This window comes from Amblyomma maculatum, chromosome 1, assembly GCF_055883805.1.
Source record: "Amblyomma maculatum isolate TAMU_Amacu chromosome 1, ASM5588380v1, whole genome shotgun sequence".
NCBI lineage: Eukaryota > Metazoa > Arthropoda > Arachnida > Ixodida > Ixodidae > Amblyomma > Amblyomma maculatum.
The window spans coordinates 336,539,418-336,661,432 of NC_139344.1; the positions used below are offsets into that span (position 1 = coordinate 336,539,418).

The 122,015-nt window shown below is 43.8% G+C and overlaps 8 protein-coding genes and 1 non-coding gene across 12 annotated transcripts; 4 read left to right on the plus strand and 5 right to left on the minus strand.

The window, feature by feature from the left end:
• Positions 1-5,752: 5,752 nt before the first annotated feature.
• On the plus strand, positions 5,753-14,462 carry LOC146207503 (all trans-polyprenyl-diphosphate synthase PDSS2-like). Its single transcript, XM_084588021.1, has 5 exons — positions 5,753-6,175; positions 7,278-7,614; positions 9,918-10,166; positions 12,034-12,198; positions 12,609-14,462. Exons 1-5 carry the CDS (start codon positions 5,907-5,909, stop codon positions 12,759-12,761), a joined length of 1,173 nt encoding a protein of 390 aa, XP_084444147.1. The 5' UTR covers positions 5,753-5,906; the 3' UTR covers positions 12,762-14,462.
• A 1,554-nt stretch (positions 14,463-16,016) lies between these two features.
• Positions 16,017-23,979, minus strand: Atg5 (autophagy protein 5). 3 transcript variants are annotated; one of them, XM_084588049.1, is made up of 7 exons: positions 23,734-23,979; positions 23,239-23,364; positions 22,997-23,127; positions 22,832-22,910; positions 22,469-22,723; positions 21,947-22,055; positions 16,017-16,746 (listed from the first exon to the last, which is right to left on the minus strand). In XM_084588049.1, the coding sequence occupies exons 2-7, from the start codon at positions 23,347-23,349 to the stop codon at positions 16,619-16,621; spliced, it is 813 nt and encodes a 270-aa protein (XP_084444175.1). In that variant the 5' UTR covers positions 23,350-23,364; positions 23,734-23,979; the 3' UTR covers positions 16,017-16,618. The 3 variants fall into 3 exon arrangements, with proteins under 3 accessions (XP_084444175.1, XP_084444166.1, XP_084444180.1); XM_084588040.1 differs by having other exon boundaries at positions 23,239-23,349; positions 23,734-23,976; XM_084588054.1 differs by lacking the exon at positions 23,734-23,979 and adding an exon at positions 23,662-23,704 and having other exon boundaries at positions 23,239-23,349.
• A 115-nt stretch (positions 23,980-24,094) lies between these two features.
• LOC146207505 (ubiquinone biosynthesis O-methyltransferase, mitochondrial-like) lies at positions 24,095-34,489 on the plus strand. Its single transcript, XM_084588030.1, has 5 exons — positions 24,095-24,341; positions 24,399-24,675; positions 25,160-25,399; positions 27,721-27,880; positions 34,294-34,489. The coding sequence occupies exons 1-5, from the start codon at positions 24,271-24,273 to the stop codon at positions 34,410-34,412; spliced, it is 867 nt and encodes a 288-aa protein (XP_084444156.1). The 5' UTR covers positions 24,095-24,270; the 3' UTR covers positions 34,413-34,489.
• Positions 34,490-41,937: 7,448 nt separating this feature from the next.
• Positions 41,938-49,915, plus strand: LOC146207506 (uncharacterized). The gene is made up of 3 exons (XM_084588065.1): positions 41,938-44,235; positions 47,255-47,319; positions 48,590-49,915. Exons 1-3 carry the CDS (start codon positions 41,938-41,940, stop codon positions 48,684-48,686), a joined length of 2,460 nt encoding a protein of 819 aa, XP_084444191.1. The 3' UTR covers positions 48,687-49,915.
• Positions 49,916-54,301: 4,386 nt separating this feature from the next.
• Positions 54,302-63,773, minus strand: LOC146207507 (ribosomal oxygenase 2-like). Its single transcript, XM_084588078.1, has 9 exons — positions 63,567-63,773; positions 60,010-60,373; positions 59,812-59,931; positions 59,383-59,514; positions 58,583-58,689; positions 57,523-57,643; positions 55,486-55,801; positions 55,335-55,423; positions 54,302-54,511 (listed from the first exon to the last, which is right to left on the minus strand). The coding sequence occupies exons 1-9, from the start codon at positions 63,632-63,634 to the stop codon at positions 54,335-54,337; spliced, it is 1,494 nt and encodes a 497-aa protein (XP_084444204.1). The 5' UTR covers positions 63,635-63,773; the 3' UTR covers positions 54,302-54,334.
• LOC146207508 (arrestin, lateral eye-like) lies at positions 61,554-63,557 on the minus strand. The gene has a single exon (XM_084588090.1). The coding sequence runs from the start codon at positions 63,266-63,268 to the stop codon at positions 62,069-62,071; it is 1,200 nt and encodes a 399-aa protein (XP_084444216.1). The 5' UTR covers positions 63,269-63,557; the 3' UTR covers positions 61,554-62,068.
• Positions 63,774-71,441: 7,668 nt separating the features above from the next.
• On the minus strand, positions 71,442-99,673 carry LOC146207509 (kinesin-like protein KIF11). Its single transcript, XM_084588101.1, has 24 exons — positions 99,463-99,673; positions 99,192-99,348; positions 99,014-99,087; positions 96,689-96,947; positions 96,024-96,239; positions 95,595-95,661; positions 92,888-92,966; positions 92,346-92,538; positions 90,373-90,461; positions 89,341-89,428; positions 86,015-86,128; positions 85,754-85,849; positions 84,988-85,195; positions 84,407-84,579; positions 83,095-83,220; positions 80,842-81,009; positions 79,866-79,952; positions 78,233-78,294; positions 77,078-77,177; positions 75,417-75,500; positions 74,625-74,943; positions 74,255-74,394; positions 73,068-73,142; positions 71,442-72,126 (listed from the first exon to the last, which is right to left on the minus strand). Exons 1-24 carry the CDS (start codon positions 99,522-99,524, stop codon positions 72,037-72,039), a joined length of 3,126 nt encoding a protein of 1,041 aa, XP_084444227.1. The 5' UTR covers positions 99,525-99,673; the 3' UTR covers positions 71,442-72,036.
• Positions 99,674-99,913: 240 nt separating this feature from the next.
• FIG4 (polyphosphoinositide phosphatase FIG4) lies at positions 99,914-121,004 on the plus strand. 2 transcript variants are annotated; one of them, XM_084588115.1, is made up of 21 exons: positions 99,914-100,536; positions 100,959-101,057; positions 101,139-101,262; positions 101,368-101,524; positions 101,638-101,688; positions 102,430-102,595; positions 103,963-104,071; positions 105,667-105,792; positions 105,906-106,006; positions 106,164-106,326; positions 107,782-108,013; positions 108,833-109,076; positions 110,203-110,261; positions 110,409-110,575; positions 110,660-110,801; positions 111,191-111,249; positions 117,689-117,836; positions 118,906-119,158; positions 119,755-119,834; positions 120,157-120,240; positions 120,678-121,004. In XM_084588115.1, exons 1-21 carry the CDS (start codon positions 100,438-100,440, stop codon positions 120,853-120,855), a joined length of 2,841 nt encoding a protein of 946 aa, XP_084444241.1. In that variant the 5' UTR covers positions 99,914-100,437; the 3' UTR covers positions 120,856-121,004. The 2 variants fall into 2 exon arrangements, with proteins under 2 accessions (XP_084444241.1, XP_084444246.1); XM_084588120.1 differs by having other exon boundaries at positions 118,906-119,011.
• A 129-nt stretch (positions 121,005-121,133) lies between these two features.
• TRNAY-GUA (transfer RNA tyrosine (anticodon GUA)) lies at positions 121,134-121,224 on the minus strand. Its single transcript is given in 2 exon segments — positions 121,134-121,169; positions 121,188-121,224. It is a non-coding gene; the product is annotated as a tRNA-Tyr (tRNA).
• Positions 121,225-122,015: the final 791 nt, after the last annotated feature.

The window sequence follows — 122,015 nt, forward strand, 5'->3', positions numbered from 1 at the left end:
GCAGCATGCTTTAAATCCTTTGCTACAGTCGTGAATAAATAAAAAAAAAAAAATCTGGCTGCATCAGGCGCTGGCAAGTTAGTTGCACAACCAAGCAAGACAAGTGGTTATTCCGACTCTGTGCTGTGTTCGTGCCATCCCGGCACGAACTCGACACAGCAGTCACAGTCGAGTCGCGGACCGCTTACTACTGCCATTTAGTGTGTTCGCGTCTTTTCAACCGCTCGATCCAATTCGGGGTAGAGAAGAAAAAAATATATTTGCTGCTGTTTGCCCTGGCTAAACCAAGTACAACGTGCGCAAACGCTAGCTTGACGTATATTATATATATGTAGATGACGCTTCAGCTGTCTTGTCGTCCGCTGTTGTTCATATGTCGTTTGGCGAGGCGTATCTCAGCATCCGACAACTGTCACGAAGGGCCAGGCTTGCTGATGCATTTGGAAGCAGGCTAAACTCACCCGGCTCCTAACAGAAGTTTGTGCAGTCAAACACAACACACACACACACACACACACACACACACACACACACACACACACACACACACACACACACACACACACACACACACACACACACACACACACACACACACACACACACACACACACACACACACACACACATTGGATCCCGGCCTCGGCGGCCGCTTTTCTGTGGGGGCGAAAAGCAAGGCGATCGTGTGCTGTTCGATGTCGTTAAAGAACCCCAGGTGGTCGAAATTTCCGGAGTCCTCCACTATGGCGTCTCTCATAGCCTGAGTCGCTTTGGGGCGTTAAATATCTTTTCTTTCCTTTTGCACATACAATAAATAACCACTACAACAAACCACACACATCGCTTGTGTGCGTGTGTGCGTGTGTGTGTGTGTGTGTGTGTGTGTGTGTGTGTGTGTGTGTGTGTGTGTGTGTGTGTGTGTGTGTGTGTGTGTGTGTGTGTGTGTGTGTGTGTGTGTGTGTGTGTGTGTGTGTGTGTGTGTGTGTGTGTGTGTGTGTGTGTGTGTGTGTGTGTGTGTGTGTGTGTGTGTGTGTGTGTGTGTGTGTGTGTGTGTGTGTGTGTGTGTGTGTGTGTGTGTGTGTGTGTGTGTGTGTGTGTGTGTGGTTTGGTTTGGTTTGGTTCGGTTTGTGAGATTTAACGTCCCAAAGCGACTCAGGCTATGAGAGACGCCGTAGTGGAGGACGCCGCACACGCATTTAATGTATGTAAACACAAAGCCGAGTTACTTTAAGAGCGGTGATGTCACAGAATTTGCTGACCAATCAGTGTCCGGCCATGTCGCCTGCCATTCACATGCAGACACGCCCTTGAGTAAGTATGTATTCCGCCCATGTTGCCAGAAGCGACATAGATACAAGTATTCGCTTAACCGAACCGTACGAACGTGTCTGTGTGACCAGTCGAACTCCGGATCCAAGAGTTTTGGAGTTAGTAGACTCGTGACGTCACAGAAGCCGCCGACCATAATACTCGCGGTGATGTCACGAGCCATGTGCAGTCTCCCAGAGCAATCCTCAAAGGTTAAGTCTTTAGCCATATATCTCCTGTTTTTCTGACTTATCCCACTTTCGCGCCAAATAAGCGCCCTGCTACAATACAATAAAACTGCGTTAAGACGAACATGCTTAACTTTAATATCCGCAGTCAACTCGAACTGACGCTTAGGTCCGATGAAAAATCACGTTAATCATGATAAAAATCACGGCAATTCCAGCGCATGAAGTACAGCCACTGCATACACGTCACACGCCGTCATCACCAGAAGCAATCGTAACAGCAGAAAAGCCGCTTACACTTTGACCATCTGCGATTCAACTGCGCCTGTAGTACGCTTACCCGCGTAACGATGCGCATAATAGCTTTGTTTTCAGTGAATCTGGTTTGGTTTGGAGTTCAAAAACCCAAAGCGACTCGGGATATGAGAGACGCCGTAGTGGAGGGCTCCGGAACTTTCGACCCCTTGGGTTCCTTTAACGTGCACTGACACTGTACAGCACGCGGGCGGCCGCCGTGACCGCTTTCGTGGAATTTTTTTTTTTCTTTTGTCGATGAAAAGAAGGCGGGGGGAGGGGGGGGGGGGGGGGGCTTAAGCATAGTTTACTCATGAAATCCATCTCGAGTCGTGGGGTAGAAAGGAGGAGGAGGGCTGCCTCGTCTCACCCTCTACATATACATACACTTTCCTTCCACAGGCTTAAATCCGCCCTTGCTAAAGTGCTCTAGAATACTGGCCCTTGCCCCATGTTCACATAATCGTGACTCGACTCGGACTGCCAGCACAGCTACGTGGAGTTCTCTAGACGTCTCGCGATCGCTGCGGCACCTAGTGATGAAAACGTCACCGAGAGTGCGAAGACTCCGAGATAGCAAGTCGCTTCGCCCTCCGTCAGACGCGGCAGTAAAGTGTGGCCCCTAGCACCGTTGTCCCTATCTCTTGTTTCTGCTCTTACTAGTCACCGGGCTGACACACCGCATTCACTTAACGTCGTTTACAGCCACTTCGCATATCGGGTTGGACCTAATACTAATTCGTTTTTCTTATCGTTGAAATTACGATATTTTCTGTAAACCAGTATCAGCAATAAATAAGCTGCTGAGGTGCCCGAAAAACAAATTTTACGCTACGTGCCCACAATCGCGAACACGCGCACAGGGGGGCAGCACCCCCCCCCCCCCCTTTTCTCATATCCTCTTAGGGGGGCGCCATGTCTGCCCCATACCTTTACTCTGCCGGACCATGCAGGGTTTTTTTTTTTTGTTTTTTGTTTTTTTGCTATACTGGCGGCTGAGAACCCGTTATATATTGCATTACAAGAATACAAGAACTGCTCACTTGCCACCTTTACCTGTGGAAAGCCGACTGAGGACTCAAGGAACCGTTGTGAGAGCGCGTCGTCGCGTACTTTTCAATTCTGTGTCCACGGCGATGCTTATTTTAATTTTAAGCGCGCACTATTATTTTTGTTCACGTCAAAATAAATGTATGATAACAAATTATCATATTTGCGCTGTGTTATGGCCGTAGGGACTTTGGTAGAAGGAAGGGGGGGGGGGGGGGGGGGGGGCTACGGTGAAACGCTACTCCCCCTAATGCAGAACCCTGCGCACGACTGTGTAGCACTTAATAAAAAAAAAAAAGAGCTGAGCATGGCCCCGCTTGTCTAAGGTAATACACATTAAGTATGGGTAATTAGTGGAATGCGATTGCGTTCGAAGCAATGTTGCTGCCAGAGGTTCTTTCACTGAAGCTCGAGCTGATCGTCGTCATTTTTGCTCTTTGCTTATTTTTTTCCATGAAGTTGTGGATCCAACCAACAACCACCGTTCTCTGCACCCACAAACTTAATTCGCCGTGTTACGTCTTCCCACGGCGTGACATATACTTCCGGCGTGTGGGGATGGCTGCTCCTGGCCCTACGGGGCTAAGACTAGATAGGTCACCGCCGCTTGCGGCGGGGGCTAGCCTGTCACCGGTTTTTTGTCTGTTATAGGCCGTCTTTGCACCCGCCACCGCTTCGGTGGTGGACGACGGCTTTGCCGACGCGCGTCTTTCTCTCTTTCTTCTTTTTCTTTCTTTTCTTATTTTCTCTTCTGTCCGCACGAGGCAGCGGAGGTGGCTAAGCTACAGAGCCAGTAGCAGGCCTGTGCATTTTCTTTTCCTTTTTCCTACAGTAGCAACAACAACAACAACCAATCATGCACCCTGCCATGTCATCTTCCTGTTTATTGGGCAGAGCACCTCCCAACGGCGAATTTCTTTTCTCCACTTTGCCGTACCCTCTAGTAAACAAAAAATGCATTGGTGCACATTTGGGATCCCAAATGGCTCAAACTGAACTCCAACAGGAATTATATCTAGTTCTAATCGGACACTCCAAATAGACTTCCCAATTAGTTCCAGTTACATTCCAAAATGATAGTTCAGTTGATTCCGCTTGGTAATTTCAGCAGGTTTCATGTTGGAACCGACATGTTGGAACCGACACGCAAAACCCATCAACCTAACATCTACCCGAAACCTCCCTCAAGGCCCCCTTTCTATCCCAGGTGTAAAGAAGAGTTTTTTTATTATTATTATTATTTTTTTATTCGGGGCGAAGGTCCTACGCGGGCTAAGTGACTGAAAACACGGTTGGAAAATCCAAATGGTTCCGAGTGGAAATTTCCTATTAGTTCACATATTTTGTTTTTCTTTTTTTTTTCTGCCAGCGGTGGCAGCATGTAGTTCATTTCTACCTAATTGCAACTCACTTCATGCTGGCAGGTGGTTCTATATAAAGCGAATCTGAGAGACGCCACTTTTCGTGTCTTCTACTACTGAGGCATTAATAAAAATGACTGGGCAAACGACCATGACTTTGAAAAATCACAGGAGAAGAGTGAAGCTTGAAATTTAATATACATACAGCGCGTGTTCAAGATCTCTACGTTGTGCCCTGTTATTCGCAATGCACTGTAGTTTATTTCAAGTCAACAAAATATATAAGCATTGATTTAATGTTAGAGAATTTTATTGAATCGCATATGTGAGTACTTGCCTTCACAATGGTCTATTCCATGAGCAGATGAAGCACACTGATGAGGAGAGATGGTTTACGCAGAGTTTGAACTGTCAATCTTTATATCATCCGCATGTAGTAGAGTTTGGCTAGCGATGTAATAAAAAAGAATTAAGGTGGTATGATAGACGATTTTAAAAAGTAACTCAGCCTATGAGAGACGCCGTAGTGAAAATGAGGGGGAAAACGACAAAATGGAGAATGAGTGATGAAAAATGAAAGACGAGGATAAAGGTACAGAAGATATGCAAAGATAATCCGTTCAGCTAACTGGCACATATGCTGACGCCGCAACTGCTGCTGAGGACAAACAAACGCATAAAATTTGCTCTCGAGAATAATAGTTGTTTTTGGCCTCTTGATTGCTATGTGTATTTCGTTCTCTTTATAATTACATAATACATAATAGACTCTTTAATTCTCAAAAATATTAAACAAATCGGAACTGGCATCTCATCTGGACAATACAGGAAAGGCCTTGAAAGCAAGGCTTCGAAATAGCTTCAAGCTAGCTTCAGCAGTCTTTGTAGTTGGCTCAAGATATATTCAGTGAAAAGGGAAGCGCTCAGTCATGAGCAAAGAAAGACGAGAACAGTGTAAGGGTTCGAAAACAGTCTGCGGGTCTACACACATTACGAGACCCCAGGTCCGATAACTAGCTGTAACTCGCAATAGGTGAGCGCTTAAATGCTTACAGCTCAAATGCTTTGTCAAAACAAAATTCGAGAACCTCCCTTCGAAAAATTATTGCAACGTTACCGTTATGTCGAAACCACGGCAGGTAAATGGAGGTCATGCCAAAACACTGCCACTAATACAAAAGGTTAAACGCAGATTTTGTATCAAATGTTACAAGAAATGACGTCACATTAACCATGGTATATATACAGCACCAGAAATTGCTAGAGGCTCTCAACGCACGCTAGCCGTCGTTATGATGACCGTCGTAACCATGGTAACGCTCATGTCAACTGCATCCGAGCGCAATCCTCCGAAACCGAAACTGCCCCTATAAAGCCGCTAGATGCCGCCACTAACAAACTTGCATTAAAGCTGCAACTTGGTAAATAAAGTATAATCCATTAACATAATCAAAAATAACATGTGTGTTATTATTAATATTCATTTATTTTTGATAACTAAAGATTAATGTTTGTGCTTAAGTATCGGATTTGTAACAAGCCACAGCCGGCCACACCGGTTTCTCTTCTGCTCCAAAGCAACGTTTTCGTTGGCCCAGACCAGAGAGATGGGTCGCTGCCGAAGTGCGAGGAAGTTTCTCTTGGGACGACAGCGTACGAAACTTCTCTGATCGGTCCCACGACGTCATCGCGCAGTTTCTGCGACATGAGCCGAGCGCTTCTGCGCGCACTGTGCGCGCCGAGGGATGCCGTCGCCAGACAGTGGCTCACGAGCAGAACTTTCGCATCAGCTGGTTTCTGGGCTTCGACGAAGACCACTGACTGGAACCGAGCGGTGTCCAACGCTGAGAAAATCGTAGGCTACCCGACGTCATACTTCAGCTTGCGGTGCCTTCTCAACGACGAGACATCAAACATTGCGTTTCATGTGCGAAAGTTGATAGGCACGAATCACCCTGTATTGAAGACAGCAAAGTAAGTAGCTAGCATGTGCCGTTGAAGTATGCTAGCTCACATACCTCGGGTAATTCATTGCTTTTGGGTTCAATTGTTGGAAATTTCCTTTTTGTTTTTGTGCTATTGTGTAACCCAATCAAGTTCTTCTAGCAGTCATAACCAACACTGATCTAACAGCATGGCTGCGAGCTGTATCATGCGCAGTAATTATTCGCTGGCTGCTGTTTGGATCTTTTCATGTGCACTGTCGCCCGTGCTGTGATTTTGCCAATTTGTGTAGCGAACATCGAACCGGTTCGACTTATGTCGTGCATGACCATTCCTCTCGCGATTTCTTCATGTGCACCCACTAGACAGCACAGGATACGGTACGTCGCAGTTTCAGGTGAGAAAATAAAACTGTGACAGACGCGCCTAGACGCGTTTTCTCGTGAGGTCGGGTACTTGCCCTGGAATCCGTGCGAACGAACTTCCTTGACCGGATGACCCAGTGGCTTTGAACGTGCATGTCAGTCGGGTTGGTCGAATTTGGAAAGGAGGAGCGAGCCGCGCTCTCCGTCGCGCCCCTCTCATTCGCAGCCTGTCTGGCGAGACGCAAGGCGGTCAAGGAAGCAGTGCGCGGCGTTACGCACGCTTGCGTCGCTCTCGGTTGCAGTGCACTTGTAGCTCGCTCCGATTTCATCACAGTGAGAAAAAATTGCAACTGGCATTAAGCAGTGCATAGGTTTCGCCATTGAATGCTGCCATATTTAATACAAAAATGAGTTCAAACCCTATTGAAAATTCAGTTCAAGCCTCTCTTGAACGTCGTGCAACCATTTCTTGGGGCTTCAAAGCCATGCTGTGGCACATGCTTGATGTGCCACAGGTGACAATCACTATATTGTTAAACTAGATTGTTTAAAAATTTAGTCTGCCATAGCAATAGTATCCACGGTCATGATTCTGTACCGTCCTCAAAGATCGAAGATGTCAGACATGAAGGCATTTCATTGCGGTGAACAGCTACCATTGGCGTTCTGAGAAAAAAGTATCTTTGGATCACCAGAGAGATTTGATCATGTTTAACCTGCTCTGTATACATACTTAAATGAACCCAACAACTCTCACTCTTGTGCAGGAGACTGATCTATAATGGGCGCACCAACATCCAGACCAGAGGTCTCATTGTGCTGCTATTGTCCAAGGCAGCAGGGCATCCAAGCTCAAGGCAAGACTGCCTTGAGGAGGAACGTGTGGCGGGCATCACCCAGCGACAGAGGTCGCTGGCCGAGATCACCGAGATGATTCACACTGCACACCTTATACACCGTGGTGTGCTGAACTTGTCAAATGACCTCTTCCCTGATGCCACCACACTCAAGGACCTGCAGTTTGGCAACAAGATATCCGTCTTAACGGGGGACTACCTTATTGCCAATGCAAGCAAGTCCCTGACAGACCTTAAAAACTGCAAGGTATGTGGCTTTGATGCTGTAGGTGGATGTACCTCATCTGAAGGGGTGACATCTCTTGACATGCCATTTAATCCTGTTGTATCAAGCTACATATGAATGATTCCTCAGGAATCTTCACTCTCAGTCAACCACACTCCTTTATGAGTGGCATGTTATTCTTTTATCCTATATATTTATTGCATACAGCAGATGCATGGGTCCAAGCAGAGACGCTTTAGAAACAGACAAAAAAAAGAAAAGAAAAGAGGAACAGCATTGGAGCAAGTCTAAATCTCTACAATAGTTGCAATAAAAACAATAACCTTCAGTCCTAACAAATTATACAGAAATGCTGCAGTTGGTGAGCAAAAAAAGCAAGGTCGCTTGACTATGATTATGACAAACTGTTTTCTATAATGTAACAATGAATAATATATTAACTGGTAATATGAACTAATGAAAGGTAGCCCTACCACGGTGGTTCACTGGTTAGGATGCTTGTTCACTGAGCTAAGGGACCCCAGTTAAGTCTCGGCTGCGACAGTTGCATTTCGATGGAAGCGAATGCAAGGCGCTCGTGTACTGTGTGACATCAGTGCACATTAAAGTACTCCAGGTGGTCAAAATTGTATGCAGCTTTCACTATGGTACCCTCATAGCCTGAGTAGCTTTGGGATGTTAAGCTCCAGAAACTAGTTAATATGATGTTAGCAGATTTAGTTACTGGGCAAGAATAAACCATGTGTTGTCATTCCGTTTACAAGACTGATTAATTGATTGATTTATAGGAAGGGAAAGGCACGGTAACTGTCACACTTGTTTGCTGTGGAAAGAGAGTGGAAAGAGAGAAAGAGGAGCCGTAGTGGAGGACTACGGAGTAATTTCGACCACCTGGGGATCTTTAAAGTGCACTGACATCGCAAAGCACACGGACACCACTTCGTTTCGCCTCCATCGAAATCCATTACAAAACAAAATAGGATACTTGACAGTCATAAAATTAATAGAGTTGAGGGAGAGCCTCAGTCTGCTAGCCAACGTTTTGACAAGAGGACTTCTCATTGTCGAGGCAAAGCATTCATCATTGGCAGGTGTTTATATAGGGCTTTTGCTCCGAGGGGGAAGCCCCAAATGGGGAAGGAGTGGTGTGAAATGGAAAGGGCAGAGGGATGGGAAATGTGAACTTGAAAAATTTGTTAGTCAGGGTGGCTACAGCAGGTGGCATGTTGCAGAGGATTAGACCTCTTGACCTGCATAACTGCAATACAGAAGTGGGCCAGCTCAACAGAACATTTTGGGGGTGGGAAAGAAGGAGGGATAACGAGCATGAACTTCAAAGGCTGTGTGTCGAGGCATGGAGACTGTGACAGGTTGCAAGGTATGTAGTACAGGTTGGGCTAACTTGGAAAAACTGTTATTCATTGGGGAGGGGGAGGAGAGGGGAGACTTATTTTGTTCCATCATCTTTTGTTGACTGGGATCCACATAGAGAGAAGGCAGCGAAATGGCAAACTTGACAAGCACAAAATAAAGTGCAAACTGGGGCTTCCTCTCAACCTTTATTCAAACTATTGTAGGTACAAATTGGGTGAACCTGCAGACATTGCAGTTTTCCTGTATCAACCCGACTTGTACCTACCTTGCCACTTAATGCAGAATCCATACCTGGACTTGCAGTCTTTCAGCTTCACGTTCGCCATCTCTTTCCTCCCCTTGAATGTTGTTCTGCTGAACTGATCTACTTATTATCCCAGTTTTTCAGGCTAACTGCAGCATTTCATCAGTCACAGCCATCCTAACTGACAACAGATCTTCAAATCCATAATTCCCCATTACACCACTTTTCCTACATTGCACCCTTTTCTCCCTCACCTGGACTTCCTTCTTGTAGCAAAGGCCCTGTATAAACTCCTGCTTTACCCAGACGTAGACAAATCCTTTTGTAGAAATTTTGGATAATGAAATGAGGCTGCCCCTTGACTCCTGTACATTTTGTTTTGTGAATGCGTGCGATTGCTGCATAAAAAAAAAAAAAATGTGTGTAGAAAGCACTCAGATTCTGCATCTTCCTGCCTGAAAGCCACATTTTTCAGTTAACATTGTATTAAGGAATAGAGTTAGATACTAGCAACACACAAGTGCTAGTATCTAATCAAAGTACATTACGTTTACGCTTTTGGTCAGCTAGAAAAGTATATTGCCATGTGCCTTCAGTTACTTTTTGTATGCAAAAATACTTCACCTAGTAATGAGACCCTTTTTTTGTTCCTTGTAAACATTTTTTTTTCTGCATAACACATTGCCCGATTTTGATTGATGCTCAGGTGGTAGACCTGGTGGCCACAGCCATTGGGGACTTTATGCAATCCGAGTTTCTGGGAGACCACGACCAGCAGGGCAGCCCAATCCCCAGCCCTGGCATGGGGATCGCTCAGTGGGAAGAGAAGAATTACCTTTCCACAGGATCTCTTATGTCCAACAGCTGCCAGGCCACACTAGAGCTGGCAAGCCACGACCAGGCTTTTCAAGAACTTGGCTTCGAGTTTGGCAAGAGCATTGGCCTGGCATGGCAGGTCAGAACCACTGTCATAGTGCCCTGCCCTTGTTATGATGCAGTAATTCTGGAACTGTTTCCATCCCAGTTGTGTATTTCCTGCCTTCTCTAATTGGCTGAATCAGTTTTGTATTTCCTTCCTTTGCTAACTGAATAAGGTTGGTTGGTTTGTGGGGTTTAACGTCCCAAAGCGACTCAGGCTGAGAGACGCCGTAGTGGAGGACTCCGGAAATTTCGACCACCTGGGGTTCTTTAACGTGCACTGACATCGCACAGCACACGGGCGCCTTGCTTTTCGCCTCCATCGAAAAGCTGCCGCCGAGGCCGGGATTCGATCCCGCGTCCTTGGGAACAGTAGTCGAGCGCCGTAACCACTGCGCCACCCCGGCGGGGAGCTAACTGAATAAGTGATGGCATATCCTGCAATTGTATTTCGATACTGGCTCAAGCACAGTGGTAGCGTTACTTTCGCTAATGATAGTGGACGGGAATAAATAAAGAAAGAATGGAATAATTAGCTTACACCAACCACGTTTTACTAAGAATACACCACAGGCCTATGAACTTTGATTTTGGAGCAACTCTACAGCATGTCCCATGGAAATCTGCCCCGTTTTACCAAAAAAAGAAAAGGACTTTAGGAAGACGTAAACGTGAGACAGGAGCTGTCAGCATGGTTTATCATCCCTTGAAGCATAGAGCACTATACAGGACATTTCAGACTGGAGAAGGAAGAAAAACGCGTCGTCAGTGAAGCCATCCTTCACACCAGCTGGCTCGGCACCAGGTTTTGATGTGCTTATGTTCTTTAAATTAAGAGCAGAGGTCAGTTGGCACTTTTCTGTATGTATGACACCTACATAGTGGGTGGAACAGCGCGAAAAGACGAAACACAAGAAAAGACGCACAACAGACGAGCGCTGGCATCAGTGCTCGTCTGTTGTGCGTCTCTTCTTGTGTTTCGTCTTTTCGCGCTGTTCCACCCACTATGCAATTGTACCAACTCGCCCAACTGTCCATCCTACTTCTTTGTATGACACCTGCAGTATCAGTACTCGCATAGTGTAAATGGCACATCTTGAATATTGGCCTGTCATAATGTAAAAATATTGCTTGCAAACCAGATTTGCAAATGAGAAAATAACAGTATCCGACATAAGTGTGCCCCTACAATTATCATTTAGTGGTTAACTTTTTTTATAGAGGTATCAGCAGCAAAATGATCTTTAGTGTATTATGCGTGCCATGTTCGTTTATCACACAAAATAACAAAAGCTGTGTATGCTTTCATAGCACATAGGGGCAGATTTCTGGACATCTTTTTTAAGAGGGCAGTATGAGGACGGGATCCTATGGGCACAATACATTTACGAGTCTCTCAGCACTGACAAAAAAAAGATGAGGTTTTTATAGAGGTATCAGCAGCAAAATGATCTTTAGAGTATTATGCGTGCCATGTTCGTTTATCACACAAAATAACAAAAGCTGTGTATGCTTTCATAGCACATAGGGGCAGATTTCTGGACATCTTTTTTAAGAGGGCAGTATGAGGACGGGATCCTATGGGCACAATACATTTACGAGTCTCTCAGCACTGACAAAAAAAAGATGAGGTTTTGCGTGGTTTTCTTTAGAAAAGCTTTGGCTTGGGAAGGAGATGCCACACCATCTCCCTCCTTTATAGGTGTCCCACTGACAGCACGTTTTCTTTTCTATGTTTTTGGCTGGTTAAAAATAAATGTTAATTACTATGCAGCAGGCCAGCAGTAGTGGCATCACCCATTCCCTATTTGTACTATGTAGGCAAGCTTCTAATTGACTAGGCTAGGCAGCATTTAGCTGCCTTTGGAAAGTTGCTAACTAGGATTCATGTTCTACTCATGCAGGTCCACTCTGATCTGCAGCCCTTTGTCGACACCTACAGGCATCCTCCAGGGATGCCATTCGTACTGACATCAGCACCGGTTGTCTTGCACTTGGAGTCAGATCCAAGCCTCCTTGAAGAGATTCGCAGCCATAGGGACAATGTTGAAAAGTTAGACTACCTGAAGGTGCGGTGCTTGCTCTATCATTGCCTTTTTCCTTTAAATGCCTGTGTCACGTCATAATGCTTCGCTTTCATAGACAAAATGTGGTGCATTTGCACTAAGCGGACACAATGGAAGGAGAACTTAATATTGTTGATATATATCTTAGCTACATAAAGTACTGCATTAATACTATGACTGCACTAAGGGACATCACCAGACTAGCAAAAGAGCCATCTGTGATACACAACTTGACTCATATCCAAACTATCATTCCTTTCCACATCGCCCTTTTCGATGACATCTGATTGACCGAAAGGGACATTCTCGAAACGAACATAAATTGGAATACGGGCTCTGCTCATTTTGTTTGTATAATGAAAGCACTTGCTTCACTATATTCATGTCGTTTTTTTCTTTTTGCCTTTGTTTAGGTTCATAACACCATCGTAAATGGAGATGGCATCGAGAAAACAAAGGCACTTCTGGAGTCCTACACATCAAGAGCCCTTGCTGTTCTCAATCAAATCCCTCCATCCGAAGCCACCACTGCCTTACGTAACATTGTGCAAGCCTTGAGGGAATGACAAAGAATTTTTGTATAGCTGCTGTTTTTTTTTTCTTTTTGCTAATAGAAAACACTTTGACCAGCAGTCTATAAAATAGACTTCACCACAACACCAATTACACACGAGAGTACCTGTACTGAGGAAGCTCGGTAATTTTAAATCCCTTAATTTGCATTGTTGGTTTATTCGAAGTAGCACTTCGTTTCATCCAGCATCTGTTCAAATAGAAAGGCTTTCATTAATCTCCACAAAATTTGAACCAATTTTTGGTTGTTCTTTTACTTCATGCCAAAATAACAACTGTGGTTGGAAGCATGGACCTCAAAGCAGCAATAAACTAGTTTATCAGCTATGGCAAATTTGCGATTATGGAGGCCTTTTGTACAAGACTCTCGCTTTCAACATGCAAAATTTTACGTAAGGTCCTCTTTCACAGCAGTCTTTCGAAGTGGTGAATCTAAATGCGCTACGGAGAATGCCAACCAGAACCTGCTGATAATGATAATGACATTTGCTGAGTACAATAAAGCTTGGCTCGGCAACTATCTCAAAGAATAGCGATAAAGTAACTCGAAATAAGAGTAAAAATAAGAGTAGGGTCATCATGGCCATCATATAAAAATTGTGGATGCACACTGAGCCTGGTGTGTTCAATCTGTTGCAATTATAGGGTGGTTTTTACACGTGTTTCAATGATCTGTATGTCTTCTCCGAGACGATCAGTGTTTTTACGATTTTTACGATCAGTGTGCACTCACGGTACCTTTACAGATAATGGTTGCAATAAAATTGGCAGTGTGTGGATGGTGTCACTACAGCCCTCCATTACAGTAAGAGATGAGCAATCTTCTAACAACACACTTCATTCACTCCCTTTAGGTCTTTTGAAGTACAGCTCCCCCAAGCAAAGTCCATATTCCTGTATAGCAGGTTGTGGGGGCAGAGGTCTGGAAAAGGCCAAAGCTTTCTGACCAACGCTTGCCTCCATTTCTGCAGGTGGTGGCTAGAGTAAATTTACAGGTGTTATTTTCTTCATAGAAACTCGGCAAGAGAACTTTGAATATTTTATTAATGGCAAACATTTATAGAGTCGGTATGCTGCAATTAGCGTCTGAAATAGGCGGACTGTTTTGGTGTTTGCACTAGCACACATACCTGCGCACGTGAGGTTGTTGTAGTAAATTAGTGGCTTGGAGTATGTACTAGCTTTGTTCAGTTTCATGAAGTTCCGATGATAACGATAAACTGCTTCAGATAGCCTTGCGGCAAGCAATGTCCAAGTGGCTGACGCACAGCAATCTAACCTGCTTTTCTACAGCGAAACTTTTGAAAGGGATGTTGTGATATCAGAGCAAACCTAATACTTGTGTTTATGTGCCCTTTCATTCATTTCATTTCTCCGTTTCTAGGCATCATAGAACTCTCTTGCCAGGGTAGTGCTTAGGTGTACAGTATACTCAGTATTTCAGCATATGTGTTGCTTAGAATTTTCAACACATGAAGCATGCACATCACTTTACTTTGTTTTTCATTCACATAATGCAGTCTAATTCCCTTTAGGGTAGTTGTGTGTTCTGATGCTTGCTTTTCTTTGATTTTCCAATGCCGAGACAAGCTACCATCTACAGACAGCTTCATTTTGTTCAGTATTGTTTTACCCCAGTTTTGGCTCCAGCTACTTGGAATAAAATATTTTGACATCATGTAGAGTGCTTGGAATCTGGACTTGGTTTCTGAAAGGTGGTAACCGAGAGTTAGCTTCATGCTTAAATTACCATTCACACTGTATACAAAAAATTCGTACCATAACGAAAAATGGAAATGACAAAAACTGGTGTCAGGGTGCGTGAGGCCTTTCTTTGGAGGGTGAAGTTTAATATGCAAAGTGAATGCTAGTAGGCAGTAGGAACCAGGCATTGAAGAGGTGTTTTCAAATGTGAATGCCAACGCCAGACGCTTTTGCAATAATAGGCATTATTACAAGTAAATTATTACAGCATTACAAGCCTTCACGTTTTGCGGGTGGTCCAAGTATGACGTCAATTCGGGTCTAGGCCAAACCGAAATTTCGGAGGTGGGCACCAAGATTTTGGGTTAAACTGCTAAATGACAGAGTAGAGCCTCCCATTTTTATTTTATTCTTTTTTTTTCCTGGGCAGGGGGAGCCTTTCAAATTTGGCAGTGGCTCCTGATTGGCCCTCGGGTCAATGATGTAACAGCCCTTGCTGACCAATCTGTTTCTGAACAGAGCTTTTCCTGAACTCCCGATGTCACACTTTTCTTTTCTTTTCTTCTTTTTTTTTCTTTTTTTTTTTTTTCGATTAGATGTACGATTTCACATTACGAAGTTTCTCAAGATGCGTCTGCTGATGACTGTATATTCTGCAATAAATATTCTTGAAAATAAGTCTTAGGATTAGGGCCCCTGGTTTGCAATGATTCCATGAATGGTAGCAGCCACATTTCTTTTAGTTTGGTTGCAGACATGATTTTTTTGAGGGAATAACAGACTGATAGGAACCTGATTAACATAACGATATGAGCTCTTCTTAAAGCTGGAACCTGGTAATGGACAAAAATCTGCTGATGTATTTCCATAGAAAATTAGAGGCCACAGTTACTTCTGCAATTTTTCATACATCAATAGATATGCTGAACCCACTTGCTTAGGTATACAGTTCCCCTCTGTTCTTCCAAATGCACACATATTTCATATTTTTTAATTTATTTATTTGCAGGATCACAGACTAAATATGACAGTTATGCAGCAGAGTTCTTAAAAAACAAGCTTTTCTTTCTCTTTAAATATAACACGACACTAAATAAATAAAGCACAACACATAAACTATACATATGCACTCAGATTGCATAAATTTAGTTGATGCCGTTCTGGATGAGACTGCAGACACAAACAAAATCTATGGAAACACCATTTTAAAAACACTGTGATCCACAACAACAGCGCAACAGACGGGACATCGAAGAATGGACGCGCTGTTGTTATGGATCACCGTGCACACCAAATCGCCCAACAACTAGTATTGTTAAAAACACTGCTCTCTCAAGTGTGCTATAAATACGTAAGCGCAATCCAACCACCTAAATAATCGCACATTTTCTTAAAAGTACCTAAAATTGGGTGTGACAGAAATGATTCTTGCAGACACCTATCTAAGAATACTACTATTTGGTTTGTAATTCAAGACTGCAAAGAATTTTTCGATAAATATGACTGAGGCAAGCTTCAAAGTAATATATCAAGTTCTGTGTATATGTGTACATGTTGGCTGTAGGCCGTTTGCAAGCAACGTCTATGAAATTGTTTCAGCACATAGAAAATGAAGAAAAAAAAAAATCTGAAGGCTCGCAGCATATAAGTGGAACTGAGTTTCTCTACTAAATTTATCAAAGGGAAATTTACTTACACTCCAGGTCATGAACAATAAGGGCAGAGCATATCATCTATCCATGGCTGCTTGCAACCAATTGTAAAACCAAACAATTCTTGTAATATCTACCAACTGGCAGTCAGGCTGGGTACTTTTTGCTTGTAGCTCCCAATTTGCCATACAATTACATTACATGCAGCCACCATAGGTGAAGGTAGAGCCAAATAATGGCATAACTAGCCAATACACAATGTGCACAAGGGAAATGGTTCAGTGCAAAAAGGTACTTGTAAAAGAAATTTGACACCATGTAACAATGTGCACTGAAAGCCCTAAAAGTGGCTGCCAGGTGTACTAGAGCTTTATACCCAGGTACACATCTTGCACATTTAAACCCACTTGTCATGAGCCTAGTTTGCCCACACATCCGGGAAACACTGCACCCATGAAATTTGTCAAATGCCTTTGATGAGCAGTTTATGCATGCTATGAGCATGGCAGGATGCACAGGTGTAGGAAGTTGTCAGGGTAGCTGAGGTGCTCACTCATCCACTGGAGCGGTGTGTCTAGTGGCACTTGAATACCATGTGTCATAATCATGTGCTTGGCTCCATCTGACAAGAAATAATAATAATAATAATAATAATAAAAACTGTCACCTTTAAGGAACCTGGGAAATGCCTTCAGCCATTGAATGGGTGGGAAGGGGCAGGTTCAGCAGTAGCGCAACTATCACTGAGTAACTACTCTATCAGCACTCTATCGGCAGTCATACATCTAATGCAAGTCACCATGAACAGTGTCAATTATGCTGTACCACAGACTTCTATTCATATAATCTACTGTTTCATTGATGGCTTTGTGAGATTAGTACATAGGAAAGTACGCAATACTATAATTTACACTGCCACCTCAGTAATATGCAACACTGTGTATTAATCTGCATGTTTCCTTTTATGCTTTCACTGCCTATAGATGCGTAATATACACTACGTGTCTATCATGACTGGCTTATAATAGCAATACCCTGTGCTATCATAAGGCTCCTCTTATGAGGCAATGCAACAGATGAAAACCAAATGTGCTCCTGGGTATGACAAAACACAAAAGGACACCAAAGTACTTAAACAAACTAGTTTCATCATACTTCCACTAGATCTGCACAAAAACAACTGGACAAGGAAGAAACAGAGAGAAGCACCAGTGTCATGTTAAATGTTTCTTCCCTTTTTCCAGCAGTCGTTCCTTTCATTCTAATGGCGGCTGAAAAAAAGGTACTGTTATCTCTAACCTTCCTCTCGGTCTACTTCCATCAGAGGATCAACAAATAAAACTCCTGTACGTGCACCTGTTTGTGACTCACATTACGCTTTATGAGTTAACAGTAAAAAAAATAAGTGGAAGTAACTTCGTGCCTGCAAACACCATCTGTCCAAAAAACGTGTAAAACAGTTACAGAAGACCAGCACAGAATCAGTAAAGTTTGATTAATAGGGTTTACTGTCCCAAAGCAACACTCCGGCTTGAGGGGCACCAGAGTAAAGGACTCCAGATAATTTTGACCACATAGAGTTCTTTAACGTGGCTTGACCTTGCACGGTACATAGGTGCCTCTAGTTTTGCCTCCATCAAGACGTGGCTGCCGCGGCTGGGAGTGAACATGGGTCCAAAATCTCGGTAGTAAAACGCCCTAACCACTGAGCTGCCGTCGCGAGTAACAAGATGAGTAAGTTGATAAATATTGTCATGGACAACAGGGCTAGATGTGACTAAGACGATGGGACGAAGCTCAACCAGCAGGCAAAGTTCCGCGCACAGCACGCGAGACAACTTCGGCGTCCTTTTCTTCCAGGTGCCACCTAAAAACATCTGGGACACCAGGTGGCATTACTCCCCCTCCTAAAAAAACAAAAGCACAGACTGGGCGCGAGCGATGGGCGATGCAAGTCAGTGCAGAAAACGAATATAAAACAGAGGCGGTGCTCTACACAACTAAACGAGTGCATAGTACACCGCACATTACTGCGTGAAATAAGGTTTCACGCGGACAACGTGCACCACCTCAGAGCGTGGTTGCCGACGCGAGGTCTGCACAGTACCCGCTGGAAGGACTTCGTATGTCACTTCTGTGACACGGCGCAGAACCTTGTAAGGTCCAAAGTATCGCGACATCAGTTTTTCAGACAAGCCGGGCCGGCGCACCGGTGTCCACACCCAAACTTGCTCTCCTGATTGGTATGTGACGTGTCGATGACGGAGGTTGTAGCGACGCGTATCCTTTCCCTACTGTTGCTGAATGTGGATGCGGGCAAGTTGACGTGCTTCCTCGGCGCGCTGAGCAAACTGCTCAGCGTCTGGGATGAGAGGATTATCCGTGCAGCACGGAGGCATGGCATCTAACATCGTCTGAACGTCGCGTCCATAGAGCAGGCGAAATGGCGTAAAACGCGTAGTCTCTTGGATGGCAGTGTTGTAGGCATATGTGACGTACAGGAGAATCTCGTCCCAGGTCTTGTGCTGGGAGTCTATGTACATTGCAATCATGTCGGCGATCGTTTTATTGAGTCTCTCCGTGAGGCCATTCGTCTGTGGGTGATAAGCAGTGGTTTTGCGATGGCTCGTGTGACTCAGCTCAAATACGTTGTGCATAAGTTGTGCTGTAAACGCCGTGCCTCGATCGGTGATTACTTGGGACGGTGCGCCATGGCGCAACACGATCTGCTGCATAAAAAACTGGGCGATCTCAGATGACGTGCCACGCCTCACCGCCTTGGTTTCCGCATACCGTGTGAGATAGTCGGTCGCGACTATAATCCATTTGTTACCGACCGATGTCAGCGGAAGTGGGCCCAGAAGGTCGATGCCGATTTGGTCAAACGGTGTTCGGGGAGGCGCAATAGGTTGGAGCAAACCCGCTGGCTTGAGAGGTGGCGCCTTTCGACGTTGGCACTCACGACAGCCTCTGACGTAGCGATGAACAGCGTCAGCGAGTTTAGGCCAATAATAGGCTTGACGAACTCGGGCGAGTGTGCGTGTAAAGCCCAAGTGGCCGGAGGTGGGCTCATCATGGCAGGCAAAAAGGATATCGGCACGGAGGTCGGCTGGCACTACGAGGAGGAACGCTCGGTCAACAGTGCTTTTAGGTGGCCAGATGTTTTTAGGTGGCAATATGGCCTCCACTAACAGCTTTTAGAGTAACTAAGTTAGTCAAGTGCCTGTTTTATTGCCATTGCTGTTCTTGTCCATGTCATCATCCACCTGACAAAATTCACTAGTCTTTCTAATCATTGCCTTAAGTCTTCTTAAGTCTGATGAATGTTCTAATGAACATCCTGAAAACCTTATATTGCCACCTAGCGTTGCCAGGTGGTGCATGACTGAGGTGTGAAAGGAGGACGAAGTTGAAGAGGACGACAAAGTGTCGCTTGCACGTTTGCGTCTGTGCTGTTGTGTTGTTGTGTCTGGGCTACCCCCTGCTATCATTGGTATTCTTAGTCACCGTGTACGTGACATTCTGGTGGAGGTGCTGGGTATCTGAGGATAGCTGGTCATCATCTGGGCACGGGAGCATGGAATCGAGCATGCTCTGAACTTCGCGTCCGTAAACAAGTCGAAATGGTGTGAAGCGCGTTGTCTCTTGTAAGGCTGTATTATACGCAAATGTGACGTACGGCAGCACCTTGTCCCAGGTCTTGTGCTGCACATCGACGTACATTGCCAACATGTCCGCAATTGTCTTATTCAATCTTTCTGTAAGGCCATTGCTTTGTGGATGGTACGCTGTGGTCTTGCGATGGGTTGTGCAACTCAGCTCAAATATGCGGTCGATCAGCTGTGAAGTGAAAGCTGTCCCTCTGTCGGTAATGACGTAGGAAGGGGCGCCATGCCGCAAGACTATGTTGTGCATGAAAAACTCTGCTACTTCGGAAGCTGTGGCATGAGGGATTGCCTTTGTCTCAGCGTATCGAGTCAGGTAGTCAGTAGCGACTACTATCCATTGGTTTCCGGCCTGCGACAAAGGGAAAGGGCCAAGGAGATCCATTCCAATTTGATCGAACGGAATGCGGGGTACTTTAACGGGCTTGAGAAATCCGGCAGGCTTCTGGGGCGGTGTTTTACGGCGCTGGCATTCGCAACAGCTTCGTACATAACGTTTCACAGCTGCGGAGAGTCCTGGCCAGTAATACATGTTGCGCACTCGAGCAAGAGTCCGTGAGCAACCCAAATGACCAGACGTTGGTTCATCATGGCAAGCAAGGAGAATATCCTCACGGAGCTCGCATGGCACTACCAGAAGGTAAGTTCTGTCTTGGCTCTGGGAGTTTCTTTTATACAAGACGCCTTGCCGTATGCAGAAGGAACCAAGGTGCCGAGATAAGTGTCGAGGCAGGGTCGTATCACGCCCTTCCAGATAATCGATGAGTGGAAGGATGTCTGGATCAGCTCTTTGTCGATCCCTGAGCTCAGATGCGCTGAGGGCTCCTAGAAAACCGCTATCGTCATCGGCTGTAATATTGCCAGTGTCAACGGGTGCTCGTAACAGCGTGTCGGCGTCTTCGTGTTTGCGGCCGGACTTGTACACAATGGTTATGTCAAACTCCTGAAGTCGTAAACTCCAGCGTGCAAGTCGTCCAGATGGGTCTCGCAGATTTGCCAGCCAGCACAAACAATGATGGTCGGTGACGACTTTAAATGGCCGGCCGTAAAGGTAGGGGCGAAACTTCATAGTAGCCCATACGACCGCCAGGCATTCCTTTTCTGAGGTGGAATAGTTCATATCGGCACGAGAGAGAGTGCGGCTAGCATAGGCTATTACTCGCTCAAACCCGTCTTGATGCTGAACAAGGACCGCGCCAAGACCGATACTACTGGCTTCAGTGTGTACCTCAGTGTCAGCCGCTTCATCGAAGTGCGCCAGAACAGGGGATGTTTGAAGGCGCTCACGAAGCAAAGAGAAGGCCATCTGCTGCTCAGAGTTCCACACAAAGGAGGTGTCCTTCCTTGTAAGGCGCGTCAGAGGTTCTGCGATCTGAGAAAAGTCCGCAATGAAACGCCGATAATATGCGCACAGGCCGAGGAAGCGCTGAACAGCCTTCTTATTAGCTGGAACGGGAAATCATGCAACGGCAGCAGTCTTATCGGGATCCGGGCGCGCCCCATCAGCGCTTACAACATGGCCGAGGAACTTGAGTTCTGTATACCCGAAGAGCATTTCTGGGGCTTCAGCGTGAGATCAGCAGAACGGAGGGCTTCCAGGACAGCTCGAATACGTTAGAGTAGTTTATCAAATTTTTCGGAAAAAACAACCGTGTACGTGACAATATTATATAGATTGTGCTACTTACACACACTTTGTTAAGCATGCCCTCTCATGGAAAGAGGCAAATATAAACTCATCTGATATCAAGATACAGTGGATACTATGTGATGGCAAGTCGCTTAGAACACACATCCAGAAGACGTTAGCCAATTTGACTACTTAATCCCAGTGCTGCCACAAGCAGAGTGCAAAGCAGTCACAACGACGCTATGTATCCATCAGTAACAAAAGAAAAAAGATGCTCGTTTTATCTTGTTACAAATAACACTGCAGAGACAACAAAACAAAAAGTGACTTCCACTGTACACATGCAACACAAATAATCTAATAATCTAAGCACTCTAACAATGGCAGCCACACCACTGTTTATTGCAAATCACATGCAAACAGAAAAATCTTATCAAGGTATATACTAGCTGTGAAGGTCCCATTACTGTTAATGCAGGCATACAGGCATACTAAGTGAAAAACAGGCGCGTCATAAAGATACTCACCACCAATAAGGACCTCGGGTACCACTTGCTGCAAGAGTGTATCTAGTGTTGCCTTTTCCCCAGTAGGAGTCAGTGGCGAGACTAGCCTTTGTACAAGGGTGCTGTCAGACTAAAGTATTGTGAACAAAACAGTACATAACACAAAGATCAGATAGATGATAGTATGCACTGTGCATTCTGTGCAAGAACTTATATAGTCAATGAGTGGAGAGAATACTGATTTCAGTCGATATATTGTTTGCTCATAGCCATAGCAGGTGAGACACAGAACACTAGCAGAGCCCCATAAACAAATGGCAGCTGCAACTGGCATTGCATACAAATTAAGACATTGATGGCTACTCTACATGAGAACCTGCATTAGGTTCTCATGTATGGTTAATGAATGGAGACTTTATTCATAAAATGGAGGCAGAGCAAAAACAAACATGATGACATAACACCTTCAAAGGGCCACTCTTTGAATACAGCACACAAAAAGTTGACAGTAGCTTCAATAAAGAGAAGTTTATGCGCACTTACTGTGTACAGCCGAAAAGGAATGTGCTTGAAGCATTCTCCAGCGATACGTTCCATCAATTTCTTGTTGACTGCCCAGAACTGATCAAACTTTGAGTTCACTAAACCTAACCAAAGCTGGTTGTGATCTTTCTTCTGCATCGTACTGATTACTTGGCTGCGATGTTTCAGCATGTCTGCTTCTTTGATGGCGGACATGAAGTGGGACTCAACAACAGCTCGACTTCCACAATGCAAGAGTTGCTTTTCTGGGAATTCCTAAAGATGCCACAGATGCAAAACACATACAAGCATGGTAAATAACAAACTATAATTTCCAGGTAACTTCAGCTCAGAAAGAAATAAACATCACACGCAGTCTGTTACCTGGAAGTGAACTGTAATATTCCAAGGTAATGTAGAATCACTGGCATAGCAGTCGAATAGTGCTCCAATTGGCATATGCCTGAAGAAAAAAAAAATCTGAAACTACATGCACAACGCATGCTATTTATTAAAACCTACTGTAAGTATCCTAAATGAAATTCTTACCATTTTAAAGGCTGGCCGTTGTATTCGAGCCACATTTCATTCCCATGATACCGCTCGTCAACGTGTCTTGAGAAGTGTTTATGAACTTTGTCGACCACTAAAGGGAAGTAACTTATCCTCGAAATCATCAGCTGCACAAGAAACACATACATCAACGTTAGGTTAGCTACACAGTGTGTTTGAATAATTTTCCATCTACTGCGTGCAAACCATCGGAGATGTCGCAAGCGGTGTTTACGTACGTAGTAGGCGTCAGGCTGCTGCATTGTGTAGACTTCTTCATCAGCAAGCCTGAAGCACACAGGCAGCCTTCCCTCCCAAACTTGGCGTAGAACTTCTCGATCTTCCGCCATCTGATGGAAATGAAACTGATAACCAGAACGAACCGAGCACGATGCGTTTCAATGAAACGAGGCGAGGGAACGATACGTGCTGTCAACCTCATCTAGCAGACCGCTATGTAGCAGACAGGAAGACAGTCACGTGTAGGCTAGCTAGCACAACCAGCACAACTATAACAAAATGACATAGTGCAAAGACAAGAGACGGCGAAGTCATACGACGACAGCAAACGTTATCTGAAGCCAAAAGTACAGATCGCGCAAATAGCAAATCAGTCGACAGTTTACGAACTCACGAAGCATGTCAAGGAGTAATATACGTACGCGCGGCCTTTCCCCTTATTTCGTAAATCACCAAAGCACATGATCAGCTCAAAGCCACAAAGTTTCGCTTACATTTGGAAGCAGTCGATCAATTTATACCAATCTTTGCACTGAACGCAGCGGACTCGAGGGAGTCTAGGCAGAGGACGCACTGGCGCGTCTGTTTCGTTGCTAGAATGGCTAGAGTGCAACCATGCAACCATGCAACTCGTGCAACGGTGCAACCATTGTGCAACCATGAACGACGCTTGGACGCCATCACTTGGAAGCAAGAAACAGTTAGTCTCTGTATTAACTCTATTAGTTCTCGGTTCTATTACTTGGAAGTTGGAAGCATCCTTGGCATGGAGGAAGAGAGAGAAACTCGGCACGCGGAAGCGAGCGGCTACGATCGGCGGCGAATAGACACCCGACTAGCAACACTGCAAACCACGTGCTCTTGTTGTAAAGCAAAACTTTCAGTTTCTGTTTGTCGTTGGTCTGGTGTCTGGTGACTCTGGTGTTTACATGACCATTGCAGTAAACGAGTTTGTGCGCGTGTGCTGAAGGCGCCTGTATTTAATTCTAAAATTGTACCGTTAATCGTAAAGTTATCTTATTGCGGCCATCATGTGGGCACGATCAAGAGCAGCGCTGATATACTTGAGAGTGAACGTAGGAGGAAACTTTGCTCAAATGAGGTAAACTAGGTGCATTAAATGAAAATGTGTATGTTCGAGCCCATTTGTTTATTTCAGGCACAGGTATGCAGAAGCAAGTTCTGCAGGGCAATCCCAATCCACAGTTTTTGAAGAGAACCGTAGTAAATTCGACGCACTTGTGCATCAATGGTGGGACCCTGAAGGTGAATTCTCTGCCCTGGCAAGAATGAACGCGCTGCGTATCCCTTTGATTCGAGACGGACTTCTCCAAACCCGAAGGTCGGCCGAGCCGCCATCCCCTACGTCTCGGACAAAACCGTTGCTGGGATTGAAAATCCTTGATGTTGGCTGCGGTGGCGGTTTACTTTCCGAGGTATGTGGAAAGATGCCGCTTATCAGCCAGCAGCGAGTGCTTTCTTTTTCTTTCCTTTCTTCTGGAATAACGAACATTTTGCTTATTACACCTGAAGTGTCTTTTCGAAAGTGTTAGTACAACAAAAAGTGCGAATATATCCGCCTGTTTTCTTTACCTCAAGCTTAGCGAATATGACTGCAGTCATACATGTTGAAGTGCTGGCTTCATTGTAGTTTTTTATATGCTACAGTGTTCTATTTTCCCTCTACGAAAGGAAGTGCACCTGTTACGATAGCTGCCATAGAAGCACACCTATAGATGCGTGTACGTTGCGCAGTGTTTTCAGCTTTAATTCATAACAGCAATCAAAACAGTCTTACATGCTGAATTAGAGTGTAATGTGTGTGCGTTTCATTTGTGACCAGTGAAGCCTTTGCAGTGCTGTTTGTAGGCTTTCTTACATGCAGTTTCTTACATACTTGTCCATTCTTATTTTTTGCAGCCACTTGCGCGGCTCGGTGCAACAGTGACCGGAATAGACCCCACACCTGGAAGCATAGAAGTTGCAAGGGCACACGCAGACCGAGATCCTGAAATTAAGGATAACATTAAATATGAAGCTGCTGAAATAGGGGCCCTGTTGGAGCGTGGTGCCAAGTATGATGCAGTTGTGGCCAGTGAAGTTGTTGAGCACGTCCAGAATTACTCAAACTTTGTCAAGTCCTGTGTTGAGTTGACAGAGGTGAGCCATTATAAGCTATTGACGGATATCAAGGTTCCCATTGCTGGAAGGGGTGACGAAACATGGTGGGCACACGAAGCTTCCCTCTACTTTTATTCATACTTGTCCATTCACACTTGCGAGTTGCAAAAGGCATGCAACCAGGTGTCTGTTGCTACCAGAGAACTGCCCCAATGTTTACACTTGCAAGGCCAAACCCGAATTGGTCCAATTCAGAATGAGAGTTTTCAACCTAGACTGTTACTGCCTGCAAGAAGCTGGATGTGGAACAAGCTTTTATTCGCTTATGTGGCACTGCAGATTGGTTAGCAGTTTGCGACTCGCGGTCACAAACCTAAAACATTTAGGGGCAACCAATTGCATTGCTGTGAAATAAATGTGACAGCACTCTTTTTTTTCTTTAACCTATCATTCTGCAGCCTAGACCACTTACTATATGCTACGATCTCTACTATTGTAACTTCACGAAGCCACTATCATGACTATAATCCATTGATTATCACCTCTCATTGAAGTTTCACTGCCTAGCTGCTATAGCAGGTGTTTCGCTATAGCCAGCGTGCCATTCATGCCCTGAGGCTGCACACAGACGACAATGCCTCCAATGCCAGAGAGCTATCGCCTTAATTAAAAATGTAGTAGCGTACAACTGGCTGCTACTGCCACTTTATGTATAAACCAACTGCACGTCTGCAGCTTGTAAGTGTGAATAGGCCTTTAGGCTTATCGCCACAAAACAGAGCTGAGTACTTCAGGCAGGTTCGCATGCACTTCCCAGGAGCCCAACTACTACTTACCAGCTCTGTGCGCATCACATTACTACAGATGAAATGGGAAAAAAAAAAGAAAGCTGCATGGAAGAGGCTTGATTATGGCATTACATCTGAGCTTATTTAAACAGTTGCAGTTTTAATGAGCACTCACTCATTACGGACAAGGGTAGTGCCACCATCAAAGTATGCATTAGGGCAATGGCACTACATCTCAGATACAACGAATGACTGCGACTGCACCCCTCATAGCTAACGAGGAGCCTGTCAGAAACTTGCTGTGCCATTGAAAACTCTGTATTTCTCACCAAAATCGTTGCCCGGTCGTGGTGGTGCTGTGGTAAGACGCCAGACTACTGTGCCGAAGTACCCGGGTTCGCACATTTCGTCTTCTTGCACACCTGCCAAACTCCCTACAGAAAGGTGCAGCTGTATGCGCTCGCCCGGCTCTGCCACTATAATACTATGTGAATAGGAGAGCGTATAATGAGGGTTGCTTCGCCGGCAGTTTATATTTCAGTTTCACCTTGTACAAGGCACGCAATGAACCAAGCGTGTCAATTAATCAGCATTGTCAGGCCGCACTTGATCATCCTGCAGAGCCTCTCGCCCTGTATATCTTAGTTTAAGAGAGTTAAACCTAACCAGTGTCTTTTTTTTATTATATATAGAAAATCTAAGAAAACACCGAGGTTAAATTATTAAAAAAAAAACTGGAATATAATATTCTGATTTGAGTGAGGTTTGCTCTTGAACAAGCTAATAGTCTTGCGCAAATGAATTTTTTAAATGTCTGGCACCAAATGCAGAGATGGTTTACACTTAAGGTAGCTTGATCATAATGCCATATATATCCTATCACCCATTACTACTTATTTCCTGTCATAATTTTACTGCACGTTTTGAGCAGTAGATACAATCACAAGCATCCGAGAGCTTCCAAATTTTATTTTCTGTATTCCAGTTATTATGGCAATATGGCAATGCAGATTGCCAATTCTGCTAGACGGAGCTACATCATACCTATATCGCTTTCCTGTAGAATCAATTTAGATGATCCAAGCTGCGGCAGCCGCTTTTCATAGAAGCGAAAAGCTAGGTGCCCGCTTGTGCGATGACAGTGCACATTAAAGAGCCCCAGGTGGTCAAAATTTTTGGAGCCTTCCACTGTGGAGTCAATCGCTTTGGGACATTAAACCTCATAAACCAAACCAATTTAAATGTTGCCTTCTTACTATTGCTGAGACTGCTAAGGTACGCAGAGTGCACTCAACTGCTCTACTAATGCATTTGAAAGTTTGGCGTGTAGGTTGAGAATAGTCAATCTATACTTCAGCCGACTGTTCGCAGAGTTGGTACCAACCCATGGCATCTGCATCTCACTGGAGGTAAAGAGCAAAAACTGACATTTTGATGCAAATGAGAAGTGTACTTCATAGTTTGTTGCACGGATTTCGGGTGGAGAAACTCGTCAGTAATAACTAGTTATTTTGCCCGAGATTGTTACAGCAGAAGGTGCAACGAGTTCGTTTTATTTCTTTGTGGTGCCAGGATGGAGGCTCCCTTTTCTTCACAACAATCAACCGTACAGTTCCGTCCTTCCTAATAGCCAAGATGGCTGCAGAGTATGTATTTCGCATTGTACCAGCTGGCCTCCATGACTGGAACATGTTTGTGCCTCCGGAGCAAATGGAGGAGACTTTAGAATCATGTAAGTTTTATTCCACAAGAATTTCTTTTGATTTCCTTGCACAATAGTTGGGTACCCCAGTAAAGAATATTAAAGGCAGATGGCATGGCCTGGCATAATTTGGAAGTACATTGGCCCAATCGTGACATGTGGCTGTCATTCTGCTTAGTTATAGGATTTATTAATGCTTCCTAAGCTAAGTAGTGCACTTGCTGTACCAGGTTAATAAGAAAGGTGAGGGGATATGTTGTGTGAAATGCTTGCACTGTCCTCAGTTTTTATAGTTTCTGACATTTCTCGCTCCAGCTGTACTTAGGAAAGGTGCCTATTCAGCAGACTCATATGTGATCACCGAGGTTTGCTATACACAGTGAGCATATCTTAAATTTTAGCATAGTAAAGCTTGCCTGTACAAATGTGAAGCAGGGTTGTTTTATTACTTTTGTGTGATAGTTATTTCATAACTTTAGTTGATGTGTACTTGTCATTATTTAAGAAAATTGACGTGACAAAATGTGTAACTAATAATGAAAAGGAATTTTGCTCAAGAAAAAGATACTGAGTGCATTTTTTCTGATTCTACCTGCTTCATTTAAATGAGATGAATAATAATCACTGCTGCAAAAAAGAAAACAGAACCAATTATTATTAAAAAAGTGAAAGCAGCTGTCCTGTCCAAATTTGCATCAGAACCATCTTATAGAAACAAGCTTATTCCTGGATCTTGGATGTGACAAAAATGTAAGCACGCAAACTGTGGTTCTGGGCAGTGCAATAAATAAATGTTAATTTTAACAGTTCACTTTGCATGTTTGTCAGTGTGATACACACATTGGCTTCACTTCGCAAAAATTTATGACCAAAGCAGAGACACCACACACACATGCACAAAAAAAAATAATAATTACGCTGCCTTGGCACGTGAGAGAGTTTCCATGGAGCAGCCCATCCTTTCTTTTTAGGTGTTTGTGTAACAGCAGCATAACAGTGAAATCTGCATGTTTCAGACCCCTGGATACATACATGGACTATCAGCAAAGTTTAATGTTTATCTCGTTCCTTTCACAAAGTGATGTCATCTAAGCCCTTGTAGCTGATACCATTGGTAGGTTCAGGCCAAGTCAGGTCTGCAGTTGGGCAAAAGGGGCCTGAAGCAAACCTTAAATGTGGCGAGCAGCCACAATCCATGGGAGCAATACTTTGCTGTGAATATTTTAGCAAATAGAGGTAATGAAATATGTACTGCTCACGACCAAAGTGCAAAGTAGGCTCTCTTTCATTTCTCACTACAGCTTTTTGTGCACATTATAGCAACTGCTGCATTGTAACATCATTACTCGCTGTTCTCTCTACCGTTCTGGGCACTGATCCTGTTGCCATAGGCAACTGCAAATGGCTCCAGTCTACCTGAGAGAAAGGACACTGCGGTCAGAGGCTTAAGTCGAGCAAAAAGAGGGAAGAATTGCCTTTGAGGGAAGCTGCAAAAGCTAAATACAGTGTTCAACTGTATTAGGTTCACTGGCTGGGCTCACTAGCCATAACGAAGTTGAAAGGGTTTAAGGGGCAATGCGGGGTTAAATTAAAATTTTGACCAAAACAAAAACGTAATCTAAAATTTTTATTTTGGGGATTTTGCATGTAGTAAAGAAATTTCTCTGCAAGTTTGGTGGTTATCTGCGCAGTAGAAAATCAAAATTAATTTTTTTAGAGACGTGGTGCGCTCTCCATTGAAAGTGCCTATGAACACTGATTTCAAGATGCAGCAGCCTATCGGGCAAGAAACTGAACGTGGAGTGTGTCCCCAATTTCGAATGTTTTGTTTTTCGTGCTTTAGTAGCCAAAAAGGACTTGCTATCGAGAGAACATCAGATAGCTAAAAAGAAAAAAAAAAAAACAGAACAAAAAAGCAAATTTGGGGCCATAGCAGCAGCGGATTGGCTGGTAAACCGAAATAGAAGGTTGGATCAACTAAAATACAGCAGGTAACCTTCAAACGCTATTTTCACACCACTGAGAGCCTGGCTAACCAAAGTGCTCGACAAGCTGGAGATAGATATGGAGCCTAGTCAAAGAGGCACTCTTAACAGGCAGCCAAGGAAAGCATTTTACGAGCTCAGACGAAAGCTCTGGACAGCTGTTAAGCTGAAAAAAATAAAATAAGATGTAATTCGAAGCTATAGCCACACAGCAATGTTGTATTGAAAAGGGTGGGCCAGCGTATGCACTAGGCCACTTTGATTTATTAATTTAGGCTCTAAACTTGAATAGCGTGTTCTGAAATCTTTGAGCTCATTTTTCTCATTTTGCAATTTTTGCAAGAGCACCATTAGGAAAACTACCTTTTCTAAACTCTTTTGCCAAAGACTGCTTTCAGTGCGGTTTCCAGGCTAAACTTTTGTTGGGAACAAGATAAGATACTTTGTGGATTCCTAATTATTCTCTGATAAAATTAAGTATCAAACATGGGACGTATAATGACAACAGAAAAACTGAAGTTCTCTTTAAAGTGCTCAGATTTTTACAGAAATGTTATGAAGAACCCACTATTGGCTTTTCCTGCTCAATGAACAACCTAGAAGGTATCTAAGTGCAAACGGTTAGTACACCTTCATGATTTTTGAAATGATAGTTTTCCTATGCTGAATCATATAATCACTCATTGTGACAGCCAAACCTTTTTTTCTATTTTTAATTAGAGGAAGATAAGCAATCCCTGAAAATTTTGTCAAAATTGGTGCAGCAGTTCGAAAGTTGACCATTTAAGGGCCTTGCGACTTCCTCATTATAGTGGTGCACAACCTTGGTTGCAACTGCCACGTGCCTGCGAGCTTACCTGCTGCTTTGTGTGACACTGAAGGCTTTAAAGCCGATGTTTTATGTGCCATCGATATACGTTGCGAGAGCGTTCAAAACATGCCAAGTGAATTCAATATGTCAACCTTGCCAAAGCGGTCACCAGTCTTTTGCAATGCATGTGGTGTTCGGAACCTAGAAAACAGGTATTGGATGAATAATGTCACTGAGGAGATGGAGGGGTGTTGTCTATGTGTTGGAGCCGATGCAGGCCATTGTAAAGGAGCGCACAATGGCAACTTCATCACAGGTATTTGGGGACAGAAGTCTCCAGGATATGTGAGCTGCAAACTAAGACTACAGCTGCATTATTAAAGTCACCTGATTGGGACTACACTTACAGATCTGAAAGTCAAACTCATGCCCTTTAATCTCGGGTAGTGAAACTATGTAATCATTGTAATCATTGGCAAACATGGTGCCTATGAGCCTGAATCGCTTTCCAATCTTCCTAGAAACTTCAGTTGTCCCAGATAGTACCCGTTTTGGTCGGTGTTCCACAGAGCCGAAGGACGCATGGGCCAGAACACATCCTCCGTATAACAAGAATCTCTTGTGGGGACAGCATCTGCCGAACGAAGCTTTCATGATAAATTTGCCCGCCGATGTCAAGGGAAATTGTTTTGCACTTTCGTTTTCCACCTGTATGGTGAAACCAGCGGGACCTCGACAGGGTTAGCTAGGCACACCAGGGAAGCTCCAAAACTGTTTTAATGCGATAATGTTAAAGGTCTCATTCACCGAAAATCCGGCATTGGCGTTGACTTTGTGTGCGAAAAATCATGAGCATGACGCTAGCACGCGGTGGCTGACAGCTGACATATGGCCGAGCACTAACTAGACATAGGGTTGCCTGAAATTACATTTGGCGAGAGTTTCAGGGAAGTTCTGGGGCCCTACAACACCCTCCACCAGTATTTAAGAGGGGGTCTAAGGCCCCTGCACTCGAATGTGTATGGACTGCATGAAAACGAATCAGGCTGCCATTTTTTTTTTATTTTTATCACTGGTTTGAAGATCATTTATTCTCTATTGTTTCTGCAATTTCGCAGCGAGTTTTAATAAGAACCATTAACAGATTTTCTAAAACCTAAGACAGAGAACAGTAATTTCTCCTCTTTGTAAAAAATGATATGCGAAGCAGGCCACCAGTCGCTTTCGTTCTCTCTCTTTATCTATTTTTCTTTCCACCTGTACTGGAATCACTAGAGAGCCCCTTTCGATAGAGCCAGACTTTAAACACTGTTCATATGGGAGGGTGATATCAAAATCAGCCTGCCAGGACCCTTGCTTCACGTTACTCCTAGGCCACGCTGGCACGTTCATATGGCTTGGTTAAAGTGGGGCTTTATATGTCGGGTGGTAGCCTACGCTATCACGTTATATACCATTAAGGCGGAGCTTAAAGTGTACCCCATGATTTTAACTGCGATCTTCCTGCGAAAATGGAAACCAAACCGCACGTGTAGCCAGCGAAATGTGCAGCTAGGATGTTGGAGGATGGAGGCGCTGCAGCAATCTGGGCAGCTGTCGAAGCACAGCATGGCACAGTTGCATTGTTCAGCGCAGTGCATGCCCAATTTTCGGCGATGACGGGAGCACAAGCGGCGTCAGACCACGCACCGGAGCTGACAGATTGTCCAGGAAAGTGGTCTATGCTTTTTCGCTTGAGGCACAATTAGTTTTCAGAAAGATGTGTGGGATGCTCGACAGAGCGGGGTATGCGCAGTGATTTCGGTTTACCCCTTCAAATCGGTGCCGAAATAAAAAAAAATGGCCGTTAGAGTTGGCGGGAGGTTCTTTGAGGTTTGTTGTAGGAAATACCATATTTCGTAAAAACGACGTATCGGATAACGGGCTTTTGTCGGTGCTCCCGCGATAATCGGCTATTCGGTCGTGATATCCATTATTTCGTTTTAAACCGTTTCATTATAGTGAAATTTAATAACCTGTTTTCATTGTTGATGAACGACGTATAAATCAGGTTTGGTACGCTTATGGTGTATTTTATGCTGATTTCGGAACATTCTGTTTAAAGCTAAGTTTAACTACAATAGCTTACTTATCTACTAGCTAAGTAAATTAGTGACAGGTGGAATCAAAATTGGGTCTCCTGTATTGTACAGTCAGCGCAGTGCTTCTACATCATGAAGACACATGCATTCAGTAGCGATGAAGGGATAGAATCTACTTGGAAAAGTACTGGATGTTACGAGAATGATAAATGTATAGAGGACTGTCCGTGGAAACCTAGATGCGGTGGAATGATTTCACGCAAAAGTTTCAAGCAGAGAGTGGCTATTAGAGCGAAGCTGGGCAAGTATAGGTGCAATTGCATTTCGGAACTTGGTGTACTGCGCTAACAGGCATATGGCGAACAGAAGGGGGAAAAGAGAGGAAGCAGAGAGGTCCTTGCACGCTATCATTTTCATCACGTCTCTTTGGGGTTTACCAGTGAGTTCTCAGTTTTTATTTATGTCAACATGTTTAGGAAGGTTTGTTGCGTACAGTAAAGCTGTTAGACTTCTAAAACGCCAGTAACTTTAAAAACAAAAATTAACATTTACCATAGATATCTACATAACTGCTTTCGCAGAAATTACTTTCGCAATCTGTTACAGGCATATATAGAGAAATTGAGAGCTTTATTGCACTTTGCACACTTAGGAGTCATGCTGCGTGAGAAGTGAAAGCTGAGAAAATCAACCCTGAACCTCGTTTCCGCGTATGCCTCGTTTTTCTCTCCCGTAATGCGTGCGTGCGTGTATATTTTTATTGCTCGAAGAAATGCAACAGAAGCTCTACAACGGCAGTGCTCCGTTTTTAGAAATTCGCGGAATTTATAACGCGCCGGGATGGCCATAAACGAGATTTGTTGAAAATTTTGCACGACCACATAATAATAACAATAATAATTGGTCCACGCTCCGCCGGGATAGCGCAGTGGTTAGGGCGCTCGACTACTGTGCCCGAGAATGCGGAATCGAACCCGGCCTCGGCGGCTGCTTTTCCATGGAGGCGAAAAGCAAGGCCCCGTGTGCTGTGCGATGTCAGTGCATGTTAAAGATCCCCAGGTGGTCGAAATTTTCGGAGTCCTCCTCTACGGCGTCTCTCAGCCCGAGTCGCTTTGGGACGTTAAAACTAAACCAAACCAAAAATAATTGGTTCACAGGAAAGGAAAAGCGCAGTATCTGTCACATTTGTTCTGTGGACACCTGAACCGCGCCGTAAAGGAGGGAGGGAAGTGGGAGTGAAAGCGGAAATAGAGAAAAAGCTACCATATTGAAGGGCTACGGAGTAATTTCGACCACCTGGGGATCTTCAACGTGCACTGACATCACACAGCACATGGACGCCTCTCCGTTTCGCCTCAACCGAAACGCAGCCGCCGGCGGTCGGGATCGAATCCGGGAACTCCAGCACAGTAGTCCGACATCTTAGCCACTGCACCACCGCAGCGGGGTTAAAAAAACGACGCCGTTTTCTAAATTTTGCAACACATGTTTCGCCTTTACGTTTTGTTGGTTTTTCATTCTCTCCTGCAAGTATGCGGTGATGTTGACCACACGTTCTCTTTTCAGGTGGCTGCTACGTCCGACTTATCCACGGAACTATGTACAACCCGCTGACTCGATCCTGGAGCTGGGTTGATTGCACGTACATAACGTACGCACTGCACGCCGTTAAGGAGCGGCTGTAAATCGTGATTATCTCTCGGCATAAGAACTTCGACCCCGTCTTTTTTTTTTTTTTTGTAGAAAATAAAAGTGCATTTTCTAGGCTGGTTGCTACTGCTTGGACTGAAACGCGCTAATACATCCACAGCGCGCATTAATGAAAAAGGCGGCTGTGCACAGACATACTGTGAGCCTTCTATGGATCTTCCTCTTTCACAATTGTACATATCATCGTCATCATCCCGAGGCGCCGCCGGTGGCACGCGCCTCGGAACAAGCCCACAGTCCTCACCAGTAGTGTTAAAAAGAAAAAAAAAAAAAAAAAAAAAGGACGTCTCGGTGCGTTTTTGTGTTGATTGCCGCGCACTCAGCAAAATTACTCGCTAAGATGTCCACTCGATGCCGCGAATTGATGTCCTTGACTCTCTGAGAGGCGCTGAATATTTCTCGACCTTGGATCTCCGCTCTGGTTATTGGCAAATACCTATGCACGAGGCCGACAAAGAAAAAACAGCTTTCGAAATTCCCGATGGACTTTACGAATTTAATCTAATGCCCTTCTGCCCTTTTAACGCACCAGCGACATTTGAAAGAATGATCGTTACTGTAATTCGTGGCCTAAAATGGAGAACCTGTTTATGCTACTTCTATGACATTGTTATCTTTTCGTCAAAATTTAACGACACTCTTACGCGCCTGAATGAAGTTCTCACATGTCTCGCTTCAGCGGGCCTGCAGCTCAACACCAATAAGTGCCAGTATTTGCACAGAAGGAAATCAAAATATTGGGACATCTATAGCCATGACGACATTCGTCCAGACCCTGAAAAATTCATTGCGGTCCTGAACTTTGCTCGTGCTCAACGGACTGCAGATTTGCGGAGTTTCCTCGGCCTGGCATCCTGTTTCCGGTGTTTTATTAGACATTTTGCAACTATTGCTGCTCTAGTTTATAAACTACTTAAAGCGCGCAGCCCTTTCGTGCGGACTGCACAGTGCGACACTGCTTTTAACCTCAAGAACGCCCTCACATCGGATCCTATTCTTGGGCACCTAAGCGACAGCGCTCCAACCATCCTGCACACTGATGCCAGTGGTCGTCGTCACGGCGCTGTACTTCTGCATCGCGACGCAACTTCCCGTGAGAAAGTGATTGCCTTCACCAACAGGACCATGTCTCCAGCTGAGAAAAATTATACCTTACCGAGCAGGAATGGCGGTTGTAGACAGCACCACATAAAGCCCATACGTATACGATGCAATACAAGGTGCGGTTTTGTTCATTTATGCGAAAGCATATTACGCGTCGCATTAGCACATACGTTGGCGGCATCCATGGCATGAAAATCGCGGCCATGCATGCCTCTGGCAAGTGGCAGGTGACGTGGGTCGGGCGTAGCATGATTCAATACTTTACAAAGTGACGTAATGGAAGGTGTAGAGTCTGTACAAACATTGCGCACATTCATGACTCGTAGTCATTACGCAACGTAGCAGGACACAGCACTTTACGAAGTAAGAATTATAGTGACCTTCCTTTCGATTTTCTTGTTCAACATTTCAATGCCTTGATCTGGGCGTCGCCGCTCATTCGACCACTTAATGAAGCAGTGATGACACATGAACAATACTTTTTTTTTTCTTTTTGTCGTTGAGAGGACACTTTTCCTCATTTCAAACCAAGCAATATCACCCTCCATACAGATTGCCTGCAGCAGTTACGTTTTGGCGGAAAGACTTGAGCGCTCATCAACGCTCTGGTGTGTGCAATTATTTGTCATGCTCGATGTCCGCTCATGAACAGCGGCCATAGCCTAACGTGTTACGGATTAATTGGCCGGCAATGCCGCTTGATGATATTTTCACTTATGGCTTGTTAAGGCAAAGTCTTTTTAAGCTCAGCAAATCGTTATCTACACTCAACAGAATAAAAGCACATTGGCAACATAAAGCAACATAATAGTAATGACAAGACACCAATGTGCGCAAAAAAAATAATAGACAGTCTCTTCCCTAAACACTAATGACTGCGCATCCGAAAATAGCTAGAACGTAGCAAACATAGCTCACGATCAGAACTATATTGCAGCACCTTCACTGAGCAGATTCAACACCACTGTAATGATAACTGTGCAAGACGCCAGAATGAGCACATATCGAAGTATGCATTGGTGGAACTGAAAGCATGCTTCTTGTCGGTTTTGCAGCAGACGAAAATGAAATCGTAGCAGAAATTTTAGATTTTATGGCACAAAAATATTGTGTTTTTGTAGCAGGCGTTCCTGCTTTTACAGACGAAAAAACTTTCAAAGCAAAACGAGAGTTGTAAACATTTCGGTTATTTGGCGTATCAAGTTCAGATTTTCACTGCGGTTTCAGTAAAGAAATAATAAAACCTACAAGATCCATCTTTGCAGCGCACTTGAAACCTCCTCGGTAAAAATAAACAAATTTAAAAAGTCTGCACAAATGCATAAACCATATTCTTGATACTAGAGCCCCAGGTATTATTTCTTGGCTTCTCTTAATTATTGTGAAGAGTTCCGAAATGGCGCATCGTTTGCGAAGCGCAACAAGAGAGCTCGCGAACGAGCAGCAGCAAATCGGGCATAAATGTTAGCGGCACCTTTCCTTACACATTTCTCCGCAACACTAAAAGAGTAGCGCTGGTAGAGAAATGCCGCCCAAAATCTGCTTACTCGCCGAGAAGTTCTGCCCAGCGATGGATTCATAAATGTCGCATTTCAACGACAGCGGAGCGATTTCGGCAACTAAACTTTCTTCTCATCACGTCAACACCTTACCGATCTGCTCCTTTGGCGTTGGCGGCTCATTAAAGTTGCACACAAAAATGTTTGCAATGCTTTAATTTGTTGATAACAGTGACAGCCATATTCAAAGGTGTTTGAACTGTGCACGCTGCTTTCAAAGGGACGCGGGACAGTCTTAGATTTCACAAACCGTCCGGATATTTCCAAACGACGCTCGATGTGCTTACGCGCGGAGTGAATTTTATTGCTAGTGCTGATAAAATCACATCTGTACAATGACGCGAACACACACAACCGGACGTGCGAAATCGAAACTATAGCGCGCTCAACGAGATACACCCGCGCGATCTGGATTCGGGGCTGTTTCAGGCCCACTTTTCTTATCTGAAACGGCCTAAAGGAACATTGTAAGAGACGAGAAAACTGAGCAGGACGAAAGCTGCCGCCGCAGATACTTCTCTGGGGTGTTCGCGTGCCACAGCTACGGCCTCTCAGCTGCAAGTGGTTACCACGTGCGCCACACATCATGGGAACTGAACAGGAAAGGCGCATTGGAGCCTGCAGTGATTCTCCGTTACCGTGTTCACTGCGTTCATCGCCAAAGATCGGCTGCATCGTGGCACGACGTAATGACGCGCCGCGAGGATCAGCACTTCCGTGTTCCGGTCTATGAGCGCGGAGCGGTCACGACGACTCTCGAAACAGCCGACAGAGTTTTTTCATGCAAAGCCTACGACTACCACGTGCACACTTTTGACGCGTGCTGACAATGGAGCATGTTAATAATCTAGTGAGCGCTTATTAGAAACAATTTTTGACCAATTTCTGGGGAGTAGGAACGTCAGTGGTTTCCGGATATTCTTTCGGTACTTGGACGAAAACCTGTGTTACAAATCAAATCAAACAACAGGTGCTGTTCACAAACTATTCGAAATTTGGAATATTTCTACAGCACTACTTTTTATGACAGTCGCGTGGAACGAGCGCGCAGCCAACACTTAAAAGCTGCTTCAGTTTCGCTTCGCCAAAGTTCTTTACCTATTCTTTTCTGCAGGTGTGAGGCAGAAGTGTGCAATAAGTAGATTTTGTAGAAGCCTGTAGCAGGATTTTCCATTCGGAGCAGTTTGGCACAAATGGCGCAGCTGTTCCCCCAGTGAACTGCATGTTCCGTCCGCAGAGAAACACAAATTTTGCAGTCTGCCTGTAAAGCGTGCTTCACCTTGCACGAAGTGTCCATGAGGGAAAGCTATTCTAGCGTCACCACTAGCGCTCCCTTAGATGAAGATATGGCCAGCATGCGCCATAGAGAATGTCAGAGGCTACTGGACTGAGCGGATATGGCCTCCACAATGGCCACCATTTGCAACCGCAATGTATGCGGTCGTCTGTCGCCACAGTACCCGAAGAAAACAAAACCACGGAAGTCTTCTCGTAAATCGTGATTCACCACATAATGTGTGTATTTGAGAGGAAGCCACCTTAACCTTAAATAATTTCAGGGACACTGGTCTTCTTAAGAATTTATGCGACAGTAATTCCGGACGGTCATTACTCATTGTTGCTAAGCTTATTGCTTGCTAACTAGTAGTTATCGTTAGTAGTGCTAACTAATAGTATTTAGTAGCGCTATTCAGGAGGGCTGCGTAGTAGTGTCAAAAGTGGTCTGTTTTTACTGAGTGATGCAGTAATGTGTGCCCGCCGTACACGGTGTGAGTCAGTCGCATAAGGGCTCTGAATTATCGCACTGACACGAACGCCTCGTCGTATTGCACAGGTAGCGCGTCCAGGTCGAGACACAAGGGCCAGAAGTTCGATTTGGCTTGACTATCTTTTATTTTTTTCAGCGAAGTGCTTTTCTGAAGTCTTCAAGGCACTTTTTAGTAGTGTTTGGTTCAGGTTGCGACCCCTGAATGACGTCACAACTCTGCAAAGATCCCTGCCAGAGCACCATGCGACTCGACCATGTGACATGTTTTTGTGACGACACAATGTTTTTAGGACGACACACCTCGTCACCCAATTAGCTGCTAACTCGCCTAAGAAATTCCTTGATTGGTCGACGGGTTGATGACGCTGCAAGGTCACGTGACTTGGCCGAGCGCTGATATGTCGGTAGTACGTCACGTCACTAAATCGCGTGGCTTCTTTCGGCCATTCAGGGATTTTCGGCAACCCGACAACACCTTTCCATCAAAATGTGGGCATTAATGCTCCTGCCTTAAAACAAGATAAAATTGCCTAACCGGACGTCCCGCTATATAACGATAAAAAATAACGCGATAACATGCTTCACAGGCCTTAATTTTCTCTCTTGCAGGCGCCTGCTTCATGGGCATTTCACCCACAGCAGTGGACGAAGAATGAAACACAAATGTCTTTAGTCCTGTCTTGGTGCACTGAGAGTGAAATGAATATGCAACAACTCGCCTAAATTTACGCTTTACTCCATGGGCACAATATATACAAATTACATATTGTCAAGCCAGGCACGTGCTGTGCTTGTTTCGCTTATAGTGCCGCCAGCGAAACAAAAATAAAGCGCTGCAGTATGTTAGCTCAATGTATCAAGGGTTTGCCACAGCTATAAACTACACTCCAAGCCGCAAAACGTGCCCAGCGCATTGTACGTCCACCAGTCTCAGCGTCAATAGCCAGGCATTCTAAGAAGCTGCCTACGTCAATGGACGAGGCCGTAATCCCTTTTGCAAGCGAGGCAAACAACAGAGTATTTCTGGCACAGTCAAGTTATTAATGCAGAAGCCACCATATACTGGGTCGGTGGAGCATTTTCCTAGCTTTCGGGATGGGGCGTTTACTTAAGGCGCGCGTGCAGACCGAGATAACTGTGAAGCTAAAATCCAGTGACGTCCGCCCGAGGCACGCGGCGCCTATATAAAAGAAGCTGTCCCTGCAGCCAACGTTGTATTCGGCGCTCACCGTTCCGGCGGCATCCTCTTCTTTGAGAAAGGTAAGTGCCGTTTTTTGGTACTTCACCATGCATGCTGCAAGCTAATTGCTTGTTTTGCAAGCGTGCAGCGGCATGGACATGCTGAAACACGAAATGATTGCGTGGTTGTCGGTCTGTCCCTGGTTTATAATTTTGGCAATGAGCCATTGGAGAAATATGCGCCGAACGATATCTCGGGCTCGACATAGTTTCATACACACAACTCTGCATGCCTGGTAATATTCGGCTCGTGCACAATGCGATCGAAATGCGCTCCGAACTGGGTGTTTCACTGCAATATTATATGACTGTCCTACAGACTGAAAACATTGCGTATCTCTCGGAGCTGCTCTTGGCAATCCTGCGAAAATTCGCTAGGGCAGCGACTTTGTTGCGTTAGGCAAGGCATCGCAGGAGTCTATCGGTAACGCTACTGGTGGAATTGTACTGCAACTGGATGCAAGCATTTATGCCTCCAAATCGTTATGAACACGTCAAAATCAGTAAACCCTCCCGGGTAATGCAGCTGCCTAATTACGCCCGGCTTATACTCATCATGAGGTCGGAGTTCCAGTCCTTGCAGCAATTCGATAGAGACGGAACGCTAGAACGCCTGTTTGCTGACACTTCGGTACAAGTATATGATCGCCAGATGGTCAAAAGTAATCCAGAGCTGATCAGCACGGCTTAGCCCAAAGCAAAAGAGCAACTTTGGCGCGTCCGCCAGTCATGAAACAGCTTTATGCAGGCACAACAAGTGAGAAGGAAGCAGCTAAGTAGTTCTTGTCGCGATTTCGTTTACTAGGCTGTGCAATGCAGTGGTCGTTTCCACATGACCATTGCAAAAAACGGCCTCGGCTTTCAATACATACCCTTATCCATGCAACGTACAGAAAAAATCAAATAAAACTGCCAATATGGCACAGCTTTAAAGCCAATGGAAAGGAACGTTGACTGATTACTTTTAAAATATCGCATTAAACGTTCAAGGGTGAATACGAAAGTTTTCAAACGCCAGGTAAATGGCCTGACGTAGGTATTTTCGACGAGGTAGCCTTAGAGCAGCGGATTTTGCCCTGCTAAAATTAAAGCCCGCAAAGTTTTAAAAAAAAATATTCCTGCCTTCCTTCCTTTCGCGCAAAACCTGATCGCGCATTCGTTACGTCATTGCGTAGCCATTCTCTAACAACAAATATCAGCTCGACCAATTAACAGTCTGTTGTTCTGACGTGAAGCGTTAGATCGAATAAACAGAGGGTTCGAATTAAGCGATTTTAATCAAAGAGAGACCCACAGTATGAACTGAGTCTTCAATTGCGGCGTAGCAGCATAGAAAGCCAGAGATAAGGAAGACTACCTGAGAGCACCGCCACTCCTGAGGTACCGCGGCGAAAGCGGCTCCAGCGATAGGACAGTTCTCATAACTGCAGCCACTCTGACGAAATTTGTGCAGTGGCGAGAGTGAAGTTTTTGGTTTTACGGCGTTACAATGTCCTAAAGCGAGGCAGGCTATGAGGCATGCCTTAGTGGAGGCCTCCGGAGTAATTTCGACCACTTGGGGTTTCTTTAAAATGCGCTGATATCGCACAGCACACGAGCGCCTATCGCATTTCACCTTCATCGTAACGCAACGTCAGTGCTAAGCAGCCGTCGCCTTCGCGATATTCGGGACCAGTAACGGCTTTCGCAGAACCTTTTTAACTAAGCTATATTTAGCCGATATTTGTTTGTATGTTTAAATAAAACTTTGAAGCACTCTTTTGCCACCCAATCTTCACCGATTTTTTTTTTTCTTTCACCGTGGTCGTTGCAGACGAAGCCTAGTCCTGAATGCTGACGCCGGTGTGGTTCATTCTCGTGGCGATCGCCATTCCCTGCCAAGCGTACCTGGACGACCGGGTGCTCCTCGATCAGCACTGGACGGGCTTCAGTCCCACAGCCGGAGACGTGAGGCGGCGGGAGGACTTCAAGGCACTCCAACGAGGCCGCCACCACGTACCACAACTCAGTGACAACGAACCAGACAAACGGTCGGTCGGCTTTTCCGTGCTCAACATAGGGACCGATCGAACCGGTAGGTTTCCCACAGAACGCTCCGAAGATTCGTACCTTCGGATGCGCACGGGCAACACCAGAAGCTTTGAAAAAACTGAGCGAAGCGTCCGCCGCGTTGTGTCCAGCCCTGATCGACTTAGCAGACAAGAAAGTCTCGGCAGCGGTAGGGCGGATGTTAGACACACTCAAAACGACATTCGCTTTGAGTTCCGCGCGCTAGATTTGCGAAAACAACTGCGCGAGTCCAGGGACAGGAGGCTGGAAGAAACCCACGAAGGGGTTGGTAACGAACGGCTGAGCACAGCTGATGCACCAGCGTGGGTGAAGGAAGATTCGAGACGAACAGTAAGGTCAGATAGCCGCGATAGGATGGCTCCCAGTCGGAAGAGGCGCTACAATGATGAAAGATCTGACATTCTCGAGCGGCAGACAGACCACACTGCCAGCTATCGAAGTGAGAACGACCGATGGAGTTCGAGGTCTGTGCGGCTCTCAAGATTCGACGAAAGTAGCCGGGGGATAGACGCGAGGGACAATGCACGACGCCTCGAACGTCGTATCGAAAATAATCGCTTGTCAAGGCCGGATGCAATGCGTTCTAGCTTTGCAGGACGTCGGGTGGTCGGAAAAGGCAGCTGCTTTCGAGACGCCATGCATCAAAGCCACCTGGCCATTAACCACTTGAAAAATATGACTGGTTTAGCGAAGAAATTGTCTATCAGGTCGAATGTAGCGACCGTAAGGAGCGCGAAAGACACCGTGCGTCTGCAAACGCGTGAACAGCGAAGCAACGGAATGCTCCAATTAGAAAGCGTTGAAAGGAGAGAGAGGCTGACGAGGATGGCCTTCAACAAAGGAGATGAAGCAAGAGCATCTTCTGGGCCTTCCGGTGACGGCAGCAAGCAAGTCATGAAGGTTTCGACCGTAAGAAACGAGAATGACAAAGAGGTGAGGAGCGACTTAAGGTACAGCAGGCGCGTAGAGGCAAGGAGGGGATATATTCGTACTTCACCCCAAAGCAGCAGGAATCGCGAAAGCAGACGTGAAGGCGAGCGATACGCCACGGGTTCTATCGACAGAAGGCGCACTACGAATGATCTTTCTTTGATCGGACGGACATTGGAGAACGTGTTAGACAAGCGGCACGCAGAAAGAGAGGATGGGTACCTGACTTCGCTTGGGCGCACGCGGTTTCAAGAGGACAAGGAAAGCAGGAGCGAGAGGCAACATGAGCGTGATTCCGGAGCACGTGATAGCAGAAACGACGAGCGGAGAAGCGAGCGTGACGAATTTGTTCAGAAAAGAAGCCTGCCTCAGTCGGCACGCCACAATGATGCACGAAGCATCAGCGTGCTGAGAGCACGAGTTGGCGTCAGCCGCAAGATACTTGACGGACAGGACACCAGGGAGACATCAATTCAAGTATACAGTGCCAGGCGACAAACACGTACCGTGGCCTTGTCGCAGACGGCTGAACACCGACACCGGTTGTCTGGACTTGAAGACTCGCACGCAAGGACTACAAGTCCACGTGAAAGACACCTTGTTGACGAGCAGGGTTCCACTGAGCGAGACAGAGATTCACGGCGATATTTATTCATGTCTTCCCAGCGCACCGACAGCCGCCGAGAACGCTGCGGTGAGACTCGCTACCAATATTTCCGCTCAAACGATTTTCGTGATAGGACAGTTGCGGACATCAGAATGTCCGGTGACGGGCGTCGAATATACAGGGAGAGAGAAAACGCAGTAAGCGTCAGTCCACAGATCACTTACGGAGAATCGCACACTTCTCGAATGAACAGAGATGGTGCCAGGCTGGACAGAACCAGGTCGAGTAGAGACACTGAGGACGCGGTTTATCGCCGAAACCCAGAAGACACACGGTTGTCTGAAGTCAGAAACGAACGGCACCCGTTGGAAAGGAGGCAACGTGACAGGAGTGACCTTGAAGACATCGCATCAAACGACCATCGTTACATATCCATCAAGCAGCTCTCTAAAACAGATTTATCTTTATTCAGGGTTGAGATCCCGAAGGCTCCATCAGGAGAAGACTTGGATCAAAAACAGGTTTGTACATTGTGTTCATTACATTTCCTTAACCACATAAGTTTCTTCTTTTGGAGTACAGTCGATACCGGATATATCTAACCAGAAAGTGATCTCAAAATGTTCGACATATAAAACATGCCTACATATATGAGCTCCTAAGTGTGAATGGGGTGTACGCACGTTAGCGACACGTCTCCTGCAGCGATGGCCGCCCGCCAGAGTAGTGGCGGCCCACTGGCGAAGTAGACGCACGCGCCAGACGTCTATATGTCGCTCCGTGAACGCGAGCGCATCGTCCAAATATTTGGTAGGCACATGACTGCATCGGAGCACGCGCTTTTCACACCTTGCAGTTGCATCAAGCGGCACGGCTGAAACGTACCGTTGGGGTTGAGGTTCATAAAAGAAGCTGCGGACGGTGTCTTTGGAAAAGCCACTTCTGATCACGAGAGGTTTAATTTTATCACTGGGACGTACATTATAAACAACTAAGTTCAAATAAGGCGCAACTGTTTTCTCCGTCTTCTTCACCCGCGAAAGAGGCCACGCGAGAGCCGCCGCAAGCCTTTGGTCAGCAGGGCTGGCTTCACCGCGTAGTAACTTGTGCACCCAACGCCAGCTTCCCCGCATGGCAGTAGTGTCACGTTTAAATTAAGCATGCAAACCGAAGGCCACTCCACTTGCCGTTGTCAGATAGGAAGGGGACTTGGCACCCGAAAGTGCCGCGTCCCAGGATCACACATAATCCATCAGCCTATCATCATTCATCCGACGCCCCCGGCAAGACCCCCTCCAAGATGGGGGGGGGGGGGGGGAGAGTTTTTTGCCTTGGGGCGAAGGTCCTACCCGGACAAGGGCCGCAACGTGCCAGGAAGGCGGTCACGGTCACGGGGCTTCTTTCAAGCAACTCGACGTCCATCGACAAGCGATTTTAGAGCGTCAGCGTACCGGTTCCCAATGCTGCGCAGCCGACCCAGCTTAGCCTATGAAAAACGATCGTGGGGGCGCCGTTAGGAGAGAGGCAGCTTACAGAAGCAAGGCGCGCAGTTCGATATGCAGTTCGACAAACACGAACAAGGGCGCCACTGAAAGCCGCCAAGCGGTCGTTTTCAAAACTCTTTCCGGTATACGAGTTGACGCTACTCATGCGTCGTTCAAGGCGGCGATTTTTGTTTGTTTTTTCAGCTACTTCCGATTTTTTCAAAGGCGGCTTGAATCATAAAATTAAGCTACCCCTTTGTGTAGAAGCGAAAACATTGATGACGCTGCAGCCATCTGGGAGAAACTAATGCGTACACGAGCCAGGCGCCTCTTACAAACGAACGCTAAATGACCAGTTGCAATGATGAGCCTCGCTTTATTGTGAGTATACTGCATCGACTCATCAATTACTTTAACGGGATATTCGCTGTTTTCTTTTTCCTTTTCACTTATCTTGCTTTTGCTTTGCAAGCTCTTCTCATATGTGCTGATGGCAACGCACCTCGACCCAATATATGACATATTCTGCGCCACGCGCCATTACACCGTGCCGCTTCATCTGCCTAATTTACAAGACTTTAATATGATGTCGGTAAGGTGTCGCTAAAAATCCGGCGTCTTCGTCGTTGGCCGTGAATCTCCCGATGGAAAATTCAGGGACAGTTTGAAATGTTCAAATTGCCGCTACGTTTATCACGGAAGTTCCATAACAAAATGAAGACAATTGAGCGGAAATAAAGTGAGTCAACATTCAGTGGGGGTGGAGGTGGAACCCAAGACTTTCATGATCGCACACAGATCGAGGTACGGTGGCTCGCTGGATCTAGCTGAATAAATGTAGACCTATCTGAATTCGTGACGCAAATGGGGTCCGAATAGGGTTGTGATCTTAATAGGCGATGCTTAATCAAGCGCCCCCATCTTTAAAGCATCCCCAACGGGATTAGCCGTGACGATGATTGGTTCGTGACGATGACACGTTTCACAGCGTGTACAGATGGAAATGGGTGAAATGCGATAAAGCGAGTGCTTACAACCTTTGGTAAATTCTATGCTTCGTAAAGCTTAAGCACTTAGGTAAAATGACAAAATATTTAGACACGCTGCTCTTAACAAGCACCGCTTATAGCCATTGAATGCATGTACCACGCGCTTGGAGTACCGTGTTTAATTCATTAAATTTCGTGCCTGACGCTCATCATATCCGTTACTTTGCACTCGGGACCTATAGAATGACTTGAAAAATTAAGTGCCACTAAAAAATACGCAGCAGTTCACTAAATAAATGAACTATTACAGGTTTACAGTAACTAGGATATTTTGTTTACTTTGCCTAAAATCGAATGATAGCGATCGGCAGATAATTCACGATGACGCGCCGATATTCCTCCAAGTGATTAAGCGACTTGTTAACGCGGAGTGAACTCAAACAGTACTCTCTCGGTCGTATTGCTTGCTGAGCTGGGACAAGTAAATACAATCTCCAGCGCGTTTTTTTATAACTTTCGAACATTTACCCAAGGAAAAATTATTCTTAGAGATGCCCCGCAGTTTGTGTCACAGCATACTGGCAGCGGATGCCGTTTAAGCAACTATGCAAACGCCGTGGCCAAACTAAATCATGACGCGACGACTGCATAGAAACACGTCATCGAAACACTGCATCGAAACACAGCAAACGCGGCCGGCTCCGCTCCCTGATGTACTTATCAACTCGCCACCAGAGGCGTGGCTGTCGCTTTGCAGGGACATTGAGAGTTCGATATAGACAATAATTCGATATATCCGGTTTCAATATACCCGGGATCGACTATATTGTGGCTGAGCCCGTTATGTCGCAAGACGGTGCGGGCAGGCAATTTATTTTATGCAGCCCAAACTAACAAATATATTGTGGGTGAAGTGACAAAAACGAGAAAATTAATGCAATGAAAATCGCGAAAATGCATTTATCCTATCTCCCTTCCTGAAATGTTTTCATTTGTGCTTTTAAATTGCTTTGAAAGCCGCAATGGCAGCAGAAGCGCGTAACTAGCACTTGTGTTCTATATTTCAGGAGGAGAGAAGCCATTACGCAAAGAATCAGAAGAGCCCGCTATTTTGGGATGAATTTACACCAAGGTAAGCCATGAGGTCTCTCGCGGGTCAAACACTGGCCTCAAGTTTTTCTTTTTTCCCCCAATAAATCTCGCACAACAAATAGCCTTTTGAACCATAGACACGGTTATAAAGAATGAATAAAACGAGGCATATGCAGTTCAAAATGTTTGTACAGCATAACGACGCAGAGTGTAGGGCCAGAACAAAAAAAGAAGTTGGGACACTTGAGATCCGCTATTCAATGCGGCAGCTCGGTTGCCGGTTCCCCTAGCGAATCCTCGTTCACGTACATGCAGTTCATTAGTCGATTAATCAGTAATAGTTTAATTTATGCTTCCATTATCTGACACATACTCATAAGCATAGTCTATGATACTGCATTACTTAAAGGACCACCACCCGTAATAGGTAAAAGCACCGCTTGAACCGAGCTGTATGAATATGTCTCCAAGGGTCTTGGCTGGCTGGATTCCGACCGAGTTGGCAGCGCTCACAAAATCCGTCATATCATATGGCCTCGTGACATCACACACGTCAACGATCAGTCATTGCACGGCCATGTCCTCACAGAGGCGGTGGCGCGGCGGTGTTAAAACGCAAAAGGCACCCGAATAATGAGCGAGTTCAGTGAGCATGCGCCACTGCCTTCAGTCCGGCCGTGACACATGCTTTCACCTCCTCTCTACATCGCTCAACCAATGCGGCCGCCTTCCCCCTCTCCCCTACCTCCAGGGCGCTTCGCCTATTACCATGGCAACCGCGTGTCCCCGAGAGATGATGTATTCTAGGCACTATAGATGATGGGATGGCGTTGCTGCTGCCCCCTAACTGGTAACGCATGAAGTGAGGGTATAAAAGTTTTTCGCTGTGAATGAAAAATGTATCAAGTAGCCATGTAGTGCACTCTGAGAGTGGAGACCCTAACCTCCAGTGTATTTGTGCGACGTATTACCAGCTGTGGCTTCCTCCACCCAGTGTTCCTCTAGCTGCACTTGGGTGGATGAGTAATGATTTCTTTCCACACAGCATAGCGGAATGGCTAGGATTGTTAAGGCAACATACGAAGACTACAGAGATAGGAGTGACATTTCAGTAATAAGTTTAGTATAGCACCGTCCGGCAGCGACTCTCTTCCGCGGGGGGCCTCTCTGCACCCTTGCATGCTTCCCAATCCTGGGCCCTCTGAACATGCGCGAATAGGCAGCTCAAGGAATCGAATCATGGTGGCAGACCGCGCTATTCTCAATCTTTTTTATTACTTCAGCGCCTCATGCCAGCGTTTCTGATTCAGCAATTTCAGAACTGACAGCGGCCTGTTGCGGACAGTGCTGACCGTTGGCATGGTTGCCTGGATGGCCATGTCGCCATCGAGGAAGATCATGGACTGAGCCCGGACTCGGAGCGCAAACTTCCTCGCCAAACGTTCCCACTTTCTTTCACGCACCTCCGCTTTTCCCAAATACATTTGTGGTCGGCAATGCCGTGTGCAAGGCGCGATATGACATTGAAGATGAAACGAAATGCGAAACAACCAGATTTTTCGATGTATAGGCTGTTTAGCTGCGCATATTCCAACAACCTATAAGGCTGGCATCTGCAAAAGCCTATCGAATAATGTTTGTACAACACAACAATTAGACAATGCATGATGCTGTTCTTTTTAATACCAAGCGAGAGCGATATATTTCATCACTGTGATATTCCAAGACCACAGACCTGCTTACTCTTTTTTCAACAGCAACATTTGTTGCTATAAGGTGTACATTGTGCTAAAAACAGACAAAAGGCCATTCAACATTCTATTTTCAAGACACAGATTGCTAAAAATTCACATCAGGTTATGAGCATGTGCTATAGAACAGAGTTCCCCAGGAGGTATGCAGCTATCTCCCAGCTTTTCCATCAAGCCAAACTGCTTTTTTTTTACATCAATCAAAACACCCTTCTTTGTAAACGTGTACATGCTGCACTTGGCACTCTGCTTTTATATTTTCATGTGTCCTTAAAACAAAGAAAACTGTCAATCAAGGTGTCTGCAGGAAGTGAAGCAGCTTTTGTACTTCCCTCCATGCTGATAAGAAACAGCAAAATACTATGCAGCCACTGTGCGCTTTCCTAAAAAAATGTGTTCATGTTGGTTTTGCATAGTGACGACTGGAATATTTTCCAGATTACAAACAGGCATGGTTCAGGGACCACAACTTGCACAGTCATGCTTGCTTTCTAGAAGCAAAAGGCATATGACTTGCAATCATCCTGCCTGTAAGGCAACAGAAAACAAATGTAGCAGATTAAGGCGATTTTAATTACATATTGTAATATAAACGGCTTCTTACAAAGAGTTCCAGTGACCATTTTTATGTCGGCTTTCGTTAAAGAATGTCTTCCCACTATGAAATGTAACCTGTGAGAGGTAGCAGAAACCACATGGTGAGGGCACCATTTATGATACAGCCATTAAACATGAATGATTTTGCAAATATGAAAACATCGACAAAGTTTTCACGTGTGATGCCTATTCGGCACTGCCGACCACTTACAAATGCTTTCTTATTTTTTATGCTCGCTTAGTCATGTCTTCACCCAAGCTTATGCCTATAAAATAAAATTTGTTGTTGCACTGCACTATGTGAGTGTGTTACATCAATTAGGCATAGCCAAATACAGTTTATTCTGGATAAATCGAATAGCTGTTTATGTTAAACGGTCCGAAAATCCCCTGAAACTTTCATGCAAATGACCCACCATGGTGGCTCAGTGATTAGGGTGCTTGACTAGTGATCCTGAGGACACGAATGCGATTCCGGCCACGGCGGCCACATTTGAATGGAGGCGAAAGTGAGGTACTCGTGTATACTGCGCAATATCAGTGCACATTCAAAAAACCCCCAAGAGTCCAAAATTTTCTGAACTCTCCCCTATAGTGTCTCTAATATCCGATGTAGCTTTGAGGTATTAAACGCTATAAAAAAAAAAGAACTTCCATGCACTTGTACAGTGCTCTTACTCAGTTTTATCAAACATAACTTACTGAAAAATTCAATACATGAAATGCTGTGCTGCTCCCTTGCAAATGGCACTTATCCTAATGACATTCCCAAGATCTCTTTAACATGCGGGGTCAAGTCACCCACTAGCAACTATGCTCATTTTGCATGCAAAACCGCTGTCCCGTGGAGAAAATGGCCTTTAATACATCATGTCATGCAGAGAAATCAAATTAAAGGCTAACGGTGGTCCTTGCAAGGCATTGCAAAAACCAACAACTTGATTTTGATGGCAGATGATTCATTAATGTACTAGCAACATAAATATGCCTCCCATTTAGACAACGCTAATTAAAGCACCATCTTTTCCGGCTTTGATGCCAAGCAGACTAGACATAGCGACGTCAGCAAGTGTTGTGCTGTAAGTGACTGGATCACATTTGCTCCAACTTGCGAAATGCCTACACCCCCAAGCAAATGGCCCTCAGCACCTAAGCAACCTACAGCTAAAACCACTCACTGAAATATAAACCCAGGCAACTACAAATATGCAGCAGGAAAGCTCACTTGCCTCACGTCACAAGACATGTAACAAAAAACATCCTATTTACATATGCAGTGCCGCACCCACAAAATACTCGACATGACACAGCGACCTTCCAGAGTATATTGGCACTACCCAAGCAGCGACTCTCAGAACTACGAACACCACAGAGACAGAGCGCCAGGTGACATTCATAGCTATAACACTCACCGTAATGTAAGAGAGCTCATAAACAGGACGACGGACAAAGGGGAGAACACATACAAGTGCTAACTTCCGACTGACAAAGACACCCAAAACCAACCATGGCTAACGAAACCTGAGCAGAAGTAGTGCATGTGCCAAACCTAAGAGAAAACAGAAAAGGAAAAAAGAACCCTGGTCAACATGCACCTGCTTAGAGACCATACGACCACATGACACAGTAAACTCTTCCATAAAGACTTTCCCTTTAGCTTGAGCCCGCATGCTTCTACACTACCAGTACCACCAAAACAAATCGTTACATGAAGCATGTAATGGCTCTGGGCGTGACAGCATCTCTGAATGTGAGTACACTGATGCTCTGCCCATGAGCTTAACTTCCAGGTGCTGAGATAACTACACGGGCAGACAAGGACAGCGGCTACTGCACAGTAGTGGGATTCCATTGTGAAAGCATTGTGAAAGCAGAGAAATGCGCAACCATAGCAGAAAAGGAGAACGGCTATTGCACAGTAGTGGGATGCCATTGTGAAAGCAGAGAAATGCGCAACCATAGTGTGGCTGCTGCAGGAACTACCTGGAGGTTGCAAAGCTGACAAGGGAGAGGGGAGGGTACGGCATGATCAAGGGTGCAGAGCAGCAGACTCTGGAAGAGTGCTAGTTGGTGAACAAGTATGAAGAAAACTAAAAGTAGCGCTCTATGCAAGTATGTACATTGTATGCATGTTGGCCTCAAAATTCTTTGCCTCATTAAATTGTGAAATAAGCTGTCATTGAACCTGGTGTTTCACACACCAGTAGTCAGTCTGTGAGTTTTAACTTTGCATTAAAATTTAATTTATTCTCTCTCTATGGTCGCAGGTGACAAGTCTCTGCAAGAAACATGTCCCTAGTATGGGTTAAGTGTATTCTTGCACTAGGTCACATGAAACTAGGTGTTAAAAATATAAAGTATGGCCAATTTCTTTTTTTATAGTTTTGGTTTTTGATAGAGGTCAGTATGCTGCAGATTTATACCATACCTTGCAGACTATCTGGAGCATTTACAAACAGCCACAACAGAGAATTACCGAAGTGCAGAGGTCAGGAGTATAGAGATGTTACCGGGCTTAGCAGTCAAGCACCTATGTCATCGCATGTTAAGACATAGTCGCGAAAGTGGGCTGAAAGCAGGCCACACGGATGTGTCAGACTGAACACAATAAGCTTAATTTAATGCTGTGCCTAATGGCTCAAGTCAAAATGGCTGAAGAATGTGCTGCCATGCAATGAACACAGTACAAAACCAAAAATCCTTTGCCCATGTAAACGTCTTTACCTCAATGCAAACTTTCTTATGGGCGACATTGGTTCTTGGATGTACAGCCTCGTCCACTTCTAGCTAGAACACGGTCACTGCTTTCAAGGTGTCATTGCATCCGACCCGGCCACGCAGTAATCTAAAGTGGCTGGCCATGTGAAGCAGCACATCAGTGTCTCTGTGTGCTTGCATCGCTTTGCATCGATATCTGCCTGCGTCCGATACAATGTTGCTTTAAAAGCAGTGACCGTGTTCTAGCTAGAAGTGGACGACCCTGTACAATAATTATGCGAGACACATAACAGCGTTGCCATTCAATCCACTCCAAAGGAAACCAAGAAAAAGCTTCAACTTATATATGGCTCCATAGTCTTGCCACGTGCACTTTCACAGAGAAAAAAAATTAGTATTCATAGTGCATGACAGTCTGCTAGAGTGGCATATCGTTGTAAACACTGCAAAATGTTCACGCGTGGTTTAATGTCTAGAAGCATTTTCTGTGCGTGAAACGACCACTGGTGGAAAAAAGGGAACAGAGTGCAAGTAATGCAACGCTGAGCATGGATTCCCGAATGCGGCGTGTTTCACAAGGGATCTGTTGTCGAGCAGGAAATTTGGGCTAGACATCAAGGAAATTAAACGAATGCCAAGCATCGAGATTGTTTCGGCTCATTCATGAAGTCGAACAAGTGAATCGGCACTTTGCAGAAGTAAGAACAACACCCACTACAGAAATAGAAAAGAATCAAAAGGGTTGCATCTTTTTATACCATCCACAGCTACAAAGCCAAATTAATACTGCCTCGGTCCAAGCTTATCGGTATCTTCTACGTGAAACTTTACTCGAATTGAACTGAAAGCCAGTGAAGCATCATCATGGGACCTTGAAAAATAAATCATGTTGGATACTTCTGACAAACAGATGGATTAATATTTGTGACAAGGCACTCATGAACTGGTCATGGCTTTGCCAAAGTCATTATTCTAGTGGTCAATCTAAACAGGCATGAATCATCACATTTCAGTGTATATTGGTGATGAGATGCACAGAAATGCATAAAAGTGATAAGGTAGTAGTGTTAGTCCCAGACAATGCCAGGGACATACAAAAAGCGAGTGACACTGTTGCAATTAATATATGCGTACTCATCCACTAGACATGCCACTCATTTATGGCCTCATAAAGCTAAAGTCACTATTGATGTTCGTGCTTTTTAGAGAATAAATTCATGCTATTCTAAGCACACATTGCATTTTTTCCCCGAAATTTCCATTTTTATGAAAAATCGTCTTTTTAAGCCAATCAAAATTTCCAGAAATTTTCTGTCTCTAGTGAGAAGGCAAGTGAAAATTAGATCACAGGATTTTTAGTAGTGCAGTTGTGCACTTTGGGGCACTTCTCAGCTGCTTTGGACACACGCTGGATGCAGACCAAGAGGCACTACTATTACTCTGTCTACTAGCATAGCAACTTCTCCTCAATACTTCTCATTTTATTTGAGTCATTACTTGTTTTAGACGTTTTTCCACAGCAAGCAAGACTATTGACAGCATTTGCAACCAAACAGGCCAAAATTCATGCAAAAATGTACACAGGCACCCAAAAAAAAGTGCCCCGCTCTCGCTTCTCTTAAATGTGCAAAAAAGAGTAGAAAGTAAAAAGGTATGCTATTTGGCCTGCAGAAGCGACTAACTCACCCATTTGCAATGGGCCCACAACTGCTTATAGCAAGGCAAAATACATGCCGTAACGCAACTATACACCAATAAAACTGCATTTATCAGTCATGAAAAATAAAGCCATCAAAGCCTTTAGATGTTTTCATTTAAATTTGTGCAAATAAAATATACACACTTCTTGTACAAAATCAAGAGCAAGATGCCGAAATACAAATTTAGACCCTTTATCTACAAGATAGGAGCAGTAGTATCACTGAATGTTAGAATGATAATTGCACAAAAAATAAATCTGCTGAGATTGCATAAATATTTATTATCACTTCATGCTTCTGACTCTTGAACATCAAGCAAGTGTAGTGACCACAAGGTAGTAAGCAACAGAAGCTTGTCTTCGTCAGATGGTAAGTTGAGGTCTTTACATCGTACAAACTCTTCGGAACCACACAGTCTCTTTATTGCCTCAAGGAAGCGGAGAGGAAACTTTGCTATCTCAGGATCCTGCAAGAAGGAGCAGGCATATTTCTGTACTTTTCTTGTAATGTCTAATTCAACAACTATTCTAAAATGTCACCAAAACAAAACGCAGCCGGCCTGTCATACCCTAATTTCCATTTTTATTTGTTTCTGAAAGATAGCACAGGTGCTCCTTTCAATGCTGCTGCATGATAGATTTTAAGTGAACACATGTTTTAAATCTATAGAGGCTACAAAGCAATAAGAAATGCGCTGTACTCTGTGTACATGGCACACTTCCTCTCTATCCTTCCTGCAAGAAATGGCTGCACCTCACTACTCCCCATCCCATCGCCCCCTCCACACAATATTCTGAACTAATTGGAGCAACCACTAAAATTAAAGCTTAACAATCTTATACAATTTGAAAATTTTTTTCTCTGATTTACCATTGGTGCAAACTTTGTGGCTTTCATGGTTTCCACAGATTGCTAACACATTAGGTAAGTGTTGAACTTATCAATTTAAGCTGGACAACACAGTAGAGAGATCTAGTATTAAGTGCATTTTAAAGTCCTGGGTTCACAAGAGCCACCCTTTCAGGTCACAGGTTCATGCACAATGGTTGCGACACACTTGGAAAGCATTGATCCATTTTAATTGATATAATAATTATGCAAGTTATGTAAACTGGGTCATTCCTTTGTTTTTAATGCTCTGCTCATTGAATCTTGCTGAATTGAGCCTTCGAATTTGGTCTTTTACAAAACTCTTAACTAGCCGGACAAATAGACTAAATGCCATGTATGTTATCAGGTGACAGGCACTAGTGGTCAAGGAAGCTGGACAAATTATTGAAGTTCCCTACCTCTTCTTCATCATCATCTTCACCAGTAGACACCATGTGTGCTTCTCTGTCATTAAACACTGATGTAACTAACAGCACCATTTTCTCACCTGCACAGACCAGACATATGCATTAGAACTGAGTGGAAAAACTGGAACTGCACGAGCCATACCGTGTTCGTGCTGCAGTGGTTGTTCAGCGAGTGAATGCGATGGTGCATCGGCTGCATCCTCTTCAGCATCGCTCTCTTCTGCGATGCCACGTTCTATCAAATAAGTCACATGACTTGGGTACCTAAACCTGATGCAGTCATTGATGCCAGGTGCTTTTCCACTAGGTGTTGTTTCTGAAATGGCTTGACGGTCGACTCCAAATGGAGGCAATCGTGTGCGCATGAAATCGTGAACCAGATCTTCAGCAACAGGCATAGGATAATTGATGTTCCTGACGTGCTCCAGAACTGCTTCAAGGGCAGCAACTACAGAAGCCTTTAAAAGGAAGTGAAAACCACAGTCAGGCCAGGCGAGTAATGTTTTCATGAATGAACACCATGACATGCTGCAGCTAAGTTGAAAAAGAAAAGCAAGACGAAACAAAGAACCAAGAATTATGTGCAGTGTGCATGGGAGATAAAATTGAGGTTGTTCACGATCACTGTTATAAAGTATTCTATTTTGATTTTAGGTTAAAAAACTATTATCTAGATGAAGGATGAAATTAAAAAGGTGCAAAAACTTTAGACTCAGAGCAGCAATTAATTCAGTAAAGCGCCAAACAATGTTATGTCTAAGTAGTTAATATCCATATCTCAAAAATATTTAGTCCTCTGGACAGAGAGGGAAAGGAATACAGTTTATGATACAATTCTATCAGGTTCTCAGCCTGGCGATTCGTAATTACCAGTTAAGGTCTGTCCTGTTTGTGAAGTAAAAACAGTTGTGTGTAAAGTAAAGCAAACTGAACAAAGGTTGACGGGGAGCCTCAGACCATTGCAGCATTGTTCAGTTTGGTAATACACTTAGGCTCCACCACTGACCCTTGCCTGTCCTTACAACGAAAGCTATTAAAGGAATTCAGTAGCCATACAGCCCTGCATTCTACCCTCGAATCTACAGTGTCATCCACAAGACAGTAATTATATAAAGGTTTAATTATTAATTTCAATCAACTGAACCAGTTGTTTTGAATTGGAATTACAAGAGGGTTAAATACGAACTACCCGACAATGCTGGCAGGTGGCAAAGTGAAGGGAAGGAAATAACTAGGGAAGAGGAAGGAGAGGCCAAAAGGCAGCTGCCATGAGAAAACCCCAGAGAGTGACTACCACTGAAGGAGTTGGTTATAGTAAGGGGTTACCTCGATAACAGCCTAGTGAGTAGCTACTGTGCAAAGTAGCTACTGTGCAAAGTAGCCACCCTAGGCTGCTACCCACCAGATGTATGTTGTACGGCAAAATGCTGGGCTAAGTGGCTAAACCAAAGCTATGAAAGCTGTCACTAATTAAAGCGCACGGCCAGCGACCTTAGCTCTACAATATTTTTGTTCTATTTTGTAAAGATCCTAGATCGCCGTCTTCTCTCTACTCCATAGTGGTGGATATTTGACTTGACTGCTTTTACTCAGTACAAAATTCTTGCATTGCAACAAGCTTTCTTCAATCCTTGGCACTACTTGGCTGGCAGTCTTTCCAAATTCTTGTTATCATGATAGTCTGACTGAAAGCTAGCAAAAAGAGAAAGCATTTGAGAATACTCCGAGAGATAAACTCTTAGGCTAAGGTAGTCTTCAACCACCAAACTCTACAGCATGTTACTGCGGCTTTTGTCTTCATCATCATCATCATCAGCTTGACTGAACCCACTGCAGGGCGAAGGCCTCTCCCATATTCCTCCAATTAACCCAGTCCTGTGCTAACTGCATCCACTTGACCCCTGCGAAATTCTTATCCTTATCCGCCCACCCAACTTTCTGCCGCCCCCTGCTATGCTTTTCTTCCCTTGGAATCCAGTTTGTTACCCTAAGCGACCACTGGTTATCCTCTCTTCACACTACACGTCCTGCCCATGCCCATTTCTTCTTGATTTCCATTAGAATGTAAGTACTTTTAGTTATTTCTCTGACCCACTCTGCATGCTTCCTATCTCTTAACCTCCCTGTCCTCTGTCCTCTCCCGGACTGAAATATGCATGCACAAAAGAGCATTTGTTACCTTAGATAAACTTGAATGTGGGAGGAATTGGAGTGGGAGGCCCTTTCGTAGTTGCACACAGGAGTCCAGTGCAGCATCAATCAAGTTGGGTGCTAGACTTTTAAGGCCATCACCCACCGTGCTGAGTGAAAACAGCAAACACAGTAAAAACAGAAATGCTAAGCTTTATCTCGGCAAAGCATAGGCTATGAACAAACGCATGCAGTGGTAGCAGCATCACTGTGGAAGCGTGCAAAAGCAAAGCACAACAATGTGTTGGCATTTAATGCTGGCCTTTTGTTGGACAAGAAGAGCCTCGTCTTGGTGGGAGGTACAAAATTTACCATTTTAGATGGTATTTCATAGGATTTTGTTCAAAGTAGTACCTCCACTTTATGTTGTAAATATTGAAATCATGAAAAACAATGACAGTGCTGGAAAAAAGAAATCTTGGATGGGACAGCTCATGCAGGTATTGGTGTTCATTTCAGATCTGAGAATATCCTACAGAAAAAATCTGCGGTCAAATGAAAAAAATTATTTCTGAGCACCAAGGTTTTTTAGACTAAGACTAGCCCAACAGTTACTGTGGTATATTTAAGAAAAAAAAAAATTCAGCAAGTCTTAGTTTGAAAGCAGCTGACTTGTACATGTCACATGAAGCAAATTTGATTAGGACAACAAAAAGACAAGTGTCTTTATTATTATTTATGTGTACTTTTTGCAAGTCTTAATTTCTTTAAACATCATTTTTTCTTCGTAAGCAATACAAATCTTGCTTTTCTTTTTTTTGTATGTCACTAAAATGAGAACTTTTAACAGCGTCATGATATGCTGCAATAAACAATAAAGTGAAATTTTTTAGTTTATGGGAGAAAACATTTTTTTGTGCATACCACTCTGAAATCACCTCTTTTGCAATGGTAAAAACGGAGCTAAAAATCAGAAAGCTTGCAAAGCTTTTTGAGTTACCTTACGCAACAAAGATGATAAAATGAGAACTTGAAAAAAAAAAAAAAAAAAAAAAAAAGACTGCAACAAAACAGCCTGAAATGCACTGAGTAAGCTTGGACACACTTACTGGTTCTGATAGGTGCTTATGGTGATATGCGTAGAGTGAGTTCCGGATGATTCTGGTGTCCATGCCTGGTGGATAGTCCCCCTTGGCATATACAGCAAGTCTCCCGGCTTTCAGAGAAAGTAGGCAGATAAATGTCAGCACTGTTGCAAAAGAAAACAGTGCTCAGTCTGCGTACTGTGAAGAACATAGAAACCCTTCAAGCACTAGGAAGGAATGCCATTGTGCTGTGAGGTTTTGTGCACACAGTTTTGCTTGAATTAAATGCACTCATCGACTAGACGCAAAGGCAAGGCAGGACATGGGATGATCGTAGCTACTCATGGCGACTCCCTATGTCACGCTCTATATTAGTGCAATTCATGCAACTTTTTCACCTAAAACAACAACTATTTGAGGCTGTGCAAGCACACATTTGGATGGTGATGGCATAAAGAACTACACCCAACAGTGTGACTTGCTCATAAAATTATCTGCTTTAACTGTATCACATACAAGGGCTTTCTAAAAAAAAAAGAAAGAGAAAAAAAAAGGAAGGTTACAGCTGGCAGCAGAAGTTTATGGGGCACATGTGTTGTGACTCTGCCTTGGCAGGAATGGATCTAGTGTACATGTCCCCTTATACTTGAAGGCATTCCAGGTGACTGGCTTACTGAATTGTGACCAGCTCACGTGACTTTGATAAAGTAAACTTCTTTGCACACACCTGCACTTCAAACTCTAGCTGATGACTGTATAAACAGAATGCTTGGGATATGTAAGGCAGGCCAAGATCATTTACACGGCCTTCACCGCATACTTACCTTCAGTGTAAACTCATGGCTTGGCTCACCAATCTCGGCAGCATCAAAGTCATTGCTGTAAGTGCGAGGCAATTCTATGGGAGGTTTGTAAAGCTTCCAGCATTTTTCACCTTCCAACTGCACTATAAATACCTGCGAAAAAATTTGCAAAGCAAATTGTGATCAGTCGGAAAGAATTTGTCTTCTAGGGCATATAGAGTTCTATAGCATTTGAGAAAGTGACTTCCAAAGTGGAATCGTGATCCTGCAAAGCCAACCATAGCAGCAACAACCCCTTTCTTGTGAAATTATACTGACCAGAAAAAGGCACAGTTTGTTTTTTTACATTTTCAAAAACCACACTATGCACTATGCTTGATACTCTGTCCTGGGCCTATTGTTTTGTAAGCAATAGTGTCCATGTGAAAACACAAGGACAACACAAATTACCTCCACATCATCATAATGAGGAGCCAATCCCTGGGCAGTTGGGGGAGTGATGTATGCATTGCACCCCACGAGGCAGCCAAAGAAGCACTCCAGTTTCTCCAGCAACTCCCAAAGGCCATCCTATGGAGATGTCCCAACATTACAAACACAGATAAAACATAATACAGTGGCAGCAAGTGAGGAAGAAGAGTACATTACCACCCATCGCTGTGGTTGGTGGATTTGCATCGTAGCTTTGTCATTTTCAAACAGCTTCCTTGCCTTCGCCTCAGTGGCCCGCCCCTGCCTCTCAAAGTTTGTCCTCTTCCCATCCACATACTTGCACAATGCTATGTCCTTCGTGAAGAATATTTGCTTCTCCTTGAGCAAGGTGAAAAAATTCTCTTTCCCAAAAAGTGGAGACAACAGCTTGGTGCGGTCAGCAGAATTTTGAGAGATGAGCGGCTCTTGCTCCCAATGCTTTTCCATAAATACTTTAAATGTGAGCGGACTTAGCAGAAATTCCAGAACATGAAGGGGCGTTTCAAAATTTTGGCACAGGACACTCGAGGCACCGTCATTGCTGCAAGAAAACGGGGATTGTTACAGAACAAAAAAGAAAGATTGCCCTTGATGTCACAATGAACAAATGTTATGTTAACACAAGTATGACCATGCTAAGCATGAGCTGCATGGCAGTGACAGTAGCAGTGTATGTACTGCAGAAAATAGCTAGCCATCTCCATTTCTTTACATAGGTGGTAACATAACTACGTAACATGCTGTAAAGAAGTAGCGCTCTTGAATGTACGCTGCGTGAACCTCACTGATAATCTGTGAAAATGTTTTTTAATAGTATGTAACATACAAGGACAGAACATGGAGAACACGACACAGAGGTGTGTTAAATCACCGTGTACCACACATGGTTGAAAAAAGAATGATGCAAAAGTAACTAGCCTAACCGGTAATTCTATTCACCTAATTAGCGTGCACACTAAAAGCACTGCATTAACTCTTTCGTTAACACGCCTATTCAAATGATCACTGGTGATCGATGCTTTAAATCGCCGATTTCAACATGCTGGAATTGTTTCTCGTGCACATAGCCCCACCCAGTGGTTAGTCTAGGCACTGCACTAGTAGAACCAGTTTAAATTCTCTCATTCTGGCAACATTCCGATTTTTGATGAACTTTTTTGAGCACTAATGTGCATGTGTTGTTTCGAAAGAGGGAGTAGCGGCTGCACTTGAAAAAAAAAAGTCCCACTCGTGGTAATGCAGCATTAGCATCACATTTTTGTGATCAAAAGAGTTCCAGCAAGTCAAATATCAAATCATATTGTCGTCATTGTTACCTGACGGCGTTAAGTGGTAATAATTACCCGAAAATGGCACTAGCTATTCACTAGTTAGCTTTGACTCTGAGTCTGGGTGGTTTTATTCTATGAACACGCATTCCTGGAGGTCCGCCGCATGTCCAACGTATACCTGGCTTTTACAGCTAGGGTGGAAGCACGGGCTAGTTGGTAGTTTGTCTTGGGGGGAAAAAATAGTGCACTCTTGAGACAGGACAAAGAAAAAAAAAAAAGACAGCATAAACGACAATTTGGTGATGAAAACATCTGTCGTGCATTATCTAGCCAAAATTAAGAAGTGACTTACATATATACTAGTGCATTCTGCCAATGCACTTGAATATGAACCCAAATAACCATCACATCTTCTCTATATAATATGCAAGAAAATTGCAAATGCCAGAAGTTTACTCCGTAATATTTTGGCTGCATCTGTGCAAGAAATGCTCCTTTGATGAAGTTTGCCTTTCTTCTGCTCTCAGGCAGCATGACGCATCCCCTTCAGTGTTCTTGGAACAACCAGGGTTAGTAATGGTAAATAAATAACAATTATAAATAATGATAAATAGGGCTTAGAAGGACAAACGTTTTAAGCATTTTCTACTGCTTAGAAAGCAACATCACAACTCACTTCAGCGCCTGTTCGAAGAACAGCTATTTTGGAGGGAACTAACAGATTTGTGCATAGTCTTATGCACTTCAACATGGAGCAGGAAGAGTCAGTGCATTCTTTAGCACATTCTTTATTAACACAGAGTAGTACATCCATACAAAGATATTCTACAAATAAAGTTCACCGTACAGTTCCGCTCCTTGAAAGCCAGAAACTAAAGGCAAAAACCAGATATACATTGAGAGCAATCGAGATGGAGAAACAAAGGGCAACCTAGTAAAAAGAAAGAAAAAAAAATGTTTGGTAATTATTCTCCATCTTCACTGATTTGCCTGTGCCACTGGAAATCCTCAAACACAAGATTGGTGCTCATCTCTCTGGTCAGCTGCTTCTTGAGCTTTGAGCGATCAAAGATTCTCTTCTCCTGGAGCTTGGGATAGACTTCCTCAGGTTCAGCTTTGGCAAGCTTAAAGGGAACATCCGCAATCAAGTCACCAGACATGGGCCCCAGGTAGAGTTGCACTCGGAGAACATACGAAATGATAATACCAATAGCATCCTCGTGATTGAGTGTGGAAGATGCCAGGCAGGCATCAGTTTCCTTCAGCAGGCCATCCAAGGCTATTCCTCTCCTGTCTCGATTCTCGGATGCCAAAGGCAGCAAGTGGAACACTTTGGAGAAGGCAGCACCAGGAAGAATGGGACAGTTCTCGTTGCTGTCCACAGATGCCACCACCTTAGAGTAGTGGCCGTGGACGAGCGTGACCTCCGTGTTCTGCAGCACCAGGACTTTGATGTTTCGGACGTTCTTTTTGGAGTAATTGGAGATCGACACGTGCGCGTTTATCTTGTCGTCGTGGAAGTAGATCTCTTTGTCGAGCATAACTTCTAGTTCCACCTTGCCTGGGCTGAGCGTGAAGCCCTTGCAGACGACAGTCGTTGGCTGGCGCTCGCTCTGCGTAAGTGGCGCGTACTGCACTTTGCGGACCGCCATGTTAACGGTGCTCCGTCGGTGAGCTTTCTGCTGGTCGTCCTCGGCGACGTAGACGCGTAGCTCGTATTCAACACCCAGAGGTTTGCCGCGGTCATTGGGGCCAGGCTGAAGAGTGACGGACATGGGCGCATTTGCGGGCAGACTGAAGCTGAAGGCGTACGCGCTATTTCCCAATTTACGCAGCAAGCGCTGCTGCAGGTCAGACACCTGGGTTACCTGGTTGCGTTCGGGCACTATCTGGTCATGGGCGAGATACAGTTGGCGGTAAAAGTGCAGTCCCATCACCTCGTCTTCCTCGCGACCATATCGGAATGTGGTGATCACTTGGCCATAGACCTTGCGGCCTTTGAGGTAGTCGTTGTCGACCACGACGACGCCCTCCACAGGATCGCAGCTGTCTCCTCGTTGCGCAAAGTCCCGCTTGCCGATGTAGACTGTGACCTTGCCATTAGGAGACACTTTCTTGTACACCTTTACGGCGACGACGAGGCACAGCAAGACGAAGAAAGCCATTGTGAAATTGTGTACGCGGTGACAGACGTGCGGAACGTCTGTCGTGATGCGTACTGCGCCGGAGAACGCGAAGTGCTCGTATTTATGCAGTCGCCAAAGTACCGCAGTCGGATGACGCGCGGCTAACAAGATTAAGTTGAAGCCTTACTATCGCGGCGCCCGTACAGAGTGAAAGGTCCTCAAGAAGTGTGGCTTCTCCCTGATCCGCGAGGATCATCGACAAGCAAACCGAATAACGAGCAACAGCTTGACTTGTAGAGAGGTTGCAACTCGCTTCCAAATGCTCGTGTTGACTTACCAGGTGTTGCTGCGAGTTTTCTTTCTTTTGGTGAGTCCGTCACCATCAGTTTTTCGCTTAGTCTTCATTGTCAATCAGATAACTGAAGATGCAAAAGTAACAGACGCTCCACATTAAGTAAATTACCTAACGGAAGGTCACTCTATCGTCGCTGCCGTCGAGAGAACGAAACAAACTGCTAACCACGTGCGCGCCGAGGCGGGAGTCGGAACGGTGTTGCCAGACCTGGGTGCATAACAGCGTAGTAGAAGACGCGCGGGCACTGTGAACAAGCTTTTACTGTTTCCATTTATTTTTCTTTGCTTAGACTTGTGTTTTCCTCTTTTTTTAACATACGGTACAATCCAATTGACGGGCCTGGCTCGCATTAAATCCCGGCCTCATTATCAAAAAGCAGGGCGCCCGTGCTGGAGTTCTTGCTACAGTGCACTCGGTATTCTCTACGTAGACGTCAATCTGGAATATTTATTTAGTTGTAATTTTTCACCCTTTCCCTTTGTATCCTCGTGCGTGAGCACCCAGAGTGAGGCAGTTACCGCGCCTTGCCTTTCTATTCACATTTACTTTAACTGAGACTGTAATCAATGATCCTAATAGAAAGAATACCCAACAAACAGCACGGACTCAAAAAAAAAGTACCATTCGAGGCTCGCACAAACCCCTCTAATTAGCAGGATCGCTTACGCCGTCTCCTATCTATGTATCTTCAAAGAAAGTTGTGAAAGACGAAATCAACGGGATGACCAGGAAATGCTTTCAATGTGCGCTACTCTACACCTTCCAATCTCGATTTCTGCAGAAAAACTAGAACAGCTGGGGATGCACAACACCCTAGAGGAAATAATGGAGGCGATAAGGGAAACCCAAAAACGTAGACTCGAAAATGCCGACAGGTGGAGCTTCCTGAACAAAATAGAATCCAACCAGACCCATATGGGGACAAAACAGTTGAAATGAGAGGGCTGGACAGGAAGTTTATACACCCTTACATACACACAGACATTGCTTTCATGGATGCTGCGTGCATTGGTAAAGGAAAAATTAACAGCGTCATTATCGAAGGGAACCATAGGATAAAGTCCTCAGCCTCAATCAAAACGTGGGTTACTAAAACCGCAGAGTATATGTTGCCATATCTTTGGCCATCAGACAAACTCAAGCAAATCAAATAATCAATAATTGTTAAGAGGCCATCCCAGGATACAGCGCAGGGCTGGGTTATTTCGGAACTTGCGACTAGAATTCTGGATCGATATATCGCATAGACAAAAGTAATAAATGCCAGCTCAAGTCAGATTAGATGGCAATGAAGCAATTAAAAGACTGGCCCAAGATCTCCCATGCCGAGGCAGTTAAGGGGTACCCCTAGAGAGTATAGCAAAAATAGGCTAATAACAGCGAAATCATGAGACACTACAGGCTAGGCAAGAAGGCACTGCCCCCATCTGAGAGCCTTAGATAAAGCGGACGAGATAGCGTGGAGAAAACTCCAAACAAATATCCAAACCGATTTTTACCATGCAGTCACATCTGGCCAGAGTTAACATCAGACAAGTGGACTTAAAGGATCGTTAGATCACATAATATGGGAATACGAAAATAGCCCAGGCAGAAGAGAGGGTATCACTAAACTCGCCTGGGCGGCGCATCTGCAAAGCGAAGACAAGGAGGACCAACTGTATATAAGCAGTCCGACTGGCCAAGGCTGCCGCCGAGACCAAATTGAGAACTCTTGGCCAGCACCTAAGCTGACAGGCACGCCCAGAGCTCCGCTTTGGCCTAAACTGATCTTTCTGTTGAATGAAATAGTTTATTCATCTCTCTGTAAAGTGCCTCCACAAGAGGCGAGCTCCACTACAGTGCTGATTTCTCTCTCCCTTTTGTTTAGCCATCTTTCTTCTCGTCTCTCAGGGCGTGGAAATACTGTGCCCTACAGTGACCCGTGGCTTTGTGATTTGGTTACTGTGTCCAGCTCCTGTTGGCTGTCATATTTCACTACTTCATGTGGAATGATGAATGCTATGGATACACCCCTGCAGCTGTCAGCAACAAACACATAAATGTAACGTTCAAAAAGACAAAATACTATACCATTTCAGACGTTTGGTTCTGAAATTTAAGCACATCCACAAGATCTGATTTCATTTGTTTTAAGGTGGTTAGATTGCAAAGTGACTCATGCTGTGGTATACCCTAATGGAGACCTCCGGGTATTTTCGACCATTTTCTGTATAACAAAAATCCAATGCTGAATCTACATGCCCTGAAATGTGAAATGCACACGTTAAATTAACGTAACTGCTGGATACTGCTACTGTACATTGCAGACATTTGGCCCAAGCTTGAAAAAGTATTTCTGAAGCGCTCACAGCTATGCAACATGCGCAGCTCCTGACGATTGTATAGTTGAAAATAAAGTGTTGATTGAAGTTGATTGTAGTAAGATTAAGCAACATTTGCAAGCACATGCAGAAAAGCACTGTTCGAGAAAAACGAGAATACACACCAATCCACACCCGAGTCAATAAAGTAACCTTCACCCATACTTAAAGTGTCTCTTTGTGTGCTGTTGCACACAAAGTTAAATGCATGCTGCAACTATTTGTCCTGTATTCTAAACTGTCGAGTACGTTCATTTACGTTAGATGGCCGATTAATGCCAAAACACAATGATTCCAAAATGTGGCCATTGCTCTCGTAATTTACTGCTATTTAGAAATGAAGACTGATATGATTTTAAGATCTATATAATATATTTTATTCCTATCTTTGGGTCCTAGCATGATTTTTTTAGGCCTATAAAATAAATATTCTATTCTTGCAGTCTACATTATAGATTTGTATTAAGATTACATCATATTTTTCTGGTACCATATGCAGAATCACTGCAATGACTTACGAGTGAAAGAAACAGTAATTGCATATAATCCAAAGTGGCAAATGCCCTTTAAGAAAAGCCCACCACCTAGAGTGCAAAGAATTTAATCTTAGATCCGATGAAATTTCATAGAAATAAGTATATATGCCGTTTGATTTGGTTCGTGCGGTTTAACGTCCCAAAGCGACTCAGGCTATGAGAGACACCGCAGTGGAGGGCTCCAGGCATTTTGACCACCTGGGGTTATTAATGTGCACTGGCATCGCACAGCACACGAGTGCCTTGCATTTCACCTACAGGGCCATCTTTGAGGAGCATTTGTGTCTTTGGCCTTGAGTTGCATTTGACTACATACACTGATAAGAACCAGAGTGCTCATACATGGCGTGGCATGTGGTCTGCTTAATAATAATAATCGGTTCACAGGAAAAAGGCACAGTGTCTGTCACACTTGTTTCTGTGGACACCTGAACCACACTGTAAGGTTAGTTATATTGGGTTGCATGGTGCAAAAGCAATCAAGACTATGCTGCAGGAAAGGAAGGAGTGAAAGTGGAAAGAGAGAAAGAGGAGATGCAGTGGAGCTACGGAGTAATTTCGACCACCTGGGGATCTTTAACGTGCGCTGGATGACTCTCTGTTTCAGGTTTGCTCTTCCAAATTTTATTTATTTACTTACAATTGATTTAATTTAAACGTCCTTTATTGAATAGGAAGGCTCATGGCCATGGATGGGGGAACAAGTACTGTTAGCTGTGCAAAAGGCCATAAGCATGATTGGGTCACACACAGTCCAAAATACTAAAGAAATTAATAAAAAAATGCTGTTTTATGTTAGACAAAACTGAGAACCACTCCATGAAAAGAAACCTTCAGCAAAGAGTAAAGGAATAATTGAAAAGAAAAGCTATATATTTACAAAAAAAAGTTAGTTGCACATTGGCTATGAGGGGCATTGTAACGAATGTCCCTGAGATTAATTTTGACCACTTAAGTTCCTTGATATGCATATAGAAATTAGAGCATGCTCATTTTTGCATTTCTAACAGAACTGAAATTGGGCTCTCACAGCTGCAACATGATCTTGTGTCCATGGGTTCCGTGGCCAAGCATTGCAGGCAGGAAACAATGTAACAATAAAACAGCGTTTGTCTTGAAGCAACATTATCTACAGACATAATGGAACACTGCCTCCTCAGCAATGCACATAACATGACTTCATGGTGCAGGCAGAAAAGTAAATTGGAAAGTGCATTTTTAGTATTGTTTCAGTGCAAGTTGCTGTCTCCTATAACTGCAATAAAAATTTGGCAGTGGCTTAACTCGGCTATGGATATAGGTAGCATTAGCTAAGGTTCAGCTGGTTATTCTTAGCTTTCCCAGCACATTTAGCTTTCTTATGTTCGTTCTTCATAGCTAAGGTTCAGCTGGTTATTCTTAGCTTTCCCAGCACATTTAGCTTTCTTATGTTCATTCTTCGTAGCTAAGGTTCAGCTGGTTATTCTTAGCTCTCCCAGCACATTTATGTTCATTCTTCGTAGCTAAGGTTCAGCTGGTTATTCTTAGCTCTCCCAGAACATTTAGCTTTCCTATGTTCGTTCTTCGCAGCTAAGGTTCAGCTGGTTATTCTTAGCTTTCCCAGCACATTTAGCTTTCTTATGTTCGTTCTTCATGCGCAAAACCGCCAATTGCCAGGAAATAACTTCGGGATCTGATGATTAAGCTTCTCCGCTCTTCTGCGCAGCTGAACAGCATTTTTGCTAACGTGCCGCTATATATATATATACTCCTACTGATACCTCTGCGCATGCATGGTGCTATCAAGCGGCTCCAGCGCAGAGTCAGACTTGGCTACTACGCAATGGAGGCGCACAGCTGGGCACGCGTCGGCGCCAGTGCGTCTGCCGCAACGTCACTCCTCTGGTTTGCGCAGACCTTCACGGCGATGGCGAAGTGCGCGGCTCCGGCGCACCAGCTGCGTGCCGTGTGACGTCACTGCTCCTCGCACTTGCCCAGCACGGCTCTCCAAGAGCCACGCGAAACTGCTCAACCTCGGCCAGTGTAGCAAACGCTACAAAAGAATAAATGAACAATCAAAACATGTCTACCTTTCATGTATGCTATGGCCCTGTGCATTCCAATGGCAGTGCCATCTGTTGGCGAGCCCACGAAGTACAGGCGGGCCGCATCTACCAGCTCGTTCCTGCGCACTTTGGCAAAGCACTTGTGTTTTTGGTAATGTACAGTCATGAGCAAAGTGGTATACAATACTTAGCCGGTGGTGGAACTCGGGAAAACTGCATTGCGACTTCATTTAACAACAGCATCTGGGATCGAGACAATAGTCGTGGTGCCCCATTTTATCCACATGCATCTGTCATTATCACTGTCCCTGTCGCTATAGCTATATGGCATTTTATGCAGTTTTCCCAAGCTCCGTCACCGGCTGAGTGTTGTATACCCCTTTTGCTCACGACTATACATGTAATGTACAACATGAAAGAGCATGCTTCTGGATTTTTGGCAACTTTAAAGCTATTAAAGCTCTCCAAGAACACTCATGCCCTGCACATTCACTCGTGAGCACTGACTGAGGCAAACAGTGGCTATTTAAAGAGTAAAATAGAAGTATTGACATCGTGTGCATTTTTCAAAGTGAAGCGCCTATTGTATTTTTTTCCCTCACCTTTTTCTCTCTCTCCCATACAGACCTCATTTATGGTTCTTAAAGTATATAAAGGCACTGACTGCAAATGTGATGGGTTGTCCCCATTTGAATATAAGCACACTTTTAAAGCAAAAAGTTCAGTGCAAAAAGCTCTGACAGAGGATGTACAGCCAAGTTGTCAGTTGATCACTTCATCTGTATTCTTGCTATTGGAGAGCAGGTGACAGCCAATAAGAATGAATTATATTGCTTACACTCGCATCTCTCAGAAATCAGTACCACCTCAATTTTTAAGTTGGATCCAAATCCAACCTATCATTCCAAAATTATTGAGGAAACACTGGCCTGGCAGATTAGCAACAATTATTTGAGATTATCAATTCACTTGCCTGCAAAATTGTCTACACATTGGTAGTCTCCAAGGCTGGCAGAGCTGTTTACTACACTTGCATTTGTGAGCCTCCTCACAATAGTTCAAGAAGCTGGAGCTACAGTGTATGTAGCCATTGTAAAATAGCATGCTGCAAGTGTTTTATGCTCCATATTAGGTGTAGAGCAAGCATCATTTGCTTATTTTACTGCTTGGTGCTGCTGGACTGTTATGTTTGTGCATGAAATGGGGCAGAGCAAGCAGGGTCATAGGCATTTTCATTAAATTCAGTCGAGAAAGCCATCTTAAGCATACAAAGCAAATATACATACTGTGCAAATCAAATGAGTGCATTATGTAGAGTACTGGTCATCAAGAGTTCATGCCATGTACTAGTCATCAAAAAAGAGTTGATAAAGAGTTGATATAACATGTTCTCACAGATTCCCACCTTTGTGGCATGCTGCAACCTGTGGAGGTAATACAGGCAAACATCAGCAGTGAAGAAAGATTCTCCCTGTTATGAGGACGCCTCATATTTACCGAAATAAAATAACTTGATACTTTACAGGTTTGATTTTCAAAAGCATTTGTTATTTAAAGAGAGACTGGAGCAGCTTTAGAATTCATTTCAATTAGAGCAGTCGAATGTTTAAAGGCTAATATTAAATCATGCAGTCATTCTGTGCTGGCATATAAATTGATGATGTAATCACTCAACTATTTCGGTGTTCAGGCTTCTCCGCAGCACACAGTGACGAAAGGGGACACCGGTAACATTTGTAGAGGTGAAGCATTAACCAAAGTTTAAGTGCTTGTACTGCGAAAGAAAAACGAAAGCAACAAAAGGTAAAGGCAGCGATGCGCTGACTGGTTGCAATTAGGAGACTCAAAGAAGGAAGTGCTTTGAGAAGACTGAAGATTGTAGGAAATTTAAGCGCATTACGCCATATCTTTAAATGATAATGGGAAAACCACATGGTGAGCTTAATCTATAAATTCCATATAGTTTAATGTGTGCGTTTCATGAACTTCCAAGAAAAGCATTTAAGCTAAGTAAGGAAAGTAACATTCATATAGTACATGTTCAAGAGGTTATGTGTGTAGTTCCGGTTTGGAATGATTTCATCTGCTCATAGTGCTTGTAACCGAGTCGCCGCTGTTAAATATCTCAGTTTATAAGTGGGGCGAACTCTGTAGCGATTAAAAAGAATCTACTGCCTTGTGTCATTGGCTATAAAGCCAGGGACTGTCGGGCTGTTACCCTTCACCATGCAATATGTGCCTTGGCACACCTTGCATCCTTGAGGCAGAAAGATTTACAGGTGTTCATAACAATGCGTAATACTATGCGAACTGCAGTGCGGTACACAAATACAATGACTCTGCATTATGCCATTGAACACCATGTGACAGCGTTTCTGGTGCAGGCGAACGCTGGGAAACAAAGCAAGTGAGCACTGCCAATGAGAGTGCCCTCGCCGTAACTGGAAGTATTAGGTGATGTACTATTTATGCCTCCTCCGGCGTGAGAGTTTAGAGGAAAAAGGAGGGAGGTTATATGCAGTCAATATCCGAGCTGTTGCGCAAGCTAGAAAGAAATTTCTCGCAGGAAGGTAATCGATGAGTCAGTATTTATCAGTATATCCCAGTCTAACATTTTTGTGGCAAACCTGCCTTAGAAAGAAGATCCTCCAATTAACAGCTTAAATTTAGGCTCTTGTCGTTGCAGGTCTGAGACATCACAATGACGTGCCAACAAATGAGGTGCATAGCTTGCTTGGACAGGTGTTTTGCAATTTTATTAGTTTTCAGACTACCTGTGCATAATTAGGACATTAGGACAGCTGCTACAACTGTGCTGCATAAATTCCTCTTCACAAAGCATTGACATGCAACTAATTCCGTGTCTGCGCGGGAGCAAGGCGTGCTCCTCGAAACACTACAAAGGACTGCATGGGCAATGAACAAGTTTATTTTGGTTTAAGTGAATACAATGCATAAATGCAATAAAAGCACCGTTGCAAACAACTAAAATCAAGGCGCCATAATGCCAGCACATTATTACATGATCATAGCTACAAAAGTATTCAACTGTACAGGGTTGCCAGACGTCAGCAAAACTTTGCACAAGGTTGTAATGAGTATTGGCTTTTTAGCATACTCACAGAACACTTGTAGAATACTGCATTAATTGCAAGCACTGGTAAAAGCAGCTTGCATCCCTAAAACCTGACTTGCTGCAATGTTAAGTACTCCAGGACAAGGCATGTCTGTGACTATGCATTAACCCCTCCGCTGTAACAGTTTTCTCCTCCCAACCATATGAGCAGTACTGTAGCACCAGTTTCTGTTCCAATCTAAAAGAATGATATAGATGATGCTTCAGCCTTTAGCAAGTTAACTATGGTGCTGTTGTCATGGTATAAAATGGGTCCCACAATATTAAAAGGCTCTTCAGCACAGTCATGTAAGAGTGGGAATATTAAAACACAGATGCTACGAAAGAAGTTAAAAAAGATGGTTTGGTTAGAAAAAAATTTTAAATCCGCAGCTATACATTTCGTTGCACAAGCTGTTTCTTGCTTGTTTGTCGGTTGGGCTTCTTTTGCTTGTAGATTGGTCTGGCCTTGTTTTCCTTGTCCTGCAAAAACAGATGGTTAAGTACAGCACACAAACAAATATATTCGGTAACTAGCATTCAAATTTCTTCTGTTCTATGATCCAAAATGTCTCAAGGTTCTTAAAGGTATTATGAACCAAGTTGCTAGCTTCAAAAGGCGGCAGATTCATCACAATAGGACCTTCAAAAATTGCTACCATTGAGTGTAATCGCAGAAGGCTTTGCATGAGTTCAACTAGTTTTCATGCAGAGACATTCTGAGCAGGCTGTAGAGGAAACAAAGCGCATAGTAACTCAATTCTTGCCGAGTCACCATGACCCATGCAATGACATCGCATATATGTTTATCTCCCAACTTTCGTGTAATACTGAAGGTAGTCAACAGTACGCAGATTAATCAGCACTTTTTTCAAACGAAAAAAAAAAAAAAAAAACAAGTCCAAATGCTAAGTGTTGGAAAGAATTCTGCTTGGCGGGTCATATAACTGGAGCGGCTTTCAGGCCAGATCGAAGATGAAATCACACACCAGGTGAAACACTTTTGGACAGCATGAGCAAACAATCCGTACTTGCAACCCTGAACACGTCCGTACATTGTAAACCGTACATTGTAAACATTTAAACCAGCGACCCGCTATAAAGGGTGGGCCGCCATCACCATCATCGTGTGAATTTTTTAAAGTGAAGACGAAGATGCAAGAGTTAAAAGCCTCACAGTTGCTTGCAGACCAGCTAGAGAACTCAAATCAAGTTCTAACGCAGAATGCACACATACAGTGTAACATACATACAGTGCGCTCAATATATCCACAAGCACGGCGCTTCACCTTATTTTTACCTTTAGTTTTGAGCTCCAATCCACTCGACACAGCACACAAAAAGCTGCCCACACAATCACATTGTAAAACACAAATGAGAAGAGAGAAAAAAGGGAGGAAAGCGGCCCTAGTAAGAAGTCTTACCGAAGCAACAGAAGCCAAAGATTCAGTCGATGAAGATGAAGACCCCGCTTGTGATTGTGTCAAGGTGAGGTCAGCCTAAGGCAAGAAGGGAGCGGGAAAGAAAAGGGAGCAGCATAATGAAGCACTACTTCGTACCTCATTGCTATAACCCTTTGCAGCATGGCAACTGCGACTGAAAATGGGACTTTTCCTACTAGCAGTTTTCACAAAGTCAGCGATGCTCGCTAAGTTTTAAATCCCTGCTAAACCAAGGGTGGTGCAATATCATGCGTAGAAACGGAATTGCTTTTTAGAAAACAACAAAGATGGGTGTCACAAAGTTTTACAGTGAGTCTAAGGCCCGTATTCAGAGTTTGAGTCATTATCGAAAGTGTCACTATCTCCCCGACCTCGAGTCATCTGATTGGTGGAAACAGCGGAACATGATGTTGCCACCTCTTCCGATTCCTGCGTTTTGACGAGGTCACGCAAGACAGAGCCACTTCGATAACGATGCAATCTCCGAATACGACCCTAGGTGTGCTGTCTGCTGAAGCAACTCGTTTTGAAGTGAAACGGTCCACTCCACTTGAAAAAGTAGCATTCGACCCACAAGCGCTTATTGGACCTCGAAGAATGTAAATACCTATGTGCAGCCAGGGACAAAAGTTTGCGGGACGCAGATTTGTGAAAAAACATCCATTTTTTTTGTTGCCTCAATAGTAGTATGATATTTTTTTCTCTGAAAGGGGAGTGCATGTCCCCTTGTGATTGAGCACATTTCATTCTCCGAATCTACCTGACCGCACAAAAGTAAACATTTTTCCACTAACTCGCATCCCGCAAACTTTTGTCCCCAACTGGACATATCTTCAGTATTTAATAAACTGTGGCCCATTTCAGTTTTAGTCAAACTGCAAATTTTCGACACCCGCAGGTTTGGGACGTCGATGTCTCTGCACCTAGAGCAGATAGGGGTGTAATATATTTTGCAAAAGGAAGCTGAACATGCAAGGGGTTGCAATGTTCAAGGCAGAATTCCTCTATTGTGCTTCAATAATTATTATGAAAACTTTTGAATGCTTGAGAAAGCACATTCTGAATGTTGATATCCAAAGTTCCATTCAACAGCGCACATAGATTAAAAAAAAAAAGGAAAACAAAAAGGTGCTCCCTAAAAGAAAAAGGGACCATGCACCTGCACTTACATCATCAAAAGGGGGAAGTGGAAGGGCAGCGGCAGCAGCAACATTCGTTGCTGCGCGGAGCCGGTTCAGTATGCGTTCATGAGGGGAAGTCTGGGGTAGGTCTTGTGGGAACCTGTACTCTCGTCGCTGTGGCGTGGAACCTACAGCAAGCACAGAAATTTAAGAAATATGGAATCAGAATTTCATGTCGTAAGCACCATATGCTAGAGCAGTGAAGCAAGCAGCAGAGGCACCTGTCTGGAGAACAGGCTTTCTCATGAGTGGCTCATAAAGGGGCATGCAATAACATTTGGTTTACAACGTCTTCAGAGAGTCAAAGCAACTCCTGGTATGTAGGACGCCCCTAAAGATACACAGGCTGCAGACTCACCAGTGGGGACGTACTCCTGCAGGTCATTGCTGAAGAAGTCAGAGACTGCGGATGAGCAAGTTGCCATACTAGTTGCAACACAGGAGCGCAGCGCCTCTATGCCGTCCTGCACCTTGGAGGTCTGCACAGTGGCGCTCTGGCACACTAGTGACATCTGGACGCAGTCCTCGGCGACCTTTTTCTCGGCTGTGTCGGCCAATGCCTTCGCTGCTTCTGCATGGCACTGAGTGCCTTTAGAGCCCTCAGACACTGCTCGCGACATGCTCTCAACGCAGGACGCCATCCGGTCCTCGGCTTCTCTCTTCTGTTCTACAAGGGCCTGGAACAAAGGTGGGAGCAGAAACTGTGGAGCTCCTTACATACACCATAAAATTCCAAGCAAGCATCCCCACCCGTGAAAATATAAGTACATTAAAAAATACTCAATGCCAAGTAATAGCAGTTCACAACAGTAAATAATATAGAATAAAGGATGCCATGAATAAGAGTAGGTGTGGTTGCCAAAAATGCTTATTTGCTTTGCTGTATACAAATGGCACCTATGACCTTGCTGTGCTGCAGGCCGATAGGGGTGGTGCTGTGCTTTACAGTATTGCCTATCCCCTTCCCTTGTCAGCAGCGTTAGCACTGAGAAACTATAACACTGCAGGGCCAGGAAATGTACCTTAAAGTGCTGCTGCACAAAAAGCAGTTTTTGGTTATTCCAAATCCAGGCCCCTAGGCCAGGCTCCTCTTCTGGAGCAAGAAGTCAGGAGGCCAAGTTTCTCCCAACGTTAAAAGTCAAGAACTCACCTCTGAAAGACAAGAAACCTCAGCAGAGACAGCATTTTCTACAGCCTTGTGAATGTTGGAAAGGCTCTGTGAAGATTCTTCCACCTGCATTAAAAGGTGAACGGCTTAATAAAAGGGTGTCATGTGACAAGGATTTGTTTTCGCAGTTCTTCACCAACTGCAATGAAATTTTTCGCTTCATAAAAAAGCCCTTTCTTGCACATCGGGAGAGTACTAAAATAAGGTGGAAGCTTTGCCCGTTATAACCAGGTTTAAGTAGGGTCAAAGCACACGCCGCGGTGGCTCAATGGTCAAGACACTGTTTACTGAACTAGAGTACTTGGGTTTCAACCTGACCTCGGCAACTGCGTTTCAATGGAGGCAAAACGCAAATGTGCTCGCGTTCTGTGCAAAGTCATTCCATGTTAAAGATCCTCAAGCAGTTGAAATTACTTCGTAGCCGTCCACTGCGGCACATCTTCCTCTCCGTTTTCATTGCCACCTTCCTCCCTCCCTTCCTTTACAGTGCAGTTCAGGTGTCCACTAGGAAGTGCCACAGACTGCCATATTCTGATGACAAATGCTGTGAATCTGTTGATACGCGCTACCTTCTATTTTAATGGAGTGGCCAAAGAGGCTCCTGTCTTTGAAAACAAAGCTAGGCAAGACAAGACAATGCGTACACTCAAATGGGCAGTAATAAAGACATTCGTTTCACAGATATTTCAGGCTAGACTACATTGTCATTCACTTGGAAATGGTGGCCAAAGAGCCCTTTCTACGTCTTGACAAGTCTAAACCAATTGCAAAAAAAATTTAGAAAAAAAATACAAGAAAAATACATTTTTAAAGAATTTTTCTCGCTAATAAATGCATCCTTTAAACTCAACAAATCTCCAATACAGAAGAAAAATTGTCTGCAGCAGTAAAGGTGCAGGGACAATAATAGCATCAGGGTGCTTCTCTCACTGTGGCCATCCTCAAAGTAGGGAAGAGGGTACCCTCGGGCATCCAACATCTGAAAAGCTTCCACTCTTTACTAAAACTACCTCTTTTGGCACACAGTCGAATGCGCAAATTTAGCTTCTTTTGACCTTCTCTATATGGTGAACTCTCGTTATTTGGGCTACAAGGAACCAGAGAAGATGTTCGACTTTTTCCCATCACAGTAGTTTTATCTGATGAACACCTGCATGATGGTTCTGCATACTGCTACGATACATTTATCGTACTGCTCTAGACTCAATGAAATAGTGCAGCGGTGCAGCCCACAGACAAGCTTGAAAAATGACTGTGCATCACTTTTGGGTTGGTTGGTTTGGCTTATAGGGTTTACCGTCCCAAAGCAGCGCAGGCATTTCTTGTGGCCCTTTGAATTAAGATTTCAGTACACAGAACGTCACTCTTAGTTGCCAATCGCGCTACATTTGCGGATTTCATTTTGTTGTTGAATTTGTAAGACCATAGTCAAAGCTGTATAGCCTATTCTGTTAAGTTACACAGCAAACAATCATGTTTTTCTTGAAAATTTTTCCAGTAACAAAACAGGTATTCAATATTTCATGCGACATAAAAGGCACTGTTTATCCACAATAAAAAATTTCAATCTTCACACTCCTAGTTGTCTCACACTGCTGTCATTATCAGAGCAGAGATACAAGAAAAAAAGAGAGCTCACTCACTTTTTCCAGGCAATCACTTGCAGCCTTGGTGCAGCCTTGACTAATCGATGTTGCGCTAGAAACGAGGCTCTCCATGGATGTTTCCAGCTTTTCTGTGGTGCTGAAATAACGAAACAAGAACAACCTCTAAACTTGGCTTGAAACTTCATTAGAGGCCTACTGTATATAACATATATATATAATTGGTTCACAGGAAGGGAAAGGCACAGTATCTGTCACACTTGTTTCTGTGGACACCTGAACCTCGCCTTAAGAGAAGGGAGGAAGGTTGGAAAGCAAAAAGAGAGAAAGGGGTGCGGTAGCTGAGGGCTCCGGAGTAATTTAGACCACCTGGGGATCTTTAACGTGCGCTGACATTGCGGGTACTCCGGCACAGTAGTCTGGAGTCTTACCACTGCACCACCCCGGCGGGGCAGAGGCCTAATGCTACAATCTGAAATGCCTGAAATGCCATTCGCATGCTACAAAATGAAGATTCATTTGCAATAGAAACTGTGCTCCCAAGGTTCACAAGAATTCTGTAGAGCCCAGTATGAGAAACCTTATAGTAGACCAAAACTTTGGGGGAGATTTAAACTGTGCCTTACGGCGCAACAGTGTTGCCGGCGCCCTCCAACAGCTGCCCTTGCGGATGATCAAATAGCGAAGTGAACGCAGGCTGATGAATAACCACTAATCCTTTGACCTGTGCCTGTTACGTGACACACTCATTAGCGCTTAGTCACCAGCTACCATATGGTGTGCAAGACCGAAACTCTTGTCCCGCCCTCCCATTTCACAGCAGGCACACAAAGCAGTAGCTCCTGCCAACTTAGAAACGTGTGGTATTGTGATATCACACAACCCACTGACCAATTCATGCCCAGCCATGTCATCTGCCACCTGCCAGAGACATGCTTACAATTCTTCACTCACAACACAGACTCTGGATTTGAAGAACAGGGCCCTTAACACTATCACCTTAATATCACCTACTTGCTGCTAGCAGTACCCAAGTAATGATGAAGACAGACTGGCATTAGGAGCTTGTTTCTAGACTCCAAACATCCGTAAAACAAGAGGAAGTTGCAGAGCTGCAGGGTTAAAACGCATTCACTCAGGCAAAGCTTTCCTAGAAAAAGACTGAGCAAGATCTTTATGCATGTGTTTATATACCTCTTGACAGCCGACACCTGAGCAACACTGGCCTTCATGACCTTGGCATCAAGTTGATCAATCTGCAAAATGAAAAAAATTTAGCATTCACAGTGCTGTTTGAAAGGCAGGGGTGCTGAAGAGCAATAGCTGGCCTGTCCCGTTTTTCTGGACAAAGTTTCGTAAAGGGACAGAACACCGCCCAAAATATGTCGAGAGATTATGGTCGAGATGAAAAGATCTTGCCTCATATAGTACAGATCGAGCACTACAATATCAAAGAAAAGATGCTTTAAATTTTAATTTACCATTGAAAATCTCATAAAAACAACCACGGCGCTATCTAGCGGAGAAACCTTATTAATTTCACTGTAGTACCCCACGCAACTACATCTCGTCAAGATATCGATTTTCATAAGTGCGCACTTCATTTTCTTCCAGCAGAGCTCGTCAAAATTTATTATATTTTGCGCTCTCTCCAGTGCATCCTTAAATAAAAGCCACCCCTTCTTTCCCACCACGAGAGGCACGCTTTCAGGTTTCGCCATTACATGGCGCCACAGTGTTTGGAATTCCGCGAATGAAGCGATGATAGTGCTCACTAAAACTTGTCGATGAGGCATGTATTATTGTGCCGTAACAGCCTTGAGTGCGAAACTGGAGAGGATGCTACTGTATACAAAAAGATTATTATCTGGAGAGTCAAATTTACATTTGTTTTCGGTAAGTCTTGTTTGTCAGCCGCCAGTCGTCATCGCGGTTGCTGCTCATGGTTTCCAGAATCCAGCTCAGAAACGACACGAAACATCAGGCCATTCCATACCCTAAATCTAGTGAGCCATCCTTCGCTGCAGGTGAATCCTTCGGTGCCGAGCTGAAGAACGAATTCTTCCGCTTTCGCACGAATGAGTGGCCCACTGATTGGAATGTATTTAGATCCCGGCTCTCCGTAGCCAAAGCACGAGGCACTTCACCAAATCTTCGTGATCAGCTGTTCGCAGTATTTTTTTCTCGGGGCCAAAATGTGACGTTTGAAAAACCTCTCGTTGCTTGTCCTTCTCCTGCAATTTCCTCGTCAGGCTGCTCTTAGGGTCTCGAAGTCTATTATCTCGATCTTCCTTTCCAGCGAAAGCACGTTATGCAGGCATTTCTGCGCTGCCATCGAACGCAGAGTGTGCGACGACACAAAAGCTTCAAGCTTAAGCCTAATCCGACAGCGAGGAAGCAGAGGAAGTGATAGGGCGCAGCGCAGTGTGCGAGACAACCGGAAATCATGGGTGTCATGGGAGATGGAAACCGGGAAAAAAACGATAGAAGGGGTGAGGGCGGGGTGTAGTGATGTGTACCGCAATGGCACTACGCATCATCGATAAGTTAAGGTTTCGAGTCAGTTTTCAGTTCAGTTTACATGCTGGTTGAAAAAATTTGAGTTCCGATTAACAAGGTTTTTTTTTTTTTTTTTACACTGGTTTAATACAAAACCAATCAATTCCAGAAAGTCTGTTCCAAGCGGCAGTTCCGTTCAACCGAGTTCAGTATAAAGTTTCTACCGAATACAGTGCAGCTGTCCCCGCATGCATGGCCAGGAGTAGATTCATGCAATTTCATTACAAGAGAGCTTAGCCGGTACATGTGAATGCAACTTCAGTCATACCTTAGCCATCGAGTCCGTCTGCAGAGCATTTGATGAAAGAAAAAACTGCACAAAGTTCTCGACGTTCTGCCTGAAAACAGTCACCTCCTGAGAGAGAGAGAGAGTAGGGGGAATTAGATGTTAAACTCTTTCGGTAACAAAAAACAGTGCTGCAACTATATATTTCCAATTCACTATGTTATCGTTCCCATTGTTGTCTTGACTCTTTTCATTGTCCGACAAAGAGTGTCATGTTTGATGACAGCCCTATTTTATCGTTCATGCTAGCCCGAGAGACAAAGTTATGGCAGAATATGTTTAAGCATGCGTAACTACTAATTCAAAGAGATTCCCCTCTGCCCTCGGTGAGACAGCTGCGGTAGAGCAGCCTGTGACATCGCGTATGGTGGGCGTGCCTCGGATTTTTACCCGCCCACATCGATCTCATCAGCGCACCCAAAGGTCAAATCTGTTTCACAACCACACTGGCTTTTGAGGATATAAGTAATACTGCAATTGCACTAAAGAGCAGTGAAGAAAATAGACCTACATTAAAACTAGCCCATCAAAATTAGGGGTGCGCAAATAATTAAAACTTCAAATATATATATACTACCGAATATTTAAAAATTCGGCAAATACACGTAGAACTTCTGAATATGCCACATATCTAAAGTCTTCAGGTACAGCAACAGCAAAGTCATTAACTTGGCCTTAAAAGAATTTAGAAATATTCGAATTATTGAGCCAGCCTAAAAAAAAAAAAGTTTCGGCAAAATTTTGGCAATATTATTTCTGCCTTCAAGCTATGAAAAAAAATAAAAGCATAGAGTACAATGAACTAAAGAGAAGCCAGTGGCAGTTCCAAGTCAATGTACCTCAGAACAAGAATGTTAGCAATAGGCATAATAGTAGTTACAATCGATTAAGGCGCAAGAAGTAGCGAGCTGATCAGGCAAGACCAAGGGCAACAGCAAAGGTGACAGCTAGCACCTACTTTTTCGGCCTGCATGCTTTTCTGCTCGAGTTCAGCTGAGAGTTTGCGGACCTCGCTGTTGCGAGCACCGAGCTCCCGGTGCAGCTTCGCATTTTCCTCCTGAAGGAAGGCTACAAGCTGCGCCTGACGCTCTTGGTGCGCAGATATCTCGCTCGAGTAGAGGTGGCACTGAAATAAATGGAACACAGTGCGCTCACTTTATTTGAGGCATTTCACACGACACTTCAGCCCTATGACTGCTTTAATATAAAAAGGGAGCTCGATCCACATCACACCAAGAGCATTATCAAGAAAGGAGAGAATGTTAAAAAAACTAAATGTAACAAAAAATAAGACCACATTTAGAGCAATTACACAATACAGTATATAACGTAAAGTTTGCTATGACCTAATGTACACTACAAAATTTATGAAAAAGAGCATACACACATGTAATGCACGTGGCATCAGGAGGTGCCAAGACTGCAGAAAAGCCTCCAAAGGATTCAGTCAAGTTCCAAATACAGTAAACCCTCGTTAACACAAACTTGCATATCTCGAAAAATCGGTAAAGTCGAAAATGTTCCATACCGAGCTTTCACCTCCCATAGGTGCTATGTATTAGCTCCCGTTTATCTTGAAGCATTTTTCTAGCGTAATGCGGATACTATATCGAAATTTTGACCGGAAGGACCGAAGGCAAATGTCATTACTGAAAGGTGATAGGGGCTCAGAGCGAACGCTTTGTTCTTATACTACTAAGTGCTGAATGAAGTCGCGTTCGAAGAGCAAATACAAAATTCCCATGGACGCAGCCGTTTTTCGCCTTGGGAGCAGTCATTCAGCAGTAAAGAGTGATTTAGTGATTGTGTGGTTCTATTTTGTCGCGCTATGTGCACGAAGCGTTGACTGATTTTTGTTGTGTATGTGGTGTCCACAACGCTTGCTCCGCAACAAAGTTGCATGCAGCGGCGGCGACCAACGGGTTATGCGACGCGTTTAGCAGCTGGAGGACACATTTGTCGGGCCGTATGCCAACGCAAAGCGGGCAAGCATTGCCCTGTTCTTCCTTCAAAAATATAAAGTTGAGCTTTTCCTGAAAATTCTTTTCCGTTTATTGTAAAAGCTCCCTTTGTGCAGTGAAGCGTTGACGAACGCGATGGGCCGAGGGCCGCTAAAGCATTTTCGCTCGTCGCTGTCGCGCTCAGGTTCTGGGTTTGTAGAAAATTTCGCGTATCACCCAGAAACAGCTTGCTAGGCAGCCAATCGCAGAAGGCTTTGGGCTACTCAACTTCCGTCCTGGCTTCTCTTTTTTTTTGCACGAGCGAAGTTGGTTTTCCTAGTGCAGTTTGAGCGAAGAACTTGCAGACGCTCATTTCGTCTGATCCGTGCATATACGAGCGTATCGACGCATCGAGACAATTCAGTGAAAGCTTGGTAGGGTAGTAAAGGAAAATAAAAAGGCTAGTAAGGCTAGATATTGTTAATTTTCGAAAGGAGCAAGAGGAAGTCACTGCTTGCATCGCAGTGTAGCAGTGCACCGCTAAGCTTCGACTTTTTTTTATTACATGCGATGAGTTACAAAAAAATTCATCACTGTTTTATCGTAAGTCACGCTGTTAGAAGCATGCTAGAAGTGGGATATAGCGTAATTGTACTCCCCACGACGGAACGAGGGGGCGGTAACAAAGCAACGCTGAAAACATGCCTCTGTCGCAGAGTTCAGTCGTTCCGTGTGGTGTGCACCTGCGGCAACGACAGGCATTGGTCAGAAATTTTTGGCATTTTGCTTAACTTGAAACTCCGCTTATCTCGAAATTTTTCCCGGATTTTACAACTTCGAGTTAACGAGGGTTTACTGCATAGGACATCTCACCTTACATTAAGGAACAAAGTAGCAAATTGGTGAGAACAGTGTTAGCCGTTAAGCATACAACAAAAGAACAGAATGGCAACCCAACCCAAAATTCAGACTTTTTCAGCACTGCTTTGGACACCTATGTTGCACTGCTGCCTGCCTAGCTTAAGATCTCTCACGTCTAACAATTTTTTTTTATTCCGTCAATTACTGCTCATACAACCAAAAGATGTTTGCAATAGCACAACTTTCATCAAGAAACAATATACATAATAGTTTCAGTGCAATGCATGGAGAATAACCAATAGCACGGTGCCTTTCAGTATTAAACCCTACTGTGGCAAGATGGTAGTGATGCACACTAACCAAGACACAAATGCTACAGTAAACAGAAATGGTGCAGAAAATATACTGACCACAGATGAGACCTTGTCTGTAAGGGCAGACTGTCTCGCTTCCAGGTTTGTCAGAGTCTGCTGTGCTTCCTGCACTTGTCCGGAGACAGATTGACACAGCATCTGAAGCCTTGCCCGGTTCTTCGCCTGCAAGAACAACACCAGCCCTCTGTAAGATTCACAAACAACTTCACTCAGTCTCCTCTGAACCCATGCAAATAGAATATCCAGCGTAGTACATCAAACTTGGCAGGGATGTATGGTACTAGTAACAATTACGATTCTACTGCAGAGCACAGAGAAGCTTTTCTGCATTTGGTGGAGCCCTTATAGCAGTGATGCATCCATCTCTGAATGTCACTGATCATACAGCAACTATACTTACAAAAATGCAAGCTGCTATCACCATCACAGAGTCATGACAATGAATGTGCACGTGTTTGAATGAACCTGTATATGCCAATAAAGTGGGCCAGTACGTGGCATTTTACATCGAAAACCTGCACACGGTTGACGGGAGGTGCCATAGCAGAGGGCTCCAGTTCAAGTTCGTGCAAGTCTTTGCTAAAGTACTCCAGATGGTCTAAATTGAACGCATGAACTGAGCACACTGTGTACCGTGCTGTGTCAATACAGCCGAGTGGCTTTTGTGACCAGTTTCATAAATTTTTTTATATGCAAGTGCAAGAAATTGGCATTAACCCCACCACCAAATACCATACCATACCATACCATATACCATAACATATACCATAACATATGCCGGTACCATCCAAAGGGGATGTACTTTGGATGGTACCGGACGCGATATTCGGAGGTCGTGGGTTCGGTTCCCACCATCGGCACGTTTTTTCTTCTACTTTGTGTTTAATTATCTTTCCCCTAAACAGATTACATTACCAATTTCTGTGCTTATCCAAGTAAGCATTAAAAAAAAAAAAAAAAAAAAAAAAGACAAAGTACCATTCTTAACGCTTTCCTTGGCCTCGCCGACTGTTGGCTTCTTTCCTTCACATATATATATATATATATAAGATCTCGCCATCACACTGTCCACGCCACCCATGAGGCGCCCATTAGTCTGAAATTGCAAACTGTCCACCACAGAGTGTTAAGGGCCTTAGCAATGCCTACTGGCTTCACTACAGCCACTGTGAGGGTGAGAGGTAAGAGGCAAAGCAGTGACTAACCACGGCACACACAAGTAACTTCGGCAGGACGCTTCCAAACAATGAGCAAGATTTAATGTAAGCCCCTCCAGGCGAAACAATATCCAGCAAAGTCAAGGGTCTTATGTACAGGAAAGGTTGTGGCAGCAATGAATGTCTCATACCAAGTCCATAGCCATCTCAGACATCTGCTGCTCACGCAATGCCTCTACTGTGGACTGCAGCAATGACAAGGTGGACACGCTGGCTGCAGCACTTTCATCAGCAAGCTCCTTGGCTTTTGAGGTGTATGCCACAACAGCAGCTTGCTGTTCCTGGATAAGGCTGCACAGAGTGGCTGCAAGGTAAAAATGAAGTACTGGTCAAGATGGGCAGTCCTTATTTACACATTTTTCAACATCAAAAAGAAACAAATGCAGCTTCCCCACCTACGAAAGCAATCAGCAGCACACATACACAAGACTCTGCATCAATGTGCTTTCATAGAACATGGGATGAGTGAAGTCACCACAGGGCCAAGATTACAATGCTTCAGCGCATGTTATGACTGCACACAAATGTTTTCCCAATTTCTTATCGCAAGGACATAGAGCAGGTTCCCCTTGAAATTATGACTGCAAGACACTCTTAATAAAGAAACTCGCAGACAGATCAGGAGGAGCAGGAGTAGGGTAGATATCAAATCTTGCAATACTGAAGTCACAGGCATTACAAAGTGCAGTTACAAAAAGTAACGATCACTTGCCAAATGAGCCTCGAACGCCTGCAAGGGTGTCACGCTGAGTGGCAACCTGTTCAGTGCAGCTTGTCTCAACGTGGCTGAAGCGGACCTTTGCGCTCTCCACGAATGCGAACTGCCGCTCCTTGTTGGCCTGGTCGATGGCGGACGTTCGCTGAAGCTTCTGTTGCAGCAGGTCAATGTCGCTCGTGGTAGTCTTAGCAACTCCAACAAGCTGCAAGGCAGACAGGATGCTACATCAAGCCTGCCATCAACATGCCATTCATTTCCACTCTCAGTAGTTACGAAGAGTTGCTCTTGTGTAGCTTACACACCTACACGTATCCGAAAGGACACTGACAGCAATATAATAAAGCTCATGATGTTTGCAGCAGTAGACTGCCATGATGCACACCTCTGATCAGACTTTAACACTGCTGATGATATTTGGGGCCGTGGCTTGATTCATTAATATTCGGTTTTGGTGTGTGCCGCTTCTGTGTACGGCATGACAAGAAGCCCATAGTGTCCAAACTGGCCCATTTACAGTCTTTTCTGAAGCATAAGTTACATTTCAGTGAAGGTAACATCCTTGTTATTTTTTCAATAGAAAGTGGCAATCCACTGATGCAGGCCAATACAGGATACAGGATAAAAGCACTGAAGAGCAAAACTCAAGAGAAGGCCTTGGAGTTTCAAGGAGAAACACCAAAGGAATTATCAGTAAAGTTATACTTTTGGAAGAAAGCACTGGCTGCTTCAAAGATGGCACTGACAGTACCAGTTCCGTTACCTCCTCAGCCGTTGCAGTGAGTGCAGCTTCAGTCTTGCTGTGGGCGTGCACAAGGGCAGCCTGCTCGTCTCTCTCAACCGCCGTCTTGGACAACGCCTAAAATAAAGTTCATTCACATTGATACAATATACAGGACATCACTTGCAAATGGTTACTGGAATCAGCGCTATGGCTATAAGGGTCATGTGCAAGACAGTGGCAAAGTGCAGATGTTGCCTGCATATACGTCACACAAGCTTTTACGCATGCAAGCTATTTTACCTGCTCAGTTACATCCAAGCTCATCTTGGTGTCCTGGAGCTGAGCAGCAGTTGCTTGGAGCCGCTCAGTCGTCTCTGCAGCTGCCTGCTTTGTTTTTTCGAACAGCTGAATAACCTGAAAAGAAAAGGAGGGGAAAGGGAGACGTGGTCAAGGGTGGTTATGAGAAGGTGACGAGCACTTAACTTATTTCAGCGAATTCCTTCACCGCAACCCTTACTATACCGGAGGACTATATCGGCGATTGCAGGCTGTGCAGGTCCTATCTCAATGTCAAATGTTCTGACACCCCTGGAAGACTTGAAATGCAAGACAAAAGAAATAGGGTGGCACCTGGAGGGCCTTTTGAGGCGAAAGACTTTCTAAGCTCATGGTGAAAATCTCGTGTCTGCGAGATGTGTCTGCCAGATGTCGAAATAGGTTCCGACGTCAGCACAATTTCTCCATTTGGCTAGTAAGGCCTCACGTCTAGTCTCATGTCAAGGAGAGGAGTCTTAAAGAGGCCGATGTCACAGAAAATGAAACTAAAGGAAAAAAAAGAAATTATAACAAGTGCATAAACACACAATATACGGGTAGAACAAGATAAGGACAAAAAGCTTTTGCCGTTAAGCTCTTAAGCGAAGCTAAGTGCAATCCTGTAATTAGTTTTTTTCTTTTTTTTTTGTGAAATGGTGGAATTTCAGTCAAGTTAATGGTTTTGGCGTAGCTGTCTCACCTTTAATTCGTTTTCAGAATTTTGAATACTTGCACAAATATATCTGTTATTCCATTGTTCTGAAGGCAGTGCATAATCAACTGCATCGTAATTTTTATTTGAGACATTATTGCATTTATTTTACCAGTAACAGTAGCTTTCCCGAAAGTGCTGTTCACAGCAGCGTTGAGAGAGCCCCAATTCCAATGGCATCTACGCAGTGTTTTGGGTGTATGTGTATACATGCAAGAGCCAGTCTCCAAATGTGCACATGTACACGTAATTTAATTTTTCTTGTATAGACAACCATCAGCCCGTGACGTCAGTGGAGATGCGGTGGCGCTGACGACAGCATTGATTTCGCTGTGTAGGCAAAAGACAGGGCCGTCTGCGTTGAATGCGCAGCTCTTGCTGTGTTTTCGGGCACAATTCCCGATACTATTCCTGCAAGCTATGGTGCAGTTGTTTGTGCCACGAGGCACAAGAAAAGATAATGACACCTGTTTTTCACACTTTTCTTGCGGCCAGATAAATATGAGAGCGAAGGGGAGCAGTGTTGAGCACAACAAAGTAGACCGTTCGGCAACTGATTTTCGGCCGCACGACGAATAGCGCAATAACAAACGCCTGCAGCTAGTGCAAGTTTTGTCATTAGAAGCTGCGCTGTGAGTTCTATTCACCTGCAGTACTGCCCATAGATACGTTCGTAAGAACAGCTAGGACACAAAAGCTGCTGCGAAGGTAACTGCTGTTACCTTGAGCAGTCACTCCAGCACGATATTGCTAAAACAGGCCTGGACACAAGTAGCAACCAAATGTTGGAATAGAGTAGAACACCTTTATATTAAAGTCACTAGGACCGGCAATAATAATTACTATACCAGGGTCTTCACTATATCAGTGGTTGGTCATAACATGGTCCTGAAGTTGTCGTTTGGTGACTAAATGGCTACTTACTGAACAAGTTTTGTTGCTTAATGAAAAAATAACACTCAAATACCTTCCATCTCTCTCTCTTGCCGTCTCTTCGTCCCATTTTTTCAGTTATAAGATGTTTTGTTTACATCTTGTGGAAGTACCTTTTCAGCATGAATGCAATGCAGCTACGAATACAACAGAGTTTGATTTCATGTGAAAACCAAAGCCTTGCATGAACACTGCATCATCTTCTGCCATTTCTGTCAGTAGGAAGGAAATAGATGAGAAATGCGCACGGCAGTCAAGTGCTGCAAAAATCGCACATGCCGCGCCTCCAGTCCTTGCCACTGCTGCCTCGTGCTGTGAATGTTCAGTCGTTTATTCCCTTCCCTATTTCTTGCTGTAATTTTACTCTCCTTTACTTTCTCACATCAACTTGTGCCCCAGTGACTACCACAGTATTTTCAAATATTGTTGCGTACTGTTGTAGTAAGTGACTTCAAAAATATGTCAGATGAAGGAATTCTAACTGTTCACAGTCTTAATTCGCTACATACAGAAGCAACATTATGAAGACAAGATCGTTAGTTTGGGATAACTTCTAGCATGTGTGCCTTGACGCCATTTACTGGATAAGTGGCGCCATCTGGGAATGTGCGAATATGTGCACAGGCACAGCGGAGCCACCGGAAGCTCCCCTCATCTGCAAAGACTTTATAATTATAGTAGACGCTAAAAAAATCACGCGGTTGCCAATGCCCATGTACGAACTACTCAGGGTCACAATTGTTAATAATCCACATCAGGCTCCTACCACAAATGTAGCTTGCAATGTTTACATCTTGGTGTGACACATCAATGTAAACAGCACGAATAATGTGTCTTTAGTTATTGCATGTCATTACTCGCTGTCCTGAGCGATAACACAAAGCACATGCACAATTAAAATTACATTTCCTCAGAACCTGCACTCTGTTTATGCTAACATAACATGGGTCAACATGCGCACATTCCTCAAGTGGAATAATCTAGGCATAGGATGGATTAGGCCGCCAATTTTTGAATACAATGACACTTTAAAATAACGATTTCAGGCAGTTATTCATTATATCGAGATTCGACTGCATACTGTACTAGATTACGGTGATCGATAGATTTGGTATGAACTGCAATTCAGCAATTTGAGTTTAGGCAATTCGCACATATTTGATATCACCTTGAGACATTCACTTACAACCATGAAAAATAACTTTATTTTCATGACTGAAGTAGCCTAAACTGACCTTCAACCTTTTGTTTCTCGGCACCCACAGTTTTGCCCAGAAAGTATGGGCAGATTACTGAACAGAAGTAAAGCACAAAGATAAAATGGTATCAAATATCAATGCAATGTCACTGCAGGCCCGAAAGCCGTATCTTTGCATGCAATTTTACATCTTCTGTTCCTTTGCATGGCCCCTTACCGGATCATGTGGACGCTAGGATAACATTGCTTGGCGGTTTGTACAAAGACCTAACTGCTTGGCTCTTGATTCAAAAACCAAGACAGGTGAGGGAAGAATTCTATTTCAAATCATTCAGCAGTTGCAGGAAAATATCGCAAAGTGGCTCATGTACACTGATGTCTTGCGCATGATTATAAAGCAAACAAGCAAACTAAAAAGTTGTCTAGTATAGTATAGTACACGATAAAGAAAGTAAAAAGGATGCTCACCGTTGACAGCTTTTCTTCCAGGGACTCGATCTGGGCTTCTTTCTCCAGAATTTCCTGTGACTGGCTGCTCAGTCTGAACTGCATGTTCCTAGTAAAAAGTGTGATATCAATTCAACTCGAACTCCAACACATGCACTGAAAATAATAATAATAATAACTGGTTCACAGGAAGGAAAAGGCGCAGTATCTTTCACACTTGTTTCTGTGGACACCTGATCCGTACCATAAGGGAAGGTAGGAGTGAAAGTGGAAAGAGAAAGAGGAGCTGTAGTGGAAGTCTACGGAGGAATTTCGACCACCTGGGGATCTTTAACGTGCGATGACATCGCACAGCACACAGACGCCTCTTCGTTTCGTCTCCACCACACTGAAAACTCCCAAAGCCGAAAATGGTTACAACTGACCCCTGCTTGAAAACTTAAAATAATGAGGCTTGATGTCTTTTAATGGGGGTGCACGAATAATAAAATTTTCTATTACAAATATGCGAAAAAGTGCCTTCAAATATCGAATATGTGATCAATGAAAAAATAAAAACAGCAAACACTGTTCATCTTATCTCAAAATTCATGTGGCACTGGCAAATACGGATCAAATAAAAAGCATTAAATTCATACTAAAAAATTAAATATATTTGCACAGTCCTAACTTTAAGGTTTTAGTCAGGTGAGGCACACTGCCAGTAACATCACACTGGTTAAAATAGTAAGAGCTTTGTTTCTTCTGAAAACAAAAAACTAATAAAGAAAGCAGTGGAATGCAGTCAAGATTGATGCACCAGAGCAAGATCATACAGGAAAACCAGCAACAAAATTACTAACATTACAGTGCATAATGCCACTAACAGTGGCATCTTTCTGAGCAGATTTGCAACTGGAGATGAAGAAGTTGGGATAATTTTATACAATGAAACAATGAAAACATTCATCTCCACAGCATTTTCATCATGCATTCCGATTGCCTGTTTCTTTGAGAAAAGTAAAAAAAATGCATTCCAAGGAATTGTTTGCTGTACTGAAGTCTATGATGTACCTGTAGTTCTCCTGGTCCACAAAGATCCCATTCTTGTCCCTGGTTGCAGTAAGGTCCCTCCGCAGCCTCTCTATCTCCTCTGTGTACTCCTAACAAAATGAAACCAAATACACAAAATTGCGCAAACATTTCCGAGATCAAAAGAATGAAAGCTCAGGGAAGAGCTTCGAATATATTGAGCAATTAGTCTACACATAGTCAACTCATATTTCCCTCTTCATGTTCACGTTATGTTCAGGTTATATGAAGCCAAAATAACCGGAGGCATTTTTTAATATGCTCAATGTTGACAGGATCAAAGCCCCAGAATCCAGAACCGAGAAGAGCACAGGTGAACAAGAAGGTGAACTGTGCTTCCAATTTCACAGGTGCCTTGTTCGGTAGGCAATATGTTCAATGAGAATTTACACAGCTCAATCCAAACAATGCTCTCCCAATCCAATCTTTACACATTCAAAGACACTTCATGCTTTATTTTTACAGACATGGCAGTTGTTGGTAGGACAGAATGACTTCCATGCAACCACTGACAAGCATAATTGAGCAAAGAAATTCAAGCTACAAATACTATATTGAATCCAACACAACACATTTCATAAATATTCCGAAGTTGAAGTGTATATTTAAAACAAAGGTACAATTATGATTAGTCATCAAGGAAACAATTTTAAAATCATCTGGCATCACAATGACAACTACTAGACACCTTAGCTTAGCAATGAAAGGTTTGTCAACTGGCCCTAGATAGGCACGGTTTATAGTTGCTCTGGACCTCCACAAAGATTTTAAAAAGTTGTCTGCTGTAGGTGACAGATTGCTTGGCGATTCCTAATCTAGAATTTGTTTCTTTAGCTCAGACTAACTATGCTTTCATGATGTCACAGCATCAGAGCATGATGTCACAGCACCCTACCGTAAAATTTAGAGCAAGCGCCCCCTTCTCAAGAGACGAAATTACAGGAAAGGTGGAGGGGGGTGCTTTCCTGGAATAGCAGCGAAATTCAAAATGGAGACTACAAATTTTTTCCTACCAGAACAAAAAATTGATCGCAGTGCATCCCGATTTAAAGTTTCATTTTTCTCTGATCGGGGTGAACGGGCTCAGAAGTTTGCACAGAGAGATCTGCGAGCTGCCGCTGAGTGTTCTCGCTACGCCACCGAAGTATTCTAGGCACTATAGCCTATGCAAACTCTGCACCCGCCGAGAACGTTTCCTCTAAGTGTGCTATTTAAATATGCTCCCAGTTGTCATTTGTTTCAGCGCCAGCTCCTTTGGTAGCATGCATTGGATGTCTCTCTCGCGGTGATATCTGACGCCAGCCGTCAACCTCTGGGCATGTGCCCATCCAGGAGAGTCAGTGCTGCACTGCTGACATTTTTGTTTGATATTTTTGGGAGCTCAGATTGGACTGGATCCTTGGACAGGATAGCGCTAGCAGTGTTTCCTGTGTGAGGTGCGTGCTAAGGGTAGGGAGAGGGGAAGTACGAAGTGTTAGAACGGTCGGGGGGCGCTTCCTCGCAACGGTGTGGAAATGCGAAATTAGCAGTGAAGTTACAGGGGGCGCTTGCTCAGAATTTTAGTGTATGTCACAGCATCAGAGCAGCAGAAGATTTCATGAAAGAAAGGCGGCCACCACAAGTGAGAGGCAGGCAAGCCATGCACATGTTACACTGCTATAAAAGCACACCAATGAAATTAGCTGGGAATAAAAATGTCCTTTGTAACCCCTTTTGTGGGATTTGAACAGCAAATCCTTCATTCACTTATGCCCCGCCGTGTTGGTGCAGTGGTTACAGTTTTATGTTCGCACAGGTAGTTCAGCAAACCTGACAATGCAAAGTGCACGCCATTCTGAATACAGGCCATGAAGCCCAAGCGGCATGCAGAGGTAAATTAACTTACAGACAAATGAAAGAGAATGGATGAATTAAATAAAAAGAATAAAAAAAAAAAGCAGCCAGTCAGTCCTTGCCTTAATGAGAGCCTTCTTGGTCATCTTCTGGTTCACCTCTGGCCGGTTGGTTATGTTCTTGGCCCGGTGGGCATAGTCCAAGGTGCTTAGGGTCTCCTCTAGATTGGACATGTCTGGCGAGATCGTCGCAATGATGGAGGTCTTGGTGCGGCCACCCAAGGAGTCCTGCAGCAGCCGCGTCAGCTTGCTTTCCCTGCACAAACCAAGCAACGAGTGAAAAAGCACAATGGGCAGCAGCTAGTTTTTATTGGAACCAGTGAACTTCCAAACTAGAACCCGAGGCATGGTGCCATATGCACAGGTTACTAACACTGTTGGAGCATGGCTTTGCTGCTCTTATGTACCAACAAGTGTGTCTTCAGAGTTCACAACTAAAGGGTGAATTCCCCCAGTAAAATTTCAAATTCTTGGTTTCAGTCAGTGGACTAAATTAGGCATATTAACAGGTACAGTTACATCAAATTTTGCTAAACCTTTTACAGAATGCTTTTACAAGTTTTTTTTTTTGTATGCAAATGACCATTACAAGAACCAGCACTTACCTGTAAGGCACATGCGGTGCCTTATCCACCAAAGCAGTTATGACACGGCCCAAAGTAAGGAGAGACTGGTTGATGTTGCCTGCAGAGTGCGGAGGAAAGAAATTATGATCAGTCAGCTGCTGGGGAAAAAAAAAAAAAAGAAAACAATTGGCATGCTTGCCTTGTTGTTCTACAGGACATGTCTATTAGAATTCTCATTTGTTTACGTTTCGCTTATGGGGTTTTACGTCCCAAAGCGACCCATATTACGAGACGCCGTAGTGGAGGGCTCCAGAAATTTTGACCATGTGGAGTTCTTTAACGTGCACCGGTATCACGCAGCACACTGGCGCTTTCGCTTTCATCGAAAAGAGGCCAAGATTTGATCCTGCATCCTTGGGGGCACAGCAGTCGAGCGTCCCCTAACCACTTCACCACGGCAGGTTACATTAGAATTCTGCAGGTAGAGGTTAGATTGTTTTCAGGGTGTGCTTCAGAGCATAGTTTCCCCTTTTTATTTTCAGATGAATCGCCAGTTTTGTTTTGGCTGTCACATATATATACAAGGTTTTCCTGTGGTACTAATATATAAAGTACATTTTGGACATTTCGTCAGCACAAGCTGTTGATTCACAACTCTGCTTGTAGGAGAAAATGATAGCATTTAAACTAAAAGTGAAAGTTAGATGATATAACCGTTACACAAGAATGCAAATTGAAGTTCATTTTTAAACACACTGGATTCTCATGTTATTACTTAGTTGTGTCTGGCAGAGCTAGAAGTTTGGAGCTTGTTACCTGTGTACAGACAGCACCGAGACTTACCTTTCGGTTAAAGCCGAATTTAAAAACCAGAATTTTAGCACAAAGTTACTGAAGTCCCCGTTTAAACTAAAAATTCCAGCCTCTATCTATGGAGCATCGCACTTAATGTTGAAAGCATAGAAAAAAAAAAGGCAGTGCAAAAGAGAAAAGCTGCACACAAAGAGAGGCCAGGTACAGGTAGCTACAATATGAAAAGAAATTAATTATGAGCATTCAAACCAACGGTGTAATTCATTTTCTAGTCCTCTTAAAACACAATCAATGCTATACATTGTAGATTAGCATATATATTAGCACTGTTTTTCCCACGGTTTTCACTAGGTGCAGTTGTACACGGTCATCATTGGATGTCTCTTCTTTAACGAGGTACCTACACATCTCTTGTGCCTAGTTTTGGCTTTACTGCACTGCACTGCAGGGCTTTAGAAAAAGAGTTTTTTTATTTCAAAAACTGATATGGCATTACCTCTTTCCAGACTTTGAACTTCCCTTTGAGACTAACTACACAACTAAATAAACTTTCCATGGGCATTTACATCGATTTCACTAAGGCCATTGACCTCATAAATCATTAGGTTGTTCTTTTTAAGTTACACTGTTATGGTGTCCGGGGCTTAGCGCTAACTTTATTATAACCTTATCTCACAGAACACAATACGTAGGTATAAATACAGCAATCTCATCTACCCTCCATATAACATCGGGAGTGCCCCAAAGAAGCAGTCTTGGGCCTTTATTGTTTTCAGTTTATATATATGATATCGTCCACAGCGCGAGTGATGTTCAGGTTGTGTCATTTGCGGATGACAGAACCTTCTTTGTCACAGGGACTTCTAAAACCAACGGTGAACGCAAAACAAGTGATGCACTTAATCAGCTGCACTCATGGGCAGATGCAAATCTGTGCATAAATCTGACAAAAACACAAATTCAGTTATACCTCCTGAAGGGAAAGAAAATATCTGCACCTCTAAAAATATTAAATGGCCAACAAATAGAGGGTGTTAGTTCTGTAATAACTTGGAATGCACACATAAAACATTTGTTCGAAGGTTTCCTCACTCTAGGTATACTTGTGTGCTTTAGACATATTTTTGCAGTAAGGGTAAAGATGTTGCTCTACAACGCGTTGGTACAAACTCATGTTCAATACTAAAGCTTGGTTTGGGGCGCAACAGGAGTAACAAACCTTCATAGACTGCATTTGCTGCAGAAAAGAGCTGTACTGTCTATACCGAATGTGCCCTATCTTTTCCCCACAAGAGATATATTTATAAAGTATAATATCCTTCCAATCATTGAATTATACTTTTACAGGCTTCTATTATGCTATAAATACCATTCACAACGTGATTATTCCTTCACTGTACTTGGACAACTCAGAGAAAGCATCGACTGCCGTAGCACTTGGATCACCCCAATACCAGGAACTTACTCTATGAAACAGTCCTTAAGTTAGAACCTTCCCGTCTTGCTAAACAAATTAAGCCATGACAATTTTGACATTACCAGCAATTCAAAACCCAAAATCCGTGACTACTTGCAGTGACAATTTCTGTATCTAAAAGAAGCAGACATGAAATTCCTTGTTATGCAACACCTATACTGTGTATATTCTAGTTGCTTTCACTACACGAGTTTTCTTCTTGTGTGGTTTCTTGCATGTGTGTTCGCGCTTAGCAAAGCGTGGCTCTGTATGGCCTACCCATGACAGCGTGAAGTGTGACCCTCGTCTTCCTTCTGTACTGCCGCTATCTCAAGGAGTCGGGACCTTTAGTCAAGCTGTTACCACAGCTTTTAGTCCCGACTCCTACATTGTAAGAAAGGAATAAACTAACTTTGAACTGCGATAATTAAAAGTGAATTAGTAGGTTTTAGAGAATAGAAAGAGCAAAACACTTGCCTGCTTCACGGGCTCTCCGTTCAACAGCGCCGGAGCGCCCAATGTTCTCACTGCCCGCAAGGTCAACCTTTGAAGAGAAAATGCTATCAGAACAGGCCAGGAACACAAAACACATGGCTAACACAATATTCCGTGGGGGCACGTAGCAGAAAAACTAAACACAGCTTAGTAGGCCGAAGCAGGCAAGTTATTTACGTTGAGCTAGAGCATGCCTGTAAGCACCAAGGAGGTTTAATCTATGGCTGAAGAGTGTAAACCATTGGCTAGAAAAGAAGGTTAGCCTGAGGTTAGCCTGGGTCAGTGGCCATTGAAAATACAATGTGTTTACAGATTGGAACAGAGTTACTACGCCGACTTTGTATTACATCTCTGGTGTCAGAACACTGTCTACCATAGCACTCAACTCGAGCAACTTTGCCTGCCACTCACCAGGTTGAGCTTTCCTGTTTTGACCAGCTCCTCGCCATCATCTGTGCTTTCACGGATGTGGACTGTGACTGCAAAGACTGTGTGACTGCGTGACGAGGTTGCATTGAGCAGTGTAGCCGCAGTCTGGCGCTTAGCTGCACCCTTCTCAAGAATGAAGAAGACTTCCTCACGGTTGTGCACTGTGATCTCTTCAAGGCCTTGGATTATCACAGACCCCTGGAAATGAAAATAAAAAATAAAGATTGCACAGCATGCCAGATACACTGCTATTCACAGATACATGGTTGCTTTCCTATGCATCTGTTCTCCATGCAAATTCTGCAGCCTTGGCTAAACAGTCATTCATTTCAAATTGGTAAGAATTTAGACATTTTGGCACAGATGTCAAAAGGCTGAAGCTAAATGAAGAAAATACTCAATTTCTCAGATTAAACGTGTCTTGTGCCTGGACAAACATCAACTTACTTGAAATGTTTACGAAAAAGATTTTACTGAAGAACAACTGAATAAACTTGTTCTCAAGAAAAACTTTTTGCCGCCTTCTACAACTTGGAGCAGAAGCTTGTACAAATTTTATTACCTACTAGCAAATTATTTGCCTGCACTTTACCCCACCTTTCCAATTACTGTGATCAAATGGAAGATACGTAAACAATGCCACATGCCTTTCTAGTGGAGTCCTCGTAAATCTTAAGTCTCGACGTGTCCTCGTGTGCACTAAGCAGATCAAAAAGTTCCTCGTTGTACAACTCGAGGAAGGAGACCTTAATAGTGAACTCGAGGTCTTGTGAATGGAGCTCTTGGAAGAGCTGATGCAGCGTGCGGGGTATAATCCCGGCCAGCGGGTCATCAGCCCAGCCCAGATTCACATTTGACCGTTCACCTTCCATGGTGAAGGTCTTGCCGGTCCCCGTTTGGCCATACCTATAATTGCAAGAAAGGGAGCACATGCATAATGAAAATAAACAACCCAACATGGAGCTGTAGGAAAGTGCAGGAGTGTGGGAAAGAATACATGAACAGAAAATGAAGAACGAAACTTTGTCTTTGTTCATGTTATACCAAATAGACATATTTTTCACTGAAGTTCTTACAATGAGCAAGGCAAAAAAATTCCAGGGGGAACTTAAACGTCTTTACATGGGCAATGTGAAAGCATTTCTATCCTGTCTGGTTGCGTGCCTGTGTCCACATTTTTAATGAGTTGTTTTAGACACGAAGTTTTGCCAATGCCTGGTGTGCTCAGACATGCAATGGCACCTTCTACATTGAGCTGTTGTGGTGTCAGGCACTAACACAGCAGCTCTCAAACCATTATACGATAAGAATATGAAACATTTACTTAAACATTGTTTTAGGATCTGCGATAAATTAAAATTCCTATCAGCTAAATAAATGGAAGAGAAATCAAGGCAACAACGCAGTTATACTGCACAGGCAAACCTTGTAGTAAAAAATAGTAAAGTAGTTCAATATAGCCGAAATTTGTAATAGAAAACTTCGTAGCAAAAGTAGAGAGACTTCGTCATCGAAGGGATGAAAATTTTGGTGATCCTTGCTAACGAAATAGGAAGACCTTTTTCTTAAGTTTTATCGACACTGTCCAAGGCGCTTGTGGAGATTCCAGACATTGCAAAATATCAAGAGCCAGAAAGCTTGGCTTCCCCACACAACACTGCTAAAATGCCATGACATCGAACAGCTGGCCAAGCTGCAGCTAGAAAGGCGTTCCCGCATCACAGCTAAGTGGCGTGAAAAACGGTATGTCAGAGCAAAAGCTATCGCCGTCTTAACCCCCTCGTGACAGCAGGCATGAATGCATGATAGATACAGTGCTACAACCGTCCCCGCCGCTGCTTCCGCAGTGTTGTACAGGGATTTAAAAGGCATGTATTGTGCTGGTCCACCAACATAACCATTCATGCCCCTCTATCTTCTGTGCCGTTGTTGGCAGATACGAACAATATAAATCTTGAACACCCACCACAATACTAACAGTCACTTATGCACTGCAGAGAAGCTTACTGCCTGCGATCCGCACAAGCAAGCACCACTTAGAGTTCGCTATATTTGTTTCATGGCAAGCGACATTCGATATATGAAGTGGAATTTAAATGTGTTATTTAAAAATATTTCAAAAGTTCAATATAGCCAATAGTTTTAATATCTGTATTCATTATATCGATGTTTGACTTACTAGTGCATATATTAAAGGTATAAATTTTTCAGATACTAGTAACCATGAAATTATTACAGCTGCCATTCATTTGAACAAAGCACGACAGTATAACTTCAGTTATAGCGATAAAAAGGTGTCAAATTGCTTGCGAATCAGTTTTAACCAAAAAGGTCATTTTTTTTACATAGCTGGGTAGATGTTGATTTCAAGTTCTCCTCCAAGTTAATTTTTAACTAAATTCACCCATCTCGCATGTGGAATGCGCCAGCTTCGATCCATTGCCGCCAGGTATCCACCGAAGACAATGGGGATATTCGATTTTCCAGTCCCGGATTATACTTGCGCACAGCTCCAGGCTTCGGCTCTGACAAACTGTAATGGTCACATGGCCCAGTTGCCAGGGGCTGCCTGAGGACTCACCTTTTGTTATCGTATCTACCTGCCGCCGTCTGCTAGCATACAATGCAAACCATCGGTCACCACGCAGTTCTTTCGCAATAATGCCGCGCGTACAGCTACCAGCACGCTTAACATATAAACGCTCGAGACCGCCGCCTCAACGAAGGCAGATATGCAAAATTGCAAAATGAGACCAGTTACTGAGCTCATGTCAAGAAACGCACGATATCGTCCGCGGGAACACAGCCAGGAGCTGGACTGGTGGTCGGTGCTTCTGGGCTGCCCGAGAAACATCGAACACGGGACTCGACTCAACAAATGTGCTTTTTGGGATAAAAACATTAGAAATAATGCACAGTGCAATTATGACACGGCGGCAAACGTATGGTACCGCAGCTCGTACTACACTCACGCGAACACAGTGCAGTTGTAGCCCATCATGACCTCGGCTATGGTGGGCCCCATGACCGCCCGGTACACGTCGATCTAAAGGGAAAAAAAAAGTTTCGAAAAGAAGTCAGTGTATCAATTAAAAGGCGCCACATGATGTGGGCTGAACAAAAGCATGCATGGTTCGATGACATGCTCACCTGCTTTGCTTCGGGTCCAAACACCTTGTCAAAAGTGAATGACTTGCGGAGGCAGCGCTCCGGCACGACGCGGTCATTTACAAGGATCTCTTTCTTTTCCGGGACCACCTCAACCGCTCTTATGTAGCCGGCCTTCTTCTCCATTGTGTTCGGGGGCCTAAGCATAGAGGTTATCATGAACTTATCAAAACAGCTTACTTCTGCGCTATACGCTCGCAAGGCAGCGAAACACATATCGTGTAACGGACGACGGAAACGAATGTAGACTTACCGACACCGTACAAAAACTTGAATGTGCTGGTTCCCCAGTTTCTTCGTAGCCATGGCGCTCATTATACGAGGCGGAATCAAGAGAACGCAAACATGCACCGCAGCTGATACTTTCGTCTTAGAACTAACGTTCAAAATCTAACTGCCACCGCGTCACAAACTTCGACTTCGTTGTTTTCAGTTTGAACCGCCTTCCGCAGTTTTTATCTACCAGCCTTTCATCAAGCTCGCAATCTCATTGGTCATGAGCGCCTAGTAGATGATGATGATGGTACTGCTGTAGCTGCTAGGCTGTTTTTTTTTTTTTTTGTCACTGACTTTCATGTTTTATTTTTCTTGAATTGAAAAACTGCAACATAAAAAGTCAGAAGTAAAAAGCGCGTAATATGTTATTGTATGGTTATTGTTTATTGTAATCAAGCTTTGTTTTGTTTTTGTTTCAAATCCGGTGAAGTAACATTTATTCTCTCTGACAGTCCCAGCCACGTCCCTGACGTCCCAGCCAAGTCCCAGCTACGTCCCAGCTTTAACCTTCTTGTAAACTTCTAAAAATTGTGCGCGTTTAAGCTCCGAAAATTCAAACGGAGCCAACGAAGTGGAAAAAGAGTTTGTTTTCATCACGTGCTCTTTCGCCTCTCCAGACTCCACATCTGACGCTGTCAACGCAGTCAACGTGTGGGAGGAGTGTCGGGCAAAATTGTCCGAGAAACACCTTCATCAGGGACGTTTAGCAAGCTGTGTGTGCTTCAAACGTGTCAATACTTATTACGCCTGTAGCAATGCTCTTATATAAGAACGTTGGACTATAGCCATAAAGCGGTGATACCGAGGAAAAGCGCAAGTGTTGCAGCGCTTGTGATGTGGCGCGTTCACGCATCAGTCCGTCGTTCTTTTGAATGCTTTCGATCTAGCAAACTGGGATTGGCGAAACGGGCCTCGTAAAGACAGCACTCAAATCCGGTGTTCTGTTTGCAAGATGTCCACAGATAATCGCAAGACGCCGAGCCAAACTACCATGGCTTTGCAGCCAATCATCAGTTCAGTGCAGCGCATGGCCCTTTACGAAACGAAACTGGTACAGCTTCGATTTTCTGTTATCGTTATGCCCTATTTGCTGGCAGTAACTCATCGTAACGCGTAAAAGTCGCGTACTGAGGCACATTTCACTAGAAAAGCTTCTCAAGTGCGGACGCATGTCATAAACCATGTTCTCGTCTCTGTGCTGGACCTCTGCAAGAGAGCGCTTAATTTCCAATCAGTTATGCCGCTAGTTCAGTCTCGATGTCCCGTTGTCATTGAAGTCGTCGTCTTTGCGTTTGTGGGTTAGTTGGGTTTGCAGTAAATTATAACTGTCAGGCGTAGAAAAGTGTTAATTGACAACATTTAAGTTATTTGAAAATGTTGCTGCTCAGCTAGGTGAGTATAGGGTCGGTCGTTTGCTGATGGTGTTCAGTGGACGCGCTGCTCACATATATTCCCTTCTGTGCTGTATTACAGAAGTACTATTTGGTTGGTTCAAACAATACACAGACCAAGTTTCGTGTGTTGGAGATTGACAGGACTGAACCCAACAAGCTAATTGTAATTGATGACAAGGTACGTATCTCAAGCAACCGCATAAATGTGGTATTTGCTGGAGCAAGCAAAATTCCGATCATTCCTTGCTTTGCTGCACAGGTTGAATACAATAGTCGGGAGATAAGAGAATTCCTCAATGAAAGTCAAGGGAGAAAGCTTCCCAAAGCTGGACAGAAGGGTAGCACTGGCTTGAACAGAACTGTGTCTGCATTCGGCATAGTAGGTAAGGACAACTTTTTGCCTACCAGTAAAGGGACATCTCAGAGGTGCAGTTTATCATATGGTTAGGGTCAGGGTTAGAAGGTGCCAAATGCCCTATGTATTGCAGGTTTTGTCAGGTTCTTGGAAGGATACTATATTATACTGATTACAAAGAGAAGACGAATTGCCATCGTGGGCCATCATACCATTTACAAAGTGGAGGACACTCGAATGGTCTATTTGCCAAACAACACTGACCACAACCTCCACCCAGATGAGAACAGGTTTGTTTCAGACCTGTAGAAGCTTTGCTAAGTATGGCTCCAATTAGTTTATAGTTCTCTCAGTCAACTTCCTGTATCTTTATAATAATGTTTTCACTTTCATTCTGTTGTAGATACGTCAAGATTTTCCAGAATGTTGACTTGTCCAGCAATTTCTACTTCAGGTAAATACAGATTGGCTAGTGACACAATTACATTTTTAGTTTCAATTGTTATTCCTTATTCATTCTCGCTCACTGCCAGGATCATAAAAGTCATGCAGGAGTATCTCGCTAGGCCATTCTTGAATTCACTCTCAAAAGTGCTCTGCTAAATTTTGTCAAACAATTTTTGCTGGCTGCTACTTATGTCTGATATTAAAGTGACAAAGCCTCTATTGTCATAGCATGAGAAGCTTGGAAACTCGCTTCTAAGTGGATTTACACTAATGCTAATGAATTCTAGCACTTTAATATACTTTATATATACATGACAGTACAGGAAACCAGCTTTTGATGAATTTTAGACCATTTGAATATGTCTGCTCCTGCAAAAATGAGCTTGTTTGCAGCAATACATAAGCAAAGTTAGTGCCCCTGTTACTTGCCATGCATTCATTTCTTTTGTCTGGCGTGTGTTTTGTGCTAAATGGGGTGATCATACATAACCTTGTGGACTGAGGCCTCTGCTGAGACTAAAGGCTAAATTGCCTAGTATTGCCTCTAAATTGCTATGTTAGAGGATTTGCTTATTGCAGTATGTGGTAGACTCGGGTATTTAAAGTGCTATTTGGCCTTTCATCCGCACCTCATAAATTCTCTTTCCCTATTAAATGCAAAAACACAAACACCTGGAAATTCGGCATCTGCAGTGTACGGTATTCTTTCTTTTTGGTCACACAATGCACTTTTTCTCTTTTCTTGCAGCTACAGTTATGACCTGACGCACACGCTTCAGTATAACCTGACTCCATTGTCTTGCTTTGTGCCCAAGAAACCCACAACATTCAGGAGTGAGTCGGAAGACTCATTGTCTTCACCAAAAGTTTCTGAAGTGGAACTGGCGGACACCTGGGACTTGCTTCCGATTGATGTGAGGTTATGGTTTGTGTGATAATTATCATTGGGAAAAACTGCCATAATGGTATGGAAGCCAGATGTCACACTCGTGCTACACCCCTATGCTAATTGAACTACTTTTTCCAGCTAGAATACATTACCTATGTGTATAAGAACATATGGTTTGTTTGTGTGTTTGTGTGTGTGTGTGTGTGTGTGTGTGTGTGTGTGTGTGTGTGTGTGTGTGTGTGTGTGTGTGTGTGTGTGTGTGTGTGTGTGTGTGTGTGTGTGTGTGTGTGTGTGTGTGTGTGTGTGTGTGTGTGTGCGCGTGTGTGTGTGTGTGTGTGTGTGTGTGTGTGTGTGTGTTTGCACGCGCACACTTCAGCAGTTAATAGGCTGGGGAAAAGATATATACACTTAAGTAATACACATGAGGGGTTAGCTCATTGCTGATAAATTCTAGAACAGTTTCTGCCGTTTTGTGACATGTTAGTTGCCATTGTGTAGAGTATTGCGGCATTGCTATTGTGACAGTGGACAAATGTGGACAAGGTGAAAAATTTCGTTAATCTGTTATCAAAACAGCAAAAATGGTAATGAAGCTGTAGCCCTTTCTGGTGTCTGTAAATGAAATCCTAGCACAGTGATTTGCACCTGTCCTTTAAAATCACTGCAGAACATCACTATTTTTGTGCAAACATACAAAAGTCATTCTCCACCTGGCACTACATGGTTTGTTGTCTCGTTTATGATGAAGCATCACCTTAGAAGTCGTCACTAGTAATTCAAGGAAGTCATCTATAGGATGATGGAGCACTTGCAGAGGACATTTTATTAGTGCTTTGACCTGTGCTGTCATTGACTGGCCACAAGCTAATCATTGCTTTTAGTGGAGAGTTCTGAGCATGATAGGCTGTGAAGCTTCCTGTCCTGAAATGTGAAGTTGCATTCTTTGCACTGACAGCGTTACAGAGGGTGCGTTATGTTATTTTCTTGACTGAAAGGTATGGCATCCACTCGTGCAAGGAATTAACGTGGCAACTGGTTTGTAAAGAGAATATGCCTTTCAGCGCTGCTTTATTCTCGCAAGCCAAAAGCACTGATCATAATGTGTAGTTTTTGCTTCTTTTGAAGACAACTGTATTTGATAGCAGTAATCTTGCCACCATTCACATTCCTTCCATGTTTCAGTTGCGTAGGCTTGCTTATCATACGCGATGTTTTCTGAGGAAAAATGCCTGCCATGAAGTCAAAGTTTTCTCATTTTGTCTGCTTTCTTCACCTAGATAAACTATCTAGGCACTCTTGATACAATTAAACTTTTGAGATGATGGCCAAGGCATAAATGACTGGTGTTTTGGAGTATTCTTAATGTGTACAGAAAGGCTCATTTTATTCCAGGAAGGCTATAAGCCCTCATACAAGCTTCCTGGCAGACGGTTTCGAAGCGTGGGCAAAGAAGCAAGCATAGAAGACCCATCTAATATTGTTTTTAGTAATGTCTCTGATGGTGAGTTGTGGTGAAAAGGTGCATCTTCTATACTCATGTGCTGTTATTTTTTATTATTATTACTATTATTTCGTCATGTACCCCTGCAGCATTTGCTTTCTTGATACACCTTCCCTCAAGGTTATGCTGTGTATATTTATGCTAAGCACTTCAGTGATTGAAATCATGTCTTTCTGAAATCCATTGGCAGTTGTAGCCAGCTAGTTCTTACTAAACAAAGCGCAATTTTAGGAATAGATTAGCGATATGTGATATCTTTTTTGGTTGGATGGAATGACTTGGTATGTGAAAAGTTTGTGCAATCAACAGGAAGGTTTATCGGAAGCAGATGTGTAGAAAAACAAATTATTTCAGCGCAGCCATGCAAACCGGTAACATGCAATACTTGCAAGTGTGAAGTGTAGGTGTACTGTCACTATCAATGAAATTCAAACAGGATAACTATTAGAGGTACAAGTATGCAAAGATATTAGCTTTGCCTTTAATGGTATGATGAACAGCGTTAATGAGGTCTGTTTGTCGTCTCCCCTTGCGGATCTCTGTTCGCTTACATGCTCTTGCTACTCACTTAGTCACTAATTCCTTTAATTTATGCGTCTATTATCTCACACATACTCATTAGCGTATGGTCGTAAGCTACCACATTATGTGAAAGGCCACCCCACACAGGTATAAAGACCCGTCACCGACTCAGAATCCTAGGGGTCTCGGTAGATTAGATTTCAATCTAACCCTCCCATCTGAACGCAGCAGTCTGAGTTGGCAGCTCCTGCCAACTTGACCATGTCATGTGGTCAGAGGACGTCGCACAGCCCACCGACCAGTTAGTTACTGGCCATGTCAACTGCCAGCTACCACCTACCAGAGGCATGCCTGCAATTTTTCTCTCAGAATGCCGACGCTGCATTTTCTGGACAGCGGGACCTCTAACACTATCATGTTAAAATAATATGTGCTGTTATTCAATTTTCTCATTTTACTCTGCCTGTTATAGTGGTCTTGCTCACTTTTAATTTCCTGATTACAGCACAGGATTCACTACCTCGTAATAATCTCAGGCAACTTGGTTGGGAAGCAGAGCCACAAATAGAGTTGTTGCTGAGCGCACACTTCTCATAAATTTTTCTTCACATCATGACTTGTGATGTTACAGCTTGAAGTAGCACTTTTTTTCTTTGGTTTGTTTTGTTCCCATCTACCAATATCACAATTTTTATGGTCAGAACATTAATTAATATGTTTTTGTTTTCAATTATCTAATGTATAAGTAGCATTATATGCCTTACATGCCTAGAACAGACAATATTTACTGTGGATGCCTTACTTTATGTTCCTATAAAGTAGCAAGTCAAAGTAAAAAGCCATCCAAGGTTGGACAGCATGATTGTCATCCTAAGATATTATGTGCATGTGTATGAAGTCGTGCAAGAGTTGGGACATTTTACGTGGCTGGACATTACACATGTCAGGGTCCGTTTTTAAACTGCAAATAATCATAAAATACTAGTGTTTAGTGTATGTTTAACCATTGCAGTCAATCATTCTTATGCAATTGAAATCTGAGCCAAGTTTACATCAAAGCTCTTTATACGCAGGGGCATGCTTTGCAGGACGCACAAAACCAAACTGGAGATATGTATGGAACTCCTACCTCCTAGAGCCTGTGGAGCTTCACACAGACTGGCTGCTGTATGTTACGCATGGCTTTGTCGGTCAGACAAGTATCCTTTTGTGTGCAAACGCTGTAAGAAAATTTCCTATGCAAGATGAGAACAATATTCCACCATTCTAGTGGACTCTATCATTGTTTGCTGCCTTGAGCTTTGGGGTTCAGATATCAGTGTCTATGGCCGTCCCATATACCTCACGTTGATTGCTCGTCGTTCCCAGAAGTTTTCAGGAACAAGATTCCTCAAGAGAGGCGCTAACTGTGAGGTTAGTGAACTCATGCATCTGTACTTGCTTTTTCAGTGGTCTTTGTTTTGCTTGCTGGCTGTAAATTAATAAATTTTTTTGTTGGTGACAATTTTGTCTGACGAACTTTCTTCGCCATTAAATCAACCATCAACTCTTTGGTTGTATTGTTTTCCAGGGTGATGTGGCAAATGAAGTGGAGACGGAGCAGATTGTCCATGACTCTTCAGTTTCATCATTCACTAGTGGCAACTTCACTTCCTTCGTCCAAGTCAGGGGCTCTATCCCATTTAGCTGGTCACAGGATGTTTCCAAGATGGTGCCCAAACCAGCCATTAATTGTATGTTACACTTTGTACCCCCATTTTATCAACTGTTGCTGGAAGTTCTTAGTGTGCAGATCCCAATAGAGGGCACTACACACTTGGCTGAGCTCCGGGAAAACGAGTCTGAAACCAGTGCAGACCTGGTTAGATGAAAAATTATACACTGAGCGCTGAGCAAGAGTTGTACTAATAAGCCAGTTCAGTTTAATTGAGTGTAGTCGTTTTGGGATCTCTTACGAGATGCTGCGGAGGAAGTTCAAAAAATTAAACCAAAACATTTCTTGCAGAGCCTTCCATTTTTTGTAGAGCTGGCAGAAGCCTCTTTATTCTTTGTACATTTTATTGACTTCTTATTACATTGTATGCAACGTGTCTGTTCACTTGGCAAACCTCTGCGTAAAAGCTGCTTGAATCTTCATCTAAGTTTCGCATATGTACACATGTGAACCAAAAAGATAGAAACAGAATGCCAGCCAAGTCTCGAGGGATTCATTTGAGGGTTCATTTCCTCGATATAATTAATACTTGAAGGGGCACTGAGGACAAATTCAAGATTGTGTACGTACATTGCTAAAGCACTGTATTCTAACCAGGAGACCACTTTACCAAAAATGAAGCTTCCATAAGGTAAAGAGCACTAAGAAACAAAATAAACCACAAGTGTTGCCATCACCAGTTCATTTTGCAAATAGAATGCTTGTGCTGACAGGGTGGCATCCTGTCTTTTTTGGTAAGGATGTTACAAGTTTGAGTCAGCTGGTGAGAAGATTTTTTAATTCAATTTCCCAGTTATATATGCATCTTTTTCTGCTGGGCAAATATTGGAATACCTAGAAAAAAAGGCAAACAAACAATTTTTACCGAGGAAAATTTAATTGAGTTGCTCTTGATGTCCTTTTAAGGTCAGTGACCTGGCAGTAGGACAAAGTCTATTAGTTACTCTTGAAGGAAGCAGTTGGGGGTGGGTAGCAGCCCTATTTGACCTGTACACTTCTTGAGACTTTTCTCATAGAATAAATGAGGTTCCGCATGGTTTTCTAATGTAAAATGTCTTGGTTTCAGGAGGTGATGTGCCCCGTAAACCTGCTCCTTCTGGCATTCACAGCAGTTCTTGCCTTGTGTGCGCTTAAAATCTAGCTGCACCTTGCCCACAGTCCGTTTCTGGTGAAGAAACCAAGCAGATTTGGGTTCCTTCACAAGAATATCTGATCTTGGTTGCCGTTCCATTTCCTTCTGTATTAATGAGTCCTCAGCGAAATAGGTGTTTTCAAGTGTCAAAAGATTTCTTTTGAACCAACACTTGAAATATGCTGTTTATATAGAGTGTAAGGTGTGTATTGGAACTTCAGGACGGCAGGCTATGACTGAGTACCGAGTCTCTCGGACCAGCTCTCAAGTGCCAACCAGGCTTCTGGCTCCGCTTTGTCATCTTCTTCGATGTGTATATACTTGTCCCTCTTTTTTGTTCAGTGGACCTGGTGGACCCATACTGCTTTGCAGCAGGCCGCCACTTCAATCTGCTGCTGCGCCAGTATGGCGCACCCGTAGTGGTGCTCAATCTGGTGAAGAAGCGTGAGAAACGCCGCCACGAGAGCTTGCTCAGTGACCCATTCCTGGACAGCATCGACTATCTTAACCAGTTCCTGCCTCGCACTCACCATATTGCCTACCTGGCCTTCGACATGGCTCGGAAAAACAAGTCGTTAGTGCTCCAATTGCATATTTTGCCATTCTCCTCTCTTCTGCCTTACTGAGTTTGTGGGAGCAGAAATACACCAAAGTGGTACTGCTTGTTTTTGGCATGAATGCAGACATGATTAATTAGCACTGCTTACAGAAAATTTACCACTTGAGGCACATACAATAGTGCCAACTACTGGGGAGCATATGATTTCCAAACAGGACCAGAATGTTAGGCAAGCGTCACAACTACAGGTGTGACGCCAAGGTAATTGTCATTCGCTTTATCTGAAATGTCCGTTTAATTGCCTAACGGTAAATACTGGCATCCTATAAACTGCTTTAAATTTGTTGCTGTTAGCAAATGTCACCCTCATGCAACTAGCTGCGAGACACCTTTAGCAAGACCAGCATGCCTTACTTAAAAACCTTGCTTTTCTTCTCATGGCCGTAAACTAGTTTTGCAGTACATAACTACTCTTTTATAACCAGCATAATCAAATAACTTGATTTTTACTGAAAAGTGAACTTGTGGCAAGGACATGCAGCACTTAAACATTTATTTACAGGCAATTGGGTGTTGCAAACGAAATAGTTTACATTGTCTAGTGCAAACATTCAGGCTTACTCAGTTTATTAGAAGATGGTCTGCTTCTGTTGTACATATGTAGGGACAGAAGTGAATAAGCATAGCTTCTGCCCCTTAATGACCCTAATGTGCTTATATTTTTTTGTCCTCGTAACTAAGATTTAAGGAACATGAAAGCTATTTTATCTTGTGCAAGAGAACTTAGCAATGCAGCACTATGTATCTCTGTCCTTTATCTTCTTTCCTGCATAGGAAGGAGGCCAATGTAATGGGGCGACTGTCTGACATTGCATACCACATTCTGCGCAAGACTGGCATCTTCCACACCCGTGGCAGTGAGATGGGCCCCCTTCCTGTGCACTACATGCTAGGTGGTGCCCTGACCACCTATGGAGCTCGCTTGCAGACTGGGGTCGCCAGGGTCAATTGTGTCGACTGCTTGGACCGCACTAACACAGCTCAGTTTGCCCTTGGGAAATGTGCCTTAGCTTTCCAGGTGAGAGGTGAACACAGAACTCAGAAAGAAAGATGTGCCCCAGGCAAACATGCATGCATACAGTAGCAGCACCTTGTGGCATACATTACAAATGGCTGCTTGCAATATCACTGCAAATTTCGTTTTGCGGGTTGCTAATGATCAGCTTAGGTTTTTGTTAAAATGTTTGTCATGTGTGTATGGCAGAATCTGTTTTACTGTATCTTTGTAGTTCTGGATTTGCCCATTGTTGCCTATGGATTTACCTATGCTGGCACCATCATTCTCGTTAAAAGGTTGGATGACCTCAATCTATCCACCGAGCAAGAATATCGCATTGGGGCAGTCTTCCATTTGGTGTTCTTTATTGAAGGGAACTTGTGTATATCTAGGGGCAATTGGATGAGACTGTGCCTTTACAGGGCCAGTTGCACCACCAAGATACAAACCTCTAGCTTTGCATCTATGTAAATTTACTTGAGGTTTTACTCACTGTCATGAAGGTTCAAGTATTGAGTTTAGGATTGCAAGCTACCATTCAAGTTAGCTGCGAAAATTTGAGGTCTTTTGCATGAAATTAGGCGAGTACCTATCTCAAGCGCAGTTTAACTTTTTTTTAATACGCTGGTAGAGGGAAGGGAGCTATTCTTGATTCTGATAATGTGCGTAATGTACACAGTAGCTTGCATATTTGAGTTACTTATTATAAACTTTCCTTTTTCATAGAATAATTGCTTGTCTTTGCCAGTCATACAAAGATAATATTTTTATGTCTAGGTTGTGAGCTAGCCAAGGAGGTTATAAAGAAATAGCTTGAGTAGAAGTAGTGCCTGTTGAGTGAACCTTTGCGACGCCATCTTAAGGGGGGCAGAGAAGCGAGCTAATTGCCGCTGAGCGCACGGAGAAGTGGAGGTTGTTCGAGTGCGCGGCATTTAACACAATCACGACAAATATAGTTGGTTTATGCTTGGCTTACAGTTGTACGAACCGTGTGAAAATGACACCAAGAGTCACATTTCATATATATTGTGTTCGTTAAACCCCGCTCTGAACTGGCTGTGGAGGTGTGCAGGAATGCATCCACACTTCTCAGAGCAGGACTATTTGAGCACGAGTTTTATTTATGTAGCTATTGTCTTCTACGCAGTTGAATGCTCTTGGTGTCCTGTCCAAGCCAGATCTGTTCTTCGACACCGACAGTGTTCGGTAAGCTACAAGTCGCATCCTGAACTCAACAAAGCTCGCACGGCTGAAGCACATAACCCACAATGCTTGCGTTGTGTCTGGAATGTGGGAAGCCCTGGTCAGTGTCGTGCCATCACATATCATTGTTGTCTCGCGTATCTTTTACAGCATGCTGGAGGTTTTGTATGAAGATCATGGAGACACCCTGGCTCTCCAGTATGGTGGCTCTCAGTTGGTCCACAGGGTCAAGACGTACCGCAAGATTGCACCGCTTTCCTCCCACTCCCGGGACATAATGCAAACCCTGTCGCGGTATCTCAGCAATACCTTTTCAGGTTTGATGAGCAATTTTGCATCTTGCTGCAGAGGTGAACTCATTTTGTGTTCTCGCTCATGTCATGTCGTTCTGCAAATTCCAGATGCTGACAAACAAAATGCCATCAATCTTTTCCTTGGTGTTTACCGGCCATTTGAGCACAATTTTGCACTTTGGGAGCTCACAACAGATTACTACCTGCACAATTCCATCCCAGCTGGGAAGCTGCTCTGTCATCGTAACCCGTGAGTCTGAACCTCATGTAGCCTGCCTATTTTGATAATCGAAATGTTGCCTTTATTAATGTTCACCTCAATGTGTTTTATGCAGTTCAAAAGCTTATTTGGCTACTTCATAAGCCAATATTCAGTGCCACTCATGGTACAATATGTAGTATGTATGTATTTATTCTTATATTAAGCATTGCACCTTTCGGTTTGCTGTAGTCACTATTTTTATTTGTCCGAAAATTACAAGTGCGATTGTAGTGAAAGGCTATGTAAAACTTTTTTTGATTTACTGAAGCATTCTATAGTCATTTGAAGGGTTGCAAATAATATAGGTTCCAGATAGTTTATTGATGGGCTCAGGGCTGTGAAGAAATCATTGACTTGCCGCTGTTCTCTGTTTTCAGTTACACATGCTGGTTTGATGAAGAAGTACCTATGTCTCTGCCTTTTGCTGTGGAAGAAGGTTAGCTATTATACTTAATTTGGTCTCAATTTGATGTGGTGGTGGGCTGTAATTCTACTCTAATATTAAGACTTTTTTTTTTCTCGCTGATAACAGAAATGAAAAGTCACCCCTCATATATAATAAATGAATCAGTATTGCTTCATAATTGATTCCCTTTTTTTTTTCTTCTTCTTCTGGCCCCAATCCAGAAAAAGTTCCCTTAAGGGGGGACACGGCTCTTTGGCACCGAAAATCGGCCTGAAAATCGGATTTTCAATTTTTTCATTTTCGTATTCCTCGCACCATTCCGCATCTGCACGCAAATTTTCATCCTTATACCCCGCGTATTTATGAAGTTATAGCGATTAAAAAATGCAGTACCACACCCACTGCCCTTTAAATTGTGGACAAACGACACCCAATTTCGATCGCCCGGCGCATGAGAACTACGCGCTCCACCGCGGCGATTTTGGTCTCGTTCGAAAGCGCGCGCTTTCGGCTTATTTTTTCTTTCGGAAAGCAACCCTGTGCACTCCGCCTTCCCCATAAAAAACAAACAAAAAGATAGCATGCAGCGCGCGCTACTATTGGCCGGTTAAGGCACGTGATCAAAATGGCGTCGTTTGGTTGGTTCCGGCAAGCTAGCCGTGAAATGCGGACTCCCAGTGACGCCATTTTGTCTTTCTGCCGACCACGCTAGTGCAACGCGAGAGTCATGCCAGGCGCGAAGAAGTACCGCTCTTTGCACAAGTTCGGGCGAAAGCAACCAAAGAAACGCGTTAAGAATGCGACTTCGTTGCATACTGTGCAAGAAGCAAGTGCCAGTGCTGCGGGATTGTGTGACCACGTTGCGGGCGGCGACGCTTCTCCGATTCCGCTGGACAACGGCGCCGTTCTTCGTGCCGACTGCAGTCGTGTACGTATTGATACCGCGCCTGTCACTAACAGTGACATAACTCAAGTGAGTGCCCGTGAGCAGGCTACGCTTGATAGACTGGTATCGACGCGGGCGACGGCACGAAAGACCGCGCTGTTCGCCGATGCAAGTGGTGCGTCCGCAGAGTCAGATGCGGACGGAACAGCCTCCTATGCGGTAATTGACCTCAGCATTGTGAATATCCTTCTGGACGCCGTGCGGTGCAAAACGTGTCGTGGATGCGTGCGTTTAATTACCAGCGACCGGAGCTATGGCCTCGCCGTAAAACTGATCGTGCTGTGCGACAACTGCGGTGAGATTGCGGCCGAGTGGAACTCGCGGAGGGTTGACGGCGAGAAAAGGTGCAATCCGTTTGAGCTGAATATTCTGGCTAGTCGAGCAATGCTGTCGACCGGTAACGGCCAGACAGCAATGAACGATATCTTTTCGGCGATGGGGTTGTCGCGGCGCGGGATGCACAACAAGACGTTTCAACGGCATCTGAAGAACACACTGCAACCCGCTGCTACCCGAGCCGCCACGACCGCTAGGCACAAGCCGCGCAGGCAGTGGCGAAGGTCTACGATGACTTGTGTTTTGGGCATAGAAGGAACATTGCCGTGTGCTACGACGGCACATGGATGACGCGCGGACACTCATCACATATAGGCGTCGGTGCCGTGGTGGAACTCTTCACTGGTTACGTGCTTGATTATGTGGTGTTGTCAAACTTTTGTCTGGGCTGCGAAATTGGTCCCAAGCCAAACACTGACGGCTACGAACTTTGGAAATCACGCCACCAGTGCCAAAAAAACACCAACTCCAAGGCTGGTCAAATGGAAGTAGAGGCTGGCAAAATTCTGTTTGAAAGATCTCTGCAGCGCCACAACATGCGCTACACAACCATGCTATGCGATGGGGACAGTCGCACGTTCAGTGCTCTTAAAGATGCTGCAATCTATGGCTACATTGAAATAGTCAAAGGGGACTGCATAAATCACTTGCACAAGCGTATGGGAGCAGCTTTGCGCAACCTCTTGCAGAGACACAAGGGTGCAGGGAAGCAAAGTCTTGGCGGCAGAGGAAGGCTGACAGCTGATCTAGTTGACAAGCTGGCAATATATTATGGCCGAGCGCTTCGATCAAATGTAGGTGATGTGGATGCCATGCAGCGAGCTGTGATGGCGACATATTATCACATCACATCTACTGATGACTGCCCCAAACACAGTTTGTGTCCTACCGGTGAGAAGTCATGGTGCCGCCACAACGCTGCAAAGGCAAAAGAGGAGCCTGCACCAAAGCACAATTACAGTCTGCCAAGAGATGTGGCTGATGCTCTTTTGCCTGTTTATAGTCGTTTATCAGAGAAGAGCCTGCTGCAGAGGTGCATTCGGGGGAATACCCAGAACTCGAACGAAAGCTTCCACTCGGTCATCTGGACCTTGATCCACAAAGAGCGGCACTCATCACTGTTTGCTGTGGAAGCAGCCACAGCAGAAGCTGTGCTGCGCTTCAATGCCGGCTGCAAGCATACAGCAGCAGCAATTCTGCAAGAATGCAGTACAAATGTGACAGCAACTGGGTCCAGGAGAGCTGAAGAAAAGGACTTGCACCGTAGCGTACGTTCTGCAAAGAAGCGGGCGGCTTCGCTTGGCGTTGCTAAAACAGAAAAAAGAAAACACCGCGACAGCATGCACCCCGACTATGCTCCTGGTGCATTTTAATAGCATGAGGTCTTTGGGGTTGCCCTTCCTGATTAAATGCCGTGAGGCTTGAGTGCTTCCGACAATCCCCCAATTTTGGTAGTGTTGCATTTTTTAAAGATCAATATCTCTGGTCCTGTTCTTGCTATTGCTTTAAAAATTTTTTTTCTAGAAAGGGAATCCTGCGAGTCTCATGAAACCAAGGTAAATGCAGTGACGACAAAAGAAAATTTGCTGAGAAGGTTATGTTGTCTTCGGTACCCAAATGGAATTTTCCTTTCAAGCGTTTCCTATTGCGTAACTTTGGCTCAAATTGGCATAGGCCATTAATTTTCGCTTCAGATCACTTTCCACCTGTTTCTGATCTTGTTGACATATCAATCATTGACATAATTTACACCTACATGCTGTGAAGTGTTTTTTCTCGTTTTCTCAAAACTGCAATTTTGAGGGTGCTGCAATTTTGGAGGAGAGATATCTCTTAGTCTATTTGTGCTATAGCTCTCATTCTTGTCTTGTTAGAAAGAGAAAACCTTCGACAGTGCCGTAGGACAAAAATATGTACAGTTATTATGCGGCAACATTTACAGAATTAATTATCAATCTTAGGTGCCAACCTGGGCTTTTATTCATAAAAGTTTGACTTATTGTAACTTTGGTTCAAATTCTTCTACCACGTTAATTCATGACTAGCGGCACTCTATGATCCTTCTAGATCACTCTGGCAGGGCTATTCTCCTCATGCCATAAAGTGTTTAGTAATTAACTCACCTCCAAATGAAGAACATGAATTAGGTAATATTTTGAAAGCTATTTCATCTACAAGAAAACTAATCAGATATTTGAAATCAGCATGCAAAAGTACATTAATGGTGCAAGTTTCAGTCAGATCCACCCATAAATAAGGAAAAAAGTTTTAAGAGGGGTGTCCCCCCTTAAGTTACAACAACCGTAGTGCTGCATTCTGATAAATATACGGTAAAATTGGCAAAAAGTGTGTATTTGTCGCCAGCTGACATCTCTGAATATTTTTTGTGTAGTTGTTTCCTTCTACCTTCTTTTGCGACATGAAATCTGAGGTGCAGTTCTTATGTCTGTCCTGTACAGAATAAATTAGAAAGGTATGGTTATTATCACTTCATGAAGTAACACTTAAAGCCGAGCTAGTTGGCGTGACATTTTGTGGAACAGCACGAAACACAGCGGATCTCTTCCACTGTGTTTCGCTCGTCCCGTCTTCTGTCTTGTCCGCTGTGTTTCGCGCTGTTTCCACAAAACACTTTTTGAATCTTTGCTTATTGGCAGTATGAGCATACAGTCAAGGGATGCCTGCAAAAGTGAGGAATAATCAGCTGCAATTCATTATTCAGTTTTTGCACTTTTTTTTTTTATGGCAAAGAGTATAAGTGTAAGGCTGATGGCATTAGCAGCTAGTGTTTTAAGGGTAGACAATAACGAATGAACATCCTGCAGCTTGCTGCTAAGTCCTGTCTTCAGGTTCACAGAAACTAGTCCCACCCAGGTTTATTCTATTTAGCATTGTTCTGACTGACCTTTTAATGACCTTGCCGTCGGGAGCCGAGACACATTTTTGTGCACCACCATTTGTTTATCGTCTCCCTTTTTCATGTCAGTGAAGCTGGGAGCCAAGCTGGCACATAGTTTAGCTTAAAGGAGTATAAATGCTTCATTTTTATTTCGTGTTTCATTTTCTGTAAGATGTGTAAGACATTACTGTACATGAATCGCCTCATGATATTCGCCTACAACCACTGAATAATTTATAATCGAATTTCTTTTCTCACCAGTTTCGGTTTCAACATCGAGCGATGGCTGTGACATCAAAGTCAAGTCTAGATCACGTGAGGGATGAATAAAACAGCGATATAATCGTTCCTGTGTCGTTTTAATTCATCAGAACACGAAAGCGAGCCTTCCTCAAGGACAGAAATTACAAAAGGTGTAGAGTCGGCAATTATATCACCGTTTTTTCATGCCGCGCATGACCTAGATTGTGACGTCACAGCCATCTCTCGGCTGCTGAAACCGAAACTGACGAGAAAAGAAAATTCAATGAAAAATTATTTAGTGGTTGTAGGCAAAAACCGCGTGGTGATCCTTATACAGGAATGTCTTATGCATCATTAACAAAAAGAAAAATGCCAACAAGATTTGGTGTCTGTAGTTCTTTAAATAGGTAGAGGTACAAAACAGCATTCTTTGGCAGACTCAGTTGACAACTATGAAAAAGCACATCGCATATATGAGAGTTTTGTGAAGTGTGCTTATTTCAGACAATTAATGCCTTTCGTTTGGGTAGATAATTAAAGTATTAATGAATGCACTTTGTGTTGCCACCACTGACCAGTTTTACTAGTAAACTGCGTGCGTCAGCACATTATTTTTTATCACGTAATTCAGGGGCTATGCATTACCCACATTCGCATCAAAATGATGGCAACCTGACCTTTTTGGTATTGTTTGAACCGTTCATTGGGAATATTTTGAAATCCTATTTTCTCAGTACTAAGTGCGTCATTTGCTGGCAGACGAGCTGGAGAATAAATTTTTTTATTAAGAACTTAAGAATACAGTTAAAACTCGATTTAACGAAGTTGAGGGGAGCCGTGAATTATTTCGTTAAATCGAGAAATTCGTTAAATTGAATGAGGCATTTCTTGGGCACATAATTCAGTACATTCGATTACAGTAAAACCTCGTTAAAACGTACCCGCTTAACAGTAATTTCGTTTTAAAAGTAGTAAAGTCAAGTCCCCGACTGAGCACCCATTGAACATAATGCATTTTGCATCCGCATAAACCGTACAAGCTTATCGCGGTCGTATCGGTTAGCACGTACCATTTTCACTTTTCGTCGCACTCGCGCGTGACGAATTCACGCCGGTAGCACCGACCCAAAGGACGGTTCGGCTAGCGGCGCAACACTCTTCCCTAAATACCGCCGACGGGACGGCAAGCCACACAGCTAATGACAAATTGGCGCCAAAGTTGGTAATCATACAACTAGCGCAATCTTTTTGGGTCCGTATGGTCATCGTCATGACCCCCCGCGCTACTTTCGAGTGGGTAGCGCCAACACCACGACCGGCGCCGCTAGCGCGTATGAAAAGAAACAACAAATATTCTTACTCGACAAGAAAGGCCCGAGAGGACTACAAATTTATTTTCCGCCAAAGAAGTCGGTGATGTTTGCCTGCGTGCGCTTTGTGAGCAACGGCCGCACCGATTTCTGGGGTGCTGTCTACAAAATAGACTAAAAATTAACACGTTTTCACCTTTATTTCTCGAAAAAAGGTTCGTTAAATCGGGACAGATCACGGAATCGGTTTCGATATTTCGGGTTAGTCAAAGCATTGAACCCTATGGGCGTCTGAGGGGGAGTTAGGATACCTTCATTAAATCGAGATTTTCGTTAAATCGGGTTTCGTTAAATCGAGTTTTGACTGTAGTACTAATCAGACGAAGTTGCTCTCAAAGTCTCTTTAAAAAGAGCGCATGAATAGAGTATTGGAATTTTTCGTTTGCACATTACAAAACTCTGAAGTATGCCTAAATGGTACACCGAATTGCAAATCTAGCTAGATGATATTTTACGCAGTAAATGTTCCATCAGATGGCAAGGAACTTACTCCTGCAGAAAGTATAATTGTTGCCTTCCGTATGTATGTAATTTCGTGCAAGAAATGAGGCTTTACTTATGTACTAATTCTGTAAAAGCTTAATGACTGGCTCAGCTTTGCTGGCAATTTTTATGAACACTGTGCAAATATACTTCATGCTGCCTTTTTTGCATGTCCTCACTTTTTGAAAACAGTGCTGAAGTATCACGGCAAGTCTCTTGTGGAAGTGATGAAACTCGAAGTCACCAACGAGAAAGTGGACGGATTTCTGGAGTTGTACAGGCCTTACGAAATGTCGAGCCTGAATGACCTGTTCATGTTTAACCTTAGCCACTCTGTGAGGTGATGTCTTTTTTTCTATGTGTTCATTTTTATATTCCTGCATCCCCCAGTTATAAAGTCAACTCTGTGATCTATACCACATTGAGGGGACCAAACTTTTTTTTTTAAACTATGCAGATTCTGGACTAAAGAGAACATATTTAGTTAGAAAGGCTAAAGCATCCATTCATATGAATGAAAAGTTTGAATTGAAATTTCACTGTAACATGTTGTAGTGTCAATTTGAAATTGATGGGGAATAAAAGCCGCTTGCCTGTTTGTCTGTGGACACAAATTTCTTATCCTTTTTTTATTTTTCGTTTTTATGTGTGTGCATGTTTAGGCTCTCCCTTAGCTAATGCGCACTTTATACAAACTTGAATGGTAGACAGGCTTGTGTAAAATTAATATACACTATAATTAGAAAGAAAAATATATGCACATATTGAAAATGAGAGTATGGACTATCCTGGCCTTTTCTGAATGAGGCATATATGTCTTATAGAAGTTGGTGAAAAAAATATATATATATTATGGAGGTTCAAGCATGTTTTGAACCTAGTTATAAGAGTTGAGCATCGTTTTTCATGGTTTAGCAAGACTGTACATGGTTTGAATTGGGGGGGTCAGTCAAGTTTCAATTTAAGAGTAGACACAGCACCCATAACATCACCTTTTTATTCTACTGCCTTTAATATTTTTGTTTAAGTTGGTTTTTCTGGAAAGGAAGGTGCAGTATTTCTCTCACTACTTAATTAGGTCAGGGTCATTCAGTCCCAACGAGGTGAAATCTGAAGTTGTACCCTGTGTAGTAGAGCTCGTACTAAAACAAACAGGACAACAGAGGAGAAAACACAAGCACTTTAGATCCATATATTTGCCCTCGCCAGTTTATATGTAATAACTTTCTTTGCCTTCTGCATATGTGTTGCTTGCTGTTGTATTTTATTTGTATCTAATGATAGAGCCTCTCTCAGTGGCGATTAGATTTTAAATAGGTATGCATCTTGTACGACTTGGCGCTTACTGGAAGCACTAATGAATTTGTTGATGCAACGCTTGTTAGTTGATGGCCTGTATTTTTCTTCAGGGACATTATGCCAAACTCGGCCACAGACTACAGCCCGTTTTCAGTCCGGATCAGACCTGGGAAGCATAGGGAAAGCACCGGCAGCAACAAACCACCTAACCCGTCTGTGAGTGGAATCTCGTCAGTGATGTCCACCTCTAGTGGGGCTAGCGACTCGGACAGCTCTGAGTCAAGTGATGCTGAGCCCGAGTTCATGGAGGAGAGCGATGAGTCATCCTCAAATGATTTGTCACAGAAACCTGTCACGTTTGAGGTGAGACGTCACAGTTACTAACGCACTGTGATCAACTCTGCCTGGTTGCTTGCTTACTGTGCATCACCTACGTGTAGAAAGCTGTGCAATGTGGTGCAAAGTGTCACTAGACAGGGTAATTTTTGGCAGCTTAGGGTTTTGAAGTGCTGAAAACCCACTGACATTTGTGAGCATTCCTCTGAAAACGTAAACAAGACGGATTAGCCTTAGTGTTGCCGCTACCATGCAACTAGTTTTTTTGGGAGGAATGCAAGACAACTATTATTCAGTGTTAACAGCAAACCTATGACTCCTTTTAAGTTCTCTTCTTTCCGTGTAAACTCATCAAGGGAGAGCTACCTCTTGCAGGTGGTTTTTGTCATGTTTGGAAACGGTGGCCGCCACTTCAGTTTTGTCGAAGGTATTCAAGGGTGAATTTATGGGTGGCTCTTGGACGGGGGCAGTTGAGAGATAAATGCTACCACCAGCTACCTCCCTCCCCCCTTAATCAGTCAGCCACTGAGGACATTGCATTTTCCTTTTGTTTGAAGACATGTAATGCTATTTCATGATCTTCTACCCGTCCCCATTTCGCCTTTTTTTTTTCTTTTGCCTAGTCTGTCTTTCAAACGATGCTACAGACTTATGGGAGAGAGATACATGAGCCTTCTCCAAAGGACCTCACCATATACAAAAGGTAACTGCATAGTGTCTATCCTTTCTCTAATCTTCTTTCTTTACAGCTGTAAGCATGCATGGATTCTGAGTTACATGGGACCTGTATAGTAGCAATCATTGAGTAGCAGATACACTTGAATCAACTTCAATTTATGGTTAATCTTCTTGCTGTCAGAAGCTTACAAAACCAGGGATGTTAAATTCATAACCAGCTTGTACCTCTGTTCATACATTTGCATTCCCCGTCACACTCCCCCTTCCCTTGTTCAGTATGTAAGCAAGAAACAAGCTTGACATGGCTACAGAATAAACAACTTCCTCATGTTATATTTTTGTTCCAGGTTTGTTACTCTGGGAAGGATGTCAGGAATGACATGCAGAAATGATGCTAGTAACATCTTGTCTCCAAAGAGGTGTCTACAACTGTACGTTAGCCACTTTTATTTCAGTTTGATTTGTGCTGGTTGTTGTACTTGTGCAACTGCTCTGTTTGAAGAAAAAGAAAAAGCGCAATGGATGTTGCCATTACTCATGCACTTGGCACTGCATATTGGACTTATATAATGCACCACGTTCGCTGCATTGTGATGCCCAACTGCTTGTGTGTATTATGCACATTTGGCCTGAATCAGCTTCGAAAACATTCTATTTCGGGAACTGCAGATGACACCCTTGAGAAGTTCCTATGACCGAACTCAATCTTCTAACAAATTAAGTATATTGTGGCGATATCTGACATGCTGCATGGCAAGTCCTCAAAATAAAAGTGTAGTGTAAAGCTTTATACATTGAATGCATGTGTCTTCTTCAGTGGGACATAGGGCATATGAATCAGCAATATCTGTAATTCTTTTTCTTATAGGATAAGGCAGAGTGCCTTTACCATTGACTCAGTCTACGAAGTGAGCCCACCATTGGTTCCACGGTCATCACGGGACATCTATCAAGTCTACATCCAGAAAGGAAAGACGGGGGCCCTGATGCCTAACCAGCATTCACTGGTTACCTACCAGCGATTTGTTGCCAGCAAATATCATTAGAGTATGCATAATTGTGCTATACTCATACATGTGATGTATTTTTGTAAATATACCTAAATAAATTATCTAGTAATAAATGAATTCAGTTGCTCCGTCCAAGTGCATGGATATGCAAAGTGAGCTTGCCAATAAATCAAGAAATGAGCAAGCATGTGTGTCTTGTTACACTTCAGGAGGACCTTGACTTCTTTACACCAGCCACAAACGTCGGCGCTGTAATTGCGCTCGGACTAGACAAAAAAAAAAAAAAAATGCTATGGGAAAAAAAAAAAAAAACCTCCGTCGAGCCGGATTCGAACCAGCGACCTATGGATGTCCATAGTACGAAACCTCTACAGTCCACCGCTCTACCAACTGAGCTATCGACGGAACAAGCACAGATGTCGTTAATTTGCTAATTATGGTTGATTTCGGTTGCATTACGTTCATTACTGGAACTAAACATTGCTACAGCCTGGCTTGCTTTCCGATTAGACTGACAAAATTCACTAGCGCTAGTGGTGTAATGTTCCGTACTAACGGCACCAGCGGCAGAAAACTGGCCGAAGCCTCTGCCCGGAACATGAAACTAGGAGGTCGGAGGTGGTGTAGTGGCTGCCAGGCTGCTCTTGGCCCTCGGTGTTCTAGAATATTGTAGATTGTAGTGTTTGGGTACCTAGGGGCCTTCGCCAATTGCGGCGGAGACTCTTTCGTTACATAAAACGGAGAGTTGAGCTAGTTCGTACATGTTTAAGGAATAACGGCGCGGACTGTTGACACACACACCGCTGTTGCGCAGACAGCCGCTGCGACGCGCACACGCCTCTGCTAGTAGTACTTTCAATTCATCTGCCCGCACGAGGCAGCGGTGGTGGCTCAGCCAGTAACAGCAGTCCAGCTGGGAGGCCCGTGAATTTTCATTTCCTTATGCCTCTAGTCGCATCGTGTTCTCACCAGTTGTCCGACTTCTGAATCTCGAACACGGTCAGCTCACGAACATACTCCATTGCAAACCTGGCGCATCGTCGAGGTTGACTTCGGACATTGTGGCTAGCGCCACGCGGCAACTAAGGACAGGAGACAGGACACATGCTAGTCCTGGTTCCCATCCTGTATGCGCCATTTTGCGCTAGCCGCAATATCCGAATTTAGCAACCAAAATGCGCACCGATCCGTGCCAA

Bases quoted from the DNA above. Each gene is read 5' to 3' on its own strand.
- LOC146207503 (XM_084588021.1), top strand. From the start codon at position 5,907: ATGAGCCGAGCGCTTCTGCGCGCACTGTGCGCGCCGAGGGATGCCGTC. The intron at 7,615-9,917 runs GTATGTGGCTTT...ATTGATGCTCAG, and splicing joins CAGACCTTAAAAACTGCAAG to GTGGTAGACCTGGTGGCCAC. The intron at 10,167-12,033 runs GTCAGAACCACT...CTACTCATGCAG, and splicing joins GCATTGGCCTGGCATGGCAG to GTCCACTCTGATCTGCAGCC.
- Atg5 (XM_084588049.1), bottom strand. From the start codon at position 23,349: ATGGCGGAAGATCGAGAAGTTCTACGCCAAGTTTGGGAGGGAAGGCTG. The intron at 22,056-22,468 runs GTAAGTGCGCAT...ACAATACTTTAG, and splicing joins TTCCTTTTCGGCTGTACACA to TCTGACAGCACCCTTGTACA. The intron at 16,747-21,946 runs GTGAGTATCTTT...ATTTCTTGTCAG, and splicing joins ACCCGAGGTCCTTATTGGTG to ATGGAGCCAAGCACATGATT.
- LOC146207505 (XM_084588030.1), top strand. From the start codon at position 24,271: ATGTGGGCACGATCAAGAGCAGCGCTGATATACTTGAGAGTGAACGTA. The intron at 24,342-24,398 runs GTAAACTAGGTG...TGTTTATTTCAG, and splicing joins GGAAACTTTGCTCAAATGAG to GCACAGGTATGCAGAAGCAA. The intron at 25,400-27,720 runs GTGAGCCATTAT...TTGTGGTGCCAG, and splicing joins CCTGTGTTGAGTTGACAGAG to GATGGAGGCTCCCTTTTCTT.
- LOC146207506 (XM_084588065.1), top strand. From the start codon at position 41,938: ATGCTGACGCCGGTGTGGTTCATTCTCGTGGCGATCGCCATTCCCTGC. The intron at 44,236-47,254 runs GTTTGTACATTG...TCTATATTTCAG, and splicing joins AAGACTTGGATCAAAAACAG to GAGGAGAGAAGCCATTACGC. The intron at 47,320-48,589 runs GTAAGCCATGAG...TTTCTGATTCAG, and splicing joins TGGGATGAATTTACACCAAG to CAATTTCAGAACTGACAGCG.
- LOC146207508 (XM_084588090.1), bottom strand. From the start codon at position 63,268: ATGGCTTTCTTCGTCTTGCTGTGCCTCGTCGTCGCCGTAAAGGTGTAC.
- LOC146207507 (XM_084588078.1), bottom strand. From the start codon at position 63,634: ATGAAGACTAAGCGAAAAACTGATGGTGACGGACTCACCAAAAGAAAG. The intron at 60,374-63,566 runs GTAAGTCAACAC...GTTTTCTTGCAG, and splicing joins AAAACTCGCAGCAACACCTG to CAATGACGGTGCCTCGAGTG. The intron at 57,644-58,582 runs GTAAGTGTGTCC...GTTTTCACTCAG, and splicing joins ATAAGCACCTATCAGAACCA to CACGGTGGGTGATGGCCTTA.
- LOC146207509 (XM_084588101.1), bottom strand. From the start codon at position 99,524: ATGAGCGCCATGGCTACGAAGAAACTGGGGAACCAGCACATTCAAGTT. The intron at 81,010-83,094 runs GTCAGTATATTT...CATTTATTTCAG, and splicing joins CAGACAAGGTCTCATCTGTG to TGCCACCTCTACTCGAGCGA. The intron at 77,178-78,232 runs GTATATAAACAC...TCGTTATTTCAG, and splicing joins CAGGTGTCGGCTGTCAAGAG to CACCACAGAAAAGCTGGAAA.
- FIG4 (XM_084588115.1), top strand. From the start codon at position 100,438: ATGTCCACAGATAATCGCAAGACGCCGAGCCAAACTACCATGGCTTTG. The intron at 110,802-111,190 runs GTGAGTCTGAAC...CTCTGTTTTCAG, and splicing joins CTGCTCTGTCATCGTAACCC to TTACACATGCTGGTTTGATG. The intron at 119,835-120,156 runs GTAACTGCATAG...TTTTTGTTCCAG, and splicing joins GACCTCACCATATACAAAAG to GTTTGTTACTCTGGGAAGGA.